Here is a 126,196-nt window from a genome sequence, read left to right as displayed (position 1 = left end):
AGGCCCGGGAGCCCGTGGGCCTGTAGATGGCTGCAGGGACCCTCCTGGGTGGTGGGCACAGCCTTTCTCCACCTGCAGTGGCCTGTGTGCACCCCAAACATGGCGGAGGCCATAGGATGGGTTGCAACATCTGGAGGCTCAAGGGCACCTGCCAGTTGAGTTTGGAAATAGCTAAGGCATAAATTTACAGCAATTCCATAAGAAATGACCAAAGTCACAATCGCAGTGGATTTAACATACACTTCTCAGAAGAAAATGATCAAGTAGCAAAATAAAGAAATAAAGATGTAATAGATTTGAGAAACACAAGTACTAACAAGTTTGATTGACTGGGTACTTAGGGGTTGAACACCAGAGACAGAGAATTGCCTTTTCTATCTGTTGGATTTTAGGAAGTCAATGAATAAAACACCCTTCCCCCTCCTAAAACCCTGCAACAAAGGTGTTTGGGAAACAGCCCCGCCAGGACAGGGACCCAAGAGAGGCGGCCAAGTGTGGAAGGGAGAAGTGGGTGGCCACATGGTGGCCGACATCAGTCACAGCTGCTGCTGTCAGACTGTGTCCAACGGGCCTCCCCCTGCCCACGGGCCCTGAGCAGCACTGTGGTTCCTCTGCCACATGTGAACCTGTGGACCCCGAGACGGAGGAAACAGGTGCAGGGAGCAGAAGACCTCCAGAATATTAGAATGAGATCCTTGGAAAAGGAAGAGAAAACATTCCCTGCACATGACACGGAAAGGATTCTGTTTTTTAATAAGGAAGATGCAGAAAATAAAAGTTCTTAATAAATAAACCGAATTTAAATGTTTGGTTGAATGGTTAGAATATAAAATTGAAGTATCCTGGAAAATAGAAGCGAAAGACAAAGAAATGGGAAGTGGGAGAAAAGATGAGAAACTAGAGGAACCATCCAGAAAGACCTGTGAGCAGCTGATGAATGGAGACCATGATCAGAAAACCGAGCAAAGACCCGTTTCCACAGGGGCCCTTGAGGCCCAGCACAGGGCACGAGGGCCTTCTTTGTGAAGTCTCAGAGCCCTGCACATGGATGACCGAACTATGCCCAGGAAAGTGTATGGAGTGAACAGGGCAGGGTGGTGGTGGTGAGGGTCAACCAAGTGGGGCGGAGCAGACCATGCACAGCCCCATGTCTTTTCATGTCGGACTCTGCTGCCAGCCTCCGCCAGCTCCTTTGGATCTGGAGTTAGAGCAAGTGGACACTACTCCATGCAGCAGCAAGGCCATCTGCTAGAACTACTCTTCAGTGAAAGAAGCAAGTGACAAAATAGCCATGCACTGTGGCTTCTCTTGTTTAGAAGCAAAAAACACACAGAAGCAAACAGTATATTACTGCATGGTAAAAATATAATTTGAAAAACTAAACATGCTTTTTAAAATTTTACTTGAAAAATGAAGAAGTCAAACTGTTCCTGTTTGCAGATTATATGATATTGTACATGAAAAACCCTAACAAATCCATTCCAGAACTACTAGATCTAATATCTGAATTAAGCAAAGTTGTGGGATACAAAATTAACACCCAGAAATCTGTTGCATTCCTACACACTAACAATGAACTAGCAGAAAGAGAAATCAGGAAAACAATTCCATTCACAATTGCATCAAAAAGAATAAAATACCTAGAAATAAACCTAACCAAGGAAGTGAAAGACCTAAACCCTGAAAACTACAAGAGAGAAATTAAAGAGGACACTAATAAATGGAAATTCATCCCATGCTCTTGGCTAGGAAGAATTAATATCGTCAAAATGGCCATCCTGCCCAAAGCAATATACAGATTCAATGTAATCCCTATCAAAATACCAGCAGCATTCTTCAACGAACTAGAGCAAATAGTTATAAAATTCATGTGGAACCACAAAAGACCCCGAATAGCCAAAGCAACCCTGAGAAGGAAGAATAAAGCTGGGGGATTACAGTCCCTGACTTCAAGCTCTAGTACAAAGCCACAGTAATCAAGACAATTTGATACTGGCATAAGAACAGACCCATAGACCAGTGGAACAGAATAGAAAGCCCAGATATAAACCCAAGCATATATGGTCAATTAATATATGATAAAGGAGTGTGGACATACAAAGACGAAATGACAGTCTCTTCAACAGATGGTGCTGGCAAAACTGGACAGCTACATGCAAGAGAATGAAACTGGGTTATTGTCTAACCTCATACACAGAAGTAAACTCAAAATGGATCAAAGACCTGAATGTAAGTCATGAAACCACAAAACTCTTAGAAAAAAACATAGGCAAAACTCTCTTAGACATAAACATGAGCAACTTCTTCATGAACATATCTCCCGGGGCAAGGGAAACAAAAGCGAAAATGAACAAGTGGGACTATATCAAGCTAAAAAGCTTCTGTAAAGCAAAGGACACCATCAGTAGAACAAAAAAACATCCTACAGTATGGGAGAACATATTCATAAATCACATATCCAATAAGGAGTTGACATCCAAAATGTATAAAGAGCTCACCCACCTCAACAAACAAAAAGCAAATAAGCCAATTAAAAAATGGGCAGAGGATATGAAGAGACACTTCTCCAAAGAAGAAATTCAGATGGCCAACAGGCACATGAAAAGATGCTCCACATCGCTTGTCATCAGAGAAATGCAAATTAAAACCACAATGAGGTATCACCTCACACCAGTAGGGATGGGCAACATCCAAAAGACAAACAACAACAAAGGTTGGCGAGGCTGTGGAGAAAGGGGAACCCTCCTACACTGCTGGTGGGAATGTAAGTTAGTTCAACCATTGTGGAAAGCAGTATGGAGGTACATCAAAATGCTCAAAACAGACTTACCATTTGACCCAGGAATTGCACTCCTAGGAATTTACCCTAAGAATGCAAGAGCCTAGTTTGAAAAAGACAGATGCACCCCTATGTTTATCGCAGCACTATTCACAATAGCCAAGATATGGAAGCAACCTGAGTGTCCATCAGTAGATGAATGGATAAAGAAGATGTGGTACATATACACAATGGAATATTATTCAGCCGTAAGAAGAAAACAGATCCTACCATTGGCGACAATATGGATGGAGCTGGAGGGTATTATGCTCAGTGAAATAAGCCAGGCAGAGAAAGACAAGTACCAAATGATCTCACTCATCTGTGGAGCATAAGAGTAAAGAAAAAACTGAAGGAACAAAACAGCAGCAGAATCACAGAACTCAAGAATGGACTAACGGTTACCAAAAGGAAAGAGACTGGGGAGGGTGGGTGGGAAGGGAGGGATAATGGGGGAAAAGGGGCATTACGATTAGCACACATAATGTAGGGGAGGGCACGGGGAAGGCAGTATATACAGAGAAGACAAGTAGTGACTCTATAGCATCATACTACGCTGATGGACAGTGACTGTAATGGGGTATGTAGTGGGGACTTGATTATAGGGGGAGTCTGGTAACCATAATGTTGTTCAAGTAATTGTACATTAACGATACCAAAAAGAAAAAAAGTTTACTTGGAAAACTAAACCATGTGAGAGATGTGAAAAATAAGAGCAGGCCTTGCTTGCCTTTTCCAAGCTTCAGTAATTAAAATTGTGTGGTATTGGAACCTAAGTTGGCAAACAGATCCACAACCTGGCACAGAGTCCAGACATGGCCCCTTGTTGAAATCTGGGGATTCAGTGTGTGCTTTGCCTGGCATTGCAGAGCAGAGCGGGGGCGGACTAGCGAATGGTGTCGGGTGACCAGATATCCGTTCAGAAGATTGTATGCGGGTTTCCCACCTCTAATCAAATGTACACACACCAAACATCAAAACCAGTCCACAGAAGCAATGGAGAATGTATACAAGCAGTATTTGGAAATTTGGAAATGCCTGTCTTAGGCCAAACACAAAATCCATAAGGGGAAATCCTGACAAGTCCGACAACAGTTCTTGAAGGTTGGTACAGTCAGAAACGCAAATGCTGAAAGACAGTCTGGAATAAAGCACTTGTTATATTTATGACATACAGATATTTAACAGAACCCATGAAGAGATGCTTAAAAGCAATGAGAAAACAATTTTCAACACTGAGTTAAAAGTGTATAAAGTCTATGAACTTAATAGACATTAAGAATAAAAATAATTGGTAAAAATGGGAGAGATGGATATATATGGAGTAGGGGAGGATACAAGAAAAATATTCTGTTTTACTGGTTCTTTTTATTAAACGGAAGTATAGTGGGCATATAACATACTGGTTTCAGGTGTATAACAGTGGATTCGCCAATTACATATTTCACAAAATGCTCACTATAGTGTAGTTACCACCTGTCAGCGTGCAAAGATATCACAACATTATTGACTGTATGCCCTATGCTGTGTTTACATCTCCAAGACTTACCGATTTTATCACTGGAAATTTGTTCCTTTTTATTCCCTTCGAGTTTTGTGCCCACTTCCCACCACCTCCCCCATGGCAGCCATGTTTGTTCTTGTATTTATTATGTTCTTGTTTTATTTTTTAGATTCCATCTATAAATGAAATCATATGGCATTTGTCTTTGTCTTACTTATTTCATTTAGTAAAATACCCTCTAGGTCCATCCATGTTGTCGCAGATGGCAAGACCTCACTCTCTTCATGGCTGAGTGACTTTCCATTGTGTATATGTACCACCTCTGCTTTATCCATTCATCCACTGATGGGCCCTTGGGTTGCTTCCATATTTTGGCTGTGGTAAATAGTGCTGCGATAAACACAGGGGTGCGTGTGTCTTTTCAAATTAGTGTTTTTGTTTCTTCAGGTAAATTTCCAGAGGTTGTATGGGATTCCTATTTTTAATTTTTTGAGGAACCTCCATACTGCTTTCCACAGTGGCTGCACTAATTTGCAGCTCATTTCTCCCTCACCAGCATTTGTTGTTTCTTGTCTTTTGGATAGAGGCCATTCTGACTGGTGTGGGTTGACACCTCACTGGGGTTTTGATTTGCATTTCCCTGATGATTAGTGATATGGAGCACCTCTTCATGTGCCTGTTGGTCATCTGTATTTCTTCTTTGGAGGTCCTGTGCCCATATTTTATTTGAATTATTTGTTTTTTTGGTGTTGAGTTGTATGATGTTTCTTTAAAAATAATTTTACAATTTTTATTGAAGTATCATTGATACATGATCTTGTATTGGTTTCAAATGTGCAGCACCATGGTTCAACAATTACCCTTATTATTAAATCCTCAACCCCTCTAGTGCGGTTACCATCTGTCAGCACAGGAAGGTGTTACAGGATCACTGACTATGTTCTCCAGGCTTCATTTCCATCCCTGACCAACTCACAGTCACATGAGTTCTTCATACATTTCGGATATTAGCCCCTTGTTGAATATACCATTTGCGAATATCTCCTCCCATTTGGTTGACCGCCTTTTCGTTTTGTTGCTGGTGTTTGTTGTCGTGTACAAGCTTTCTTGTTTGATGTTGCCCACTTGCTTATTTTTGCTTTTGTTCCCCTTGCCTGGGGAGACCTATCCAGGAAAAAAAGTTGCTGGCAAAACTGGGCAGCTACATGTAAGAGAATGAAACTGGATCACTGTCTAACCCCATACACAAAAGTAAATTCAAAATAGATCAAAGACCTGAATGTAAGTCATGAAACCATAAAACTCTTAGAAGAAAACATAGGCAAAAATCTCCTGAATATAAGCATGAGCAACTTTTTCCTGAATGCACCTCCTCGGTCAGGGGAAACAAAATAAAAAATGAACAAGTGGGACTACATCAAACTAAAAAGCTTCTGTACAGCAGAGGACACCATCAGTAGAACAAAAAGGCATCCTACAGTATGGGAGAACATATTCATAAATGACATATCCGATAAAGGGTTGACATCTAAAATATATAAAGAGCTCATTCACGTCAACACCCAAAAAGCAACCTATTAAAAAATGGGCAGAGGATATGAACAGACAACTCTCCAAAGAAGAAATTCAGATGGCCAACAGGCACATGAAAAGATGGTCTACATGGCTAATTATTAGGGAAATGCAAATTAAAACCACAATGAGGTATCACTTCACACCAGTCAGGATGGCCAGCATTCAAAAGACAACAGCAAATGTTGGTGAGGATGTGGAGAAAGGGGAACCCTCCTACACTGCTGGTGGGAATGTAAACTAGTTCAACCATCGTGGAAAGCAGTATGGAGGTTCCTCAGAAAACTCAAAATAAAAATACCATTTGACCCAGGAATTCCACTCCTAGGAATTTACCTAAGAATGCAGCAGCCCAGTTTGAAAAAGACATATGCACCCCTATGTTTATGGCAGCACTATTTACAATAGCCAAGAAATGGAAGCAACCTAAGTGTCCATCAGTAGATGAATGGATAAAGAAGAGGTGGTACATATACACAATGGAATATTATTCAGCCATAAGAAGAAAACCAATCCTACCATTTGCAGCAACATGGATGGAGCAGGAGGGTATTATGCTCAGTGAAATAAGCTAGGTGGAGAAAGACAAGTACCAAATGATTTCACTCATCTGTGGAGCATAAGAGCAAAGAAAAACTGAAGGAACAAAACAGCAGCAGACACGCAAAACCCAAGAATGGACCAACAGTTACCAAAAGGAAAGAGACTGGGGAGGATGGGTGGGAAGGGAGGGATAAGGGCGGGGAAAAGGGGGCATTACGATTAGCACACATAATGTAGCAGAGGGCATGGGGAAGGCAGAATATACAGAGAAGACAAGTAGTGACTCTATAGCATCTAACTACGCTGATGGACAGTGACTGTAATGGGGTATGTGGGGGGGACTTGTTGATGGGAATCTAGTAACCACAATGTTGCTCATGCAACTGTATATTAATGGTACCAAAATAAAATTAAATAAGTAAATAAATAAAATGGTTGGCAACAATAACAAAGACAATTGCTGATGCTGGTGCTCAAGAGGTTCCTGCCTGTTTTCCTCTGAGATCCTTTGGGTTCCAGGGCTACAGTTATGTCGTTGCTCTGTTTGGAATTTGTTTTTGCGTGTATGGTCCAGTTTTCACAGCACCACTTAGCGGGTTTTCAAAGAACCAATCTGTGATAATTGTCCACTGGTTTTTAATTTTGAATTATTCATAATCTTTCCTAATTCTGTCTTTAAACTTCCAGCAAATTTTTTTTGCTGTTCTTCCCCTAGCTTCCTGACTTATTTGCTTCATCATTTGTTCTGGGGCTTTTTTCCTAATTTCCTAACATTGAAAGCTACAGACCATCCCCAGAGGACAGCTTTGGCCACCCTCCTGCTGCAGAGCGCCCTGCTTCCGCTGCTCATTTCTAAACAAGTTGGCATTCAGCCCCAGCTTCCCTTTTCACTGAGGAGTTGATCAGAAGGGTGACTTGTTGTCCCTCTGTTACTGACATCTAAGTGTGCGGCTTTGCGGGTACCGACTGCGGCCTGTGGGCCCTGTGGCGGCAAATCTGTTTGGCTGGCAGCCTGGTGCATAGCCAGTGTGCATGACAGTCCCGTTTGGCAAGCATGGTCCTCTGTGGATCAGGGCCTGTGCATGCTCTGTGTCCATCAGATTACTGTTCTTAACTAAGTCCTTATTTTTTAAATTTCACACACTTATTAACTTGCAGGACACACAAATCAGAGCTGGTCCTTGGCTCGCAGGCGCTGCTGCCCTGGGCCCTGCTTCCTGGCGCCACTCATGGTGGCCCGCGTTACTGTGGCTTGGGGCCCTGGTGTCAGGTCCCGGGGCCCCTCCTGGAGACTCAGGCCAACACCGCATTGCACAGCTCTCACGTCACCCCGAGGGCTTTGGGGAGTCTGTGCTCCTGGACTGCAGCTGAGCAGGAGCAGGCTGGGGGGGGTGCTGTTCTGAGCTGCCATGGGGCTCTTCAGGGGTGGCGAGTGCACCCTGCCACCCTCCTCACCTTTCTCTGGGATCACTAGCCTCTCCCAAACCTTCCTGCAGAGCGTCACTCTCCTCCTCCAAGGACCCAGCCCAGCAGGCAGCAGGGAGCTTGGTGTCCCTGCAGACCCCCACAGGCCCAGACCCTGGGCCCCCATGGCCCCCTGGATGGGCTCACTCCCCCATTCTGGGCAGCGCCTCAGCAGCAGCTGCCTCCAAAGGGCCCGCGGAGTTCCAGGTCTTAAAGGTATGAAAATGTCTTCATTGTGCCTGCATGCTTGAGTGGTACTTAGGTTAGGTGAACGTTCTCGGTGGGAATTACCGTCTCTTGGGGTGTAAGGCATCACTCATCGCCTCCTGTGTCTAGTGCTGCCGAGGCCCTGGACCGTGCGCACTTCTGCCCTGCCCTGCGTGCTCTGCAGTTCTGTCTCTGGGCGTCCTGAGGTTCAGCCTCCTCTGGCCCAGGCTGTGGAAGCTGACCAGGCCGCCCCCTCTGCAAGTCTGCGCCCTCACTGTTCTGCGTGAGCCCTGCCCGCCTGGGCACCGGCCCTTCACGGCTGGGGAGTGTTGGTGCGTATGTTTCTCCGTTCTCCCCTTCTGACGGTCATGTTCATTGGATGGTGGACCTACCGGGCTGACCTCCAGTTTCCTCCTGTTTATTACCTGTTTCTAGGTCTCGTGCTTTGCTGCCAGTCCTCCCGTTATTAGTCAGCACTTGCTGTAATGATGCTCCGTAACAAACAGCTCCAAAAATTCCAGGACACACATCAACAAACTTGTGTTTCTGCTCATGGGTCCGCGGTCAGCAGGGTTCATGCGTCTGCTCCTGCTTCCCCCCCTCGAGTCTTCCTGGGGAGCGCTGTGCCCTAGCTGGAGGGCAGAGGCGCAGGAGGCCACCTCATACCCATGGGCTTTAGCGCATGTGCCCTGTCAGCATGGCCCAATGTCCACGGGGCAGGAGAGCAGCCTCGCGGAGGCTCTCTAATGTCACTTACTAAAGGGGAGGAGTGGGGTCCTGTTACTAGGAGAGAGCGGAGCATCGGGGGCGGCAGCTGGCCGCGCCTTCCAGGAGTTCCCCACTCCGACACTGCATTTTTAAGTGTAAAGAGCTCAGGCTTGTTCTCTGAATGGACCCTTTTCACATCACCCTCGTCTGGTCTTGTGGATGCATCATATCCAGGGGGCATCGGCACAGCGGGGGCAGGGGCGTGCTTTCTTCTGCTCCCTGTAATACTCCCTCTGAGTCCCTTCCTCCCTGGCCGGTGGTGTCGGGTTCTTTCACAGCGGGTGCTTTCTCAGATGCCTCTGCCGGCTGGGCTGTGTCCCAGAGCGGGCGTGCAGGACTGTCTGAGGGCTGTGTGCACGGGACAGCCTCCTGAGCAGGCAGGCTTGCCCCGGCGTGACTGGGCAGGTTGCTTGCTCTGCGCCAGGCACCTCTGCTCTCGGTGCCTGTAGGCCTCTGCTCTGGGGCTGGTCATTTCCCCAGGAAGGTGCCCTCCCCTCTCCTGGAGTCGGGAAAAGAGCCGGGCTGCCCGGCTCTTGGTGCACAGTGGGAAGAGGAGCTGGGGACTTCACTTTTTTGCTTAAACAATAGAATCTGTTTATTGTCTTACAATCCGGAGGCTAGAAGTTCAAATTCCAAGTGTCAACAGGGCTGGTTCCTCTGAGGCCGTGAGGGAGGGTCTTTTCCAGCCTCTCCCCTTGGCTAGTAGACAGCCACCCTCTCCCTGACGCTTCACAACGTCCCTATACCCAGATGTCCACTTCTTGATTCCATCCTAACCACTGTTAAGTGTACGGTTTGCTAGCGTTATTAATTATATTCACGTCATTGTGAAACAGCTCCAGAAATTATTCATCTTGCAAATCTGAAACTCTGTCCCCAGTAAATAACACTGCCTCACCCCCTCCCCGGCCCGGCCACCCCCTACTTTCTGTGCCCATGATGTGGCTCCTCAGGGGGCCTCGTGGGTGGTTCTCGCGCAGGTGTCCTTCCAGCTCTCGCACTCGGCGCGATGTGCTCGAGGCCCGTCCACACCGCAGCGTGTCCGGTCAGGACTTCCTTCCTTCTGAGGCCGAGTGACACTCCCCCGTGTGGGGGACCCCACCGGGCTCACCCCGCCACCTGCTCATGGACCCCTGGGCTGACCCTGCATTCCTGCTGTTGTGGATCATGCTGAGGCTGTGGGTGCAGAGACAGCTTCAGGGCGAGTGTTCAGGCCCTTTGGATGGACACCCAGAAGTGCGATTGTTAGACGAAACTGTCATTCTGTTTTTAATTTTTTGAGAAATGGGGACTTCACATTGAGTTTGTGTTAATCCTCTGTTTTTAGCGTGGTACCCCCATACCCTTGACTCTTCAGAAAGGGACCTCCTGCCTTCCCCCAGGGAGGGGGCAGGATGGCCCCCTGGCTGGAGAGTCTCGGATGGGTCCAGGGGTTTTGCACAGACGCTCACCCGGCAAGTTCATCCCAGGAGATGGGCGCCTGCATGGCTGCTGCCTCCCGCCTTTCCCAGTTGGAAGTCGCCCTCCCACCTCCTGCCCTTCCACTCACGCCTCGCACCCTGCTCTCGTGTCCTTAGGATCCTGAGCACTTTGGAGGGCTCTTTGTGGCTGACTTACAGTGGCTGACCTCTGGCCTTGCCTTTCCTGAGGTTGCCTATCCTCGGGCCTTCTGGGCTGTGCTCCACTGCTTAGGGGTGGCCCTGCTGGCCTGTCCAGGCACAAGCCAGGCGGGCCGCAGCCTCTGTGTAAAGACTCTGTGGTTCAGGGCTGCCCCTTGTCCAGCAAAGCGGAGCTGCCAGGCCCTGCCCTGGGTGCCGAGCTGGGTGCTGCATGGCTGGAGCATCCCCTGCTGTGGGAGGGTGCAGAGGGGTGTGGGCCCGGGCTGGCCATGCCTGCGCTGACCCATCCCTGTCCCTGCAGGTGTGTGAACCACCGGGGAGCAGGAACCTGAGCCGCCAGCCGGAGCCTCGGCACTGACGAGCGAGCGCTGGCGGTGGGCCCTGCTGGGCAGCCGGGAGATGCTGCCCGCCACCAGGCTCCCGGCCCACTGCAGGATGGGAGGGGGTTGGAGGGACACGGGATTGGTGGGCGGGGGCAGGGGGTGGTGCCCCAGGAGGCGAGGCCTGGGGCACAGGGGCAGGGGGCGGGGCCCCTTCCCAGCCTCACTTCCCCCGCCCGGGCCCATTGCCTCACCCTGCCTCTGTCTGGAGGACGGTGTGCGGGCCGTGGCGCAGCTGGTGTCCGCGGACGGGGACGAGGATATGCTGCTCCCCCACCTGCCGCAGTCGGTGGGGTCCACCGCCTTTCACCCCTTCCTGGCCCGGAGCTCGTCCTTTCGGCAAAATGTGACTTCAGAGGCCCAGGCCTCGAGGTCACCACCCTCCTAAGAGCCACCTCGGCCCAGTCTGTTCTCCAGCGCCTTTTGTCAGGGGTCTTCAGGGAGGCATTGGGTGGGGGACGGGCCCCAGAGGCCACAACCAGCCCAGGGATGAGAAAAGGGCCTGGAGGACCACCCGGATGCCTTTTCCTCAGAGCATGTACCCCTGAGGCCTGGGAGGCCACCCCAGGAGGGACGCCTTGCACCAGCCCAGCCCCAAGAGCCCACCCGGAGGGGCCTGGGGGCAGGGCGGAGTGGGCCCTTCCAGGAGAGGCCAGTCCACAGCTGTCGTGGGCCCGGGGGGGAGGGGAAGCTCTGTAGGCCGTGCCTTTGAGCCGGTTCCGACCAGCACCTGTGCTGGGGAGCCTGTCCCTCTTGGGGAATCAGGTGCTGCCCTGCATGGGGTGATGAGGTGGAGCAGGGGGGCTGTGACCCTCCAGGAGGGTGGGAGTCGTGATGTCATGAACCGGTGCCCACCCAGCTGGGGGTGCCAGCTCTCACATACAATGTGGGGATGCTGCTGTGGTTGGGAGCGGCCAGGGGCTGCAGAAGCCAGGGGGCACCGAACCCAGAGAGGCGTCCTGGTGGAGGGTGTGCCTCCCCACCTCTGCATGGCGGGCTTGTTAGTGGCCAGAAACCAAGAAGGCAGTGTGGGCAGAAGGCCTGTGGTGGGCGGGAGGAGCTGGCGCTGGGCCCACCTTGGTGTCTGCCCTCGTCTGGAAGTTGAGGGCAGGCGGGAGGGAGGGTTCTGAGCTGGAGGCAACAAGGTGGGGCTGCATTTTGGGGTGAGCAAGTGGGAGCAGGACTGGAAGTTGGAGAAGAGGGGTGGGGGGGATGCCAGGCCTCCAGGACAGCAGCCGGGGTGGGTGCCACGCCTGGGCTTGGTGATGACTGTAAGGGCCTGACCAGGTTTCTGTGGGGGGGCAGGTAGGGGGAGGGGGCTTTGGGCAAAATGAGGTGATCCTCTCCAGGCCCCCCACCTGGGCGCACCAGCCTCCATCCCTCCCAGAGCCCACTCCCGGGAGGCTGACATCCGGCCTGCTGCCTGACCCCCACGCCCCAGCCCAGTGGCACCCTCCATCCCTCCGTACCGTGTCCCCCTCCTCCAGGAAGCCTTCCAAGATCACACAGCTAGGCAGCCCCCATTCTCTGTGGACCCTGAATCTAATTTTGTTCCTTCGTATTTCTGAGGATATTCAGAGTGGGTGGAGGGCCATAGGGATGGTGGGGTGGGGGTTAGGTTTAGGGCCCTGTGGGACACCATGAGCCCCCCACACCCCAGAGACCCTGATGATGGAGTGGGGGTGGGCGTCAAGGGCCAGAACCAGCTTTGGCCCAGCGCCACGTTGGGCAGGAAGGTGCCCCCTGCCACCCCCTGTGTTCACAGTCCAGAGTTGGAGGTGGAGTGTGAGCAGGACGGAGGCGACTAGTGCGTGAAGTTCTCTGCCATTTGGTGACGAAAGGACTCTGTGTCATCACTCGAGACACAGGTTCATGGGCTCACCTGCCAGCTCCTGGCCTTGCTGGGCGCCTCGTGAGGCCAGAGTCCGATGGTAGTGGTTCTGGATGTGGGGACGGCCACCCCTCTGCCCTCCACGTGGCCTCTGGGCCTCCTTCTCATCAGGCCTCCCTCCCAGGAGCCGGCTGTGGGGTGCCCAGCAGCCCTCGGAGGCCGCCTCCCTAGGGCTCAGGCCCGGAGTCGTGTCCTCAGCCGCCTCTGTGGTTTGGGCGGCCGCGGGGCCAGCCCGGCTGGGCAGGGAAGGAGCGCCACCTCCTGGTGGGGACTGGCTCGGAGCCTGTGGCCCACTGCAGGGAGTGCGGTGCCCGGGGACAGCGGCAGGGCCTGGTGAGGCTGCTGTCCTGCCGGCGTGTTGGTTTCCTTTCTAGGGCTGCCTGGCGAGCCGCCGCAGACGGTGTCTTCAAGTCCTGCAGAAGTCTGAAACAGGGCTCCTGGGCCACGGTTGGGTGGGTGGGGCTGCCTCCCTTTCTGGAGGCTCCAGGGGAGAACCGCGTCTGCCTTTCCGGTTTCCAGAAGCGCCCACATTCCTTGGCCGGGGCACCCCTCCATCTTCACAGCCAGCACCCTGGTGTCTTCCGACCCCGCTTCTGTGCTTCCATCCTTGTCTCTCTTCTGCCTCCTCCACCTTGGAGGGCCCAGTGATGGTGTCAGGCCCACCCCATAATCCAGGATCCTATTTCAAGCTCATCTGGTTAGCAGCCTTACCACCCCCTTGTCATGGGACCTGGCAGAGGCACAGTTTGGGGTGATGTGCCATCTTTGGGGCAGGGGCCCTGCCTTCCGTGGAGACTCCTGGCATTGAAGGGGTAGAGGCTGGGGTTGCTGCATAGGATGGTCCCCAACAACCGAGAGTGATTGAACCCCAATGCTGACAGTTTGCTGGCCTGCAGCACCGGAAGAGAGGATGGTCTAAGGTCGCCTGGGAGCCGGGGCGAGAGCAGGGTCCGCCCAGCAGACAGGATGGGCATCGGTGGGATAAAGCAGAGAGAATCTCTTGGGGCAGCGTCAGTCTGGTTAGAATGTCACTCTTGGCCACCACTGGCAGTGGACTCTGCAGTGCCGTCCCATGTGTCCATTCTGAACTGTCCCTTCTCTACTTCCTGGCCGGGTGGGCGTCTCCCCCAGCTCTGGGAGAAGTAACGTGCCTTCCTGGGAATTGCAGCAATGCCCCTGGGGAGGGGAGCCACTGGGAATACCGCTGGGTGGGAAGCCCTTTGGGGGCACCCCCAGCTGGGCCCTTTGGGTGCTCCAGTGTCAGAGAGGGTGGTCTTCCTCGAGCCCTAGGACTCGCCTGTGCTTGGAAGTTGTGCCAGCTCAGAATGGGGAATGGGGACCGCTGCAGACAGCCAGGCAGAAAGGGGGCCCCAGCGGCCCAGCCCCAAGGACTGGCAGGGCACCCAGGGGTGTCGTTCGTGCTATCCAGGGCCAGCAGAGACAACCGCTGTCCAGCATTGCCCCCATTGATGGGAGTGGCTCCGTTGGCTTCGCCAGACACACTCACAACTCAGTGACCCCACAGTAAGGTTTAAAAGTCTCGCGCTCAGCTTCATCAGCAAGATGAGTGCTGCAGACCTCAGGGGAGGGGTGTTCCGACACTCCTAGAGGCCTAAGCAGGGCGGAGCGGACGCCAGAGACGCAGAAAGAGCGGGGGGCCTGCTCCTTCCAAGATTACTGTGAAGGAAAACATGATTGTCGAGCTCGGATGACTGCTTCCTCACCCCAAGTTTAAAAGATTCTAAGATTCTTTTTGTAAATTACAAAAAAAAGATGAGAGATGGGGCCCTTGGGTTCCCGGCAGTGCACTTCAGAGATGGTGTTGGCTGGCCTGCGCGTGTGCCTCCATCTCCTGCCCGCCGTGTGGGCTCCCGGGGCGTGCTGGCCCAGCGTCCCTGTCACACTCCACCCCGTGACCTCCCTTGTGGCCTCGTGTAGTGCGAACCTGAGGGACCCGGTGGCCATTCTGGCCCTTTCTGTCCTGTCCTGTCCCATTGGCCGCATGGAAGGTGGCTTTTACGTTTTCAAACATGCTTTATTGGGTTCTTCTAGGCTTGGAAACGTTTCCCCGAGGCCCTTCTACCAGCACAGGAGCTTGGCTGGGGGTAGGATTCTTAGGCGGGCCGTTTCCCTCAGGACTCGGTCTTGAAGCTTAGTTGCTGGGGAAATCAGGGCCAACCTGGTTTTTTTGTCTTGGCGCATGATGTGCTTTTTCTGAAACAGTTATATTAATCCTTGAAGTCCAGTAACTCAGGCAAGATGGTGTCAGCGTGAGCCACACCCATGGCTTTTCTGGAACGTGGTGCAGCTCCTCGTCTCTCTGGGGGATTTTCTCCAACCCTCTGCCTGGGGCATGCGCCTTATCCAGGGTTTCTTTGCCTGGCACACCCCCGCCTCTTCTCATCCCTCGCTACACAGCAGCCGAGGGATCCTTCTGAACCGAGGTCACCTCTGGGCCCTCAGAGCCCTGCAGGAGAAAAGCCAAAGTGCCCGTGGGCCCATAACACCCTGCACAGGGGTGCAGCCCCACCGAGGGGGCCTCCTCGCCTACCATCAGACCCCACCTGGGGCCTGCCTTCTCCAGTGTCCTGACCGCTTTACACCGCGCACCTCACTCATCCGGACCAACGAGCACCTGCCATCGTCATGGAGTATTTGTTACCTGTGCGCCTCCTGCAGGGCTGTACGCTCCCCAACAGAAACTCTGTTCCCTTGCCCCCCCAGGGTCTAAGTAGGTGCTTAGCAGGTAATAGGTGAGTTGCAAATACAGGTGAAGTAATAAATTATGGTTTAATTGCTTTTTCTTGCCCTGAAATTATCTCCAGCCTTTCCTGTATTAGTGATGTGATATTCTGCCCCTGGCAGTTTCTGATTTGGTCCAACGAGAGCATGATTCGGAGGAAACATGTCTCCTTCGCTTGCATTCTGTTCTGCCACCCAGTGTTTGAGCGCCTGATCACGCACCTCGTGTCCTAGGCCCCGGGACACGCGGCACTCCCGTGGCATCCTCTGCTGCTTCCGGCGTGCTTCCTTTGGCCCCTGGCTCCCTCCGTCTTTCTGCTGGAGTCCCAGCCAGGCGGCCAGGCCTTTGCCATACCCGTCTTGACACCAGTAACTCTCGATGTCTGTTTGCTCTGCTATTAAATGGATGAATTGATAACCCTTTCTGCAGCTTACCGGGGATGTGATGACTGCCTCTTAGCTGGCTTAAGGGCAGGGCATTCATTGTGTGAAATCCCCCTTTTTTGTTAGTCTGGAGAGGAGCAAAGCAAAGTGGAAACCAGCTGAGAAGCTGGGCTCTGTGGTGCCTCCTGAGGTCCAATTAAATGTCACCCTGCTTTGTGAGTGGTGTATCCTCATCCCTCGTAGGGAGACTTGGGAGCCTATGGCTTCCCTGGGGCCCCAGGCCCCAGCTTCCCCGTCCAGTCTGCTGCCACGGTGGGCAGGGGCTCCCAGGTGGAAGCTGCCCACAGCCGGGGCGGGCCTGCAGGGAAGGAGGGAGACCCACCCACCACTCCCCACCTAGGGAGCTGCCTGGGCTCGTCACCCTGTCCTGCACCCAAGTTCCTCCCCCTCGCCTTCCCCATCATCGCGCACACTGTGGTCCCCCACCGCTCAGCTGCCCCTTGGCTGCCCTTCCCAGTAAGACCCTCTGAGTGAAGGTGGCCCCAAGGCTCCCAGGTGGGCTCTTCCTGTTCTGGTGGCCTGGGCTGCTCTGCAGCGTGCAGCGCACAGCCTGCTGGCCTCCCCTGTCCCCTACCCTGCTTCCACCGCAGCACGTGCTCTGGGCTGGCGCCCACCTCACTCATCCCCTGCAGGGACCTCCCTGAGGTCCTATGCGCCCTGCCCCTGGGAGCCTCCCCCACCACCCTGGCACCCTGGCTCGACCAGGGCCTCTCCTGAGCTTCCCCGCCCCCCGCAGGGCTGTCCCCCTCCAACCACGAATCTGCCCCATCAGAATAAACGGCAGTAACCGGTGGTGGTGCTCAGTCCAGCAGCCTGGAGCCCCAGCACTCCTCCCCCCACAGCAGTGATGTTGATCCTGGCCCCAAACTTTGGCTGGGACCCCCGCCTCTCTCCATCTGGGACCCCACGCCTTCCACCTCATGCTCATCTCAGCTGGGGATCCTGCTGAGGCCGGACGCTCGACCCTCCCAGCCCCCTGTTCCCCGGCCGCTGCACCCCACCCTCTGGGCTCCGGCAGGGCCTTCCAAAGGCTGTCCTCGGGCACAGACATCTGCCCTCTTTGGCCTGTTCATCAGGAGGCAGTGCGGCGTTGGGGTGGGGTGCGGGCACTGCCACCGACGCAGCTCTGCCGTGGGGGGCAGTGCGGGGCAGGGACAAAGACCCCCGGGTGGGTGGCGAGAGCCCGGCTGGAAGGGAGTAGGGTCGGGTGGCGGGGTGCTTGGCGAGGATCCACGACGGGAGGAGGGTGGGAGGGCAGGGGAGGCCCGGAGGCCCCCGGGAACCGAGGGGGGCAGCGGGGACCACCGCGGGAGGGCGTCGCGGAAGCCGACCGGGCCCGGGCCCCGGGAGAACCCTCGGGGCTGATGCGGGCGCCGCTGCGGGAAGGGCCGGGGGCGGCTCCACACCCGGGGGCCCCCCGGAGGCCTCGCCGGGTGACGGCGCGCGCGGTGGGCGGGGCCGCCCGAGGCCCCTCCCCTGCCCGCGGCCGCCCCTCCTCTTCCTCTCCCGCCCGCGCCGCGGCCCTCGGTCCCAGCGCGGCCTCGGCGGCCTCGGCGGCGGCGGCGGCGGCGGCGGCGGCGGCCCCTTTAAACCGCCCGCCCCCCGCCCGCGGCCCGCGCCCCCGCGCGCCCCCGGCCCCGGCCCCGCGCCCCCGCGCCCCGCGCGCCCGGCCTCCCCGCGCGCCCGGACATGGCCGCCAACATGTACAGGGTCGGAGGTAAGGCCGCCGCCCGCCGCCCGCCTTTATGCCGCCCGCCGCCCCCGCCCCCGCCGTCCCACCCCCGCGCCGGCCCGGCCCCGGGCCCCCGCCGCCCCCGGCCCCCGCCGCCTCCCCGCCAGGCCTCGGCCCCCAGACCGCCGCCCCGGGCCCTCGCCGTGCCCCCTCCCCACCCGCCGCCCCCGTGCGGCCCCCTCCCCCACACGGGCCGCCTCGGCGCGGACCCCAGCCCCCCCGGCGCCCTTCCCCGCGCCCGCACCACCCCCTGCCCGCCCTCTCCATCTCCCCTGAGCGCCTCTGCCCTGGCCTTGCCCACTTAGTCCGAAATGGCCTCCGGCGCCCCAGCCGGGGCCCGTGGGTGGTGGTGGCCGAGCTGGGCTCCAGGGAGGCGGGGGGCGCTGCCCACCTGTTGGGCCCCGGCACGGGCTGTGGGAGGTGCTGGGAGGCCCGGAGCATCCCTTCGGGCCTGGGGCTCGGGAGCCCCCTCCCTGTGAGCAGGAGCACATGGCCTTGGGAGGTGCTGGCTGCCCTCTTGGGGGAGGAGCTTGGGGCAGCGGGGCTGCGGTGGGGAGCGCCATGCACAGGCCCCATTCCTCCCTGGAGCCCGGAAGGCCTGAGAGCTGCCGCTTGGGCCAGGGGTGTGCTCAGCGGCTTCCCCCAGCGGGGTTCCCTCCCGGGGTCCTGGACAGCCTGGGGCCACCCTGAGTGTGCTTCCAAGGCACCCCCAAGCTTTTCGCTACCTCCCTTCACCCCAGCCCAGCAGGGGGGTGCTCTGCAAGGATGGGGAGCAGGCAGGTGGCCCTGGGGGTGGAGGGTGCTGAGTTGGTTGGGGTCCCGGGAGCTGCCTCCCTGGGCTCTTCCTCCTGCCTGGGCCCCAGGAAGGCCCCAGCTCTGGGCTTTACCCCACTCTGTGGGGAGGGGGCTCTGAGAACCGCACCACTGGTTTTCACGGGGCCCTGAGTGGCTCCTCCACTGGGAGGGGGGCACTGGTGCTGCCCACTGCGGTGGGGAGCGTCAGGGCCATGAGCTCTCAGCACCGCTGTCTCCAGCTTACCCTGCTCACCAGACTGACCCCTGAGTGCCTGGGACTCCCGTCTCAGGCCAGCCTGGTGACCTTGGGCACACCCCCACCTGTGCAGTGGGTCAGCTGAGACGCCTGCCGTGCCTCCGGGCACTCCCCAGCTCCCTCTAACTCAGAGGCAGTTACGGGAGTGGGAGCCTGCACCCCACTTAGTAGCAGGCCCCTGGTGGACATATGCATGGAGCAGGCATGGGTGTGGGGCCTGTTTGTCTCCCACCTTGGGTGGAGGTAGGACTGCCACCCCAGAGGTCTTTTCTCAACACACCCACAGGGAGGGTGCCCTCAGAACTGCCCATCACTCCCACTGCCCCACAACCCAGGGTCTGGCTTGCCGTCTGCATCCCTGCAGCCCCCAGTCCCTTCCTCAGCCTCTGCCCCACCCACATGCTCCCACCCCCACTTGCCTCCCAGCGGCCCCTCTTGGTGTTGCCACACCGCATGTGCCCCCTCAGACCTCCTTTCTCTGTAGCACAGACCCCCTCCCTGCCCGGCATGAGGCCGCCGTGGCCCCTCCCGCAGACTAGGCTCTGGCCCCCCGCCGTGGGCTGCCTGGGCAGAAAGTTCTCCCTCACTTGGTGGAGGGCTCCCGCCTGTCCTGACCCCTCCAGCTCACCTGGAGCCCCCTGAGCTCACCCAGCCAGAGCCCTCTCCACATAGTCCTACCCTCCTGTCCTCAGGACTACGGCTTCTGGCCTGGACGTGGTGTTGGGGAATTGACCGAATGAAGGAGCCAGGTGCCCAGCTCCTGGTTGGACCCCGAGGCTGGAAGGAGAGATGGTAGGGGTGAGGCAGGGGGGCAGGTGTGGGCCCCGAAGGCATTGTCCACTCTGCAGTGGACTGGCCCTAAGCCGGCAGCTTCTGGCCTTCACCACCACCCCTACCCCTGGCCCTTCAGCCCTGCCTTGTGGGGTGGGGGTCTTCAGCAGGACCCCCATGTGCTGGCTTATTGGGACTGGCCCCACAGAGAGCCCCCAGACCCCTGACTCATGTTCTCCCTTGGCCGGCAGGCTGCATTACTTAGCCTTCAGGCCTGTCTGTGCACTTGGCAGGGGACCTGGCAAACCGCCACCCCCCAGACCCTCCCGTGCTTTGGTTCTTGCAGTGTAGACAAGGATCTCTGTGTCCTGCGGCGTTTCATCCAGGGGAGGCCCACCCCAAGTCTGTGCATCTCTGCACTGACGGTATCCTGGTTTCTGGATGGGAACTCCAAGGCGCCACCCCCTGGGTCCTGGCAGGGCTGGTGTCAGTGGTGGGTGGGGTGTTTGCAGGTTGGCATCTTGTCCGTGCCTGCTTGGGGAGGAGGCATCTGGAAGATGTGCCCCTCTGTCCTGGAGCTGCCTGCCAGCTGGGGTTTGGCCCTGTCTGGGCAACCCTGCCCTGGGGAGCACTGCAGGACACAGTCTGAGAAGGGGGACATCGCCTTCTCTCCGTGTCCCATTGAAGACCCTAAAAACAGCCTTTTCCAAAGGTGCCAGACTCAGCACGGAAAGCGTGGGGCACCATCTACACCTGAATTTCAGGTAAACACTTTTTAGCATAACTGTGTCCCAAATATTGCACGGGACCTATTTATGCTAGAAAGTTCTTAGCGGAAATCCAGTTATCTGGGCGTCCTGCATTTTACCTGGCACGCTCTTCCAAGGCCCTGCCAGGGTGTCTGGGTGGGCCGAGGGCGTGGCAGTGGCTTTGTGCCAGCTGACCAGCTGGGTGTAGTAGGTCAGCCTGGAAGGGGACAGGGCCTGCTTTTTTCCAGGGCAGCCGCCAGGCCAGGACAGGACAGAGGCCTTCTGTTGGTGGCTGTGAATGCAGTGGGGCGGGGCTGGATGTGGGTGGCGGGTCAGGGTCCACGACCTCTCTCCTGGGTCTGCCCTCCTGAGGGCTTGGGCAGGCTTCCAGAACCACTCTGGGCTGCCGGGACCACGAGGTGGTTCTTTTCTCTGCACACTTTACGCAAGGATGTCCGGTGACGTTTCAGAGCAGAGAAGCCAAAGGGCAGCACTCCAGCCTCAGCAGGTGCCTTGGGGTGCCTCCCGTTGACAGGCTGTGAGCGTGTCCCCCCAGCGGTTTTCTTTATTTGCCTTTCGTTGTGAGGCATTAGCACCTGTTCCTTTGGACAATCTCCTTTTTAAAAAATGTGCTTTCCGAAGGGGGCAGGGACCCCGGTCTCCTGGCACCGTCCCGCGCGCCTAGCCCCTAGTCAGAAACACCCTGCTCCTTCGACTTAAACCTCTGGTTGAGTGAGATGCTCGTGTGCTCGGGGGCTCCGGTCTTGGGGACCGCCAGCAGGAGGCCTGCGGGGCCACGCCTGCCCTGCCCCTTATGCTCTGAGAGGAGAAGCTGGCCGCTAAACTTTTAGTGAGTGAGACAAGGAGCTGATAGGGACGTCGGAGTCAGTGGCTCGCGGGAGCACGTCCTCGGGTGTCTGCAGACGGTCGCGGGCACTGAACATGCGGCTGCAGAGACTTGCGACCTGCGGCAGGACTTGGGGTGCCCCCTCCTCACTTGGGCTGAGTCCCACCGTAGCCTGCCGCTCCTCTCCCTGGGAGGAGCCCGCCCTGAGCCCTCGCGCAGGCCCCAGGACGCCCCAGCACGCCCCCTCAGAACTCGCTCCCCTAGGAGCACCCTGCTTTCTGCCCAGGCTGCTTTTCTCTGGACCCCCTCTGTCCTCAGCGCACATGTGGAGGGCCAGATGCCGGTGCCGTGTCCCTCCCACAGGGACACTGCGTGAGAGCCCCCGGCATCCACGCTCCTCCTGGGCCCTGGGGGCCAGTCCCCACTGTGTGGCCCAGGACCTGCCTCTGGAGATGCTTTTTCTGATCTGCCGTCTCCCCTGCCTAAAACTGCTTAGCGGCTTCCGCCTTGAGGGTTCAAGTCCGAACGCCTTACAGGTCTGTCGCCCCCACCCACATGCCTCTGGTCTCGGCTGTGCCCCTGCCAGGCGGCTCCAGGAACCCGGGAGCCCTTCACAGCCCCCAGTGTCACCCTCACACGTGGGTTCTCGCTCTCAGTTGCACCTGCACTGGGGCCTGGCTGAGCTCAGGACTCTCTGGTCAAGGCTCAGGGTCCCTGGGCAGCAGCTGCCGTGTGTGATCGCAATGACTTGAGGCGGGCAAGGTATAGACGGCAGCCGCCCAGGCTCTCTGAGGGTCTGTTTGTGGGCTCCAGGCAGAGAGCAGGCTTCTTGGGCCACTGTGGGGTGGGGCTTCCCTAGGAGTCGGGGGCCGCAGGGCATCACCCCTGGTGTTGCCTTGTGAGAGGACGGCCGTACCCCTGGTGAGGGGACCAGGGTCAGCGTGGAGTCTGCATGGTGCGGTCAGCCTGGGGGTGGGCGTGCTTCTGGTGGGCATGTACCCAGAAGACTGTGCGTGTGGGGCCCAGCAGCCACATCTGCCCTGAGGCCGCGGAACTGGTGGGGTCCTCAGAGAAAGGCCAAGGGAGCAGCCGAGGGGCCCCGATGAGCACGCGGTGTGTGACCCTCGGTTTGGGCACATGCCCATGACCTGTCGCAGCTCCTCTCTGCCCTGCTGTGGCCGCTCCGTCGCCTGGCTCCTGGCAGTGCTGGTCGGGCTCCGCTCCCACAGTGCCGCCTTCTCTAGATCGTCGCAGAAGCGGGGTTGCCCAGCGTGCAGCCTTTGGAGCCTGGCTTCTCTTGCCAGGTGTAACGCATTCAAGGCTTGTCCCTGTGTCAGCAGTTCATGCCTTCCGCTTGCCAAATGGCTTCTGACATGGACCGCGGTTTATCCCCCAGGGGGTGGACATTTGGGCCTGTCAACAAAATACCTTAGACTGGGTTAGGCTTAGAAATGATGGACGTTTATTTCTCCCGGTCTGGAGACCGGAAGTTCAAAGCCAAGGTTTCAACAGATTTCGATGTCTCGTGAGAGCCCCCCTGCTGGGTGAGGAGGCTCCGTGCAGTGGCTTATGAAGGCACTGATCCCATTCTCGAGGGCTCCACCCTCATGACCAAACCAGCTCCCCAAGGCCCCACTTTCTGATACATCACATTGTGGGTTAGGACTCAACATGCGGATTTGGGAGACACCAACGTTCAGACCATAGCAGAGTTACGTCCAGTTTTTGGTGATTATGAGTGAAGCTCACATGGACACCTGCACTCAGAGCTTTGTGCAGGCAAATGTTCCTGTTTCTCAAAGACAGAAATACCCAGGACTGGGGTTGCTTGGTGGATTGTAAGCATACAGTTAACCTGGTGAGAAGTAGACACACCGTGTTTCTGAGTGGCTTCAGCACCCTGCACTCCACCAGCAGCATGGAGAGTTCTGGGGCCTCTGCCCCCATCAGCACTTGATCTTGTCCATAGCATTTCTGCACAGCATCGAGAAGCATACCAGGCACTTCTCAGAGTTTGCTTTGCATCTCCCCAGCAATAAGCGATGTTGAGCATCTTCTCATGTGTTCATTTGCATTCATGTGTCGTTGGTCAGGTGCCTGCACAAACAAGTCTTTTGCCTGGTTTTAAAACTAGGGTTGTTTTTTCTTATTGTTGAGTTGTGAGAGCACGTCTTATATCCTGAGTCAGATATATGTTCTACAAATTTTTCCCTTTCATAATTTGTGCATTTTGTGTATCTACAAAATCTGCCCAACCCAAAGTCACAAAGATTTTTATCCTGTCTTCTAGAACTTTTACGGTTTCGGGTTTTACTTTTAAGTTTATGATGGGCTTCAAGTTAGTTTTGGTTTGAGGTCAGGTTAAGATCTCTCTTTTCCCCCTTTTTTGCATGGGTCAGTGTGTGGTTGTTCCATTGCCATTTGTCAGGATTCTGGCTGTCTTCTCCCTGGACGTCCTGACGTCCGAGTGCCCACCGCGCATCAGCGGGTCTTGCCTGTCGGCCCCGTTTTGTCGATGGTGCGTCTGCACAGCACACACTGTCTTCATTCCTGCACCTTCACAGTGAACCTTGAGAGCAGGTGGTGTGACCCCCCCCACAACTTGCCCCTTCCGGGTTGTTTCGCCCACTCTAGTACCCTGGGTCTCCTTTATAAAATTTTTTGCTGGATCCGAGATTAAAGATGGTATGAGAGAGTGTATATCAATGAAACCTTAATAAATAAATAATAATTAATAATAAATAATAAACAATAAATAATAAATAAAATAAATAAAAAGAACATCAATCTCTAAAAAAAATATTTTTTGTGTTGGCTTCTACATGAGAAAAACTGGAATTCTGATTTGTAGTGTTTTGAAACTTGTATAGATCCGTGTGTGGGAGAATTGGCATCTTACCAATGTCCAGTCATCTCATATTGGGATTGGCAAGCTATGACCTGTGGCCTGTTTTTGTATGACTCATGAGCTAAGAACAGTTTTCACATTTTTAAATGGTTGAGAAAAAAATCAAAAGAATACTTCACAACACATAAAAATTACATGAAGGAATTCAGATCTCAGTGCCCATATATAAAGTTTTATTGGAACACAGCCCTGCTGATGCATTCACAGTGTTCTCTGGCTGTGCTTGGGCCACAACAGTGCAATTGGGATAGAGACCATCTGGGGTGGCCGCCTTGTGCTGCAGCTCTCGTGAGTCACGTGGTGCAGCTCTAACACAGCCGTCCTCGAGCCCGCTGTGCTCACACCTCAGCGTCTCCGTCCTGTGAAGATGCAGAGCGGGCTTCCAGAGTCGTGGTTTTAAGGCACAGTGGCTCGCTTCACCTTGTCATTGGCTTATTAACGGGCCCAGCATGTGTCAGCACTGCCTCTGCAATCCCAACTTCCGAGGAGGTGACTCAGAAAAGTTAGTTTAAGATGGAGAAACTCATCCCAGCTCATCTTCCCAAAAATAAATGAAACTAATGAGATATCACCTCATGCCAGTTAGGATGGCCAACATAGAAAAGACTAGGAACAACAAATGCTAGCGAGGATGCGGAGAAAGGGGAACCCTCCTACACTGCTGATGGGAATGTCAGTCACTTCAACCATTGTGGAAAGCAGTATGGAGGTTCCTCAGAAAACTCAAAATAGACATACCATTTGACCCAGGAATCCCACTCCTAGGAATTTACCCTAAGAATGCAGTAGCCCAGTTTGAAAAAGACATAATGCACCCCTATGTTTATTGCAGCACTATTTACAATAGCAAGAAATGGAAGCAACCTAAGTGTCCATCAGCAGATGGATGGATAAAGAAGATGTGGTACATATACACAATGGAATATTATTCAGCCATAAGAAGAAAACAGATCCTACCATTTGCAACAACATGGATGGAGCTAGAGGGTATTATGCTCAGTGAAATAAGCCAGGCAGAGAAAGACAAGTACCAAATGATCTCACTCATATGTGGAGCATAAGAACAAAGCAAAAACTGAAGGAACAAAACAGCAGCAGACTCACAGAACCCAAGAATGGACTAACAGTTACCAAAGGGAAAGGGACTGGGGAGGATGGGTGGGAGGGAGGGATAAGGGGGGAAAAGGGGGCATTACAGTTAGCACACATAATGTAGTGGGGGGCACGGAGAAGGCTGTACAGCACAGAGAAGACAAGTAGTGACTATAGCATCTTACTACGTTGATGGACAGTGACTAATGAAGTATGTGGTGGGGACTTGATAATGGGGGGAATCTAGTAACCACAATGTTGCTCATGTGGTTGTATATTAATGATAGCAAAATAAAAAATTAAAATAAATGAAACTGTGACTACAATAAAAAGTTTCCAAGTAACCCATTTATCAGCCAGGCAAGGACAACCATTTACTGATGTGACATAGTTAAATCGTGTTTGATTGCGGCAGCCGGACCAGTGTGTCCGGAGGAGACAGGCTTGTCTGAGTCAGGCAGCCTTGCGGCGGGGGCAGCATCAGCTGTTGCCCAAAGCCAGCGGTCTTGACTGCCTGGGGCTCTCGATGAGCCAGTAGGCGTCGGCACACTTCTTTGCTGTTACCTCGGGGAACTGAAGAGTGAGCCTTTGTGCAGAGCCTGCACAGGCCCAGGATGGCAGAGAAAACCCTCAGACATTGGGAAAACACCGATTTAGCACAGACTGAAGTGGAATCTGTGAGGATGTGGTGGTGAAGTTGACAGCCAACCTGACGGGGCCTTGGCATGCCCAGACCTTCCGGAAGAGGTCGGCACTGAGTTGTCGGCTCAGCAGAGAGCAGGTGGCCCTTTGTGACACAGGACCCATCCAGTCCATCCAGGGCTGGGATGTCCACCTCCTGCCGCGGCTCTCTGGAGCCTTTGGACTCGGGTGTACACCAGCGTTCCCTGGGGCCCAGGCACTGAGATGGAAATCACGCCACTCCACCCACTCCCGGGCCTCCTGCTTGCGGATGATAGTGGACTGTGGGACTTCTCAGCCTGCAGAGCCACACGAGCCAGTTCCTAGAATAAGGCCGTATGTGTGTGTATCCGTACACACACACACACACACACACACACACACACACAGATATATCTCCTACTGGTTCTGTTTCTCTGGAGAACCCTGGCTGATACAGTCATGTTACAAGTGACGGTGATAGAATGTACAGGGCACAAAAGGGCTTGACTGAGCAGATTAACAAAGCTTGTTGAGATATAAGGTCTTAAAGCCTGTAGTTACAGTTACCCATTGTATTACGTGTCAGCAGGCACCCACTGAAAAATATCTGAACCTGTCGTGCCTCACTGAGTCAGTTACATCAACAGTGAGCTTCATTTAGTAAAATTGTCACTATTTGTAGATGACATAGTATACATAGAAAACCCTGAAGACTGTACCCAAAAACTATTAAAATAACTGGATTCAGCAAAGTTACAGGGTACAAAATTAATACACAGAAATCTGTTGTATTCCTATACACTAACAGCAAGCTAGCAGAAAGAAATCAGGAAAATAATTCCATTTACAATTACATCAAAAAGAGTAAAACACCTAGGAGTAGACCTAACCAAGAAGGTGAAAGACCTGTGCCCTCAAAACTGCAAAACACTCATGAGAGAAAATAAAGAAGACACCAATAAATGGAACTCTATTCTGTGCTCATGGAGAGGAAGAATTAATATTGTCAAAATGGCCATCCTGACCAAAGCAATTTATAGATTCAGTGCAATCCCTATCAAAATACCAACGGCATTTTTTACTGAACTAGAGCAACTAATCCTAAAATTCATGTGGAACCATAAAAGACCCTGAATAGCCAAAGCAATCTTGAGAAGGAAGATTAAAGTGGGGGGGATCTCACTCCCCAACTTCAAGCTCTACTACAAAGCCGCAGTAATCAAGACAATTTGGTACTGGCACAAGAACAGACCCATAGATTAAAGGAACAGAATATAGAGCCGAGATATAAACCCACACATATATGGCCAATTAATGTTTGGTAAAGGAGCCATGGACATACAATGGGGAAACGACAGCCTCTTCAACAGATGGTGCTGGCAAAACTGGACAGCTACATGCAAGAGAATGTATCACTGTCTAACCCCATACACAAAAGTAAACTCGAGATGGATCAAAGACCTGAATGTAAGACATGAAACCATAAAATTCCTAGGAAAAAACATAAGAAATACACTATTGATACTGGCCTTAGCACTTTTCTCCAGTTAGGTCTCCCCAGGCAAGGGAAACGAAAACAAAATAAGTGGGATGACATCAAACTGAAAAGCTTTTGTACAGCAAAGGATGCCATCAGCAGAACAAAAAGACCCCTACAGTATGGGAGAATGTAATTCAGAAATGGTAGATCTGACAAGGAGTTAACAGTTAACATCTAAAATATATAAAGAACTTACAAGCCTCAACACCAAAAAAAAAAAAAACACCAAAAACAATTAAGAAGTGGGCAGAGGAGCTGAACAGGCACATGAAAAGATGCTCCACGTCACTGATCATCAGGGCAGCGGAAATCGAATCCACAGCGAGGTGTCCCCTCACGCCAGTTAGAGTGGCCACCATCCGAAAGACAAGGAGTAACATGTTGCTGGGAGTGTCAGCTGCTGCAGTCACCGTGGAAAGCAGTGTAGAGGTTCCTCAAAAAAACTGAAAAGAGAAATGCCATATGAGCCAGCAATGCCACTTCTGGGAATTTACCTGAAGAAAACAAAATTCCTAATCCCAACAAATATATGCATCCCTGTGTTTATTACAGCATTATTTACAATAGCCAAGATATTAAAACTGTCCAAAAGCCCATTGATAGGTGAATTGTAAAGAAAGGTGTGTGTGTGAAGGAATATTACTCAGCCATAAAAAAGAATGAAATTTTGCCATTTGCAAAAATACAGATGCTCTTAGAGGGTATTATTCTAACTCAGAGAAGGGCAAATACCACGTACCATATGATTTCACTAATTTGTGGAATCTATAAAGCACAGTAGATGAGTAACAACAGAGATGGCCTCATAAGCACAGAGAACAGACTGCCGTGGGGAAGGGGGAGTGAAATAGGTCAGGGGGCACTTAGAATGCTTGATTTCTTGATCTGCACGGTGGTTGCGAATGCACACATGTTGGAATGTGTCTGGCTGGGCACTGAGATTGGTGTTTCATTGTATGTACATCTATTTAAAAAAAAAACGAACTTCATTTGACCTCGTGGACTTAAATATTATCAGTTCTGTGAATTTTTACCAGAAATAGAAGCCGAGTGTCTTGACTTGCCGTACCACGTGGCAGCCTGATGGGGCAGCAGCGCTTGAACCTGTGATCCTGAACTCGGCAGAAACTCGAGATTTCTCAGGATGGGAAGAGCCGCCCAGCCACTGTTGTCAAACACCAAGTGCCTTCGGAAATTCGTTTTTGCTGCCTACTTCATCCTGGTTCTTGGTGAATTCATCTGAAAACTGCATGAACCGGCACTTAATGCCGAGCTCACGCGGGGAACGCGTGTCCGAATCGCAGGCTGCTCTCCAGTGTCCTCACTGCCGCAGGCGGGCCAGGGAGCGAGGTACGCGTCCCGACCCGGATTTGCAGCAAGCTTCCTGCTTTTAACCTGCAGCTCCGTGCAACGCAAAGGGAATTCCAAAACCCTCCGACCCACATTAGGGGCCACGCCTGACCTTCCGTGGAGGGCGTTGGGTCTGCAGTCAATCACACGCTGTAGTGCGGGGACCCCCGGAGCCACCCTTGGGCTCAGAAATTTGCTGGGAAGAACTCGTGGTTCCTCGGTCCCAACAAAGAACTCAGACCAGGGTCAGCAGGCGTAGAAACCAGAATCCGGAAGGGCCGGTGCGTGGCTGCACGGGCCCTGGTGTGTGGGGTGCGATCTGTGTCCAGCCGTCCGCGCGGTCTGGCCCCCAGAAAGCAAACACCCGTTGGGCCGGACACCCCGAGGGCCTTGGGGTTCCCCACGGAGCAGGTTGAGAGCCAGACCCTGGGGCTGCGGGGTGTGGACAGCCTGGGCCACGCAGTTAGCCCTCGGCACGCACACTAGAAGGAAAACGTCCGGAGAAAAATCCAGGTTGGGTAAGTGCCTTCCAGGCAGTGAGGACACTCAGGTGAAGGCCACGCTGGTGGACGGAGACCCGTCTGGGCCCCACGGGGAGCGCGTTCCTGGAGCAACGCGGTCAGGGCTCACGACCTTGGACCCCCGTGAAGCGAGATGTCTTCCCCCCACAAACAACGTCTTCTCATTACTAGGCCTGTGTTACCAAAAATTGTTATTACTGTTTTATTTCTTACTCATTCAGTTAAAAGTTTGCAGAAATTATATCTACATAATATCCTGCAAAGCTTAAAGTATTTATTATCTGGCCCTTTACTGGAAAACTTTGCTGACCTGTGTTCCAATCCATGACACCTCATGTATTACAATTTATTTAGATCTTCATTCATTTTTCTCACCTGTGTATTGTAGTTTTCAGCAGATCTTTGCACACAAATTTTGATCTTTAGTGATCTATAGGTCTTTTGTTAAATTGATACCTAAGTATTTAATGTTCCTTAGGGCTACTGCAAACGGCACTTTCCATATACTATTTTTGTGATCTGTGAGTTTGCTCTTGCTGTCTAGTTTTAATAGGTTTTCTTAGACTGGGAATTTCTGGGTGGACCATCGTGTCATGTGCATGTAGGAGGCCTCATCCCTTCCTCTCCCGTCTGTATGCCTGTCATTTGCTTGTTCGCCATCACACTGAGTAGGGCCTGGAGGTGCGGTGCCTTGCAGAGTGGGCACCCTGCCTTATTCATGAGTTGGGGGAGCACCCACCATTCGTTGGTGATATGTATGACATGAGCTGTAGTTTTTTCAGAAGTGCCTTTTTAGTTCCTAGTTTGCTTAAGCGTTTTCATCCAGAACAGCTATTGGATTTTGTCAGCTCCTCCCACATCTGTTGAGGTGGTCAGATGGTTTTTGTTCTTTATTCTCTTGATAAAATTTTCAGTGTTGAACCAAACTTGTATTCCCAGGTGAGCCACAGGTTGAACTTATTATCCTTTCATTCGTTGCTAGCTCGGATTTGCTAATGTCTTTTTTGAGAAGTTTTGTGCCTGTGTCCATGAGGGGTGCTGGTCTGTCCAGCTGTGGTGGGTGGTGGGTGGTAGTCTCGGGAGCCTGGTGGGCAGCGTTTCAGTCCTCAGCTTTCTGGAAGTTGGTGTGGAACTGGTGTTGAGCCTTCCTCGGATGCCCGGTGGGTCCCCAGTGAAACTGGCCAGGCCGAGGGCCTTTTCTGCCTCCCTTTCAGTTGTTGTTTGTTCTCGCCTGTGAATCCAGTCCTCGGCAGTCACAGGCGGCCTGGGGGTTCGTGTCCTGTGCACAGTGGTCTGTTCATCGGAGCATCAGGCGCCTTGGCCTATAGTGGCTTGTGGTGCCCTCACATGGGTCGGCCGAGTGTCCCTTCCCATGCCTGATGTTGGCTGTTTGTGGCTTCCTGCCTTCCTGTTTCTTTATCGGTCTGGCCTGAGAGTTTCCCACCCACTGATGGTCTAGGTGGGCAGCTTCCCTCCGTGGCGTCCCTGTGCCCCCGAGCGGGCGTCGTTCTGGCTTATCTGCCTCCGGCCTTGTCGCGTTCCCTGAAGTGCGGCTTACATCCTGATGTCGCCTCCTGGCAGATGCACAGGTCTGTGAGCTGGAGAGGTGCCCAGGGGGCAGCTTCTCCTGGCTTGTTGTCTTCCTGCTGGAGGGGACATCGGGGTTTGGCACATATGAATACTTGCTTCAGGTTTAATTTGCTCTTCATCTAGGTTCTTAGAATGAAAGCGCAGGTGACTGGTTTGAGATCTGTGTGCAGTGCAGTTCACCCAATTTGAGTGCAGCTGATGAATTTTAGTGTTTTCACATTGTACAACATTGCCACAGTCTAAGTTCTGGACACTTCTGTCACCCAAAACAAGCCTCATGCCTGCCGACCGCCCCCTCCTGTAGGCCCTCTGAGTTGACCTCTGAGCACCGCAGCTCTGCCCCCTCTGGGCTCCCGGTGGTGGCTTTATTGTTCCTCGGGGCCTGAGGGCAGCTGTGTCTTCAGGTAAGCCCCATAGGTGTGTCTGTGTCGGGAGGCAGATGCTTCTCCATCCCTCCGTGTGGTCGGGCAGCCCAGGTGGGGCCTCCTGCTTAGACAGGGCCAGACTGGGTCCCTTGCTGCCTGCTTACTGCAGTAGGCGGAATCTGTGCCCAGTTGTGGACATCTGGGCCCTATCCAGTCCTGACCGGGTTCCAGCCAAGACAAGCCCCCGGGTTGGCCATCTCCTGCAGAGCCGGCCTGGGAGGGGCTTCGGGCTGGGAAGCATTGCCATACAGGGTGGAGGGGACTGACCTGGCCTGCTCCTGGAGTCATGTATCCCCCGGGGGCTCAGGGGTGTCTAGAACATCAAGGGCTTGGCTGGGCAGCCAGGATGGCAGCCGGTAGCCTCATGACTCTCCTAGGATTTCCCCGTGAGCCCCCAGCCTCCCACTAATGGGCCTCTCAGGAAATCTCGGGTGACCGCCGACCTTCCTGAGCCAGAGCCCAGCTCTCCCCCGTGGGGCCTTCGGAAAGCTGGAGGGCACATGTGGCTTGTCTGTGAGAGGAGCGGGTGTCACCCTGGTGATTCGGAGCACCCAACAGGGCTGTGGCACCCCGTGGACCCCACTTGGGCACCTGGCACCACCCCGTCCTAGCAAGCTGGCCCCATTCATGCCTGGAAGCCCTGGCCTCCATCAGGGCTTTTGTTTTTACATGAGGGAAGATGCAGGGGCCCGGCAGCCCCCACCGTAATGACGTGGCCTCTGGGCCGGTCGTGGCGTACCTGAGGCCGTCCCTCCTGCCCTGGCTACACAACTTTTGGGGCCCAGCCACCAGGCCAGCAGCAGCCCCTGGGAAGGTGTCTGGGGGCTGCTGCACCCTGGCTCCTGCACCTCTTCTATGTGGGGGAAGGTGGCCCACAGGACTGGGCTGCAGGACCCTGCCTGGAGGGGCCCCATCTCCTGGCCTGGGCCTCCCCCTGCACCCACAGGCGGGCCCTTCTCCTCGCTGGGGTGGTGGCCTGCAGAACTGAGGATACGAGTGGTGGAGAGACTGGGGCTCCCCCGGCTCCCTGGGGTGATGGGGCTGAGCGAGGCGGGCTCCGTGGCGCGGAGTGAAGCTCTCTCTGTCCCTGTTTGCAGACTACGTCTACTTCGAGAACTCCTCCAGCAACCCCTACCTGATCCGGAGAATCGAGGAGCTCAACAAGGTAGTGCACCCCAGGCGGGCTCGGGCCCCCGTCAAGGACCAGATGACACGTGCCTCTGGCTCCAGGGGGCCGCCCTGAATGGCCACTGTCTGTCCAGACCTTCCAGCAGCCTTGTGCCCGGGGCCCCCTGCCTGGGACTCATTCTGCCGCTCAGCCAGGGAGGCCCCTGGGGGCCCCGCCCGGGGGCCGTGCCCATGGGATCCTGCGGAGCAGCAGCGCCCAGAGTGGCTCTGGGTGGGTGTTTCCCTGGATTCACTGCAGGCGGAAGAGGCCATCCAGGCGGCGCAGCCCGAGGGCATCCGCGGGGCCTGCTGGCCTCCCCCCTGCTTGCTCGGCTGCCTGCCCCTCCTGTCCACAGGGTCCGTGGGGGGCGCAGCCAAGCTGTTGGGGTGGGAGTGTGTGGGAGTGAGCGCCAGGCCCCCGGGCAGCTCCCCTGCCCAGAGCCCCTTGCCGCCCTCCTAGCCGCGGGAACGGGCAGTTTATGGTGGGGCTCGCCGGCCGAGAGGGGCGTCCTGTGGGCCCCTCCCTCAGCGACTGCTGTGCCTCCGAGAGCCAGCCAGCCGTCAGGCCGCTCTTGGCCTGGGACCCTTGGGGCCAGGCGGGACGGGGTGGGACGTGAGGTGCTCTGCTACGACGTGCGCCGTGGCCACTGTGACAAGGGGGACAGGAGGGGGCCGGCCGCTCCCAGAGGCCTGGCGCTGGGGCTGGGGGTGGCCAGCCAGGGCCAACAGCCTGGACGCCCCGTGAGGCCACTGCTCTGTGGAACCCGGGTCTGGGCTGGTGCCGCACTTCGTCTGTGGGGAGCTGCTCACAGCTGGCTGGAGCCTCAGGGCCCCAGCCGGAAAAGGAGGGGAGCAGGTGCTCACCATCGGGGGTAGGGCGGCTGAGCGGCTTGGGGCAGGGGGGCCTGTCGGCGGGAACCACAGGCTTCTGAAGGCGAGAGAGCGGGTGGGGGGCCAGGCAGGCTCAGCCGGCTGAGCATGTGCTCTTTCTTGCCCTCAACACCCCCTAAAATGGGGCAAGAATGCCAGGGCCCTATGCCCATGAGGAGGCTGGAAGGGAGGTGAGGTGGCCTCATGAGGTGTTGTACAGGGGTGGACACAGGTGGGCAGCAGGATTGGTGCTGACCCACAGGACCAGTCAGGCACTGCAGTGGGGCTGGTATGGGCTGAGGACTCGGAAGACCAGTGCATCCTCGGGCCCGACGCACTGCTGGCTCCCCCTCCCACCTGCGGGGCCCACGGGCCCAGTCTCGGCTAGAGGAATAGACTCAGGGCTTGTGCGGGGCAGGCAGGGGCTGAACACAGGGTCAGCTCATGGGCTCTGCCTGGTGAGGCCGCCCATGCACCCTTGCCCAGGTGGCTTGGGCGGTATGTGCCACAGGGGCGGTCTGGAGAGCAGACCTCAGCTGTTGACATCTTGTTCCCAGCAAAATGCCATTTCCTTTGTTGCCCAGTGACGTGGGGTTGGGGGTGGGAAAGCTCTGGAAGACTGAAGTGAGCCTGACAGGAGTAGAAATAAAATCAGTGGAATGAAGGAGTGGGTGGTGAGGGCGAGGGTGCCTCCTAGAGGGATGCAGAGGAGCCAAGAAACCCGCAGAGGCCCCCCCAAGCCCCAGCGCAGCCCAGCCCCAGGGGTGCACCCTGTGCACCCCCAGCAGCTGGTGGCGCCCGGTGGCACCGGGGCCGGGGTTCCCCAAGAGCCATAGGCCCCAGGAAAGGAGAGGGGAACCTGGGGGGCCGGCAGCTGGGGCAGGGCGATCGTGCACTTCACCCTTGTCCATGACTTTCCATGTAGGAAATGACCCTACGGCGTGTCACCTCCCAAACCCTGGCAGCCGTCCTGCCATTTGGGGCCCACTTCACTGGGAGGCTTGTCCTCAGGTCTCTGCACCGCCCCCGCGAAGCCTGGCCAGTTTTTTGGCCGGGTGTCCCTCTGGTGGTGGGCAGCATGTCCTCCCCGCTCCCTCCCAGGACTCTGCACTTTGTGACCTTTCGGATAATGTCACACTTTCTCCTTGGAACTGTGATTGGATATGTTTCCTATGTACATTGTCTCCATGGAAAATAAACTTCACAATCCTGGAGAAAATTGCCGTTTTGAAAGAAAAGGAAAAGGGGTCTGGGGGCATGAGCACCCAGGAGGTGGGGCAGGCTGTGTGGCTGCGGGAGCCCCATAAGGGGCCCTCTGGGTGGTGGCCAGGCCTGTGTGCCACTAGGGAGGATCCTGGGGATGAGAAGCCAGAGGCCAAACATGTGGCTGTTGGTGTGGGAATTGCAGAAAAGTGTTGAAGACACGGTGCTGCCAAGCCCAGGGGCACTTTTCCCAGCCCCTTGTGTCCAGCTGGGTGGCAGAGGGAGAGGCCTTAGGGACCCCATAAAACCCAACCGGGGTGGGTGGCTCCCCAGCCTTGCCTGGGGACCCCAGGATGCTAAGCAACCTCTGTGGGAACAGATGAGGTGCCTGCCAGTGGTCTGGCCTGTTGTTGGGGGACTTGGGGGCCCCAGCATGGGGAGGGGGCCCAAGCCAGCTGGAGAGGGGCTGGGGCGGGGCCACAGGGGCTGGGGCGGGGCTTCGGCGGGGCTTCCCAGAGAAGGAAGCTCTTGGAAGGAGAGTTCTGGAAGTTTCAGGGCCTCCAGGTCTGGGCTGAGGCAGGTGCGCATAGGCAGGGGTGGGGTTGCGCAAAGCAGAGCAGAGAACAAAGTGGCTTGTTGGCAGGCTGGGGTGCTGAGCAGGGCGCAGCAGTTCCCCCAGAGAGGGAGGGGACACCGTGGACGGGTGTGGGAGCCGAGGAGGTGGCTTGGCCACAGACCCGCACCCTGCAACCTGGAGACGGTCAGCACCCACAGGGTGGAACTGTGGCTGCCGTCCGACAGTGGCCCTCGGGGCTTGTCCCAGGGGGCTCCTGGGCTCACCCCCGCAGTCCCCGGTTCCCTGTCCTGTGGAGCGTCCGCTCATCTTGAGCACAGCAGACGGTTTCTGGAACCATTTCTAGGAGGCATTTTTGATATGGGCAGCGTTGGCAAAATCTTAACACCTTCGAATGCTGAAATGCTTCCGAGCGTTCGGACAGATCATGCTTTGAGGACTGAGCTTGGGCGCCGGGAAGCGGGTGTCGGTGGGCAGCGCGGGCACTCGCCGGGAATCCTGGTTCGAGAGCACAGCTCCTTCCCCTCTGCTTCTTGAGAACTCTTTGCTCTGCTTGCATTGTGGCACAGTCTTGCCCGAGGACGGCCGCCCCCCCACCCCCCACCCCGTGCGCGCCACTCTGCAGGGTTTGCTGGGAGCTGATGCTTTGATTCGTGCTCACAGACGGGAGGAGTTTCTAAGTCTTCCTCTTGAAATGCTCCTGGTCTAATGGTCACGCTAAATTTTACAAAAATTAGAATTGTGACATGATCCTTGCGTTACTATTAAAAGTTATAAACACCTCTTAGTTCAAAAGAGACGTGTCCTTCCTACGAGGCTGTTCACCCAGTGGCTTCCTTAGTATCCTGACCACCTCTTGTTCTCTTTCTGCATTTGCTGACCGCTTTGCAAGTCCTTAACATTGTGTCTGGCGTCAGGATGGCCGCTGTCGGGAGGGCTCTTCACCACAGCAGCCTCCAGGGAGGGAGAGGGGCAGCGGCCGGGAATGGCCTTGGAGGTGGAAGGGCACAGACTGAGGTCAGGGCTGCTGTGCGCCCCCCCTCCGTCGCTGGCGCGCGCCCTGGGACACCCCTGCGGGCAACTGAGACCCCGCGCTCAGACCTGCCTTGCTCTTGCAGACGGCCAACGGGAACGTGGAGGCCAAGGTGGTGTGCTTCTACCGGAGGCGGGACATCTCCAGCGCCCTCATTGCCCTGGCTGACAAGCATGCCAGTGAGTCGTGCCCTCGGGCCCTGGGAGGTTGGGGATGTTCGAGGGTGTTCCCCCCTGGCTGGGACGCACCGTCCTTGGGCCCTCCCTGCCCTGAAAAGTGGGTCCCGGTGTGTGTTGGCTGCAGGGTGTGGCTGGGTGTCGTTGACCTGGGTGGTTTTCCTGCAAGTAGAGTTCTGTTGCCCGCGGGCCGGCCCCGGGCTCAGGCCTGGCCTGGGCAGCTGCTGGTCCTGCCCACGTTTTGCCCGTGTTTACAGAGCTTTCTGCTGGTGTTTACACGGGTGCCTCTGGACCTAGGATCCACATGCTCTTGACAGCCCAGGTGCCTCCGTCCCCTCCTTGGGCCACGCACTTCCTCTGACACGGGCGGCCAAGGACAGCAGCCAGTCCACACCTGTTTCTGAAAGGGAGTGTCCCCGGGGGTGGACAGCTTTGCCCACAGGGTCCCTCACCAGCGGGAGGCCGAGGCAGGATCTCCCAGCACTGGCCAGCCGGCACAGCTTGCTCAGGGGGCCGGGCAGGCGCAGCTCGGAACCCCAGCCTGGTGGTGTGGGAGGCACGGTGCCCAGGCCAGGCACCTTCCTTCGCAGCCCCCAAGGGGGTCACAGGTGGTGTGGCCTTGGGGAGGAGGACGAGAAGCAGGGAGGAAAGGGGGGAAGGAAGGTGTGTTAGGGCCTGCCGCCAGTGGAGCTGGGCCCCGGGACTGTCCCCCACACCACCAGGCCTCCAGGGCTGGACGAGCTCTGGGTGCCGCCCTGGGGCCCAGCCTTGTCTGGCCTCGCAGGGTGGGGTCCCAGGACTGTCACCCAAGGACCAAGGTTGTGAGAGCAGTCGGGGGCCGTGGTGTGTTTGGGCGCCACCCTGTACTTTCCTTAGGCGCTCTGTGCTCCCCGTTTAATCAGCCGTGTACCCGTGGCACAGACGGCTCTGTGTCCGGTGCTGGGTGATGGAGTTGTGCACAGGGGGAGGTGTTAGCAGTGGGTGTGGTGGCCCCTGACCCTGATCCTAAAGACTGTGCCTCTAGGTGCCAAGGAAAAGAGCTGTGGGTCTTGGGGACCCACAAGCTCGTGTTCCAGAGGAGTGGTCCATATGGTTGTGGCCCTGTGGGTGTCAGCAAGGCTGTCACGATGCTGAAGGGGGACTGAGACGTGGACGGGCTGGGTTGTGGACCTGCTGGCCCATGTGGCCGAGGGCACAGGCTCCTCATCGCCTTGGGGGGTTGATGACAAAGGCCCTCCTCTCCTGTGTCCCCTGCCCGGCCCAGAGTGGCTGTTGTGCCTGAAGGTTTGAGGGTGTTATGGCCCCATGGGCTCGGCTCTTTACCCGTGGATGCCCTGGAGGTCAGCCAGCAGCCAGGAGGGCTCCAGGAGGGAGCTTGGCCAGGCATCATGCGGCTGGAGCTCTCGCAAGGGGAGGGCAGAGGGTGGTGGCCCAGCCCAGGCAGTGGCCCAAGGTGTCAGCAGAGCTGCTGGGGGCCTGCTTCCCCAGAGCCTCTGCCCTCTGTCCTGGCCACACTGTCCCAGTGACCTCTGCAGGCCCACGGTCCCCGGGGCGACCCTACTGGGGTGCTCGCCCATGAGCTCGCTGTGGCTAGGATGGGGCTGGGCCGCCTGCTGCCTGGGCCCCGGCCCCATGTCCAGGTGGGTGTGGGGACACTTGGGCGCTCTGGCAGGTGGGATGGAGACCCAGGGGAGCCGACAGCACAGTCAGATCAGCGGCCAGGGTTTCTCCGGGGACCGGGGACCCGAGGGACAGAAGCTCCCATGCCAGGGTAGGCGAGATGCCCCAAGCCACACGGGTCCCGCACAGCAGTGAAGCCCTTCCTGGGGTTTCTCTTGGAGACCCAGAGCAGCCTCCTCAGGCCACAGCCACCTGCCCTGAGGTGCGTGCTCACATTCATAGCCATCCTGAGAACAAGGCCTTGCCCTGAGAAAACGCCAGCCGTGGACATGGGCTCTCCCTGCATTCCCCAGAGCAAGCCGCAGGGACCCAGAAGAGCCTTTGGGTGGGGAAGCCCCCAGCTCTGAGGAAGGGGCTTCTGCATCCAGGCTCACCCACCCCCAGGTGGTCCCCTGGGTTCTCGGAGGCCAAGCGCTGAGCACCACACACTCCAGCATAGGTCAAGCCAGAGGGAAGCTTGGGTGCCGGGGAGGGGGCACAGGGGCTGTGGGAGGCTCTCGCAAGATCTACGTGGCTGGTGTGACCCAAGCCCTGGGTGTGGGAGGCCTGCTTCTAGCCCCTCCTCACCACCGCTGATAGCAGACCTGGCAGGTGGGGATCTGGGAGCCCCTGTAGGCTGGGGGAGCTGCCCACCGGGCTGCTGCCAGCTTGGGCTCAGGATGACTGCCCATGGCCCAGCTCTTAGCTGGGCAGCCCAGCCCTCCAGCTCTGTCACAGAGACGTGAGCACGAGCAGGTGTGAAGCTAGTGGGCAGGTGCACATGACGTCCCCAGGCTGGGGGTGCGGTGTGCTCATGGGGTCCCCAAAGGAGGCGGGGAAGTGGACACATGGGCTCCTGTCCACCTGGACCTGGTCCAGAACCACGTCCCCTCGAGTCCCTCAGGCTGGCTTCAATCTGAGCAGCTGCCACAGGGGGGCAGCAGCGGGCGGCAGGCCAGGTGGGTGGACACCAGGGCTTGGGACGTGCAGGAGGCAGAGATCAGGGGGGGCTGCCGCCTGAGGCCCCCCACCCTGCCTCTGCAGCCAGGGTTCAGCGAGTCTGATGCTGCCCTGAGCTGCCTGAGGGGTGCCAAGCCCCTGTCCTAACGTCGTCCCCCAGGCCTCCCGCACCACCCCAGGCCCCCACTGTGCCCCGGGGCGCTGCCCCCATTCCTGGTCATACGGTTTGGGCCTCTCCCTGCAGGCATCACTGCCCCTGCCCTGGAGGTGTGGCTCGGGCCCCCGGGGTGGCATCCCGGGCCAGGAAGCCAGTATTGGGACCCCCGTGCTGTGGCTCAGCCACGTCCTCGTCTCTGCTTCTGGGGAGGGTCTGGCTGTGCCGGCCTCGCCTCGGGCTCTCTGTGGAGTTTCGGGCAGGTGGGGGCCGAGGGTGGGCGGTCCTGAGGCCCGAGTGTTCTCTGGCTTCGCTGGGTGGTCTTTGCCCCTCTGGGAGGCCCAGGGCCCCGTGTCTGCCTGGCCAAGCGGCCCTTGTGCAGCTGGGCAGGGGGCAGGTGCCATGGTGCGCTCTCGCCGACCCGCTGTCTGGGTGCTGTTGTCTGTCACATAGCACTGTCGGTCTGCTACAGAACTGGACCGGGGGCTGATAACGGCGAGGAAGGTGAGTCTGACCTCTGCAGGCGGCCCTTGAGTCTGCGTGGCTGGGTCAGGCGCCGGCCACCTGCATGCCCGTCCCGGCATCCCTCGCTGCCATGTGCTGCCGCTCAGCCCTGACAGGCCCCCCGAACGGGGAGCGCCGTGGGTGACCTGTGGGGTCTGCCTTTCGTCCGGGGCATGTAGGGGCTGCGGCCTCGTTTTCCCTCCCCCTTTTGCTGCTCCGATGCCAGTGTGTGATGCATCCTTACCCCCTTCCCGTCCCGACGCCCAGGGTCCAAGCTTTTGGGGTGCCTGGGCACGAATGGGTACTGGCTCCGTGGCAGCTGCTGGGGCCCCGCGGGGACCTCCAGGGCCACTGCCCAGGTCGGGCAGGGGATGGCGCCGAGCACCCGGCTGGCGGGCCTGTGTCTGCGGGCCCGCTGACAGGAGTCTTCCCCAGGAGAGGTGGAGGAGGAGGTGGAGAACCCAGAGGTGGTGGACCTGCCCGAGAAGCTCAGACACCAGCTGCGGCACCGGGAACTGTTTCTCTCTCGGCAGCTGGAGTCCCTGCCCGCCACCCACATCAGGTACCTGGCGGGCAGCAGGGCACAGGGGCTGCCCACCCTTGTCCCCTGACGGCCTGGCCTTCTCTTGCAGAGGGAAGTGCAGTGTGACCCTGCTCAATGAGACTGAGTCACTCAAGTCCTACCTGGAGCGGGAGGTAAGGCTGGCGCTGGCCGGGCCCTGTGCTGCCCGCAGCCCCGAGGAGGGGCTGTCACCCCCTTCCTGGGCCTCCCTCCCCCACGCGGAGGACCCCTTGGGGCTGTTCGCTGTCTGGAGTGACCTGTCTCGGAGGGATAAGGACAAGGACCTGTGCTGGTCACCACGATTGCCATCCACGCTGTCATGTGGACGCGTGGCATATGGTGATCCAGCCCACTGCCTCGAGCCCTCACTGTTGACCCAGAACCGGGTTGCATTGTGTGAAGGGTTTCTGAGTTTAAAGAACCAAAAACATCCACCCTGCCAGGACTTGGGGGCGTGGGACCCACCTCCTGGTCCCACTGACAAGGGCCAGGGCACCTGCATGGTAGGGTGCCACTGTACCCCCAGTCGTGACAGCCAGAGTCATCTCCAGACAAGACATGTGTCCCGGGGAGCCACTTCCTGAGGGTGTGGAGAGAGGTGGCTGGTGGGGAGGTGGCATGCGTGCTCTGAGACCGTGTGGGGTGTGTCAGTCGCCTGGTGGGACGGTGGCAGTGTGACTCTCCTGCCACCATTGAGGCATGGCTGGCTGTGGGGCCTCCTGAGGGGGCTCAGCCCACCCGGCCTGGGGCTGCCTCACGGTGCTGCACCCCACCTGTCGCCACTACAGTCTCCTCCTGCCGCACAGAGCCTGGAGCTCTCGGGACGTGGAGGTGGGAATGACTGCGGATAAGGATGTGCAGTCCAGTGAGGGTGGGGTCAGGTGTTGGGGAGGCTGCTGGGAGGACGCCGGCCTGCAGCACAGGCAGGCAGTGGCCAGGTGGCTGGGGGACGGCCCACACCTGTGTCTCGGGAGACTGGCCAACTAGAGCGTGGGCCGGAGCAGAGGCCGGGGGTGCCCTCTGCCATCTAGAAAGGCCCCTTGGTGACCGAGCCACACAGGATGTGCACAGAGATGGTCGTGAGCAGGGGGCCAGGTCGACTCGGCAAATGCACGTGCTGCCCTGTGTGTGGAAGTGGCCCGACCTGTGCTCAGGGACAGTGCGCCTGCAGGTGGCGGGGCCCGCGTCAGGCACTCTCTGTATCCATTCAGATAGGAAGCATGTTGTTGTCACCTGATGAGGCAACAGCTGCTGATTTGCACACTGGGTGCCCCAAAGTGCCCTGTGGTCTGAACGCCCCGGCGGGACTAACCTAATCCCTACTACAGGCAAGGGTGTAGATGACCCGGCCTCGGGGTCTCACCCCCAGCACGGACCCACAGAGGGCAGCGGCTGCAGTGGGCAGAGGCGGCTGAGAGAGACAGCCCTGGGGAGTCACGGCTGGGGAAACGGCAGGGGCACAAGGCACCAGTGGGTGGCCCAGGTCAGCCAGCCTGCTCTTTAAAAATGATCCAAAGCAGCTTGATACAGTTTCCAAGAAATGTGAGGACAGCAAGGGGCCAGGGAGGCTGGACGGCGTGAATTCCGACAAGAACCGCCTAGTAGCTGCCATGTCCCGTGGACACGGGCTGAGAGGCAGAAGGCCACGGCCTACGGCTCCGCTGACAGCTCTGGGCACCAAGTCCAGAACATTCTGTGATTCCCCATGTGTGTACGTCTCCTCTGACAACATACACAAAAGCTGCACCGGCTTCCCGGAGGACGTGCCCAGAATCTGTCGGATTCGTTTCCAGATGCCTTCAGGGTTTTGTTGCAATTAAACACTTTCTATAAACTAAATTTTCAAACTGTTGCTGCTGATAGGAATGCATGATTTCAGGGGTGGGCAGGCCCAGCACCCTTGGCCAGCCCTGTGGGTGCAGCCCTCTCACGGTGGCCCCCATGAAGATCGTGTCCTATGCGCGAGGCGCCATGCATCCTGTTCTCGGTGTCTGTGCTTCCTGTGGCTCTGCCCAGCGCCGTAGCCCAGGTGGGCTCAGTGCCGCATGCTGACCGTGTCCTTGTGTCTCCTAGGATTTCTTCTTCTATTCTCTGGTCTACGATCCACAGCAGAAGACCCTCCTGGCTGATAAAGGGGAGATTCGTGTGGGGAACAGGTACCAGGCGGACATCACCGACCTGCTGAAAGAAGGTAGGCGCTCAGTGGAGTCTCAGAGTGCATGGCCAGGGAGCCCCTGAGCAAGGCCAGGGCCCAGCAGGATAGGGGGTCTTTTTCCTTTTGGAATATGTTCTCATAAGTTTTTTAAAGCTACTTTCTCTCCAAAAAATCTCATTTGGGACCTGTGGTAGCCAGAGGCCGTGCATCTCTGCCGGGGGTGCAGCCCCGTGTGGCCGTCTCACGGGCTTCCTGGCAGCCTACTGCTGCAGATATCTGGTGTCCCTGAAAAGTGTCAGCTCTCAGGCCATGGACTGTGCCAGGCAGGGGCAGCGGGTCGGAGCTGGCCGGCAACAGGCCTCGCATACCGGACCTTGAAGACACACTCGCCCCCCAGAAGCCACCTTCAGCTCACGGACTCTCCCTGTTTCTGGAGGCCATTCATGCAGGCCAGCCTGCCCCTTCAGGTCACCTTCCTTCTGGTGTCTACCTGGCTCTGTCATTTTCTGTTGGGGTAGTTTTTGATTGTTAGCTATGCAGTAGGACAGCAGCCTGACCACACGCCGGTAGGCCGCAGTGGCCCTCTGACCCCCTCTCCTTACCTGAGCCCCTGCTGTGCTGGGCACCCCTCCCAGGTCGTGTGCCCGTCTCTGCCTGGCAGCCAGCCTCCCGCTTCCCCTCTGCTGGGAGGCGCTGACAAGCTGGAACTGGGGACCAGGCCATCATGCGCCCCCAGGGTCTCCACTGCCCCTGGAACCCCCACGGTGGTCCATGGGGCTGCTCCCCCGGCCTCTTGGGGCGTGTCCGGCGGCGGCCTGGTCTGCGCTGGGCGCCAACCAGGTGTCCTCCAAGTGCACTTTGCAGAGCAGCGACTGCTGGCCAGCCCCTGAGGCCGGCCTGGGTTTACTGGCCTGTCCTGGCTGTGGCTCTCTACATTTCCTCCCACACACACGCCCACTGCCCCTCTTGGTCTGTGGTCTTCAGGGGTCCTGCTCGTCTGGGTGGATGGAGGAAGGAAGCTCTGTGGTGGGGGCCACACCAGGAGGCGCCCAGGTCCCTGGTCCATGTGTGGCGAGGCTGGCCTGCTGGGGCTGGCATTCTCTGGGGCTCTGTGGGGCCTCCTGGGCAGGGTGCCACCCGGCCACACCAGGTCCCTGGCTGCCCAGCCCCCTGAGCAGGAAGGGCCCGGTCGCGGCCACATCCCATGGGAGATGGGAGGCCCCTGAGGACAAAGGACGGCACCAAGTAGCTTGAGTGTCAGAGGGCCTCGCAGTCCTGGGCAGTGACTGGGCAGCTTGGCAGGAGCACGTCCTCCACCTGTCTGGTAGGTCCGCCTTGGTAAGCCAGCCTGGGGTGCTGGGCAGGGTCCCAGAAGAGTGGGCTGCAGCAGGGGTCCTGCCCTTGGTCTGGAGGTCCACCTCCTCCAAGAGCTTGGGGCTGAGTGCGAGAGCCCAGGAGGGCCTCAGGATACCGACCCAGGCCGCCAGGTCTCTTCTCCACGAATCAAGGTCACTTCAGAGGCCGTCCCACCTGTGTGGATTTGGGGTACTTGGCAAATGATGTTTGCCATCGCCAGCTCCCCAAGACAGACCTGCAAATGTCTGCAGCCCCAGCAGACCCCCACTGTGTGCAGGCTCAGGGCGGCTGGACGGGGCGGGGCTCTCCCCTGGAGGCAGAGCTCGCCGAGACAGGGCCTCTGTGGCTCCCCGAGGGCGCTCGGGTGGCAGGTGCGGTGAGGCCCTGGTCCTGACTGGGGTCCCCTGGGAGCTGGGCATGGCGGCCATGAATCTGCAGCGTCTTGGAACAAAAGCCCTTTGTCGGGCTGGCTGCTCCAGCCCATGGCGCCCTGAGCGGTGCTCACGGCCCCGTCACCGGTGTTCAGCCCCTCCTCCCCAGACCAGGGGCCCACCGTGGCCCGGGGTGCACTGTGTCCAGAGTCTCCGCGCCCGGCAGCGCGTGTGTGTGCGCCGTATGCGGCAGCCTTGCCCCCAGCTCACGCGGCCCGTTGCCCTGGTGGGCCCTGGGACTCTGGCCACACCGTGGCTCCAAACAGCCCTGCCGGAGGCCGTGCGGCGCCTCGTGGCCTTTGTTGGTCTTACGTGACACGTTTCTTGTTTCTAGGAGAGGAGGATGGCCGAGACCAGTCCAAACTGGAGACCAAGGTGTGGGAGGCCCACAACCCCCTTGTAGACAAGCAGATTGACCAGTTCCTGGTGGTGGCCCGGTGAGCTCTGGGGCCCAGGGACAGCCGAGGTGCTGCCTGGGCCCAGGCATGGGGCTTCGCCTCTCCTGTGCCCCCGTGGTGGGTGTTAGGGACAGGAGCCTTGGCGTCTGCCAGCAGGGGACCCCCAGCAAGGGGCATGGGGACTCAGGTGGGTGCTGGGCCCCTGCCCCTGCTGCCTCAGGCCCTCACCCTATTGGGACCCCTTGCGGTTCCCAGAGAGGTCTGGCCTGGTCTCTCCCATCCCCAGGTGTGGAGGTGGCTCTTCAGGGCTGCTGACTGCCACGGGGTCCTTGTGGGTCATGGGGCAGCTCAGCTTTGAGGGCTTGGATCTGGGCACCCTCAGGGGTACCTCGGGGGCCAAGCAAGCTGGGTCAGACGGACTCTTCCCCAGACCCCAGGACTGGACAGAGGGGCTTGCCTGACCACTGGCTGGCCCTGGACAGGCTAGGGTGGAGGCGGCCAGGATGGAAGGATGTGGCACCGGAGACCAGAGCCTCTGGGCACGAGGGAGGCAGTGCTCTGAGAGCAGCTTTGAGTGGGCAAACCCCCTCCCCCAGGCAGGGACAGCCAGAGGGGAGCCCCTGTGGGCATGACGGTGGTGGCCATGTGCTCATAAGGCTCCCGCAGCTCTCAGTCTAGGCTGGGCCCCGTCAGGAACAACTTAGGAACAGGCCCTGAGCCTGGCCTGTGGAGGGAGGCCTGACTGCTCTCTTACGAGGCGCATCCTGCAGTGAGCTCAGCAGGCTCCGGAGCCCAAGGCCACTGCCGCTGCCCATGCATGTCAGGCAGCCTTTCCTTTGCCGTCTGCTTGATTCCCACCCCTGTGCCCTGGGCCTCTGTCAGCTGGCTCCTGGGGGCTGCTGTGGTGGTGGTGAGCACGTCCTCGTTTGGCGTCTGGCCCTGGTGCCAAGAGTGGACAGGCTCTCCTGAGTGTCCCCCCTCCTCTACCCAGCTCGGTGGGCACCTTCGCCCGGGCCCTGGACTGCAGCAGCTCCGTCCGGCAGCCCAGCCTGCACATGAGCGCTGCAGCCGCCTCCCGTGACATCACCCTGGTAAGTGCGCTGCTTGTGGCGGGAGGCTGGTGCTGAGCTGGGCTCCCGGGGCCGGGGGCGTCTGCATCCCCAGGCACAGCCCTCCACAGGGACGTGTGCGCGGGGCTCGTGGCAGCCTACTGCCGAGGCAGCCGGCCCGTGCCTCCTCAGGCTCTGCTGGGACCTTGCCGCACCCCGGGGGGCCGTCCCTCCCATGTCGGAGGGGCATTTCCACCCTCAGAAAGCAGGCTACCTGACCTGGGCTCACTCCTGCCATGCGCACGGACCCTGCCCCACCTGGAGTCAGCCTGGGGCCCTGGGGCCCTCCCAGCAGCTGGGGGGGGGTGGGCAGCTGCAAGAAAGCCAGTCGACCTTCTGTGGGCTGCTGGCTCCCTACACCCAGAATGGGCAGGAGGGCCCCATTTCTCCCCGTGCACCCTCAGCTGCTCCTGGCACTCCTTCTCTCCTTCTGGGTGCGGGGCGGTGAGCCCTGTGTGGACTTGTGCATCCCAAACATGGCCCGAGTGTGGCGCCTGCCCTCAGGGGGGGGGTGGCCCGCCAAGCAGTGCGCCCAGGTGACCCCCATGTCTCCTGCCGCAGTTCCACGCCATGGACACCCTGCACAGGAGTGTGTACGATGTGGCCAAGGCCATCGCAGCCCTGGTGCCACAGGGGGGCCCCGTACTCTGCAGGGACGAGATGGAGGAGTGGTCGGCCTCAGAGGCCAGCCTTTTTGAGGAGGCCCTGGAGAAATACGGCAAAGATTTCACGGACATTCAGCAAGACTTTGTGAGTACTGGCGGGCAGGCTGCCCTGCAGCCAGGGTGTGTCACCTGTTAACAGCCCCGCCAGTTCGGAGCCCCGCCCACTGCATACGTGTGCACCAGGTTGAGGGTCAGCGCTGGGCGGTCCTGGTATCCTGGCCTCTCCAAACCATTCCGTTTCCTCACTTTGTTCTGCTTGTTTCTGACTTGCTGAGCCTCTCCTTAATGGCCTTGTTTTGTGTCCCTCAAAAATGTCCACCTGGTGAGCCCAGGTGAATTCCGGGGACAGGGCCTGTGCCCTCAGGGCCCCCCCACCCTTACATCCCCTAAAACACACTTAACCTCCTCGGGAAGACGGGTGGCGTTGCCGTTGTGGCAAGTTGCCGGGTTCCCTGGAGGGAAGAGCATGTCGTGCAGGCTGTGGCCGGGGCGACCAGGAGCCCCCAAGGAGGCCAGGTGTGGTGCCCCCAGATGGTGCTGGTGGGCATTGGCGGAGCCCCCAGGAGGCAGAGGCCATGAGGGCGGAGAAGCCTGCATTGGTCGGTGGGGGTGGGGGTGGTAGGCCCTCAGGATCAGAGTGCAGACAACCACTGGCCTGCCCGCCCGGGGCTGGCACGGGGCAGCTGGACCCTAAGGGACCGCTGCCTTGTTCTTCGTGACAGAGCAAGAGTCCTCGGCGTACACGGCAGACCTGCCAGCCCGTGTGCGCCTGTGGGCCAGCTGCCCAGATGCTTGGGGCGGCTGGTCCCAGCTGGTGCACTGAACCCAGAGCAGCAGAGGCACAGCTGGGCAGCACCCCGTGTGGGACCAAAACTCAGGCCCTTGGGGTCCCACGTGGTGCGTGGACAGTCCTCCAGGGGTCCCGTGCTGGGGAGGGTCCTCCCTGACACCCCCTCTCTCCTCAGTTGCCCTGGAAGTCGCTCACCAGCATCATCGAATACTACTACATGTGGAAGACCACCGACAGATACGTGCAGCAGGTGCGCCCCGGGTCGGGGAGGCCAGGAGGGAAGCCGGCAGCTGGGGCACCCGCCTGCTAGGCCCCGTGTGGATTTCAGTGGGTGACACTGGTGTCCCTCTCCCAAGGCCTGCCTTCTGGCCTCTCTGACCTTCTGTTTTGTTTTAAGAAACGTTTGAAAGCAGCTGAAGCAGAGAGCAAGTTAAAGCAAGTCTATATTCCCAACTAGTAAGTGCCCCACACAGCACCGGTGCCACCTTCCTGGGGCCGGGTGGGCCTGGGCAGGATGCCACGGCACATGGTCCCTGGAAGCGCAGTCTTGGGAAGTCGGGTGGGGCCCCACGGTCAAGGCCTGCTCGGCCCTGGAGAGCAGCTCCTGGCAGGCCCAGGCCTGGCTGTCTGTCAGCCTGCTGGGCAGCTTGGGGCCTCAGGACTCACACCTGCCAGGCCCAGGGTTCAACTCGGAGGGAACCAAGTGCCAGCAGACACAGCTGGGTCTGGATAGGGCTGGAACCTCTGTGGGAGCCGCTTCTCAGACTGGCGGGGAGAGAGACTACGCCCCCCCCCAGGCAAGGGGACAGCCGGCTCCCCTGTGGCCTGTGGGTCTGGACGGAGGACTGCCAGCTCCCCAGGAGCCATGTTTTCCTGGGAGCTGCGCACCTGTGGCCTGGTGCTTCTGTGACGGCCTCCATCTCTCCCTTAACCCTAAGTAACAAGCCAAATCCGAACCAGATCAGCATCAACAATGTGAAGGCAGGCGTGGTGAACGGCGCAGGGGCACCAGGCCAGAGCCCTGGGGCTGGCCGGGCCTGCGAGAGCTGTTACAGTAAGTGCCCCCCGCCTGGCCCCCAGGGCATGCCCAGCTCCCAGTGCTGGGTGCCCCTGTACCACCCTGGGGGCTGCCGGGGGTTGTGGGGGCCTTGCCTTGCCCAGGGAAGCCACTTGGGGTGCGGGGTGCCCCGGGGGTGGGGGTGGCTCAGGGGCGACAGCTGTGAAATGCTCTCTGCCATCACTGGTTCTGCTTAAGAACCCGTCTATTTCCAACTTTGTTGTCCGTAGCCACCCAGTCTTACCAGTGGTATTCTTGGGGTCCCCCTAACATGCAGTGTCGCCTCTGCGCATCTTGTTGGACATATTGGAAGAAATATGGTGGCTTGAAAATGCCAACCCGGTTAGATGGAGAGAGGCCAGGACCGAACCGCAGTAACGTGGTAAGTGGGCAGCCCTCCCGCCCCCTGCGTGGCCCAGTGCCCGGCCCGCGGTCATGGCGCTGTGTCGGGGCGGCGCGCCCCCTTCCGCAGAGCCCCCATGGCATCCCAGCCCGGAGCGGCGGTAGCCCCAAGTTCGCCATGAAGACGCGACAGGCCTTCTACCTGCACACAACCAAGCTCACGCGGATCGCCCGGCGCTTGTGCCGAGAGATCCTTCGCCCGCGGCACGCTGCCAGACACCCCTACATGCCTATCAACAGCGCCACCATCAAGGCTGAATGTAAGTGTCCCCCCGCCCAGGCTGCCCCGTCCCTGCAGGAGGGACACCTGTCAGGCAGGGCAGAGGTGACTGAGACCTGTTGGGGGTTTGGAGCCCTGGCTCCCCTGGCGCTTGCCGGCCCTCACACGCAGCTCCCCACAGGCACGGCACGGCTGCCTGAAGCCGCCCAGAGCCCACTGGTGCTGAAGCAGGCTGTGCGGAAGCCGCTCGAAGCCGTGCTCCGGTATCTCGGTGAGCCCGCCTCACCCCCAGCTCTGCACAGGCAGCCAGTGTGCAGAGTGTGCGTGAGTGTGTGCGTGACTGTGGTCCCTTTGGGGGTCCCTTGCAGCGTGCCAGGCTCAGGTGGGGCCCTTTGGGCCCAAGCTGCCCTGTCCTTCTGTCTCACCTGCCCCTCTTGCAGCCCTGCAGTCCCCAGGCCATGGGGGCCGTGGGGGGCCGAGGTGTGCATGGGCCCACCCGCTTCTGGGAGGCCCTGAGCCAGGGTACGCCAGCCCCCAGCTGGGTGGGAGGGGTGCGCACCTTGCCAGCAACCTCCCGGGGAGGGCCCTCCTGGCCTAGGTGCCTTGAGCACCTCGGGTGGCGCTCTTTGGCCTGGCTGTCCACCACCAAGCCCACCGCAGGCAGCTTGTCCCAAACAGGGAGGGCTCGCAAGTGCTTCCCAGTGAGGAGGTGACTTTCCCCGCGAAGGACGTTCCGGAACCTCGAGCCAAGTGTGTTCCACACGGATACCGTGGCTTTGGCATCACTCACTGTCTGGGGTCTTGGTCCTGGGGCTGACCTTGTCCCATCCTTTGGGAGCCGGTGGCCTATGGCCCCTGAGAACCACCAAGGGCTGAGGGTCCTCAGCAGGTGGGCGGCCTACACCCGCCAGGGCCAGCTCTCGGTGGGGCATGTCCTTGGCCAGGCCAGCCAAGCTGTTAATTCATTAGCTGGCCAATGGCCAGCCCTCTGCCATCAGCTCCGGTGGTCGGGACCTGGAGGCCACTAATGGGCCTGCTTATTTATGGGTCTGTGTCTGGAGCCTGTAAGTTGCTGGCGGCCACCCAGCGATCCCGGCGGTTGGCTGGGGCTGCAGGATCCAGGGGCCTGGTCCCATCAGCCTCTCCCCTGCTCCTGGGACATGGCGCTCAGCGGGCCTTGGGCTCTGTGGGTCCTGGGCTGTGGCCGTCCTTGGTCGGGAAGGTCCTGGGTGGGGCCACCATTGCTGTTTACCACCCACAAAGTGCCCTCCACCTGTGTTGCTCCTGTCAGAGACCCACCCCCGCCCCCCCAAGCCCGACCCCGTGAAGAGCGTGTCCGGTGTGCTCAGCGGCCTCGCCCCCACCAAGCCGGCCCCTGTCATCAACCACGGCTCCCCCACCATCCTGGGCAAGAGAAGCTATGAACAGCACAACGGGGTGGACGGTGAGTGCCGGGTGGGGGGTCCTCGCCCGCGCGCTGGCGCCTGCTGACCATGTCTCCCCTCTCTCTCCCGACACCGGGTGCTGCCAGGCAACACAAAGAAACGCCTCTTGATGCCCAGCCGGGGTAAGGCCAGGCCGGCGCGGTGCTGTGCCGAGCCCCCCCTGCGTGCCTGTGTGTGCTGTGCTCCCTGCATGGTGCGCCGCGGGGCCCAGGGCACGCCCTTGTGGTGGTCCTCGCGGGCCGGGCCCTCCTCACCCCTTCCTCATCCACTTGTCAGCCGACAGAGAACCAAGCCCTGCCCCGTGGAGCCCCCGCTCACCCAAAAGCCACCTCCTGCCCCGCCTCTGGCTTGTGGGCTGGCCCCTCCCTCCTGGCCCAGCGCCCAGTCTGTGGACTGTGCTTGCTCGTGTGGCCCTGGCGCCCCGCCGCCTGCTTTACTGTCCGCCATCGTGCTGTGACCGCTGCATGCCATCAGCCTCAGCTTGTGTGGCTGCCTGTGCTGTGCCCAGAACCCTACAACCCTCACGTGTGCCCTGCCTGTGGGCTGAGGACCTGGCCCCTCAGGGTAGACAGGAAAGATCTGTAGTGTGGTCGGGGGAGGTCTAGGAGGCGTGGCAATTGCTCAGGCCAGGGTATCCTGTGGTAGTGCACTGGGGTGGGGGTCCCACACCTGAGGCAGCAGCACCTTCTTCCAGGTGGGGTGGGACGCCCAGGGGAAGGGAAGTGGGGACCTGCGGAGGCCTGAAGCCACCCTGGGACCCTCCCACCCTCAAGCGCCCAGGTTGGGGCTCCTAATGGGTCAGCTGCCCAGGCCCTCATTCCCCCACTGGCCTGGCACCTTGCCCCAGGGCCTCTCCGTGCCTGTTGTTACCCTGGCAGTGAGGGGCATGTCAGCCCTGGAGGCCCAGTGGCCCCCCCCAGATCAGCCTGCTCAGGATCCGTGTGGGAGGCAGGTAGACAGGAACCAGGCTAAAGGAAAATGAGTGTGGGGCTCCCTCCTGCCAGCCCTCAAGGTGGGAGGGTCAGGGTCCCTGTCTGGGCACCTTGGGCTGGCCAACGTGGATGTGCCCAGAGCCCCTCTCTGGGCTCAGGACTGGAGGGCTGCTGCCCCTGGGGTGCTTCACAGGGGTGGGCCAGACTTGGTTGTCTCCTGGGGCCTGTGGGGATGGGCTGCTTGTCTGTCCCCCTGTGGTGGGCACCCCAGGAGCAACATAAGCAAAGCATGCAGGCATGGAAATCTGGGCTGGTCAGTGGGCATCCTTGAGCCTTAGGGTCTGTCTGGTGAAGAGCCAGTCCCCAGCAAGGCCGACAGAGGCCTCCCACTCCTGTGGGTTTTCTGGAATCTGCCTCACTGCCGGCGTGCAGTGCCGCCACGGGTGCCTCAGCCGGGAGGCCCCAGCCAGCCTGGGGGACATTGGCACAGGCGTGTGGGCAGGCCTTCGCAGGCTCTAGGCATGGGCCTGCCCCGGAGGCCTGAACCCACTGACAGGCTGCCACGGGCGCACACTCGCTCTAACGTGTGTTTTCTTCCCTCCGCACTGTCTCTCTGATAGGCACTTACCTGGGTAAGTAGCCCTTGGCAGGGGGCTAGCCTGGAGCTGGGCCCTGGGGGCTGCAGGCCCTTCCTTCTGCCCTGCCTGGGGGCACCCTGAATGAGAAGGTTGTTTGCAGGTGGGGAAGGGCTGGACGGCTCTTCTGAACGTCAGGATATAAACCCCTGCCAGAAGCACTGTGGGAGGACTCCCCGGGCCAGCCACACACCTCACTCACACGCACACCGCCCACGCTCACAGGAGCCCGGTGGGCAGAGGCGCCCGCCCGCTTCCCAGCGGGGTCTTCACCCAGTGGGCCTTCGGAGCTCTAGCACTGAGTGCCTGTCGTGGGTGGCAGGCCTGTGCTGGTGGGGTGGCTGTGACCTAGGATGGTGCCTTTTTCAAAGCTTGGGACTCCAGATCTTGCCCCCCACAGTGTGGAAGCCCCTGTGTCCTGGCCAGCTGGGCACTCCTGTGAGCCTCCATCAGCTTCTCACAGGGCAGCCAGCCCCAGGGTCTGTGAGGTCAGCTCCAGCCCCTGGGGAGGAGCCCGGTTCAGCCGTGCAGAGGGGGCTCTCTGGTACTGCCGTATTCATAGCTCGTGGGGCGTTGCCTGGTCACCAGGGGAACGAGGCCCGGTCGGGGCGGGTGGGGGGCCTGCAGAGCCCCTGGGAGCTCCGAAGGCTCCGAGGCACCCGTGTCCTTCAGCCCCTGCCTGCGTGTGGGCTGTGGCTCGTGGGGGCGCGTGTGGCCCCAGTTCCCCACCTGGGTGGGCGTGGGGGGCCTCACGCGCTGTCCTTGTTCTTGTCAGGTCTGGCGAACCACGGACAGACCAGGCACATGGTAAGGGGGCAGCGGCGCGGCTGCGCTGGTGGGACCCCGGCCCTGCACACACACAGGCCCACGCGTGTTCACACAGCTTCCCCGGGCATCCGGGAAGAGGCCCAGGGAGCCCCGCCAGGCCCTGCTTGGGAGCGTGCCGAAGGCCCAGCGGGACCAGAGGGGCAGGCGGCGGGTGCCTGCGGCCCATCGTGCTGGGGCCGCTTCCTCGAGGTCACGGGGCAGCCCCCTCACGCCAGCCCTCTGCCACAGGGACCAAACCGGAACCTCCTGCTCAACGGGAAGCCGTACCCGACCAAGGTGCGCCTGATCCGGGGCGGCTCCCTGCCCCCCGTCAAGCGGCGGCGGATGAACTGGATCGATGCCCCCGATGACGTGTTCTACATGGCCACCGAGGAGACCAGGTGGGGGCCCGCCTGGGCCGGGGCAGCGGGCGGGCAGGCGGCCTGCAGGCCGGGGCGTCACACGGGGCGTCACCCTCCCCTCGCAGGAAGGTCCGCAAGCTGCTCTCGTCCTCGGAGACCAAGCGGGCCGCCCGCCGGCCCTACAAGCCCATCGCCCTGCGCCAGAGCCAGGCGCTGCCGCTGCGGCCGCCCCCGCCCGCGCCCGTCAACGACGAGCCCATAGTCATCGAGGACTAGAACCCGAGGCCTCGGCCCGCCGGTCTGGTAGTGCCCCTCCCGCCCCCGTGCAGAGAGCGGCTCCCTGGCGCTTCCGAGAGGCCCCTTGCCCTGTCCTGGGGGTGCTGGGGGGCCCTTTTAGCTTTGTGTTTACTTTCTGGCCGGAGCGGAGCTGAGGAGCCTCCGCGGCCCACACCGCCCCGCGGCTGGCCCACGTTTTGTTGTGTTCTGTTGAAGGTGCCATTTAAAATTTTATTTTTATTACTTTTTTTGTAGATGAACTTAAGCTCTGTAACTTACATCTGGAATGTTAGGATCGGCGTGGCCAGCGGCCAGCCAAGCTGCCTGGTGGGGTTGGCCCCTTGTCTTTTCAAGTAATTTTCATATTAAAAAAAACAAAGAAAAAAAAACTTATAAAAAGAAAAAAACCAACCAGCTCTCTCGAGTCTTCTGTCCTGGTCCCTCTCCTGTCTCGGGCCCTCAGGCCGTCCCCACCCTGCACACCAGGGCAGAGCCAGCCTTGCTGCGGGTGGGCGGCCGCCCTTGGTGGGATGCCCTCTGGGGAGCCCCAGCAGGCAGTGTGGCCCACGCCGTGCTGGCCTGCAGGCTGGGCTATGGGTTCTGGCCCAGTGCCCACCTGCAGGGCCCGGTCCAGTGTCCACCACCCGCCCGTGGAGGCAGAAAGAGGGTCAGCCAGGGTTGGGGGACTGGAGCTGCAGCCCCCACCCCAGCCCTACCCCGTGTCTGTCCAGAGCAGGTGATGGCTTGGACCTGGCCTGGGATCCGGACTGGCAGGTGCCTGGCTCCCCTGGCCACATGGCTCCCCTCCCGCCAGGGCAGCCAGCAGAGCTGGGTCTGATGTGCCCGCCGTCCTGCTCCTGGCAAAGCCCTGCCCAGCTGTCTTGAGATTTCCACCGGGAGCCACAGGCCACCCCAGCACACCACAGTGAGAGTCTGCTCGGAGTCCAGCGAGTCCTCACTCCTCAGAAATCCTAGCTCAGGCCGCCCCTGCTCCCCAACCCTTGCGGCCCTCAGGGTAGGTGAGAGCTTGCCAGCCTAGGGAGGAGGGCTCAGCCAGGCCTTCCCCAGGGGGCTCCCTCACCCCTCAGCCCCAAGCTGTGCCGCCTGTGCCCCCAGCCCTGTGAGGTGTGGACGTCTCTATTAAAATAGAAACCACTTCTGCTCGCTCGCTGGAGATAGATAAGGGGCGTGCTGGCCCCCATCCACGAGCCTGTGGTGGGGCCCCCAGCCACCAATTCTAATCTGCAGCACCCGTGTGTGCCCCCACTGCCCCTGGACTGACGTGTGGGGTCCCAGCTGGGGGCTGTGGGACAAGGCTGGTGACCTTGACAAAGACCAGCTTCCTGGGAGCCGTGCCTGCCTGCCTCCCTCCCCAGGCCCGGGGCTTTCTCCCACCCTAGCCCACCGCTCCCCAACAGGCCCAAGGGAGGCAGCCCTCATCCTGGCCGAGCGCTGTCCCAAAGGCAGGCAGGCCCTGAGGAGAGTGAGGGGCCCTGCCCCACCCCAGCACCGTGCCTGGGCTGCATCGGGGGCTGAGCTGGGGCTGAGCTGGGGCTGGAGGGAGCAACGGTCTCAGTGCTTAGAAGTGGGTTTGCCAGTTCTGCCCTGCCTTTGTAGGCCGAGCACAGGACTTCAGCCCCCACCCAGGGCCAGGAGCACCTCAGGCAAGAGTTGACTCCCCCAGGGGCCTGCCTGGAGACCTGCCATGGCTACACATCAAAGCTCCTCACCCTTCCCAGGCCTACCACCCACCACAGCCCAGTCCCGGGCCCCGCAGCAGAGCTGAGACCACGTCCTGCCTATTTGCCAGCACTGCTGCGACACCATGCCACTGGCCCAGGGGAGGGATCTGCCTCCACACCCAGTCCCCTGGCCCAGCCGGGCCGCCTCGGGGCCCTGCATGCCCCTTTGGAAGCTTGTTGTCCTCACCCAGCCAGGCCCCCACCCCTGGTCCCCACTCCAGCTTGTGGCCTGATGTGGCTGCTGTTGCTCGGCCTCCATTGACGTACCATTCTGTCGGAGTCCTGTCAGGTCGGGGGCCTGCGGCCAGGTCCAGGGACTGCAGCTGGGGGCAGGGCAACTGTCTGGCCCGCTCTGCCCACTCCCTGCCCCCAAGACACCTGACCTCTGCTGAGCCCTTCCTTCGCTCCGCCTCTCACTCTCCAGGCAGGTGGGGCTGGGCACCTGTGCCCAGCCAGCCCTGTCCTCTGCAATGTCCTGCAAATTTCAGAGGCAGGGTGGAGTCACAGAGGGTGGTACCCGGGGCCCAAGCTGGAATGGGCATGGTAACGTGCCAAGTTGGACAGTGGGACCATGAATTATTCAGAGACACAGGACTCCCAGCCGGAGCAAGGGGCAGGCTGTGAATAGCTGACCTGAGGGAGCCCCCACAGTGGCCACCCGGCCCAGGATGGGGACCTCTGAGGCCCCCTCTTCTGTCTCCTGCCTCAGCTGGCACAGGGCCAGAGTCAAGGTGCCAACGGGGAGGGGTCTGGTCAGGCTGGTCAGGCAGGCTTGGGGGGTGCAGTGTTCCCGGGCTCTCGTTCTCACTCACGGAAATGGCAGTGGCTGTAGGGTGAGTCCGTCGGGGAAGCCGGGCCAGGGTGGGGCCACACGAATGCCTAGGAGGCTCCGCAGGGCCATGGGACACCGGCGCGCTCCCTCAAGCACTCTGCACACACACCTGGTGTCAGGCGTCTGGAGCAAGTGATGGAGGCCTGCTGGCTCCTGGTCCTCTGGCCGGGCAGATGCACCAGGCAGAGGACAGTCGGGGGCTGGGGGTTTGCCGACATGGTGTCCCGCACAGAGACTCGCAGACATGGGGCCTGGGCCTGGCCGCCTGGGCTTGGGGGTCTGTCTGCCAGGCTCAACACTCAGCTGGGGCTGGAGGCCCAGAGGACCCAGAAGAGGTGGAGCCCCAGGAGGAGGAGGCCAGAGAGTGGGGGGGGTTGTCCCCCCAGGGGGTGGTTAAGACCAGGTTCTGCACACTCCAGGGTGGATGCAGGAAGGGGTGGGCGTGGTCAGGCAGACCCTCCTTGGGCAGGGGACTGGGGAACCCTGGGGGGGTCCTGAGTGCCGGCAGGCAGATCCTAGCAATCCTGCCGTCCTGGGGATTGCTGGGAGGCCAGGAGGCCGGCGGTGGGGAGCTGTGAGTCCTGAGCTAGCCGGCTGGGTCGGAGGAAGATGCTCAAGGCAGGGGTTCTGGGAGGGGGGAGCACATAGATGGCAGGGTCAGCCCACAGGGGCATGGCACCTGCAGAAGGCACTTCCATCTCTGTGCCCCTTTTCTCCTGGCATCCTTACGTCCCCTTTCCTACCGGGAGCTTGGGCAGGACACCTTCTACCCTGCAGCACGCCCCTGGGGTCCCCGATGCCGGGCACTCCCCGTGGCTTCCAACAATTTCCCATACGCTGCTTTTGGAAGTGGCGGGCACCCTGACCTTCCCCGCTGAGCCTTCAGCATCACTGACGGGGGCAGGCGCGGGGGTGGGGGGGGTACGAGGATGCGACAGGGACCGGGACTGGCCGGGTGGCCGCGCGCCGCCCCTATTCAGCTTCGCTCCCCATCCAGCTTCGCTCCCCCGCGCGGCCGTTGCTACAGAAACCGAGTAACAAAGGGCCGCGCGGGGTGGGTGTCCTGCGCGCGGCCGGGTGCTGGGTGGGGTCCTCCCGGGAGCCGGGGCGCCCGGACGGGGCATCCGTCCGCGTGGGCGCCGCCCTTCCAGGCCCCGGAGCCGAAAGGCCGCGGAGCCCCGCCCCCGCTGTCCCAGCCCGAGGCCCCGACGTTGCCGTGGAAACGCGCAAGGCGCGGGCAGACGGGCGCCAGGCGGGGCCGGCCGTCCCCCCGCCGCCCTGGCAGGTGCGCCCCCACCCCTCGGTGCCCCCCACCGGCCCCCGGACCCGGGGGGCGGGCTCCCGAGGCCCCTCCCCGGCCGTGGAGCCAATGGGCGTGCGGACAGCAGTGGGCAAGGCGGGGCGGCGGGCGAGGCGACGGCGGCGCGGAGACAGGCGCGGGCGGAGGGCGCGGACCGACCGGGTGCACCGACCATGGCCTCCAAATGTCCCAAGTGCGACAAGACTGTGTACTTCGGTGAGTGCCCGGGCCCGCCCGGCGCCCCGCTGCCCTTCGCGGTCAGCCTCCTGCCTCAGAGCCGCGCGCCCCCGCAGTCCTCGGCATGCGCCCGACCCCGGCCCCAGGATGCGCGGCCCCGCGGCCAGCTCGCCTTGCTGCCACGCGGGTGCGGCCGGATACTGGAGCCGCGACGGGGTTGAGGGGTGGCCACGCCCGAACCCGAAGTGGCCAGTGAGGGTGGGGCGAGGGCCCGGGAGCCCTGGGGTACGTGGTCCCCGGGAGTGAGGCCGGGCTGCAGGAGCGCCGAGGGTTCGCGAGCGCCTCGCGGTCCGACACCGGCGCTAAGCGGGCGGGGCCGGGCGGGGCCGGACGCGCAGGGCGCCTCCCGCGCGCTCCCTACTGTCTGGGCCCTTCCTCGTGGACACGTGGCCGGGCCGGGGTGGCCCCGAGCAGCGATTCTCTCACCCCGACCTCTGCCCACACAGGCCGGGCCACATCTGGGCTCTGTCTGCACTCAGCCCGCGGCGGAAGGAGGGGGCGACCTTGGCCTCCACCTCCAGCATATGGCCCAGCGTGTCTGCTAAGTTGCCACCAGCTCCCCCAGGACTTTCCCACGGGGGCAGGTGGGGTGGGGCGACAAGCGGGTCCCCACACTCATGAGAGGGCACTGGAGCCCAGGCGGCCAGGTCCCCTGCCATGACAGGAAGAGTAGCAGTTCTCAGCTGGGATGCCCCCCGGTAGGTGGCACTCCCAGTAGGCACCGTAGGCCCCCCTCACCGTAGGCAGCACCTGTTGGTGCTCCCCAACTCCCTGGCTCGCACCTGGTTACCCACTTACTCAGGTCCTCTCCTGATCCTCTCCCACTTTGCCAGGCGGCATAGTCCCTGCCCGGTGAGCACCCTCCCACCAGCACCGGCACAGAAGGACAGACAGTGCCCGGTCTGAGGACCGGGGTCAGGGTCTGCGATGGGGACTGGCCTAGGTGGAGCCGCCTGGCCGTGCTGCGGAGGGGCGGGAGCAGGAGGCCCGGATTGTTTGCTGTTCCCAGGGGGGAGGGACCGGATTTGGCCTGGAGTGCTTCTGGGCTGGCTGGGAGCCCAGGGGCTTCCGCCACCTCCCCGGGAGCCCGCCAGCCCTCTGTTCTCATCCCTGAGAGGGCTCGTCCTCTAAGGCTGGGGTGGGGGACAGCCCCAGGGTCCTCCTGCCAGCCCACTGACCATGATTTGCCCCAGCCGGGCAGCTCAGGGCTGTCCAGGGCTGGGTCCTGGGCCGTCAGCCCCGTGGGCAGCCCAGAAAAGCGCCTCTGCCTGTTGGGGTGGTGCTGGCTCCCAGTGGAAAACAAAGGCAGCTCAGACTAGGCGGCTTCTGCCCTGGCTGGGGGGCACTGGTGGAGGTGGGAGCCAGGGGCCTGGGGTCCTGCCCACCCCTCAAGCAGGCTGCGCTCCAGCAGCCGTAACCGCTCAGTAGAAGCAGAGTGGAACCCCGGCCAGTATATCCCAGAGCGACCTCAGGATGCCATGCCTTTGTGTCCCCAACAGTGGTGCGGCTGGGTGGGGAGCCAGCTCCATTCCGAGCCCCATCGATTCTGCCTGCTCAACTCGGGCGGTGATGTGGGGCCATCGACCTGCCCAGCGGGTCTGAGGGTCATTCCCCTGCCCCCACGTGGCCGCATCACAGCGCCGGCCAGTGCAGTGTGGGTCTGGCAGCCCTGAACCGCAGCTGCTTCAGCCACTGCTGGCCAGCCAGGGAGCTGGGAGAAGACGCCGGGCTGGGCCCTTGGGCCCAGCCAGCACCAGCTGCCCTGGCAGGGACTCAGGCAAGGGTGGGGTTGGCCAGCCATGCCCCAGCATCCCTGGGTGCAATGGGCAGAGGGCTCTCAGCCTGAGCTCCCTGAGGAGGGGGGTGGGGCAGGGGTCCTGGAGACTGGCCCCGGCCTGGATGGGCCCAGCAGATTTCACCAGGGCCATGGGAGCTGGCACTTGGAGCCCCAAACCTGGGCTACCAAAGGATTCATTGCTGCCAGCAGTGCCCACGGCCACCATGGCTTGTGGGGGGGGGGGCAGGGGCCGGGCAGGGCCCCACTCTCTGCTCCCCCAGGCCCTAGGGGAGGCCTGGCCTAGGCAGTGACCTCTCTGACGGACCAGAAGAGCCCCTGCTCCTTGGCCTCCTCTCAGAGCTGAGCTAGATCATGCTGGGGTGGCAGGGCCCAGCCTGCCTGACCCCTTCCCCGGGGTTCCTCTGGCCAGGCCCCTTCCTTTCGGAGTTCCTGCTTGGTTCCGGCCTTTCTTCCTGCCCTCTTCTCTGCCCTTTCCTGCCATGCCCCCCTGGGGAGGGCCTGGCTTCTGCCTTCTGGGAGTCCCCCCCCAACTTCTGAGTAGCCAGCAGCTGGGGAGGAGACCTCTGGTGCCAGAGCCGCAGCTGGAGGCTTGGGGGTGGGTTCTTGGGGCTGAGGGTGAGGAGGCCACACGCAGGCCGGCATCCTCTCCTCCAGGAGGACAGGGGATGGCCTTTCCCCAGGGGGCCTGGGGGCTCAGGGCTGCTCCCGTCAGCCAGGGATGCCCTGCCAACTCCATTAGGGCTGGACTGAGGGGTTTGGGACCCGTGTGAGGAGGGCAGGTGTGGCCCTGGGGAGAGTCACAGGTGCTTGAGCGGGGGTCCTGCTTGAGCACATGACCCCAGGCAGCGAGGTGCCCCAACTGCACGGATCACAGGCTGTTAACTGTGGGCACTGCAGCATGCCCGCAGAGACCCATGGCCCCGCCCTGACCATCCCTCCTGTCCCCAGCTGAGAAGGTGAGCTCCCTGGGCAAGGACTGGCACAAGTTCTGCCTCAAGTGCGAGCGCTGCAGCAAGACGCTGACACCTGGGGGCCACGCCGAGGTGAGCCCCTCTACACGCAGGCAGGGAGGGCTCCAGGTCTGGGGCTGTGCCAGGCGCAGGCCCTCACCCTCACCCTCTGCCTAGCATGATGGGAAGCCATTCTGCCACAAGCCGTGCTACGCCACGCTGTTTGGGCCCAAAGGTGAGCTGGGCCCCAGCCCTTTCTGTGTCCTGTGCAGCCTGGGGGTGACCCGTGTTTATCCTCGACTGAGCATAGACATGGGGACAGCAGGATGCTTGCAGGGGGCCTGGTCCCCTTCTCCCTTTGCCCATGGGGCCCCTCCCATCCTTGGCAGTCTGGCTTCCTCCATGCCCTTCCAGAAATGTGCCTCAGCCCACCAGTGCTCTCTGGGTGGGGATTCTGCCCCCACAGAATGGGCTGTGGAGGGCTGTGTGAGGGCCGGGTGGTGGGCTGGCCACTGGCCACCACCCCACAGTGCCCGCCACCCCACAGGTGTGAACATCGGAGGTGCAGGCTCCTACATCTATGAGAAGCCCTCTGCTGAGGGACCTCAGGTCACTGGCCCCATCGAGGTCCCTGTGGCCCGGGCTGAGGAGCGGAAGGCGAGTGGCCCCCCAAAGGGGCCCAGCAAAGGTGGGCCAGGCTTGGTGTCTGGGGGGTGGCTGTCAGAACAGCTGCACCCCACCCTGACCCCTCCTCCCCCCCAGCCTCCTGTGTCACCACTTTCACCGGGGAGCCCAACATGTGTCCTCGCTGCAACAAGAGGGTCTACTTTGGTGAGTGCCTCCCCTCAAGCCCCCGAGAGTCTGCCCTGGAGGGCCTGGGCTTCACCATCTCCTCCCCTGCCCAGCCGAGAAGGTGACGTCTCTGGGCAAGGACTGGCACCGGCCGTGCCTGCGCTGTGAGCGCTGCGGGAAGACGCTGACTCCGGGCGGACACGCGGAGGTGAGGGTCCCGCGGGCTGGTGGGGGCTGCCCCTCCCCCAGTAGTGGATCTGGTCTTGGCTTTGGGAGGTTGAGGCCCCGGGGGGGGGGGGCCCTCAAAGCAGGAGGCTGCGAGGGGCGGGACAGACAGGAGTCTGCCCCGCCTCACCCCCACGCTGCCCCAGCACGCCGGCCAGCCGTACTGCCACAAGCCCTGCTACGGAATCCTCTTCGGACCCAAGGGTGAGTGTGGCCAGGAGGCTCCGGGGTGTGGGTGCTTGCCCTGCCCCTCCCCATTACTCTTCCACCTCTTTCTGCAGGAGTGAACACGGGAGCCGTGGGCAGCTACATCTATGATACGGACCCTGAGGGCAAAGTTCAGCCCTAGGCCCCCAGACCCCACCGGAGCACATGGGCCATCTGCCCCCTGCCACCCCTGCCCCAGGGCCCGCTGTTTGGCTCTGTGGGGAGGTGACCAGCTGCCCAGTGCCACTCCAGCATGTCCTGAGCTCTGGGGCAGGGGGAAACTGCCCTGGGCCAACCCAGACAGGCCCACCCAGCCACCCGTTTGTGTCTCTGCTGCCCATGACCCTCTTCTGTGTCCTTGAGGCTCCATGTCTGTAGGTCTTGTGGCCCCACATGTCCCTGTGTCTGCGTGACCCTGGCTGGGTCTCTCTGGGGGCCACCCCACTCCCTCTCCTGCTGCCCCTTGCATACCCCACAGGGTTGTTTATGCTCCCCTGCTGGTGATGGCACAGTGCCCCCCACACACACCCCACAATGCACACACACCCTCGGTGTTCCAGAGGCGCTGCCAGCCTCCCACACTGCCTTGCACAGCCTTCCTGACCTCCTCACGTGGTTCATGCTCAACTGCTGGGAGTTTTGCCGTCAGTAAAAGGTTTCAGAGTTGCAGGACCCAGCACTGTGTCTGCTTGTGGGATGGGCATGAATGTGGGACAGAATGCCTTTGTCCCAGCACCCTGGCCTCAGAGTAGGTGGAGGCTGGAGGGCTCTGCTAACGCCGAGGTGGGGTGGGTGGCTGAGTGGGACCCGATGAGGTGAAGGTGGGGATGGGAGGCATCTTTCAGGAGTCCTGGTCCCCAGAAATGCCAACAGTGGGCATTTGAGCCAGGAGAAGCTTGGGTCCATCAGAGACCCAGAGGTGAAGAGGGGTCAGCCTTGGAAAAGAGAGCAGAGAACATGGCATGTAGAGGAAGAGGACAGGTCACCAGGGTCTTCTGCAGGGACAGGTGGGTGGGCGTTCAGCCCAGGACAGCCTAGATGGACAGGGTTTAGAATGGGGCGTGGGGTGGTGGGGGGCAGGCTGACAGGCCTGCCTCCGTGTTGCTGGGGAACATGGACGGCACGAGGGCAGTCTCAGATCCGGTCCTGGGGGCTTGAGTTCCCTGCCCAGGTGCTCCTCCCAGCCAGCAGTCCTGGGAGCGCCTCCTGGCTGCTCACCTTTACCAACTGCTCCCAGGAAGCCACCAGGGGGCACACCTCCCCTTCCACTTCTGGCAGAAAGCCACTGACTGCCTGCCCTGGACACCCCCCCACACACAACACCGCCGCCTCGGGCTCCAGGTGTGGTCGCCCTGGGCTCCTGTGCCCTGCACCCCAGGGCCAGCTCCCCATGCCCCAGCCCTCGTGTAGGACCAGCCCAGGCCCTGCAGCCCATTGTGCCGCGGGCTGCCATCCGTGTCCCCGGGGGTGGATCACAGGCACGGGTGTCGGGCAGTGCCAGGTTCCCTCCTGGCCAGTCCGAGCCAGGCGCACAAAGTGGGCGGCAGCATCTCCTCCCACCTGGCCGGTGCCAGAAATGCAGCCAGAACGTTGAGGGCGCTGGCCGGGGGCAGGGGAACAGGGGACCGGGGATCCCAGGGTTGCCTGTCCCGCACCCCAGGCAGAGCGGTTGGGGCAGGTACACGGCACCCGGCGAGTGCACAGACCAGGTGCCCACCTCCCGCTGGGCGGGGATCCCTGGTTTGGGAGCTGTTTGGGGATACTCAAGACTTCCCCGAGCGCCCCCACACCCGCCCTCGCTGGGTGTCGGACGGGAAATTCCTGCGCTCTGGGCAGTGAGGGGCCGCTGAAGGCGCAGCAGGGCCCCTCCCTCGGAAGTCTTCAGTGGAAACTATGCGGAGGGCACGGGGGAGGGGGGAGGGGGGGAAGGCAGCGCGCCCTTCCCCAGACCCGGGGGAACTGGGCCTGTTTGTGGGCAAAGGCCCCTGGGCGGCATGGGGGTGAGGGGTGTAAGGTAACTTCCAGGGCAAGTCGGCCCTGGCCCTGCCTGGGGCGCAGTGCCCCCCAACCCCCGGGCTGGACAGGGAGGGTGCGCCGCCTTTCCTGAGGGCTGAGGATGACTCGCCACCGTGTTTGTTTCCAAGAGTTGTCATAGAAACCAGGGCGGGGCCCCTACTGCCGGTCCCGCGCGCTCGCTGGGCGCAGCCGGGCCCCCTGGGCTGCACCAACTCCGGGAAGCCTCTCCCCACAGCCAGGTGCTTCCCCGGCATCCCCCGCAAGATGCAGGGGCTGAGGGCATGACTTGTGTATCCTGCCTTTTCCACCTCTCTCTGCCCGGCCTCCACCCCATCCACCCCGCCACTGAGGCGGCCCTGAAATGCCCTCTGATCACCTAGCACCCCGTCCAGAACCCCAGGGCTGTGCACGGCCCCCCGGCTTCCTTCTCCATCCTCTCTAACCGCACCACACCTTCCATAGGTCCAGTTTAACTGGCCAGGTCTCTCCAAGCTTCCCTCAACTCCTGCCGCCCCCACCTCTGACCTGGTGCCCTCAGCCAGGCACCACCACGGGGCCTGCTCTGCCTGCAGCGTCCCCTGCCCCACTTGCCTGAGGCCCAGCTCCTCCTGCCCATGCCCTAGACAGCCCCCACCCCACCTGTCCAGCTTCCCCTGGGCCCGTGACTCCCGGGATCTGTCCTGGGCATCCCTTCCCATCATGGAGGCTCCCCATGGACCCATCCCAGCTCAGACTAACCTCCCTGAACTTCTTTAGGACTGGAGGGGCACAACTCCTGCCCTTGGGTCTAAATGCCCAGCTCACTGACCACTGGCCGAGCCCATCCCCCCACCCCTCCCTGTGCCAGTGACCCTGCTGGCTCTGGGCTGCTGAGGGCTGGGCCAGGCAAGGACTGGGGCTGAACAGAGTGGCCAGGTGTGGGCAGCACATTTTCCCAGGGCCTGGCTGGCTACAGGGGGTGGTGGGTGTACAGCCCATGAACAGGCCCAGCTGCTGGACTGGCTGGTCTGGAATTTGAGGCAGTTCTGCATGGGTTTTGGCTTCAGGACATAGAGATTCCTGGAATGAATGAGGCGCAGCATGGTGGGGGAGGAGTGGGCAGGGGCACCATCTGGCCAGGCCAGGGACCCCAGGCGGGCTGGCTGAGGAAGCTCAGTGTATGCACCCCAGCCCCTCCACCCCATCCCTCTGCAGCCACTCCCGCTTCCCAGAGAGGGGAAGAGCCTCCTGCCTACCTGGGCTGGGTGAGTTCCAGGGCGGCAGCAGGGGGTCCTTCTGGGAATGCAGTTTGGCTCTGCAGACCCACCCTAGGGCAGGACCTTGGGGCAGGCAGGGTCCCGAGAGACAAGCTGCTGAAAATAGGCCCTGGGAACGTCTGAGTGTCAGTGACTCAGCAGGGCCTGGGAGAGGGGCAGGGAGGGGTGGGCCCTGGGGAGGCAGCAGGCCCTGGACCAGGACCAGTACTTGTCCCGAAGTGTGTGTGGGCCACACCGGGCACCTGGATGCAGGAACCAGACTGGCCTGAAACCCTAGGGGGACATCCTTGCACCGTCCACACCTTTGGCTCATCCCCACTCCTCAACCCATCCACGCTGAGGAGGGGGCTTGGGGTGGGGGCTTCCAGACTGGCGGGGACAGGGCAGAGGCAATCGCCACAGTCTGTGCAGGGGAGTAGGGGGAGGCGCGTTGGGGTGGTGGTCCCGCTGAAGGGGCGGAGCTCCCTCGGTGGGGCTGGTGGCCAACCGCTGCGGTGATTCCTTGGAGGTCACTGCTGCCCTGTCCTGCCATGGCCGCATCTGGAATCATTGTGAAGGGCAGGGTACTTCCGGGTTTCCACTGGGGTCCCCTGCTGAGCCTGGTGGAAGAGGAGCAGGCAAGGGTGTGGCAGGTGAGCCCGTTGAGCTGACCTCTGCCAGGGCACCCAGGAGCCTGCAGTGGCCTCCCCCAGATCTCGGTGCCCTGTGGAACCTTCATGCTGTCCTGGTGTAGGGCAGGATGTTCTGGGCACAGAAGCAGCCTGGAGCAAGCAGCTGGGTGGCTGTGTCCCTGTGCTGGCCACTCTGTCCCTCACACTCCAGACGTGGCCCCTGACCCCTGTGCCTGCTGGCTGGTACAGTAGGACCGTGGCGTGACAGCAGGTGAGGGCAAGGTCAGGGGCTGTACCTCAGGGGGTTTGAGGGGTTCACTGGGTCCTCCATTTGTCGTGTAACAGATACCAACAGGACCCCAAAAGAGCTGGGCAAGGGATGTGGGTCTGGGCAGGGTAGATTTGGGGCTTAAACTGGCCTGGGGGTCCTGAGCCAGATTGAACCCCTGGTCCAGTCAGTGCCCCTCCCCCACAAGCACACCCTGGCCAGATGAGCTGATGGAAGCAAGTGGCATCGCACCTGGTGAACCCAGGTCTCCAGGGAGGCTGTCAGGGTGGCATTCCTCCAAGCCTCAGATGGGGGTGTGCCTGGACATAGAATCTGCGGGGAGACAGGAGCTGTGCACCCACTACAACCCCTGGGAACTGGATGACTGCAGCAGATGAGCGGTCCCCACCCTAACAGGCTGGCAGGACGGTGGAGAGCTGGGGGAGTTTGAGGGGCCTGCGGGTTGGCTGCGGGAGCTTTGGGAGGGTTCCAGAGAGGGAGGGAAGGAGTGTGTCTGAGTTGAATGTCTGGAAAAACTGTGCTGGTACCAACCAGAGGGCAAGGCCCGTTCCCTCCCTTGGCAGCCCCCAGCCCCGCCCTGTGGCCATGGCAGTGGCAGTAACAGTAGAGAAGGCTAGGAAAGGGCACCTCACCCTGGTTTTTGAGGGGAAGCTCCCTCCAAGGGGCAGGGCAGTTTGGAGTCCCTGTGTGGGGGAGGGGCCGCCTTTGCCGTGGGGCAAGGCTGGTAGCAGAGAAGACAAGTCTGCCCAGAGCCTGGGTGGGCGGGATGGAAACATGGGGAGGCAAGTGTCCAAAATGGCCTCCTGCCCACGCACCCCAGAGACACCCAGATGGACGCACCCACACATAGGTGTTCCCTAAGGCGCCACAGTCATAGCCATGCCCACAGGCTCCAGGAGGCACCCCCACGCACACCCCCACGTGCACGGCCAGGTGCTGATGGCTGGCTGTCAGCCTCCCATGCATCTTCCCGTGGGAGACGGACTCCAGCCAGCATACCCGCGGGCAGCCTGCTCTGGAACTGCCCCTGTGTGCCCGGAGCCCTAGGGCCCTTTGTGACCCCGCTGTCTCCCAGGCCGTCCTGGGTCCTGCCCTGCTCCTTTCCATCACCAGGGGCATGGCCCTCCTCCTCCCGTTGCCCCTACTCCACTGCCAGTCTATTTCTGTTCTGAGTTGTGCGGGGTCTCCGTGACCATCGTCTCCCCGCTTTCCCTCCTGCTCTCTCATTCCCACCTCTTGCCGATCTTGTTGCCAGGAGATGAGAGAAGTCAGGACCCACCCTACTGCTCCAGCTGCAGCCCAGGGGCCCCAGGGAGACACCAATGGACAGGTGTCTATGGGGGGACTGGGCAGGGGGCCTTACCTCCAGAAACCACTGAGGTACCCCCATGAGGGGCAGAGAGGGCAGTGGGCTGAGACATGACAGTGCGTGTTGAGGGGCCAGGGCCAGGGCCGGCCAGGGGCAGTGGCTGGGAGACTGGGGGATTGCAGGAGTGCGGGCATACCGCTTACCAAGGGCGGTAAGCACCTGCCACTGAGGGTTCCCAGGACAGCGTATGATCCTGGCAGAGCTCCAGTGAGGGTCAGAACTGTGTCCTAGTGGGGAGGGGTCCAGGGAGGGAGGCTCAGGAAGCAGGTTGTGGGGTGGTGGGTCTCATGTGCCACCCTCCCACAGGAGACTCACAGGGGACTACCACTGCCCTGGAACCCTGGGGCTCATGGGGGACGGACCCAGGGCAGGTGGGGTGGAGGGCTGGGATGAGACCCATGGCTTCTCTTCCCTCTCCCAGTGCCAGGCCAAGGGGCCTGAGCAGGCAGCTGGGCTCCAGGTGGAGGAGGTCGTGTCACTCCCCGGGTGCTGTCAAGGCTGAGTCTGTCGGAGGAGGGTCTCCAGCACCCTCTGCGGGGCCGGGGCCTGGAGAGGCCCAGACGTGACGTTTTGTTTTTCAAGTTGGGTGAGTGGAGCGGGGAGGAGGTCACTGAACGGAGGCAGGGCCGACGGAGCGCAGGAGGGGCCCATGAGCTGGGGCCGGGATGGAGAGAGGCGCCCAGAGGCTGGGTGTGGTTTCTGGGGGCGTCCAGCACCTGCAGGAGGGCGAAGAGGCCACGGGGAGAGGGCAGAGCCCCTCCGCCATCAGAGAGGGAGGTGGCCTGGGTGACGGTGACCACCGGAGAGGAGAGACAGGCCAGGAGGTGCCCTCTAGGACAGGGATTCCCCAGGAGGCCGGAACTCCACCCAGGCTGAGGCGGGGTGGGGGGCGGCAGAGGATGGCCGGACCCCCGCGACCTGGGAGCGCCAGCCCCTGGAAGCGCTGGGTCGGATGTCTCCGCCAGGCCCCGGAGGCAGGCCCGCCCTCCCTGGGCTGCGGACTCGGGCCGCTCCCCGCACTCGGAGTTTCGCACGGCGATAAGCAGCGCTCGCCGCCCGGGCGTGGTCACCCCGCCTTCCCCGCAGAGCCCGCGCCCCGCAGCCGGTCCACGGGGGACGCCCCCTCTCCGAGTCCTCGCCTTCGAATTCCTCGGGGCCGTCCCTCTGCGGTCCTTGGGCTTCCCTCGGAGCCGAGCTGTCGGGGGCTCTCCAGGAGGGCGGGCGGCTGGGGCCGGGGCGGAGCGCCGCGTGCCGCGAGGGCCGGAGGGGAGGGAGCTCCCGGAGGGCGCCGCACCTGAGAGCGCCGTGTCCCCGGGGGAGGGCCGGGTCTCAGTGGGTGGGGGGCCTCCCGGCGCGCCGCTGTGCAGCTATTTACGCTTTGGAAGGGACCGGGCCCCTCCCCGGCTCGTGCAGGTGCCGGCGGGCTGGGCCGGGTGCGCCTTCCCGCTCCTGGGGAGCCCCACCCCTTCGGTGTGTCCCCAGGGATCCCTGCGCCCCTCGGGCCCCGCTGGGCCGTCGGCTGTACCCGGTCCTGCTCGGAGGCGGGGCGGGTCGCATGACCTTCCTCGGCCGTTTGGCCTGGAACCGAGGTCCCGGGGTCCAAGTCCCAGACTCGGGGCGGGGCGCGAGGGGCGGGCCTCAAAGGGGCGGGGACCCGGGGTCCCTGAAAGGCGCGCCCTCGGTGGGAGCGACCCAGTCCTCGCTCACGTCTGCTTCTGCGCGGCTGTCTGCAAGGACCCGGCGCCGCCATGCCCAAGTGCCCCAAGTGCGACAAGGAGGTGTACTTCGGTGAGCGCGTCCCCGCCGCCCCGGGCCTGAGCGCGGCCCGGGCCCGGCAGCGGACAGTCCTGCCCCAGCGTCGGCTGGCCTTGTCCGGTGGCTGTGCCCTGCTGTTCCTCTCCCTCGGCCCCGCTTGGTCTCCCCCACGCTGGGCCTCCCCGTCTCTCCCGCCTCCCCTCGGGCGCACCCTGGGCGGGGACCCCGCTGGGTAGCAACGCTGGGCTCCGGCTGCCCCTCCCAGCGCGCTAAGTAAAAACGGACGCGGAAACTGGCGCCCGGGGCGCTATCCCAGGACGCCGCTTTCCTGCCCCGCGCCCGGGGCCCACGCAGGGGAGGGGCGGGAGGAAGTGGTGAGTCTCCTGCCCCCGCCCAGAAGGGCGCCCCTGCCGCGGCAGCAGGGCCCACGCCCTCCTGACCGGTGCCCCACCCACTGGTCCGCGAGTACCGCGGCCGCCGCCTCCAGCCCCAGCCAGCACTAGTGCCTGGCTGGATGGGCGAGGGGACGTGGAGGTGCCCCTCCCTACCCATGGAGCACCCGTGGGGCCCACTCGAGGGCCGGCTAAGACCCGAGGTGGGCCGCCCCGCCTGTGGGGCCAGGCCTTGGGCAGAGCTGGCTGGAAGCGGGGTGTGTCCTGTGTCCCCAGAGCAGTGTCCCACAGGGGGCTTCTCTGTGCCTGTGTAGCTGAGCGGGTGACCTCCCTGGGGAAGGACTGGCATCGGCCCTGCCTGAAGTGTGAGAAGTGTGGAAAGACATTGACCTCGGGGGGCCACTCTGAGGTAGGTAGGGCCTGGGGGGCGGCCAGGCAGGGTGCAGGGCTGACAGCCCCTCATGGCTTCTCTCTGCAGCATGAAGGCAAGCCCTACTGCAACCACCCCTGCTACTCGGCCACGTTCGGGCCCAAAGGTAGGTCCCCCCATGCCCGGAGACCCCCGTGCCGGGCCGCCCTGTCCCCCAACAGCCCCCTCTTGTCTCTGCAGGCTTTGGGCGGGGTGGAGCTGAGAGTCACACCTTCAAGTGAACCAGGTACACCCCTTCCCGCCCAGCCCATCTGGACCTCAGGATGAGTCCCCTCACCCTGGACCTGCTCTCATGTCTGACCTGGTCCCTCTCTCTCCACAGATGGTGGAGGTTCCATCTCTGGCTGCCCGACCATGAACAGTTCCTCCAGGCTGATGCCAGTCCTGACCCCCAGGCAGCTGGGGCTCTCCTGTAGACCCCCACGCCCTCAATAAACCCCAACACTGGGAAGATCTGCCTGTGTGCACATGTGTTGCTGGGGAGCAGGGCAGGGGAGCTGAACCTGTAGGCTCTGACACCTGGCCTGCCAGGGCGCTCACCTTTCCTGTCACAGTGGGCCTTAACGCCCATAGCCATGGGCTGCCCCCACCCCCCGCAGGGCAAGCAGCCTGGACGCTATGGACAGCCCCTCGTCCAGCCCCAGGTCCAGGGAGGCTCAGCTCTCCAGCTCCCAGAAGCCCAAGTCCTCCTCGTGACAGTTAAGGGATGGGGCAAGGGGAGGGCCTGTGGGTCAGCGGGAACAAGATGCCTGGAGCCACAGGGCGGGTGGGCCACAGGGTGTCAGCTGAGTTCACGCTGGTTTCTGTTTTTTGAGAAGCTGTGGGGGAGTTGGGAGGGGTCCTCTTTTGCCCTCCCCACTTCCTGCTGCTGCACCCGTGTACCCATACCCCACCAGACCAGACTGGACCCGCTGTGTTCCTGCAAGGTGTCCGCCCAGATGCCACTGCCCTCATGTGCCCCCACTCTGTTGCCTAGGGACTGCCTGGTGGCCAGCTGCCAAAGAGGAGTTTGAGGACTGACTGGGCAGTGACAGTTGGGGGCTTTCTGGAAATCTGCGGGTCAAGTCAGGCAGCAGCTGCAGACTGGGCCACCTTTAGAGCCGGCCACATTCCCCCCACTGGCCACTTACACTTTGTCCTTGGCAAATGGCCCCCTTCCAAGGACAGCCCAGCCCAGAGCTTTGCTGGGGGTCCTATAGGCCTGAGTTGGCAGCATGTAGGTGGGAGTGTGATGGGGCGAGTATTCCGAGGCAGGAGTTGGAGTGCACCTGGTGATGGGGGCAGGTGTTGAGGGGGAGCCGGGTTCTCAGTGGACTGTGGTGGGATGGTGGCTGGCTTAGAGATGTCCTTTGTGGGTAAGGGGACTGGGGGCTTTGAGACTCAGCAACACCTTGTGGCCACAGTGAGTCAGTGGGGGGCAGGTGCAAAGGAAAATGGCCCTGAGCTTTTGGGGGAGGCTCTGCACACTGCCCGCCCCGTGGCTCCACCCAGGTAGCTGCAGGGAAAGTGGTTGAGCCTGACAGCTTTGGAGGAAAGCCCTTAGGGGATGTCCGACAGGTGAACCTTGGTGGGCAGGTAAAGGGTGAGGCCTTTATTCTGAAGTCCACAGGGCACTGTGCTGGGCTTTGGCAGGGTGGCCAGAGAGGCCTCGGCTGTGCAGACAGGGTCAGACTGGAGACCTGTGCTGGGCCCAGCTGGAGTGGAAGGTGGACCCTGCAGGGGACTGGAGGCAGGGGCATGGGGGTAGCCGGCAGCAGTGCCCATGCTGGTGGGGTGGAGGGTGACCCAAGGTGAGGGGTGTGTGTGGCCCACTGCCTGGGATGGACAGGAGAACCAGCTGATTCGGGGTGGGGGTGCCCTGTGGCACCCAGTCAGGAGAAGGGGGTTGGCTGGAGGGGAGGAGCTGACTGTGCCTGTGAGGGAGCTGGACCAAGGGGAGGAGTTTGGGGAAGAGGGCTGCGCCCCACCGTACTTCCTGTGGCCTGTGGGGGCCTGCCCTCCGCCGCGGGCTGGGCCAGAGCTCGCCCTGCCTCCTCTTCCTCCCGTTTTCTCACAGCTTTAACGGCTGTAGTTTACATACTCTAAAGTCCACGCGTTTAGTGATACCAGCACAGGAAGTGCGAGTGCACAGTCCGCACCACGACCCAGTTCTGGACCATTTCCATCACCCACAAAAAACTGCCTTGGCCTGGCGGCTGTCACGCTGCGCCCCGTCTCGGACCGCCGCTCACCTGCCTCCTGCCCGCACACCGTTCCGTTTCTGGCCGTTCGGCCCCCTGTAGTGTCTTGTCCCGCCTCTTCCGTTCCTGAGCTTCCCGCGAGCTGTGCCGGTCGAGGGGGCCGGGCTGGTGTGTGTGCTGACCGCACAGCGGGTGGCCTGGGGGTTTGTTTTGGGCTGTCATGAACAAAGCCGCTGTGAACTTCCATGAGTGTGAACACGAATGCTGGTAGATCTGTGGTGCTGCCTGGCCGGGTCGTTTGGTGAACTGCTAACTGAAAAGACGCCAAACTGCTTTCCAAAGTGGCAGGAAGGAGAGGGTGAAGGTTCAGCACAGAGGGAGGCGGGGGAGGCCGGCCCGGCACTGGAAGGGCGGCGGACGAGGTGGGGAGGGAGAAGGATGGGGGGTGGGGAGGAAGGACGGGCGGGGGTGAGGAGGCGGAGGAAGGACGGGGCAGGGGGGTGGGGGACGGAGGACAGGCGGGGCGGGTGGGAGAAGGGGGAGGACGGACGGGGGAAGGGGCAGAGGGAAGCTGGGGTGGGAGCTGGCCGGGCAGAGGCTGGGCGGGAGGTCCGTCTGGGGGGTCTGCAGACGCAGGTTCGGCTGCGAGAGTCCTCTGCCCACGTCCTGCGGGCTGAGCTGTCAGGGCGTGTCAGGCCTGGTGGGTGCTGCGGGTCGGGGCGCCCCCTGGCGGCCGAGCCGGAGAGGGCTGGGCGCAGGCCAAGGGTCGGCGGCGCCGGGTTACGCTGCCCTCCCGGCTGCAGGGGGCGTCTCGAGCGTGGCCGTGGACCTGCCTTCGGTTGCTAGGCTGCCAGTGGGGTGGTGGGTGAGGCACTGATTGGTGGGGTCTGGACAAAGCGCGTGTCTGGTACCACTGCGATTGGCTGTGGAGGGCGGGCACTGCGCAGCTTTCAGCGTTGATTGGTCTCTGCCGCACGGGAAATGCCTCCGCACCGGGCCGAAGAGATTGCACTCAAACACTGGGGGCCCCGCTCATTGGGCCGAGGCCGGGGGCGTGTCCCGGCCCGCGCGACGATTGGGAGCAGGCCCAGCAAAGGAGACACCGGCTGGGTGATTGGGCGCGGGGACTAGGCGGCAGCGGCGGCGCGCGTTCCAACGGAGCCCTGGGCCGGCCGCATGGGGCGGCGGCGGCGCCGGGGTGGCCCGGAGGACGCGGCCGGGGCCCTGCCCGAGGCCATCGCCGCGCTGAGTCGGACGCTGCCCGCTGGGCCCAGCCCCGAGACCTTCCGCCGCGCCAAGTTCGACCGTCCGGAGGCGGTGAGGCCAGCGGGGCCGGCAGCCGGGCTCGGTTGGGCCTCAGGAGGACTCAGGGAAGTGGCCAGCCCCACTGACCGCCAGTCTGGGATCTCCGCAGGCCCCCGCGCTCTGGCGGCTACTCTTGCGCGTGCTCTCGCCGTTGCCGGTTGACGGCGCCACGGCCCCCCTGGCCCCGGGTAAGCCCGCCTCCCCTTAAGTCCGCCCCGGCCGGCTCTGGTCCCGCCCACCCACGGCACTGGCCCCGCCCCCACGAGCCCTGAACTCATCCTGTGGCCTCTTCATGGTGTCCCTCAAAGCCGGGCCTTTGCTGGGGGTCGTGCGGGGGCCCTGTTGGGGTCTGGGTGGTGTCACCCCAACGGGTGGCCTCTGAGCCGGCGGAGTCCTGCCCGCCCGCAGAGGCCGAAGCCCGCGCGGTGAGGTCGGCGCTGCGCTCCCGGGGCTACCCGAGGTGGACGCTGGCCCAGCTCCCCGACGACGGCGCCCATGGCAGCCGTGAGCTGCTGCTGGCCCTGGCCTGGCTACTGGCCCGCGGGCCCCTGCTGGAGCAGCTGCTAGTCCAGACCCGCTTGCGGCTGGGCGACGAGATGCCCGTGTGCGAGGTGGGTGAGGCGCAGCTGCCAGGGGAGGATGCGGGGCCTGGGCCTCCACTGGCTCCCTGGCCTGGCCTGGCCTGGCCCCTGCCTACTCCGCACCTTCAGGGCAGGATGGGCCCCCATTCTCCCTGACACCGGGACCCCTGAGCTCTCACCCCAGGGGCCTCCTTTCTCTACTTGTTCTGAGTCTCTGCTGGGGTTGTGGGAACAGGGAGTGACCCTCGTCCCTTGTACAGTGCAAGGCCCTGGCCAGCCCTGGCTGGTCTACACCACGTGTGGAAGCAGACAGCGGAGTGGATGTCCGCCACCTGCAGTGGCTGATGGGAAAGCTTCGGTTCCGGTGGCGAAACCTGATGGTCAGTCAGCAGGAGCAATGTACCCTCCTGGGCAAGGTAGTGCCACCGTGTGTCGGCCACCCCGGCCCAGCCCAGGCTGCGGTCTGTCCTCGGGCTGGATGTGGAACTTTCCCGGCCTGGATGTGGAACTTTCCCGGCCTGGCTGGGGGGTCACAGGCTGGGTACTGCCCTGGGGGCCCAGAGCCTGAGCCCAGGGCCTCAGGTAGTCCAGGACAGGGTCTAGAGCAGGTGGAGCTGGCATTGCTGGGGCCGGGGCCAGTGGGGCAGGAAGCCTGCAGGGTTGGCCATCTTGTCGCCAAAGTCACCCGAGGCCTCAGGCTGTGTGTCGCCAAGCAGTGTGGTCGTCCTCAGGCTCTAGGGTGGTGGCTGCTGCCTGGGCACACAGCGGGGGGAGACACTTCCCTTCTCCTCCTGCATCCCTGGTGTGGGCTGGTGGGCAGTGGGCAGCTCCCACGTGTCCTGAGGGCTGGTAAGACACAGCTCTGGGGGCATAGGTGTCCCCCACAGGCCCAGTGCAGCCGACTGAGGGTTGGCTGGGCAGGTGGCCATTGGCACCCACCGGCCTAGGCCTCCTTGGTTCTGGAACCTCCCCCTCCCCTTGCACCCCTGCCTCTGGCCAAGGGTCTTGCTTATCAGACCTTTCTTGAGACCTTTTGGCCCCTCTTGACTTGCTGTGCTCCTGCAGCTCCTCCTGCTTGGGACGCGGCCACTCACCTCCCTGGGAGACCCAGACTCGCCCTGCGGCCCTGCCGTTGGCCTTGCTGGACCTCAGCCTTCCCAGAGGCCTTGGTCCATCTCCGGGGAGGCGCTTGCCCTCCTCAGCCTGGGGTCTTCACTGCTTGTTTCAGATTCACTTATACACCAGCGGTTGCCATGGCAACCGCAGCCTCGGCCACCTGTCTGTTGCCGAAACGGAGCTGCTCAGGGACCCAGAGGGCGGCCGGCAGGTGAGGGCTGGCAGGGGCTGAGGTGGGTGTTGCCTAAATCCCAGGGGTCTCAGGAGGAGGACCAGGTAGGGATCGATGGAGCTGTGGGTGGTTCCAAAATCGCCATCTTGCTGGGGGTGAGGGAGGTGTGTCCTCAGCCCTACCTGGCCTAATCCAGACTGGCTGCTGTGTGCGCCTGGCCAGGAAGGTCAGGGTGTGACCGTCACAGGTGTCTGAGCCAGGCTGGGAGCTGTCTGAGGGGCCCCTGGAATTAAGGACTGCTTGGAGGTTCAAGCTGATAGTGTTGTGTCTTCAGCCTGTGCAGGGGTCACCTGGTGATGGAGGGGCCCAGGGGTGGCCTAGCATGCCTCACGCTCTGCTGATATTCTTTTCAGGGGAGCCCCATTGTCATGGTTTCCTTCCCTTGGGCTGGCATGGCCAGGGGCTCCAGGGACATGAAGGCTGGCTGTCACTTGAGGCTTGGGCTCTGGTTGGTTGCATGTGAGACCAGTTGTTTGGGCCAGAAGGCTGAGGGTCAGGGCTGGTGCAGCCCTTCCTTCTATGCACAGCAGGTCCCACCTCTGGAGCTGAGTGCTGCTGGGGCCGGGGGGTGGGGGTGGGGGTGGGGGGAGGAGGCGGGGCAAGGGGGGGCATTTTCATCCCTGCTGTGGGGTCAGGGTGGCCACTCAGATGCCTGCAGGCCTGTGTCCCTGGCTGACTCTTGGCTGGCCCCACCCAGGCAGGATTGTGCCTGGCTCTGGAGGTGCTGAGGTAGTACCTTGGCTGGGTCCCCTTTTAGGGGTGACTCAGCAAGGCCCAGGCTTCCCGTTCCCGATCCCCTTGGTGGAGCAGAGCAGAGGCTGCTCCACCTCCAGCTGGGTGCTGCCTGGGACCCCGGCCTTCGTGATGGGGGTCATGCATGTGGGCTCCATGTCCCCCCGGGGTCTGGCACACGTTGGTGCAGCAGGACTGCAGATGGTGTGGACAGGTGGACAGGGCCACGGCTGGCTTCCTTCCAGGGCTTCTGGCAGGGGAGCTGGCGGAAGTCTGGATTGGGTTGCCTGCAGGGCCTGCGCATTTGGGACGGGTCCCAGAAGCTTCTGGAATGATCCCTGCCTGCCGTCCAAGCAGCCAGTGGCTGGGCAGCGTTCTTAATTATGGCTGGCCTGCGGCCTCCACACATCCCTGGGCTTCCTCCCTGCCTCCTCCCAGGGCAGTGGGTCGAGGCAGGCAGCTGCCTCCAGAGGCCGGACCTGGGGGGCTGGGCTAGTGTGAGGTGGGTGCAGAGGGCTGTTGCTCCCCTCCCCCACCACTGTGCTGCCTCCCCTTCCTGCGACTGGTGTTGCGGGGCACTCGTGGGACTGCTCTTGGAAACCGCATCGACTGTTCTCACGAGTGTGCGTGTGCGTTCTGACTGCCCTCCACGTGTCTCCCAGTGCCTCTGGGCTCCTGGCTCCCTAGGCTGCGGGGACATTGTCCCTGTCAGCCTGCTTCTCTGGCAGGCGATGGGCTGGGCCCCCTGAGCCCTGGAGCCCCAGGTTCCAGCTGCAGCGGGGAGGCCCCTGGCCGCCTGGCTGGCACTCTGGGTTTGCTGTGGGGCCAGCAGTGGGCAGAGCAAACATCCCTCCCAGGCCGGGAGAGGCCCTGGGTCACTGCTGTGTATCCCAGGGTGTGTGCACTGGTTCTCGTGACTGGTGGCCTGGCAGAGCTCTCTGTTGCCATTTGTCCTGTCTGCAGAACACGCTCATGTTCCCAAGTGGCTCAGCACCCTGTTTGCTGGAAGGAGCTGTGCCCACAGTGGTCAGTGTGCTGATGGTGGTGTTCAGAGAAGAGCCACAGCAGGCGCCAGCCCAGGGTTGGGGGTGGGATGGGGGCGTCTGAGTTGTTGCTTCCTAGCTCTGGTGGTGCCATGGGCGGGGCCCCTGGTTCCTGCCAGGCCTCCTGAGGGGCCAGGCAGGTGGAACTGGAGCCTGTGTATGAGGCTGTTCATGGGCCCAGGTGCCTGTGGGCACAGGCTAGGGGCTGTCATGGTGGGCGGGAGGCGCGGTGGGGATTTGCGCCATGCAGGTGCCCTGGCCTAGCCCACCCTGTCTTTGAGGTCGCCCTCCCCTGGAGCCTGGCAGGCTCTCCTGTTTGGGGCCCTCCCGTCTGCCCACAGCCGCTGGGGTGCAGCCCTGCCAGCAGAAATGTGGGGCAGTGGTCCCAGGTCCGGGGTGCTGGGACTCAGCTTCTTACCCTGTGGTGTTTGCAGCTGGGGTCAGTGTCAGGGCGCCAGCAGAGCCTAGGGGCCTGGGTGGGGGCTTGGCCAGGCCCTGCGCAGAGGTGGGACTCCGCGGCCTGGGCCAGGAGACAGAGGGAGCGGTGGGAGTGGCGGGTGGGGGTTCCAGCCCTCAGGGTCCCCGGTGCCTATGGGGTCTCACGCCTTGGCTGCAGCTGCTGGGGAGTCTGGAGACGGAGAACAAGCGCCTGGAGGCTGCCCTGCGGTGGAGGCGCCGGGAGCTGGTCTTCTGGCAGTGGATGGTCAGGAGGCCCCACCCTTCCCCGCCCCACCCTGTCCGCAGCAGCCCTGGGGTTGTGGGGGGCTCGGCCCACCTCCCAGACAGGAAGAGGGGATTCAGGAAGGCCGTGCACAGCCCTAAAGCCTCTTCGCTTCCAGGCCTGCTGCTGAGTGTGGGGCCCTTTCCAGGCCTCCCCCACCTTTGTCCGGCCACCCACCTGCCCAGGGGTCTTGGCCTTTCAGAAGTCTGGCCATTGTGCCTCCAGGCCTGCTGGGTGACCTGGGGGTGGGCACTGCCTCTGGGTCCCTGTGCCACCCGTCCCTGCTGCTGGGGAGCCGGGCCTGTGGCTATGGCGGTTGCCGCCCAACCTCTTTCTTGGGTCTCTCTGCAGGACACGGTCCTGGGCGCCTGCCCCCTGGAGGCCTCACAGCCATCGTCCCTGCCCCGGATCCCTGAGCAGGGAGCTGGCGAATTGCAGCTGGTGGCGCAGGAGCTGCAGGCCCTGCTAGAGGAGCTGCAGGAAGCGGTGGAGACCCGGCGGTCGGCCTGGGAGGCGGGGGTGAGGGCTGGGGGGGCGCCAGCTTAATCTGACTCGGTGCGGAGGGGTGTGCTGAGGCGCCGTGCCTTGTGCTCTCCAGCCCGGTCAGGCGGGAGCCCTCTGCCCCTGGTGGTGACAGCTGAGGCTCCGTTTGCAAGTGATTTCTCATGAGGAACACGGCACTTGTCACAGCCTAGGCTCCGGGAGCCTCCTGCTTGGGAACATTGGAGCAGAGGCCACCAAGTTCCCTGGGGACGCCACGGGTGCAGCCTCTTCTCACCCTCCAACCCCACTGGGCCAGCTGCCTACTGGCTCCATGGGATAGGGCCTGCCCAAAGGGTCACTGTGGTCCCTCAGGGGGCACTTGAGGCCCAGCGTCCCTCAGCCCCACCCTATGTTCCCCTCCTGGAGGGCACTGGAAAGGTGGGGAGCTGACTCAGCAGAGGGTGGTGGGAGGCAGGGCCCGACCCTGGCGTGGCAGGTGGGGTTAGGGTGGGCACCCCTCCGCCCCCAGTGTCTGGGCTCTGGGTTCTGAATAGGCCCTGAAGGCCTTGGCCTGCTGGGAGCAGCCATACCCTGCCCCTGCCCAGCACCTGCCGAGTTGAGCAGGTCAGGCCTGTGGCTGGGTGGTCCTGTGGGGGCTGGTCAGGCTGCCAGCCTTGTCTCTGGGTCCCCGTGGTCTCGGGCTGAGGGCTCAGGTGCGTGGCGAGCGTGATGCAGAGCCTGGAAGGGCCGGCCCGTGAGTTGGTGCTGGGCTGCCCGGTCCCCAGGAGGCATGGGTTCTGGGTCTCAGCCTTCCTCAGTGGCCTGGGGGTTGCCCAGGGAGTGCCGAGGGGGCTGAGGCCAGTGTCCTGTGTGGGCCGTGCTGCTCTTGGCTCAGAAATCTGTCTTCTGCGCAGATTGGAGGCCGGGGGCCGGCTTGGAGTGCAGTGCGGCAGGCCCTGCAGGAGGCAGTCGGACAGGAGCTGGCCGCTTTGCAGCAGGCCTGGGAGCCAGACCAGGGCCTGGCCCAAGCCTGTCCCCATGGGCCCCACCGGCTGGTGAGGAGTGAGGCTGGAGTCCCAGGGGAGCCAGGTGGCCTGGGCCTGCAGGCTGCCGAGGTGATTGGGGCACTAAGGAGCCGGGAGGCCTGCCTGGAGGCAGTGCTACACCAGCTGCAAGGACAGTGTCGGCAAGAGTTGGCCAGGCTGGCAGGAGCCCTGCCCGGCCTCATCTGGATCCCGCCGCCCCGACGGTGAGGGCCTGTGGACGGATCCGTGCCACCTCCCCTCAGCCTGGCTGGGCCCAGGAGTGTGGATGCTCAGGCCGGTGGCCGCAGGGCAGTGCAGACTGGAGCCCCAGCTCCTGCTCTCCCTGGGCCTTGGGGCTGTCCCTTTGGGCAGAGCCTTGTCTGTTGGCCTGCAGTACTGGGGGCAGGCATGGCAGTCGTGACAGGCCCAGCATGATGGCTGGGGCATTTAGGATCAGAGGGGACTCAAAAATAAATAGTGGAGGCCTCCCTGCAAGGGTCAGGCTCCCGGCCATCCCTCTGCCCCCCTTCCAGGGCTCTGTGTAGGCTGTGCAGAGGCCCAGGGGAAGAGAGCCCCAGGCAGTGGTGGCCAAGGCCAGGCTAGCCCAGGGCTCCCTGGCTGCTGGAAGGAAGGCAGGGCCTGGGGGAGGGGTCCTTGCACCCTCATCCTGGCTGTCCTCAAACCCCTGGGTGTGTGTGTCTGTGTGTCGCGCCAGATGCTGGGGTGGGTGGGGGCTATGCTCCTTTCCTGGGGTGGCACTCCTGGTTGGGGGGGGCCACTTCGGACAGAGGGGACTTTGTTCCCAAGATTGCTCCGGGAGCTGGGCTCAGCCCTGACAAAGAGCCATCTGTGTCCGGGGATGTGCCGGAATGGGTGCCCTCTGCCCAGTAGGCCCAGCACCACAGCACCCTCGCTCCCTGGTAGGCACAGCCACCTCCCTGCTCCCTGGCCAGGCTCCCGTCTTCCCAGGACAATTGAACCCCTACCTGCTGCTGGGTGGGCCAAGGGGCCACCTCCTGCTGAGGCCCCGGGACACTCCCAGCCACTAGGGGCCCCGGCCTGCCAGAATGTTCTCTCCTTGGCTTTCCCTGCCCGCCTGGGGGTGTGCTGGAATGGCAGCCCACGCCCAGAGGCACCCGCTCGCCATGGCCTCCTTTGCCCTGGAGGACACAGCTGCGCCCCTGCACTGTCTTCGGAGTGCTCACTGGGCAGCCGGGACCAGCGGTCCTCCCGTTCAGGAGTGCGTCCCTGACACCGCCCTCCTGGGCCCGGCTACCCCCCCAGCTCCGGCTTGGGGCTCGGCGCTTCCCACTGCGCTGTCCTCCAAGTGTCTGGAGATGCCTCTGGGCTCCCTGAAGCCGTCCCACCACCGCACCCTCCTGACTGCTGGACCTGGCCCTTCTTGTCCTGGAAACCTAAGGTTCCCCAAGGAACTTGATTTTTAGAAGCCCAAATGCAGAGTCAATGTTATGGAGCCATCACTCCTCAAATTGATCTGTCAGTCAATAAACCCCAATCAAACCCCAAGTGTGCTTGCGTGGCTGTGGGACTAAGGATGCTGAAGCGTGGGGTGGAATGGGCCTGAGAGCCCATGCCCTTGCAGGGCGGAGCGTGCCCGTGGGCTCCCATGAGCAGGCCAGTCTAGGGCTGTGGTACAGATGGTGTGGGGTGCAGTCCCAGTCTCACCAGGCTTAGACGGGGTCAGCTGGGGCTCACTCCTCAGGCAGGCTGCTGTCTCTGACATTCTCCTGCCTCCTCCATTTCCAGGGGTCCCCAATCCTGGTCACAGCCTCTTCTGCACATTACAAGTTGACAGGCCTGACACCCCCAGGCCCTGGGATGGATGCGGGTGCAGGGTAGCCCAGGCCCGCGTGTGCGCTGGAGTCTAGCCTGGCCAGCATGGGGCAGTGGGGGCTGCTCTGACCAGCAAGTGTCGGTGTGAGGGTGGCGCTGTGGGCCCCCTGTTCCCCCCGAGACACAGACAAGCAGCCCTGCAGGAGGTGAGGATGGCCCACTCCGTTAGGGAGTAGCTTCAAGCCGGGAAACAGACGCCACCAAAGAGATACCTCTGTTTATTAAAGACAGTGGGACAAGCCGGAGGGAGGGGTTTATTTGGGACATCTAACCATAAGGGACTGGGGTGCAAACAGCCACCCATCATCACAGAGATGGAAGCGAGCCAGCCCAGGAAAGGCGTGCAGGAGAGAGGGTAGGCAGCCACATGGTGGGGTGTGGGGCGCCTGGGGCTTGTGTGCTGCCCGTGCTGGGGCCTTGAGGCCGGCACCTGGAATGCCGGACCTGCCACACTGGCTCCGGCTCTCGCTCGGCTTGGGTGATGGCAGCAGAGTGTTCGGGGCACAATGGGGGGCGTGTGCCCAGCGGCCTCCTTGGGGGGGCAGCCAGGGCCTCTTAAAATCTTGAGGCAGTCACGGGCATGTCGCAGAGGGCGCCGCACAGGAGGCAGTCTGACCACTGCCTTGCAGCTAAAGCCGGACTGGCGGCCAGTGGTCAGCACCGCTCACGTGGACCCACGCGCATCCGTGGGTGGGTGTCAGGAGGCAAACCTCGGCACGAGCCCCACGTGCCGTGCCGTGGCTGCACTGTGCTGTCACTTCCAGCCTCTCGGTCCCTGGGCTCCGGAGACCCTGCTGCTCACTGCTGTCCCCCAGCCCAGGGTCTCCCCATCGTGGTGGGTGCCGTTGGCCTGGGGGCATGCCTGGCTGGAGAGCTGGCCAGGTCAGGCCCAGGCCCTCCAGGCTCCCCTGCTGGCCAAGGGGTGTCCCAGTGTCCCCCTCAGTCCAGATGTAGGTAGAGGGGCCCTTCTCAGCCACTTTGGGCAGATCCCTCAGCCCCGCCTCCCCGTGTCCTCAGCAGGACCGTGGCCCAGCCCTGTGTGGGGACTCGTGTGCCGCCCTCCTCACTGTCCCCAGGGTTCACCAGGTGCCCACTGCAGGTCCCGGGTGGGTGAGAAGGCAGGTGGGATTCAGGTGGGCCCTGGTAGATGTGGGGTCTGGGGTCTGGCCGTCTTGGGTGTGGGAGGCAGTGGCTACTCTTGTAGGTTTTTTTCTTCTGGTTTGCTTATATTTTTATTTACAGTTCCCAAGGGTTTCTTTTCCTCCCCTTTCAGGGACAGTGTGTGTGTGAAAAACCTGGCGTCAAACCGACCACCATCACCACTTCTGAGTGTGCAGGGCAGTAGCCACAGGTGCCCTCACATGCACAGTCGGCCCCGCTATCCCCAAGAGCTTTCTCATCTCTCTAGACTGAAGCTGTGCCCCACTAAACACTGACTCCCTGCCCCAGGCGCCCCCTCTGTCTCCAAGGGTGTGACTCCTCCAGGCCCTGCAAGTGAGCGGTTCCTACGGGGCTGTCCTTCCATGACTGGCTGGCTTCACGTGCATGACATGACATGCTCTCGTCTGTCGGTGGCTGCGTGTGTTCCCTTCCTCATGGCCGAATCGTACTCCACTTGTGGGTGGACTGCACAGCCCTCCGTGACTGCAGCCACGGGCACCTGGGCTGCGTCTGCGCTGGCTGCTGTGGGCAGAGCTGCCGGGAATGTGGGGTGCAGAGACTCCTTTTTCAGTTAGGGCCACAGTGGTTGGTTGTCAGGAGCCAGATGTGCACTTGATGGAGACCATGCGCGGCTTCCGGAGCCCCTGCGACAGGAAGGGCAGGACCAGAGGGGACATGGGGCCGTTTCCCAGGGAGGCTTAGCAGTGGCTGTCAACAGTCCCCCCAGTCGCTGCTTGGGGCTGGGGTGCTGCCTTCAGGGTGCTCTCAGCGAGAGGTGCAGGGTGCTGAGGAGAAATACCTCCGGGTTCTGTTTATTGAGGCCGAAGCACTGAATAAGTATTTAGGTCCTAGTGGCTTCGCTTTCCTCTGAAGAGGAAAACCACCCAGCTTATAAACTGGGGAAGACCTTGAATTTCAAACGACGATTCCTATGAACAGGACACTGGGTCCTGCACACCTCAGACCTTAATCTGGGAGGCCGCGGGTCCCTGGCACAGGCTGGGCCCGCTTGTTATTGCGGCGCTGCCGCCAGGCTGTCCAGCGGGGAGACACCGCGGAGGGAGGGCAGGGCGGCGGGGCACAGCCTCGGGCGCCCACCAGCCGCCCCCGAGGGTCCGCGCGCGCTCGGGAACGGGTGCCCCACAGTTAGGCGCAACTTGGGGGCTTCACGCGAGAGAGCTAAGTAGTCGGTCTGTGGTGTCTTGACGCGGAGGCCGCCCTCAGGCCGAGTCCCGCTGGGGTCCCGGGCCCACCTGTGTGGCCACCTCCCGGCAGGGCGACGGTCGGGCCTCCCCGCGGCCGTTGCCACCCTTGTCCTTAACTAGCGTCCGCGCTTTTGTTCTCAGCCATTATGACTATATTCTCTCCCCATCTGCTGTATTTCTATATATTTTAAGACGACCGTAAACTTTACAGACATTCTGAGTATCTTCACGTCCGGTATCCCTTGAAGACCCTCTGACGTGTTTGGTTTATCCACTGCCTTCTTTCATTTTTGTCATGTTTTTCTTCTCAAGCGTTTCTGCTGTGAACTGTACAATAAGGCTGAGCTCGGGCCGCCCCCGCGGGCCCCCCGCCAGCCCGTGTCCCTGCAGGTCCCCGGGGGGTCCGCCCCCTTCCCTGGGCGGCCTCCGCTGGAGCCTCGTCCCTAAGCACGTGCGGAGCCTCCTCCTGCTTCAGCCTTACCCTCCCGCTGTGCTCCTCAGGCCTGCTGCCTCCCCGGCACGACGCTCGTGGGCTCCCACACGGCTGCCCATAGCTCCTCGCCTCACTGCGGCCCGGGCGCTGTGTGTCCTCCTGCCCTTTGTGGCCCTGCTGCCCTGTGTGTCCTTCCTACTCGGGACGCGGGGCTGTTCCCGGGTCTCAGCTTCACAGGCAATGCTCCGTGACCTCTGCCGCCCGTGTGCACGTGTCGCCGGCCCGGTCCTGGGGTACAGCTCCCGGTCGCGGAGCAGCGCGGTTCGGCCCCTGCAGGCCACGCACGTCTGCGGGGCGGGTGGGCACACGCCTGACCTGCAGCACGGCGCCAGGCGTGGCAGGTCCCCTCGAGTCCACCACCCGGCGGTTTGCGGTGAGCCTCGCTGTGGCTCCCGCTGCGTCCCACTGGTGGCTGGCCATGCCCACAATCCGGGCGCTGACCACTTGGGCGGTGCCTGTGCGGCGTCCTTCCAGCCCTTCCCACGCCCCGGAGGGGGTCTCCTGTCACTTGCAAGCGTTGCGGGAAACAGCCCTGTCTCTGCCGTCGTCTCTCCCTCGGTCACGTCTGGATGGGCAGAAGCTCTTGAATGTCACGTCGTCCAACTAACTTATCTGTCTTTTCTTTTGATAGTTGCTGTTATTTTGTGTCCCATTTAACATTTTTCCCACTCCGAAGTCATACAGATATCCTCTCACACGTCATGTTCTTCCGATAAGGCCAGATTCCTCCCTCCCCGCCTGCCCCCATCCCCGTTCCCTTCCCCAGTTAGGACTCAAGTCACATGGAATTGCTTTTTTGTGTGAGGCAGGGGTCAAATCTCATCTTTTCAAAAGTATGTGTCATGAGTCTCCTGGAGTCCACCCCTCCCAGGGCACAGTCCTGGGCTGGGGTTCCTCCCCGAGTGGGCGGCCGCGCCCCAGTCCGCGGGTCCCTTCTCTGCTCCTTGAGGCTGCGTCTGCCCACCGCTGTGGGGATGCCCAGGGGGCTCAGCACCCCAGCTGCACCACAAGTCTTAATGTGAATCAGGACCACCTGCCTTCCTGTTTGCTTCAGAAGTTTTTGACTCCATTTGGTCCTTTGCATTTCCACACGTATTTTATAATCAGTTTGTCAAATATTAGGAAAAGCTCTTGGGATTTTGCCTGGGGCTACACGGAATCCATAGATTAGTTTGAGAACTGATACGTTTAATTGATCTTCCTGTTTATGAACACATCTCCCCATCTAGATGTTCAGTAATTTATCTTATTGAAGCTTTATTTTTTCTGGGTAGAGATATTATCACTCCTTTATTAGACTTACTAGATTATATGAACAGTATGTGTGTGTGTGTACACAAATTTCATTTTCTAACTGTTGAAAATTATAGACACGCAGTTGATTTGTATATATTGACCTGGTATAAACAATCTTGTTAAACTCACTTATTAATTCCAAGCATTTATCTCTAGGTTTCTCAGACTTCTCTAAGTATACAGGTATATCACCTGCAACAGCTAAAGACCGTTTCATTTCTTTATCTCCAATCCTTATCTGTTTCTCTTCCTTGCTTCAGGAAGTAGCCCGCCTCCCCGGAGCCTCTGGCACGACGCTGAGCCAGGACCGTGGCCGCAGGCATCTGTTTGCATCCGTCCCAAAGGGGACATTCCCAGCTCTTCGCTACTAGGATCGCTCTCTGTGTAGGATTCCTGTAGTGCATTTTATCAGATTAAAAAATTTCCTTCCGTTCTTATAAATCATGAACGGCTACTGAACGCTTTTAAATGCCTTTTCTGCATCAATTGATAGGACTGTATTTTTTTCATTTCATCTGTTATTTGAAGAATGACATTTGTTGATTTTTTTAAACCTTTCATTTAACAGCTAATTTCAAATACAGGCCTGCGGAAGTGGCACCGTGCCTTGCCGCCCCCACCCAGGCACCTCTGCTCCTGTCTCAGCCCGACTTCCCTTGGACCAGGACACTTGGGACAGGCATGTTGGGGGGGTACAGGTGTAGGAGCACATGGTATAGGAGGCTGCCGGGCGGGCATGCCCTGCCAGGGCCCATCCCACCCTTTGGCGGACAGTGTCCGCCAGGCTCCGGTCCTGCAGAGAAGCGAAGATGCCCAGGGTGCCTGCTGGCCGCCGCGTGGTGGAGGGGCCCTGCTGCTGGGTGAGCACTGGCCCCCAGGGGGCTTCACGCATCCCATTCTGTGGGGACACGTGGCTGCCTGACAGCCCCACCATTCCTTCCAGATATGCTGGAGACACTGCTGCATGGCACAACTGTCCCTTCCCGCCCGTGCTCATGTTGCTTGTGGACTCAGCCTGCCAGGCACCGCCTGCCCCTCGCTGTGGGCTTGTGCGGCCCCCTGGTGGCCCCTGCCCCTAACATGCCTGTCCCAGGAGGCTTCTTGCCTTTGGAGCCATGGGCTCTTTGAGGCTCATCTTGTGCCTTTTTGCCCCAAATCAGCCATTTCTCTGAGGGATCTGGAGAATGTCAGTTACAAGCAGGGTGTAGGCTTGTCCCAGGGCACCCAGTGTTGCTGGGGGTCCCGCTGTTCAGCCTCCTCTGGAGTGCACACCCCTGTGTCTGATGTGAGTTTGCACAGAGCCCACAGGACTTGTCCCAGCTGCCTCCTTTTCCTGTGGGACCCTGGGTGCCCAGCACCCAGTCTCCTTATCCACTCCACCCGAAGCTCCCCTCTGCCCTTCTAGGCAGGCTGCTGAGAGCTCAACCTGAAGAAAGGGATGGGAAGGACTTGGTAGCAGCAAGAAAGTTCAGTTAACAAGCTGGCCCTGGACACAAACCACCTGTATGGGGCTGAACGGTGCTCCCAGATTAGGTGTCCATGTCCTAATTCCTGGAACCTGAGAATGTGACCTTATTCGGAAAGATGTGATTAAATTAAGGATCTTGAGATGAGGCGATGATCCTAGATTATTCAGTGGACCTTAAATTAAGGGGTAAGCAACCTTGCAAGGGACAGACCCAGGCATGAAGGAGACAGACCTACTTGCGGAGAGGGGAGGTGAAGACTGCACAGCAAGGGACAGGGCCACAAGCCCTGGGACACCTGGGCCCTCGGGGGCTGCAAAGGCAGGACGGACCCTCCGCTGGAGCCTCCTGGGGGAGCCCCGTCCTGGGTTTCGGACTCCTGCCTCCAGAAGGGTGGAGAGTGTTTCTGTGGCTCTCACCTGGCCAGCCTGTGGCAGTTTGTTATGGCTGCCCAGGGCCACTCGCACAGCAGCCTCGCCCCATGGGCACAGGCGAACGGCTCTGTCGGGCAAGGGGCGGAGGGGACACACCTGCTGGCTTCGGAGCCAGACCGGCCTTGATTCCTGGGTTACACCTGAGTGAGTTGGACTGGATTTGTTGGTACTTCCTCAGGATTTTTGCCTGTATGTTCATGTGTGGTACTGGCCTCTAATTTCCATTTCTTGTTAAGTCCATGTCTGGTTTTGGTGTCAAAGTTAAAATAGCTTCAAAAAATGAGTTGATGATTACCTTATTTTTTTCTAATCTCTAAAATACCCGTGTTTTGAGTAAAATTTGATCATTTCTTCTTTAAATGTTTGGAACACTTGGCTGCTGTCTTCCAGCTTGGTGCTTTCTTTGTGGGAAGGATTTGTTTTTAAAGGACTCAACTTCTTTTATTATTGCAATACTATTCCAATTTTCTGTTTCTTCTTGGTAAGTTGTGTTTATAAAGAAATTTGTCTTCAACAATTTTGAACGGTTGCTTATACAGTTCTAAATATCCTTTATTGTCTTTCTAATGCTGGCCACGGCTGCAGGGATGGATGTCCTGTTTGTTTCGCTGGTACTGGACATTTGTACCTCTGTCTTCTGATCTCAGTCAGTTTTCCTAAGGGTTATCGAAGATATTAGTCATTTCATAAAACCAGCTGCTGGCTTTGTAGATCTTCTCTGTCATATTTAAAGACATCCCGTTAACTTCTGCCCTTTTCCATTCCCTGGATTTATTTTGCTTTTCTGTTTTTGATTTACTGAGCTGGGCACTTACTTGTGATGTTCATCACGTGTCCCTTCCTAACATATCATTCAAAGCTCCCCGTTTCCTTCCAAGCCCCACTGTACTGAATTCTGCAGGTTTTGATGTACGCCATTACCATCCACTTCAAAATGCCCACAAGCATGGCGATTTCTTCTTCAATCCACGGGCCCCTGGGACGTGTCTTTCTTAACTTGGGACTGCGTGCTTTTGCCTGGTTGCCTTTTTGTGACAGCTGAATTGTGCAGTGATAGGAGAACGTCATCTGTGACCTTGTTCCCTTGACGTTTCTGAGACTTGATTTTTGGACCAGTTTATGGTCAGTTCCTGTGACTGTTCGGTGCCCTTGAAAAGAGTGCACGCCTGCATTGCTTGGGGCTCTGTGTGCTGGTGGGGCCGGGGCTGTTCCGCCCTCATAGGCAGCGGGACCCCTGCGGTCTGATGTGTCGTGCCTGTTCCTTCCGTCTCAGCTTCTGCTTTCTGAGCCTCCTGTTGTATCACATAGTTAGATACTCTGTGTGCCTGTGTGCACGGATGGCTGTAGCTTCCCGGTGGGCTGACACTGTATCATGTGGACCCACCCTCTTTACTCCTTAGACACTTTTTGCCCGAAGCCCCCTTGATTACTGCGGCTCATAGGCTTTCTTTTTGTGTTTGCATGCTGTCTCCTCTTCTAGTCTTTTATTTTCAACCTGTGTGCTTATTTTAAATGTGTTTTGTAGGAACTGAACATATCTGTCTTATGATTGGCTCTTCCAGTCCACTTGCATTTACAGAAACTGCTGGTGTATTTGGATATGAAGCTGCCATCTTACTTGGAAACCTGTGTGCCCGTGACTTTCAACACGTATGGCCTCAGCCATTTTAATAGGTGTGGAGAGGTATCTGCATTTTCTAAATGTTGAACATCTCATGTGCTGATTCACCGTCCACATACCTTCTTTGGTGGAGTGTCTGCTCAATGAGTTTTGATTTTTAAGAGTTAAAAAAAAAAACATATTCTGCATACAAGTCTTTTGCCTGACATGTGATTTACAAATATGTTCTTCTAGTCTATGGCTTGTCTTTCCATCTCTTAACAATGGCTTTTACAGAGCAAAAGTTTTAACATTTAATTTATTTTAATGGGATTAAATCTGTAGGTCATTCTGGGGGACAGCGGGCATCTTAACCACGCTGAACCTTTTTGGGAGCACAGCATGTCCCTCCATTTATTCAGACCTTCTCTGATTTCTTTCATCAGTGTTTTGTGGTTTTTGGCATACAAATCCTATTTTGTTAGATTTTTATTGAAGTAGTAATTTATTGGAGGGGCCAGTATAGCTCACTGCTTTAAGAAAATTGGTTTTCAATTGTTTCTTGTATATAGAAACAGGATTGAATTTGTTTTGACCTTGTATCCTGCCACCTTGCTAAACTCACTTATTAGAGTTCAGTCCTTTTTTTAGTAGAACTTTGGGATTTTTACATAGGCTCCCATGTCATCTATGAACAGAGACAGTTTTATTTCTTCCTTTCTAACCTGTGTGCCTTTTATTTCTTTTTCTTATTTTATTGCATTGTCTAGGACTGTGGATACAGGGCACATCTTTGCCTTGTTCCTGATCTTAGGGCAAAGCATCCAGTCCTTCAGGATTAAGTATCAAGTTAGCTGTATGTTTTTCTTTGTTTTATTGCTGCTTTCTGTAGGCACCCTTTATTAGATTAAGTAAATGCCCTTCTATTTCTTGTTTTCTGAGAGTGTTTGTGGTGGATGGATGTTGAATTCTATCAAATGCTTTCTCTGCATCCACTGAAATATCACATGGTTTCCTCTTCAGGCTATTAATTCGGTGAATCACACTGATTTATTTTCACATATTGAACGAGACTTGCATTCCTGGGATGCCATCCATGTGGTGTGGCACTTTTTTCCTTAAAAAAAATATTGCTTAATTCTATTTGCTAATATTTTGTTGAGGGTTTTTGTATCTTCTTGGCACTGGTGGCTTTTCATATTCTTTTCCCCTGTGGGTTGGACTTTCTTGGCTTTTTATATGAAGAGTAATTTCAGATTGTATCGTGCACAGTCAAACATTATTTTATGAGAGTCTGGTCTTGTTTTAGGGTGCAGCCAGCTCAGCTGGGTTCAGCTGCAGGTTGCAGATGGACTTCTGCCTCTGGGCTGTGGATGTAAGATCAGTCCTGCTCTCAGAGCCTTTGCGCGCTATTTGGACCCATCCTGTGTGAGCAGCACCGGGTCCTGTGTGGGACTGAGGGCCCGGTCCTTCCTGCCGTTCACTGCTGTCTTGCTAATTAGGATCAGACCCGTTGCACACACAGCTTCTGGTTGAGCCCAGAAGTCACCAACAACTACATGGGGCTGCTTTCTGGAGCTCCTCCCTCCTCGGCGACTTTCTGGCTCCCAGAGTCCTCTGGCAGGAGTCTAGGGTGTTAGTCACTCCACTTGCCTGAAGGCTGCTGGTGACTGGGCCTGCATCTGGGGACAGAGAGAGCAGGGCCTGGCTCCCTACCTCCCTTCAAGCAAGTGGGGCCCGCCGTCTGGCAGTCACATCTCCTCCGACCAGAGAGGAAGCTCTTGTCCCTAAAAAGGTGCCTGTGAACTCTGTTGCCCCAACTGCTGTTTGTGGGTGGGATTGCCCAGGGGTTGGGCATGAGAGAAAACCATCCCTGCCCCCCCAGTGCCTGCTCAGTGAACACAACCACCCGCACCCCTACCCTTCTGCCCAGGGATCTCCCAATCTCAGTGAGCATTAGGACATTCCTTTCCTTCCTGCTCCCTGGGCTGGAACTAGAGGGCTTCCCTGTAGCTCTCTTTCTGTGCATGCCCTCCACCTCCCTCCAACCCCCCATTTCTGGCTTTCAAGCTCGGTTGAGTCCAGGCCAGGGGGATATTGGAGGAAGACCCAAAATTCACCTCCAGCCTGGTGGCGCTTCAGATTCTGGCTTTCCCCCGATGTGGCCATCACTGTTTGCTTTCCAGAGCCCTTGGATGCTTCACACAGTGTCTATGCAACCTACGGGCACCAGCACAATTCACCCTGAACGCAGCCCCGTGTCCCTCAAGAGCAGCAGTCGTCTCCTGTGCACAGCGGAGACTCTGTCGTGGTCTGCACACCGTCTTCCTCGTGGTATGTGTTTGCGTGATATATCTTTTCCTATCCATATGGTCATGATTTATATGTGTCCCTTGTAAACAGTGTCTATTTTGACATGTGAAAAAATCAGACTGATTATCTGATTGGTCTTTAAATGGGGACACTGAGTCCTTTACATGTAATATAATTATTGATAAATTAGCGTTTAAACCTTTCAGCTTTAGAAGTCTTTTGGTTTTTCCAGCCGTGGCTCTATTTCTGCCCTCTCTTGTCTTGTCTTTCGGGTCGACCCATTGTTTTCTTTCCACACGTTGGTGAGTCAGGCATTGCCTGTGGCCTTTGGTGCTTCAGCTGCAAGTGACAAGGTGCTTCCTTGACTTAACCAGAGTCAGTCCATACCCTTCTGTTTCCCTCTGGCTTTATAATGCTGTTACCGGTGCATATTTTAATTTCATGTATCTAGCCATTTAAAGCATTATTACATACACAGTCTGTGTTCATTTAGGTTTCTCCACACTGGCCACTTTCTTCGCTCTTCTGCCCCAAACTTTGGCCTCCCTGACCTTACATCTGGGATTATTCTCTGCATGAAGCATGTCCTTTGCACTATTTTTGCTGCAGGCCTGCTAGCTCTCTCACTTTCTGTCTGTCTGAGTAAAGAATTATTTTAGGTCAGCAATCGTATTAGTTACCTATTGCTGCTGTAACAAGTCGCCACAAATTTAAGGCAACACAAATTTACTATCTTAGGGTTCTGCAGGTCAGCAGCCTTGTGGGGGTAAAATGCAGGTTGGTTCTCTCTAGAAGATCTAGGGGACAATTTTTTTCCTTGCTGTTCCCAGCTTCTAGTGGCCACCTGTATTTTTGGCTCATGGCCCCTTCCACCATTTTTCAAGCCAGGGTGTAGCACTTTCCAACTGCTCTTTCACACTCCTGCCTGTTCCTTGTAAAGACCCCTGTGATTATACTGGGCCCACTCGATAATCTAGGATAAACTCCCATCTTAATTCAATCGTATCTGCAAAGTCCTGTCTGCTGTAGGTGATCTGTCCCCTGGTTTTGGGGAAGAGGACACAGACGTCTCTGGGGGCCACTGTGCTGCTGCCCACAGCAGTTGTTTTCTTCTCGAGGACTGAAGACCTCATTCCATTGTCCTGCACTTGCTGCTGCGGCTGAGAAGCCAGATGGCAGATGACTCCCTTTCCTTTCTGACATCTGGCTGCTTTTAAGGTTTTTCCTTTGTCTTTGGTCATTACCGGTTCTACATGATGTGTGTGTGTGTGTGTGTGTGTGGTTATAAGGCTACGGGTTGGTTGTCCACTTGTACCTGTGGCTTGGAACCTTTCTTGACCGCCCGCCCTCTCTCTGGGCATCACTGCGCCTCGGCCGGGGCCCCTGGGGAGCCGAGCACACACGATCAGGGCTGCCGCCACACTCCCCATCTGTGGCTCTCACTTCCTGCCTCGATGCTCTGGTCTGTGCAGTTCCTTCTGCTCTTGGCTCCAGCCCTTGGATGGGGGAGCCTGTGGGGTCTGGTCCGCTGTCAGTGTGTCCTTTGAGTCCTTGATTTCTGTTTTTGTGTTTGTACTACTTGAATTTCTGTAGTTTTTTCCACTCTGCTCTGTCACATTCACAGTCTCTAGGGCCAGTCCGGGACCACGGTAAGCAAGGCTGTTTTCAGGCTGCCTCGGAAAGCTCCGGTCTCTGGGGTTTTGGGGGTTCCCCTCCACTGGGGTCAGACTGGGTTCCTGGTGGCTCACTCCTGGAGTCCACTTTGGGGGCACACTGTGTTTGAAAAATTACTGGAGGAATAATTTGAGGCCTTCAGTGGAGACACTTCCCTCCTGAGGGGTTTCAGGTGCTGCCGGGCACTGGAGGCACCACCTGCCCAGGGTTACCTGAGCCAAGTTCAGAGCCTGATGGGCGGCCCCTCCCTGGGCTGTGGCCCTGCCCCTTCGGGCCTGGCTGCTTTCCCCCCAGCCCTCTGGCAGCTGTCAGATGTGAAGCTGCTCTCTCTCCCTGGGGGGCCCCAACCTCCTATGAGGGTCCCCAAGGCCTCTCTGTGGATGTGGTTCAGCTCCATCAGCCCTCCATGAAGGTTGGGGCTGGGCATAGAGCCCACCTTGGTGACCACATGGAGTGACGGCCAGTGGGGAGGAGCTGGGGCTAAGGTAGGTTAGCTGTGGCTAAGCCTAGACCCCGGAGTGGAGCTGGTGGCTGGGTGGAGGCTTGGCATGGAGGGAGGTGCACAAGGTCGGGCCTGCCACCGGGGCAGCAAGGCCAACGGTGCCCCAGCCAGGGGAGCCACCAGGACTGTGCGCACCAGGGTGGGGCCCAAGCTGTGCACAGCCATGAGAAGCTGTCGTGAGATATGGCTGAGGTCTGGCAGGGCCAGAACTGGGTCGGGGTTGCTTTAGGGCCAGACTGGGAGTTTGGTCCTCTTGTCAAGGCTGTGGGGAGGCGTGGCAGTGAGGTGGGAGACACAGCAGACTGGCAGGTTGGGAAGGTGACTTACGTGTCCCCCGCAAAAGAGTATGTTGAAGTCCTAATCTGCCGCACCTCCCAATGAGACCTTATTTGTCTCATTATGTCATCAAGTTAAGACAGGTCATTTAGGGTGGGCCTTCCAGTGTGACCGGTGTCTTCACGAGAAGGGAAGAGACAAACTCAGGGAGGGCCACGAAGCGAGAGCAGGCAGGCAGTAGGCCCAGCTCCCCGTCTTCATTCTAGAGGTGGACAGGCTGGGGTGTGGTGGGGGGCTCAGTGAGGACAGGGTGGCCGCTCGGCGTCAGGGAGCGAAGTCTGAGCCGGCAAGCCCTGGCGTGCCCCCTGGCTGGCTGGAGCAGAGATGACTGTGCCCACCGCCCCTGTGCTGCGCCTTCCGGAGAAACCCCGGGCGGGCTGGAGAATCCAGGACCCTGAGCCTCCCCGAGGACTCGCTGCCGCGCTTCTGTTCTGTTCCCACGGGTCACCCGCAGAGAACCGGCCGTCAGCCCGGCGCCCACGTCGGGCCAGCTCCGCGGGCGGGGACCCGGGTCCCCCAGGCCTCCTGTCACAGGCGAGTGGGGTCACCTCGGTGGGCAGCCTGGGTGGGGCTGCAGCGGAACTGCCGAGCACGAGCGGGCGCCCCCAGGTGAGGAGGGAGAGAACACACCCCCCGGGCCCCGCGTGGACACCGAGGACACCCCTCCAGAGCCGGCGGTCCCCGGGGCGCCGCGGCGCAGGGCTGTCGCCTTGGCAACGAGCGCTGCGGAGGGGCAGGGGGTGGAGCCTCGGCCGGGGGCGGGGCGCGCTGGCGGGGGCGCGGAGGGGGCGGCGGGAGCGCGGCGCGGCGCAGAGGCTCGGCGGGGCCCGCGGCGGGTAGGCGCGGGCAGGGGCGCGGGGCGGCACTGCGGGGGTGAGGCCCGGGCGCGGGCGGCGGGCAGGGGAGCGGAGAGCGGCCTGCGGGGAGCGGCCTGGGTCCGGTCGGGGCTGTCGCCGGCCCTCGCCCCGCTCCTCCTCTCGTGGGCGCTGAGGGTGTTGTGAGGAGGGGCGGGCAGGGGGCGTGCGAGGGCAGCGGGGCAGGTACAGGGCAGCCAGGGCAGCAGGGCCTGGGGCCGGGTCCCCGCGGAGAGGCCGCGCAGGGTATGGGGGCGGGGCGGGGTCCGGCTTGGGCCCCTCTGGGAGGTCCGGTCGGCTTGGGGTCGGTCCCCGCACCCTCATCCTCAGCCCGGGTTCGTTGAGTGACTGAGGGAGCGAGAACGCCGCGGAGGGGGTGAGGAGGAGCGGGTTTAGCGGTGCACCGGGTCTCGGGCGCTGGCCTGGCGATTCCCGGGCCGCTGCTGCAGCCAGAGGGCAGGGGTAAGGGCTTCCCGGGTCGAGCGTGTCTGCTTGGTGGGGCTGCGTCGGGGGGCGGGGCAGGAGCCTGGAACTGCGGGTGCAGGGGCACAGGCCGGGGGCCTCCCGGGACCCCTCTGCTGGAAGTGTCTGAGCGCAGCGTGGTGGGGGTTCCTGCGTGTAGCTGCGGGGCCCGCTGGGAGGCAAGTGCAGCTGCCGTGAGGGCAGAAGTAGGGGGCGGATTTCCGGGAGGGTCTTTGTCCCCGGTCAACGGGGGGCTGCGGTGTCACCAAGGCAGGCTGAGCACTCGCTTCAGACAGGTGACATTACATTTTATGTTCTTGTCTAGACAGGGCAGTAAACAGGGCCCAGGGCCCCGGGGTGCTGTGCAGGGGGGAGGCGGGGGGGAGGGGACCTGGCTGGAAAAGAGCCCGCAAGTGACTTGAGGGTGGGTGAGGGGTTCAGACCCAGGCGCAGGGACCGTTTGGTGTCGGACTCAGACCGGCACAGCCATGACAGCTAGTGCCCGGGGTGCGAGGGGGGCCAGGGGGCCGTAGCGGAGGGCGGGCTTCCTGAGATGGCCTCTGAAGTGCAGGGGAGCGGCGGCGGGGGGAACCTTCCCTTGGCGGTGGGCAGGGCCGTGGGCGTGCTGGCGCGCGGGGCGGGGTGTACATGGCCCGGCATGTGGCCCGGACACGGCCTCCGGAGGCGGTGGGAGACGTGGGGGAAAACATGGCAGAGAGTGGTGCACACGGCCTGGGGGCGGTGGGCTGCGGGAGCCTAACTCCGCCGGGGCAGGGGTGCGGAGGCACGGACAGGCCTGCGGGGTGGAAGCCACAGGACCTGGATTCCTCTCCGTCCCGGTCACAAAACCTGCCGGCCGGGCTCGGGGACGGCGCCCGAGCTGGCGGGGCGGCGGGCGCGGGCTCCCCTCCCCGCCCAGTGCGGCGCCCGGGGAGTGGAGGAAGCCGGCTTGCGCCCGGCGGGGACACACCAGCGCGGTCTCGGGATGCGCGCGGCGGGCGGACCACTTCCGTTCGGTTCCTTCCTGGCGGTGCTGGGAACGAGGCCTCGGGTCTCCGGTGGGGCCGCAGCGCCCCCTGGAGGCCCGTGCCCGGTCCTCGGGACCGTGCGCCCATTGGCGCGTGCCTGCGGCAGGGGCCCCGGCGGGCGAAGCGGGAGTGAGGAGAGCGCCGCGCGGGGAAGGAGCCCGGTGCGGGGTGGGCGCGCCGGGCCGTGCCCTTACTTTGTCCCTCTGGTCTCCCCAGGTTCCCAGCTCGCCTGCCCGGAGCGGGCCCGCCCTCGGGGCGGCTGGACAGGCCCGCCGCGCCATGCCCGCGGGCTGAGCGCCGTCGACACAGGGTCTCGTCCCGCCTCGCGCGGGGGCCGCGCGCGCACAGGCCGGGGCCGGCGGCCGACCATGGTGCTGCCGCCCCCGGACCGGCGCCACGTGTGCCTGACCACGCTGGTGATCATGGGCAGCATGGCGGTCATGGACTCGTACCTGGTGGAGCAGAACCAGGGCCCGCGCAAGATCGGCGTGTGCATCATCGTGCTGGTGGGCGACGTGTGCTTCCTGCTGGTTCTGCGCTACGTGGCCGTGTGGGTGGGTGCCGAGGTGCGCACCGCCAAGCGCGGCTACGCCATGATCCTCTGGTTTCTGTACATCTTCGTGCTGGAGATCAAGCTCTACTTCATCTTCCAGAACTACAAGGCGGCGCGGCGAGGCGCGGCTGACCCGGTGGCGCGCAAGGCGCTGACGCTGCTGCTCTCAGTGTGCGTGCCCGGCCTCTTCCTGCTGCTCGTGGCGCTGGACCGCATGGAGTACGTGCGCACCTTCCGCAAGCGCGAGGACCTGCGCGGCCGCCTCTTCTGGGTGGCGCTGGACCTGCTGGACCTGCTGGACATGCAGGCCAGCCTGTGGGAGCCGCCGCGCACCGGGCTGCCGCTGTGGGCCGAGGGCCTCACCTTCTTCTACTGCTACACGCTGCTGCTTGTGCTGCCCTGCGTGGCGCTCAGCGAGGTCAGCATGCAGGGGGAGCACATCGCGCCGCAGAAGATGATGCTCTACCCTGTGCTCAGCCTCGCCACCGTCAACGTGGTGGCCGTGCTGGCGCGCGCAGCCAACATGGCACTCTTCCGCGACAGCCGCGTCTCGGCCATCTTCGTGGGCAAGAACGTGGTGGCGCTTGCCACCAAGGCCTGTACCTTCCTCGAGTACCGCCGCCAGGTGCGCGACTTCCCGCCACCTGCACTCGCGCTGGAGCTGCAGCCGCCACCCCCGCAGCGCAACTCGGTGCCACCGCCCCCACCGCTGCACGGCCCACCGGGCCGCCCCCACGGGCCTTCGCCCACGCGCGACGCCCTGGGCACGTGACAGGGCCTGAGCAGCGTGGGCCGCCTCCAGGGTGCAGGGATGCGGGGGGCAGTGTGCACTTTGCATGGGACGGGATGGGGGCCGGCTCCCCACGGGGCCAGGTACAGTGAGTCCCCGGCCACAGCCGCTTCATCTCAGGAATCCCTCAGACCGCGGACCCTCAGCCGCCTCTCACTGGCCTCAGGGCACGGGCCAGTGTGTGCGGCCTGGCTGGAGGGCAAGGGGCCCCGCCCTTGCCTGCTGGGGGCCTGGGTGGGAAGGGAAGACAGAATGTGCGGGGGTCTGGTCTCTTGGGGTCCCGCGGTGGGGCCCCTGGCTCAGAGTTTGGGGCCAGGAGGGCTCTGTCATTTTAAAGACTGGTGTTTACAATTTTGTATGCAAAGCCGGCAGCTCCGCCTATTTCGTGTGTCCTGTTTTTAACAGCTGGGGGAGGGTCTGGTAGGAGGGGGTGGGAATGAGTGGGGTGGGGGTCTGGGCCAGCCCACTTCCTGGGCCTTCTCCCCAGGCCTGCTCTGTTTCTGCTCTGTCCTAGACAGCCTCCCTCCAACCTTGGAGGTCCCATAACCCCGGCATTCTGGAATACCTTCAGCCCCATCCCTCGCCCCAGGGCTGCGCTGGCCCCTTGTCCCTGCCCCCACACATCTGGCCCAGAAGTGCCCCCAAGCCCCTGGTTCACGTCTGGCGCTCAGGGCTCCCCCATCCCAGCACAGCCCAAAGCCAGATGGGATGAGGTCACGGAACTGGGTCCATCGGGGGCGCCAGGGGCCACTGGTGTCATGGGAGCTCACCACACCCACGCCCACTGCGGGTCTCTCACTTGGCCTCCGCCGGCCCTGCACTTTTGGTGTGACCCTGGGCACTGACTGACTGACCAGGCCACAGAGGGTTTCTGCAGCATCTGGAGAGGGGTCCTTCACCTTGCGTCTTATTAGGCCATTGGCATGGCTGTTTGAGGATGCTTTGCAGGGTGACTGGGTGACAGTCACACAGGCTGTGCCAAGTGACAGGTAGCATTGTAGTGTCCCGGGCAAGCCAGGAGTGCTCACTGCATTTGCCAGCACTTCCTGATGGCAAGGCCTGTCCCACTGCCACCAGAGGCATCTGACCTACCATTCCCTGTAGGTCCTCTCTGAGCCCCTTCCTGCCAACTGCAGCAGTTCAGGATGTGGCTGGCAGGTCACAGGGCCCCCTTGAGCAGGCCTGGCCTCCCCCCCCACTCCCCCCATGCTGGACATGGCCTGGAGTTTGGCCTTTGTGGGGTGGCATGCCTCCCAGCCAGCTGGTCTCTGAACTACTGTCCTCAGGTGCACAGGGAGTATACCAGCCACCACTCCGCCCCATCCTCCATCCTGCCCCCCAGCCCTGCCCTCCGGCCTCGCCCTCAGTCGCACCTCTGTGAGCTGCCAGGAGCCCGTGGGGAGCAGGGGTTGCACTCTTTTCCCAGGTTGGCAAGTGCAGGGGCAGTGGGAGGGCCGTGGGGAGCTGCCCTGGAAAGTGCACGCCAGGGCCCTCTTCTGGGCAGCCGTGGGGCCGGGTGCAGGGTGCATCCAAGGTCCTGGGAGTGTGTGGGCAGTGGTGAGGCCTGATGGGTGGGTGCCTCCCCCATCCCTTCCCTGCCTGGTCTCTCTGGGCATGTCCCAGGCAGGGACCACAAGAAGGTCACAACTCGGGGCCTCAGGGGTCCTGGGCCCCAGCCGCCCTCTCCCAACAGGCTGTTTGGCTCTTACACCTGAGTTTCCCCCTGGAGGAGCCCCTTGCTGGCCCCTGGCTTGGGGAGGCCTGTTGACGGCACCAGGGCAGGGTCAGGGCTGGGAGCTGCTCTTCCTGAGCCTGGGCTGCCTCCTGGGCTGGGAAGGTCATCCTGGGCTCCCAGACCCGCAGGCGCACCCAGTCCTCTGGGCCTTCAGTGCTGTTGTCGCCTCCACCCTGCGCCCACTGCCCCCAGGACTCACAGCACCAGGGACCCTGTCCCTATCCTGTCCTGACTTGGTTTAATTGCCCATGTGCCCCTCTGGCTGGGTCCCTGAGGGCATCTGAACAGATGTGAAGGATGCAAGCCACCCCAACCCCCCGCCAGGACTCCGCCCCTGCTGCTTTGCTGGGCTGGAGACCAGGGGTCCTGGTCAGGCTCATGAATGAGGTGTCTGCCCTCTGGGGTTGGCCTTGGGAACAGGATGGGACCTGGTTCCGGCCTGCACTTCCCTGGGCATGACAGAAAGGGCCGACTAGTCCCCCTGTCCTCAGTCCGTCACTGGGCAGCTCACAGGTCCCGCTGGCATGTCTGCTGTGTGCCGGCCCCGGGCAGACCCTGACACAGCCACAGAGCTGTGCCTGGCCCGAGGCAGGCTGCTGGTGCTGCGGTCAGACTGGAGCCCTGTGGGGTGGGGTCCAGCAGGGAGCTCCGCCCCGGTGTGGGAGTGGCTTGGGGTGTGGGCCTGAAAGAGGGGTGTGGGCCCTGGGCTGGCGGGCTAGGGCTTGGGTTTAAGCCCCCACAGCAGCATCCCTGGTGGTCCTGCTCTGAGTGGGGAGCAGTGTGATCCGACCATTGCTGGAGGTCACTGTGGGGACCCAGGGTGGCCCTCGGTGAGGAGGGCGGCAGAGTTCTGGGGCTGGAGGACCTGGGGGGCCCCAGGCATGGGAGAGGGGTCAGGGAGGGCGCCAGGAGGCACCCAGGTGAGAGCTGCTTTGGGGAGGGCTGCAGGGCAGAGGTCACACAGGCCTTTTAGAGGAATCCCAAATTCCATGTGAGACACCCCAGGGAGACCACTGGGCGTGTGGGTGTCCACACCTGTCTTAGAAGAGGGTCTGCAGGAATGAGGCCCCAGAGAGGTAGTGGAGCAACAGGCAGAGACCCCCTCAGCTTAGCGGTCAGTCGAGGTGGGGAACAGCCAGCAAAGGCCCCAGGGAGGCTGGGACCCGGCTCTGGGTGGCCGACAGAACAGTGTCTGTAGGTTGTGTGGCCACCACACTTGGTGGGTGAGTGACTGGGAATGGCAGGGTGGCAGGCGTCATCTCCTTGGGAAGGATGTGTGGGCGGCAGGTGGGGGCTGGGCCACGGGCCTGGGAAGGGGGCCTCCAGCCTGCCTCCACCATCCCAGGGCCTTTTCTGCCCTTCTGAGCTCTCCTCCCCGGCCAGGTCAGAGGCCACCACCTTTCCCTAGACCTCCAGGGTGGGAAGAGAAGTCAGGTGCGTTACCAGCTCCCAGCTCAGTGGTCCTGACCAGAGTCAGGCCCCCTTGTCCAGATGCCCGCCAGGCTCCATGACGCTGGCCCAAGCCCTCTGCTCGTGTCTCGTGCCTGGACACACGTGCGCTCCTGGGGTGGGCCGCCTTGCCCCCTGTGGTGTGCTTCGCTGGCCACCCATCCTCTTCTGAAGGCCCCGGCCTGACAAAGCCCTCCAAAGAGCTCAGAGCTAGCTTGTTTCTGGAAAGAGCAGATGTGGCCTGGAGGACATTTGAGGCAAGCCCTCCCGGGGCAGCTTCAGCAGCTTGGTCACATCACACAGGACGCAGGCTCTGTCCACCTTTATTTCCCATTTTGGGGGCTGGTGATGTCTCCCTGCGTCATGCCAAGGGCTTACAACATCACTTGAAAGGCAGCACCCAGGTGAGGAGGGAGAGCCCCCAGAAGTCCCCAGCATCCTGTGGGTCCCCCGTCTGGTCCAGACCTTCCCATGACAGCCCTGCTGCTGATGGCTGGTTGGGTCTGGGGTTTGCACTCTTGATTCCCACGGAAGACAGACACTCCTGGATCTGAGATGAGGACTCGGTCACTCCGGTGGCTGCCGCACCAGCAGGTCCCATGGGGGAGATGGGATGGCTGGGTGAGTGTGGGGCACAGCTGGTGTGGCTGCCCTTCCTCTGGTCTCGCCTGGGAGGCTCCACCGTGGCGTGGGGGCGTGGCAGTGTGGGCCGGTTTGCCTGCAGGGGCTGTGAGTTCGCAGGCTGCCTGGGACCGGGAAACAGCCCTGGTCATGAGCAGTCCCATGCGAAGATGCTTTGCAGAACGCCAGCACACAGTAAGTCCCCAGACAAACGTTCCATTAAACCAACAGAAAGGCAGCTCCTTCCCTGGGCTGCTGTCATGGTCATTCCCCTTCCACCAGTAAGACTCAAGTTGCTCCTGAGTCCTTGGGAAGTTCTCTGTGCCCCACAGCCAAAGCCCCAGCTCTCCCCCCTCACTGGAGAGAGGGACCCTCCAGGCCCCCTGAAATAGCAAGGTCACCTTCGCCTGCTTGTGGGGAGGCCAGCAAGTCTCATTGGGCCACAGACACAGGTTGGGCCACAGACACAGGTTGGTTGCTCGAAACGACAAGAAAACCTCTGAACTTCTGACCCTTCTGCTGCTGTTCCAGAGCACATTTCTGTAGCAAAATAGCCTCATCATAAAAAAAAAACCCAATTTAGCGAAACTGAGCCCACCCCTCTTGGGTCACTCCTGCAACTTCTCACTCTTGGGTTCATCTTGTCCTGTGAAGGAACAGACACCCACGATTGATAACCTGGGAGAACTGGCACCATTGCCCAGGTTAGGGTGCCACCATTCCTTCTGGGAAGCCCTCTGCAGATGGCCTGGGGCTCTGAGCTGGAGCTCAAGCAGCTTAATTTGGCAAATCGAGGTAACTGCTGTCTAACCAGAGAAAAGCGAGGCGGAAGCATGCCCCGGTCCCAAGATCTCGGGCTGGGACTGCCCCAAGGGTTCAGCCTGGGGGGCTCAGATGTCTGAACCCTGGGGAAGGCGGCTGGAGGTGGGGTGCACCAGGCTGGGGGGCTGGGGCTGGGGCTGGTGTGGCAGGTTTTCCCAAGAACATAGCCTGTTCCCAGCAGGCAGACGGAGGCCCCGGAGAGCTGGGGGTCATCGAGTCCAAGTCCGAGGGTCCCAGAACCAACAGTGCCAGTGTCCCAGCCCAGGCAGAGCTCGAATCCTGCCTCAGTGCCCTGCCTGTTTGCTCTGCCCAGGCCTCCACCACGTGGGGGAGGCCCTCTGCTTATCCCATCCAGATTCAGTGCTCACGTTTTCCTAAGACATCTGCTGCCCTGGCATCCTGGGGCTCAGCTAGGTGCCCACAATAAGCCTCAGGGTGGGGAGGGAGGAGATGGGGTTGGCAGCGAGCGGCAGGAGGTGCCGCAGAGAGTGGCCTGGTGCCCGAGGAAGGTCGAGACAGGCGGGCAGCAGGGCCTTGTATGGCCACCCCATGGCCTCCCCTTCACTGCGACAAGACTGGATTTTCTGTGGGATTATCCTGTGCCTCTGAGCCCAGTGGACAACGTGGAATCAACTCCATCCTTACTGCACTAACCTCCCGATGACCTGAGGTGATAGTGGTTGGAGGGCGTGGGTGTTTGGGCGACTCACCCTGCGTCCGGCAGGCTGTCCAGGCTGACCCACCCCAGTCTGTCTGGCTCACGCCCCCTCCCATCTCCTGCTCCGTGGCCCACGCTGCTGCGTCCTGGCCCTCCGCCCAGCACGGAGTGTACGCCAAAGGCTGTGGAAGGGGACGCTCGTGGATCCCTTTGCATGGTCCTCAGAAGCTGGCATGAGACACCAGCTTCCAGCCTCCTGTCCTCAACTCGGATTTGCAGGCACATGGAGCTGCTGGGGACGCTGGACCAAGGGTGCCTCGGTGTCAGGGAGAAAGTCCTGCCGTGGAGGGGCGACACCCGGCAGCAACGGTCTCTGGGAGAGGGGCCCTATTACCTTCATGGCAAGTTTGCTTTTCCCTCCAGCATTGCTGGCATTTATGTCCTCACGGCACAGGGCTTGGTGTCTGCCAGGGAAGAGGGTGGGATACAGCCCTCTGCCCTGTTGCCTGGCCCTCGTGGGGCTGCGGTCCTCTCACATCCTTGTGAGACTTTCACTCTCTTGCATGACTTGTTTGTGCCCCATTTTTCTATTAACTGTTTTTCTTACTGACCTGGAGAATCCTGGGTAATTCTGCCAGCAGCCTCCTCAGGCTGGCCTCCAGTGCCGGGGCTGTCCACGCATTCATGCTCTTGTAGGTCCATCTCGGTGTGCGTTTATTTCCGTAGCCAGGTCTTAGGTTTGGCATCCTGGGTGATGGAATAGCCACTGCAAGCCCACTGCCCCGAACAGAGGCTGGAGTCTGGACAACAGGCATGTGTAAGTGGCACCACAGCCGCCCGCATGTCTACCGGACACGGCCTCAGCCCACGTGCTGGGAGCAGCACTCCTCTGCCTTCCTGTGTGGCCCTATGGAACCCGAATGTGCCCTGACACACTTATCTTTGGCTATTTGCTTTTAGGGTATTGTGCTGTAGATTTTCTCCTGTGACTTGTTTTCTCCCGCGTTTTACCCAGATCCATCATATTGCCAAGTGCAGGTGAATTCTCTGTGGGTGAGCTTCGCTGTCCTCTGCACGTCGGTGGAACGTGCCTGTGATATTCCTGAACCCACTGTGACACGTCCAGTGTGGGCTGTGCTTCTGCACCTCGCCGGCCCGTAAGCCGAGGTCTTGCTGGGAGCCGAGCAGCGGTGTAGGCTTTGGGGGAACCATCGCTGCTAATTCTGTTGTCTGAACACATCCTGCCTTTGTGCAGGGGCTGTTCTGTGGAAACTGCACCTGTGACTGTCAGTTTCTTGCATTCTGTCACCTTTGCGTGGGCCTTCGCGTGCCCCACGGCGGGTCCTGCCAGCTGGAGCCGGCTGATCAGGAGTGTCCCTCTGTCACTCTCCCTGCTTGCCGCCTCCTGTTCTGTGCCACCTGAGGGACCCGCGCCTTGAGCCCCCTTTCACAGCCCGTGCGCCCACACACTTTTCTCTGACTGCTCTGGACGGAGCCTGTGTGCTCCTGACTGCACGCACGGAAGCCCTCCACCGTGGGACGGCGGTGGTCACGGGCCTTTGGGGGTGCTCGGGTCCAGATGGGGTCACGGGAGGGGTCCCGCGGTGGGAGCGGCATCCTTAGAGGAGCAGAGACCAGGGTGCCACCAGGAAAGACCTGGCGTGCCAGGCGCACATGCAGCCTCAGGGGTCCACTGCTGGAGGCCCCCAGACGCACTGGGTTTGTTTTCAGACGTGTGCTTTGTTATTTAGATTTTATGCAGAAATCTGCCAAAACGCTGGCTTAGGCCGGAGGTGCTTCGTGAATTCTGGTGTATTTGGCCTCTGCCCCATCTTCGAGCTTGTCAGCCCCATTCCCACTGCGCTTCCTGTGCTTTGTGGGTTTGGAAAGTAGAGTTAAAAAAAATTATTCCGTAATTCACCACAGAGTGTTTTTGAGGGTGGCAAATTCTATTCACTAATTTTTTTTTATTGTGTTAAAATATACCTCAAATGTACATCTTGGCCATTTTGAGGTGCGTCGCTCAGGGCCCTCGGCGCCTTTGCACGGGCAGCCGCCCCACCTCCCCAGGGAAGCCCCGTGCCCCTCAGCCGCTGCCCCCCCGTCCCGCCTCCTGCCTCGCGGTCCACCCGCTCGGGGACCTTGGGAAGGGCTCCCCCAGCATCTGTCCCTTGGACCGGCTTACCTCGCCCAGCACGGCGCCCTCAGGGCCCACGCAGCCGCGGCATCTGTCAGGATTGCCTTTCTTCTCATTCCTTTATTGATTTTTAAATTTTTTCAGTAGTTTTAAAAACATTGCAAAAGTTTTCGTTGAAATTTAGCTGGTACACATGGATTTTGGTTTCAGCGGATGGCGTAGGGACTCACCCGTCACGTGCGTCAGAGGCGCCCAGTGCAGTCACCCCGTGGCACGCAGACGGCACAGCACTGCTGACTACAGGGCCTGTCCTGCCGCTCTTTGTTACCCCGGGAGTCGGTCCCTTTGTCCCCGTCACCTATTTGCTCGCCCGCTGTGCCCTCGCCCACGGCCACCGCCCGTCTGTTCCCGTGTTTACGAGTCTGGTCTTGTTTCTGTGCCGTAGAGCCCAGGGCCTCCTTCTTGAGGCCGAGGAACACAGACCTCACGCGGCGGTGGTCACCGAGACTTAACCATGAGTTTTCTCGCCAGGCCTGCAGCCGCCCGGCGTCCCGGGGCTGCTCCCTGGACGCACAGGGCTGTAGTCCCCGATTCCTGTCGGGCCCCACTCCACCGTTGCTTAGATTTTTGGTTCACCTTAAAAAGGCAAAATCCCGTGGTTTTTCCAGTGCTATTTGCCTGATTGTCTGTTAATGCCCGACCCGTGCTCCCGTCCCGTTGCATCCCGCCCCCCACGCGCTCCAAGCGCTTCTCTCCAGGGCCGCCAGCTGCCATCCCGACCCGAGCTCAGAGCCCTGCTGCTGGAAGGAGGTCCTCCCCAAATCCCCCTCCCGCCACCGGGATGCGCCCCTGGCGGCAGGTTGGAGAGCCCTCTGGGGCCCTGCCGCGGCCGGCAGACCCCGGAACCGCCCGTCCGTGACCCTCTTCGGACCTCATGCACACCAGGGAAGCGCGAGCTTCGCTCTCAGTCAAGCCGCGTTGCTGACATTGCCACAGGTCACGCACACCTGAGCTTTGTCCCAGGTGTTTCCAGGTATTATACTGGTTTCAGAACCGAAGAGGTGTGAGGGCGGCCCCCTTTGTCCTCAGCTGTCCGATGTGACCTTGCAGATGTCGGCAGGCCCCAGATTTCCTTTGCTACCGTCCCCTTTCCATCTGCCGGCCCTTGCCAGTTCAGTGTGCTGATTACAAGCCCTTGATGCTGACCTCGGATCTGGCTCTGGCCCAGCCAGCGGCGTGGCCCAGGGAGGTTTCCTCTTCTGGAGGGGCTCTGCGGGGAGGACATGAGGCCCCCCGTGTACCACGCCGGAACAAAGCTGGCACGTGCAGAAGGCCAGGTAAGCGTTTGCTACTGTGGCCGGTATTCGTATTTTAATTGGGTTTTGGGACAGAACATTAATAAATACACATGCCCAGACCTTTATGTCTCACTGGAATTCTCAAGAAACAAGATGGTTCTTTGATTGAATTGAAGAGGAATATTTTGAGTAAAATAAAAATACCTCGTACACTGCCTATAAAACTGCACGGGAGAGGAGGGGCAGAAGATGGCGGCGTGAGTAGAGCAGCGGAAATCTCCTCCCAAAACCACATATATCTATGAAAATATAACAAAGACAACCCTTCCTAGAATAAAGACCAGAGGACACAGGACAATATCCAGACCACATCCGCACCTGAGAGAACCCAGCGCCTCGCGAAGGGGGTAAGATACAAGCCCCGGCCCGGCGGGAGCCGAGCGCCCCTCCCCCCAGCTCCCCGGGGGAGAAGAGCAGGCAGAGCGGGAGGGAGACGGAGCCCAGGGCTGCCGAGCACCCAGCCCCAGCCATCCGGGCCAGAGTGCAGGGCCCTCGATACTGGGAAAACAGGGCAGCAAGAACAGTGAGCAGGCACTGGAGGCTGGGCGACAGAGGACATAAGAAAAGCGCGCGACCATTTTTTTTTTTGCTTTTTTGCTGTTTTGTTTTGGTGAGCGCTTTTTGGAAGTCTTAAAGGGATAGGGACCCCAATACTAGGGAAACAGGGCAGAAAGACCGGTGAGCAGAGGCCTGAGGCTGGCACCGCAGAATAAAGAAAAACGAACGACCACTTTTTTTTTTTTTTAATTAAAAACTTTTTTTTTTTTAAATTAAAAAAAATTTTTTTTTCTTTTTTTTTTGGTGGGCGTTGTTTTGTTTTGGCGGGTGCTTTTTGGAAGTCTTAAAGGGGCAGGGCGGGACACTTAATCCAGAGGTAGGGAATCCGGGGATCTCTGGGCACCCTAACCCCTGGGCTGCAGGGAGCAGGGAGGCCCCTTACGGAGATAAATAGCCTCCCAGCAGCTCCTGCTCCAACGCGACTCCACCACTTTGGAGCAGCTGCCCGAGCCAGGCCACGCCCACAGCAACAGCGGAGATTAACTCCATAGCAGCCGGGCAGGAAGCAGAAACCCTGTCTGCGCGCAGCTGCGCAGCACAAGCCACTAGAGGCCGCTGTTCTCCCAGGAGAGGAGGGCCACAAACCAACAAGAAAGGAAGTCCTTCCAGCCGTCACTCGTCCCAGCTCTGCAGACTATTCCTATCACCATGAAAAGGCAAAGCTACAGGCAGACAAAGATCACAGAGACAACACCAGAGAAGGAGACAGACCTAACCAGTCTCCCTGAAAAAGAATTCAAAATAAGAAGCATAAACATGCTGACAGAGATGCAGAGAAATACGCAAGAGAAATGGGATGAAGTCCGGAAGGAGATCACAGATGCCAGAAAGGAGATCGCAGAAATGAAACAAACTCTGGAAGGGTTTATAAGCAGAATGGATAGAATGCAAGAGGCCATTGATGGAATTGAAATCAGAGAACAGGAACGCATAGAAGCTGACATAGAGAGAGACAAAAGGATCTCCAGGAATGAAACAATATTAAGAGAACTGTGTGACCAATCCAAAAGGAACAATATTCATATTATAGGGGTCCCAGAAGAAGAAGAGAGAGGAAAAGAGATGGAAAGTATCTTAGAAGAAATAATTGCTGAAAACTTCCCCACACTGGGGGAGGAAGTAATCGAACAGACCACGGAAATACACAGAACCCCCAACAGAAAGGATCCAAGAAGGGCAACACCAAGACACATAATAATTAAAATGGCAAAGATCAAGGACAAGGAAAGAGTGTTAAAGGCAGCTAGAGAGAAAAAGGTCACCTATAAAGGGAAACCCATCAGGCTAACGTCAGATTTCTCAACAGAAACCCTACAGGCCAGAAGAGAATGGCATGATATATTTAATACAATGAAACAGAAGGGCCTTGAACCAAGGATACTGTATCCAGCACGACTATCATTCAAATATGACGGTGGGATTAAACAATTCCCAGACAAACAAAAGCTGAGGGAATTTGCTTTCCACAAACCACCTCTACAGAACATCTTAGAGGGACTGCTCTAGATGGGAGCACTCCTAGAAAGAGCACAGCACAAAACACCCAACATATGAAGAATCGAGGAGGAGGAACAAGAAGGGAGAGAAGAAAAGAATCTCCAGATAGTGTATATAACAGCTCAATAAGCGAGCTAAGTTAGGCAGTAAGATACTAAAGAGGCTAACCTTGAACCTTTGGTAACCACGAATTTAAAGCCTGCAATGGCAATAAGTACATATCTTTCAATAGTCACCCTAAATGTTAATGGGCTGAATGCACCAATCAAAAGACACAGAGTAATAGAATGGATAAAAAAGCAAGACCCATCTATATGCTGCTTACAAGAAACTCACCTCAAACCCAAAGACATGTACAGACTAAAAGTCAAGGGATGGAAAAACATATTTCAAGCAAACAACAGTGAGAAGGAAGCAGGGGTTGCAGTACTAATATCAGACAAAATAGACTTCAAAACAAAGAAAGTAACAAGAGATAAAGAAGGACACTACATAATGATAAAGGGCTCAGTCAAACAAGAGGATATAACCATTCTAAATACATATGCACCCAACACAGGAGCACCAGCATATGTGAAACAAATACTAACAGAACTAAAGGGGGATATAGACTGCGATGCATTCATTCTAGGAGACTTCAACACACCACTCACCCCAAAGGATAGATCCACTGGGCAGAAAATAAGTAAGGACACGGAAGCACTGAACAACACAGTAGAGCAGATGGACCTAATAGACATCTATAGAACTCTACATCCAAAAGCAGCGGGATATACATTCTTCTCAAGTGCACATGGAACATTCTCCAGAATAGACCACATACTAGGCCACAAAAAGAGCCTCAGAAAATTCCAAAAGATTGAAATCCTACCAACCAACTTTTCAGACCACAAAGGCATAAAACTAGAAATAAACTGTACAAAGAAAGCAAAGAGGCTCACAAACACATGGAGGCTTAACAACACGCTCCTAAATAATCAATGGATCAATGACCAAATCAAAATGGAGATCCAGCAATATATGGAAACAAATGACAACAACAACACTAAGCCCCAACTTCTGTGGGACACAGCAAAAGCAGTCTTAAGAGGAAAGTATATAGCAATCCAAGCATATTTAAAAAAGGAAGAGCAATCCCAAATGAATGGTCTAATGTCACAATTATCGAAATTGGAAAAAGAAGAACAGATGAGGCCTAAGGTCAGCAGAAGGAGGGACATAATAAAGATCAGAGAAGAAATAAATAAAATTGAGAAAAATAAAACAATAGCAAAAATCAATGAAACCAAGAGCTGGTTCTTCGAGAAAATAAACAAAATAGATAAGCCTCTAGCCAGACTTATTAAGAAGAAAAGAGAGTCAACAAAAATCAACAGTATCAGAAACGAGAAAGGAAAAATCACGACGGACCCCATGGAAATGCAAAGAATTATTGGAGAATACTATGAAAACCTATATGCTAACAAGCTGGGAAACCTAGGAGAAATGGACAACTTCCTAGAAAAATACAACCTTCCAAGACTGACCCAGAAAGAAACAGAAAATCTAAACAGACCAATTACCAGCAACGAAATTGAAGCGGTAATCAAAAAACTACCAAAGAACAAAACCCCCGGGCCAGATGGATTTACCTTGGAATTTTATCAGACATACAGGGAAGACATAATACCCATTCTCCTTAAAGTTTTCCAAAAAATAGAGGAGGAGGGGATACTCCCAAACTCATTCTATGAAGCTAACATCACCCTAATACCAAAACCAGGCAAAGACCCCACCAAAAAAGAAAACTACAGACCAATATCACTGATGAACGTAGATGCAAAAATACTCAACAAAATATTAGCAAACCGAATTCAAAAATACATCAAAAGGATCATACACCATGACCAAGTGGGATTCATCCCAGGGATGCAAGGATGGTACAACATTCGAAAGTCCATCAACATCATCCACCACATCAACAAAAAGAAAGACAAAAACCACATAATCATCTCCATAGATGCTGAAAAAGCATTTGACAAAGTTCAACATCCATTCATGTTAAAAACTCTCAGCAAAATGGGAATAGAGGGCAAGTACCTCAACATAATAAAGGCCATCTATGATAAACCCACAGCCAACATTATATTGAACAGCGAGAAGCTGAAAGCATTTCCTCTGAGATCGGGAACTAGACAGGGATGCCCACTCTCCCCACTGTTACTTAACATAGTACTGGAGGTCCGAGCCACGGCAATCAGACAAAGCAAAGAAATACAAGGAATCCAGATTGGTAAAGAAGAAGTTAAACTGTCACTATTTGCAGATGACATGATACTGTACATAAAAAACCCTAAAGACTCCACCCCAAAACTACTAGAACTGATATCGGAATACAGCAAAGTTGCAGGATACAAAATCAACACACAGAAATCTGTGGCTTTCCTATATACTAACAATGAACCAACAGAAAGAGAAATCAGGAAAACAACTCCATTCACAATTGCATCAAAAAAAATAAAATACCTAGGAATAAACCTAACCAAAGAAGTGAAAGACTTATACTCTGAAAACTACAAGTCACTCTTAAGAGAAATTAAAGGGGACACTAACAGATGGAAACTCATCCCATGCTCGTGGCTAGGAAGAATTAATATCGTCAAAATGGCCATCCTGCCCAAAGCAATATACAGATTTGATGCAATCCCTATGAAACTACCAGCAACATTCTTCAATGAACTGGAACAAATAATTCAAAAATTCATATGGAAACACAAAAGACCCCGAATAGCCAAAGCAATCCTGAGAAAGAAGAATAAAGTAGGGGGGATCTCACTCCCCAACTTCAAGCTCTACTATAAAGCCATAGTAATCAAGACAATTTGGTACTGGCACAAGAGCAGAGCCACAGACCAATGGAACAGACTAGAGAATCCAGACATTAACCCAGACATATATGGTCAATTAATATTTGATAAAGGAGCCATGGACATACAATGGCGAAATGACAGTCTCTTCAACAGGTGGTGCTGGCAAAACTGGACAGCTACATGTAGGAGAATGAAACTGGACCATTGTCTAACCCCATATACAAAAGTAAACTCAAAATGGATCAAAGACCTGAATGTAAGCCATGAAACCATTACACTCTTGGAAGAAAACATAGGCAAAAACCTCTTAGACATAAACATGAGTGACCTCTTCTTGAACATATCTCCCCGGGCAAGGAAAACAACAGCAAAAATGAGTAAGTGGGACTATATTAAGCTGAAAAGCTTCTGTACAGCAAAAGACACCATCAATAGAACAAGAAGGATCCCTACAGTATGGGAGAATATATTTGAAAATGACACATCCGATAAAGGCTTGACGTCCAGAATATATAAGGAGCTCACACGCCTCAACAAACAAAAAACAAATAACCCAATTAAAAAATGGGCAGAGGAACTGAACAGACAGTTCTCCAAAAAAGAAATACAGATGGCCAACAGACACATGAAAAGATGCTCCACATCGCTAATTATCAGAGAAATGCAAATTAAAACTACAATGAGGTATCACCTCACACCAGTAAGGATGGCTGCCATCCAAAAGACAAACAACAACAAATGTTGGCGAGGCTGTGGAGAAAGGGGAACCCTCCTACACTGCTGGTGGGAATGTAAACTAGTTCAACCATTGTGGAAAGCAGTATGGAGGTATATCAAAATGCTCAAAACAGACTTACCATTTGACCCAGGAATTGCACTCCTAGGAATTTATCCTAAGAATGCAGCAATCAAGTTTGAGAAAGACAGATGCACCCCTATGTTTATTGCAGCACTATTTACAATAGCCAAGAATTGGAAGCAACCTAAATGTCCATCAATAGATGAATGGATAAAGAAGATGTGGTACATATACACAATGGAATACTGCTCAGCCATAAGAAAAGGGCAAATCCAATCATTTGCAGCAACATGGATGGAGCTGGAGGGTATTATGCTCAGTGAAACAAGCCAAGCGGAGAAAGAGAAATACCAAATGATTTCACTTATCTGTGGAATATAAGAACAAAGGAAAAACTGAAGTAACAAAACAGCAGCAGAATCACAGAACTCAAGAATGGACTAACAGGTACCAAAGGGAAAGGGACTGGGGAGGATGGGTGGGTAGGGAGGGATAAGGGGGGGAGAAGTAGGGGGGTATTAAGATTAACATACATGGGGGGGTAGGAGAAAAGGGAGGGCTGTACAACACAGAGAAGGCAAGTAGTGATTCTACAACATTTTGCTATGCTGATGGACAGTGACTGTAAAGGGGTTTATAGGGGAGACCTGGTATAGGGGAGAGCCTAGTAAACATAATATTCGTCATGTAAGTGTAGATTAGTGATACCAAAAAGAAAGCAAAAAAAAAAAAAAAAGGGCAGTTCCTGTGTGGTAACCTCCAACGAGTTCTACACAAGGGTATAAAGGGCATATAAAAGTGTAGGCAAAGGGTCTGTTTGTGTTTATACAGAGGATCAAAGCCTAATTGGGCTACCCCGAAAATGAACTAAGATACTATATGAAAAAGAACTTCCGACATCAGCACTCTCTGGAAGACTCATGCCAGAAGATGATCATCAAAAAACCCCAACAACGATCCACGCACTGCTGCAGCTGTAGATGCACTCATCCCACCAGTTCCTGGACTTGCCATGGGAATGAGGAAGGAGATATCGAAGCTGGCCTGTGCATACAGTAAAACAACAAATTTGACTGGATCTATACTGTTGGAACTCAACCAAGAATTTGGAGAAGTGCAAATTGTAGCGCTCCAAACTCTTACAACTACAGACTATTTACTGTTAAAAGAACATATGGCATGTGAACAGTCCCCAGGAATGGGTTGTTTTAATTTGTCTGATTTCTCTCAGACTGTTCAAGTTCAGTTGGACAATATCCACCACATCATAGATAAGTTTTCACAAATGCCTAAGGTGCCTAACTGGTTTTCTCGGTTTCACTGGAGATGGCTGGTAATTACAGGTATGCTTTGGTTATGTAACTATACTCCTATTATGTTAATGTGTGTGCGCAATTTAAGTAGTAGCTTAAAACCTATACATGCTGAAGTTACTCTACAAGAAGATATGTCAAAGAAATAATCAATCTTCCCATGTTTTCTTCCGCCTGCTACTTCTATAGCTTTTCTTCTTCCTTCCTAATTACAACCCTTAAATAGAATTCGTGCCTCATATCAAATTTACCGAGTATCATAACTCCTCCAAGTGGTAAAGATACCTCAAGACAAATGCTGGGCATAGAAGCCACAGGGCATAAATATGCAAAGAAGTAAAAAGCTAACCTTTTCAAACAATAAGGCTTCCCTCTCACTTACCAACTCTACATTTCCCTGTATGGCCCCGGAAGATGACTGGTTAGCCAGAGACGGGTAAGATTCCTCAAGGGAGGAACAACCTAAGACAGGCACAGTCGCAGGGGGGCCATCAGGCGAGAAATTGGGGATCAACAGAGGTGAGGCTTAGAACCTCACCCCCCCTGTTCTGAGAGAAATCTTCTGCATACGTGGATGTTTTATTGCCCTTGCCTAGCTTGGATTAACACATAGTCTACAGGCACACACCTGATCATCTGCATTTGCTCTCTTACAACACTAAACTATGTTTTCTACCTTTATCTTGTATCTACCTACCACTTCAGCATTTTATTAAAAATAATAATAATAAAGAGAGAAATGTGGTATCCACATATAAATGAAGTATAAAAACCAAATGAGTATTCATATTTGAACTGACTGTTTAGAGTTCATAATGCATGAGCAAAACCGAAAGTTTCTGTGATGACTGCCCTTGTACTGTTCACTATGTAACTTATTCATTATGTAAGAATTTGTTCTACATGTAAGAACTTGTTTGTTATGCCTCAGAAGATTGGAGACTGACGAAAATTAGGCTTGGGGTGGATTAATGATTGTGCATTGAGCATTGACTCCCCTATACAGAATTTTATTGTCGTTAACAACCATTTGATCAATAAATATGAGAGATGCCCTCACAAAAAAAAAAAAAAAAAAAAAAAAAAAGGACAGACTTCCAATGGTAAAATAAATAAGTAACCGGAATGTAATGTATAGCATAAGGAATATAGTCAAGATATTGTAACAGCTTGGTAGGGTGATAGCTGGAACCTAGAATTATGTATATAAATGTTCTACCACTGTGTTGTACACTTGAAACTAATGTAATGTAATACTGTGCGTCAACTACCCTTCAATAAAAAATAATTATTAAAAAAAAAAAAAACAAAAAAAAACTGCACGGGCCGACTCTTGCTTCGGTCTGTCCCGGCAGGGCTCCGGGTCCTCTCACAAAGCTTAGTTCTGCAAGGTTTTACTAGCGGAAGTTGCATTTGCCAGTCTGTCTTGCCAGGGGGTGTTAGCCCTGGCAAGTTCACTATGGATTCAGGGTGACCAAAGAAATGACAGTAGAATGTTCTTGGGGTAAAAGGATTGTACCCAACTTTACTTCCACGGTGGCAGGTCAGTCACTAAAATCTCGCTCACTCAGAGCGAGTCTGCAGGCAGCAAGCTGGTCTCCTTTGGGCCTCTGTCCTCGGCGCTGCCACCACTCCGGCCTCTGCTCTCCTGTAGCCTTGCAGCTGTGCCACCGTGTTGCCCAGGGCACTGGGTGGAGCTCCTTATATAGAGTCATCAGCCATGTACTGCCCACAGGTGTGCAGTGAGCTAGCCGACCAGGGCCAGGTGAGAGCCCTGGCCTCAGGAACTCTCATTTTATCCACACAGTCGTCAAGGCCGAGAAAGAAAACTGAGGGACAGAAGCTGAGAATCAGCCAACTTTGATATGGACGGACATTGGCCCATGAATCAAGTCTTCACTGTAGAATTTATTGGAAAATAATCTTTACTCATTTTTTGTTTTTTTCTTTGTTGATATATTTTTCACTAAAGTATTGTTGATATACAACATTATACTGGTTTCAGTGTACAACATAGTGATTCGATAGTTACCCACATTATTAAATCCTCACCCCAACTAGTGCAGTTACCATCTGTCACCAAAGGAAGATGTTACAGAATCATTGACTTTTTCTCCAGGCTGTACTACCAGTCCCATGACCAATTTATATTGTGATTGAGATTTTGTGCTTCTTTATACGTCTGGCCTACCCTTCCCACCCACCTTGGCCCCTCCCCCATGGGAACCACCAGTCACTTCTCAGCATCTGTGAGTCTACTGTTGTTTTGTTCCTTCTGTTTTGTTTTGTTTTTAGATTCCACAAATAAGTGAAATCATATATGTGGATAAAGTGAAAGTTCCTGTGGCCAGGATTCTCACCTGGCCCTGGTTGGCTAGCTCACTACACATGTGTGGGCAATACGTTGCTCTTAACTCTATCTATAAAGAGTTCCGCCCAGGGCCCTGGGTGACATGGTAGCATGGCTGCAGGAGAGCAGAGCAGAGGCTGGAGTGGTGGCAGTGCCGAGGACAGAGGCCCAGAGGACAGCTGTGCAGAGAGGTCCAGAGGCAGAGATCAGCTTGCTGCATGCAGACTTGCTTTGAGTGAATGAGATTTTAGTGATTGACCTGCCACCATGGAAATAAAGTCAGGTATAACCCTTTCACCCCAAGAACGTTCTACTGTTATTTGTTTGGTCACACTGAATCCATAGTGAACTTGCCCAGGGCTGAAACCCATTGACAAGATAATATGGTACTTGTCTTTCTCCACCTGGCTTATTTCACTGAGCATTAATACCCTCTAAGTCCATTCATGCTGTTGCAAATGGTAACATTTATTTTTTTTTATGGCTGAATAATATTCCATCGTGTATATGTACTACATCTTCTTTAACCATCCATCTATCAACAGACACAGGTTGCTTCCATATCTTGGGTATTGTCTTCACTCATTTTGTATGAAGGCTGAAAATGGAGGCCATTGGAAATGGTTTGACTGCAGCGTAGAGAGAACTGAGGGGTGCCTCTCAACCTTACAAATGCTTGCTCCAGGAAGTGCTTTCTGGTTAGGTGGTGGTGGTGCTCGGTGCTCACAGAGTGAGTGACATAGCGGCTGATGAGTGATCACAGGTTATTGCAAAGAAACCACTGGGGCCTCATGCAAGAGGGTGGCTGGCCCGGGAGGGGGCTCTGTGACTGGGCACAGGGTCCAGCCAGTGTAGGGAGGGGGCAGCACACGCAGCCTGCGATGCACTGCCTACCCCGTGCTTGTGAGCCTCATACATGGGTGTGTGCACCCTGTCCTGTGCAGCATGCACCGAGGGTCCCTGCCAGGTTGTTCCTGGTGCTGAGCTGACTGTCACTTCCTAGGAGAGGCTCCATGCCCATCAGGAGACAGGTTGTGGAGAAAATGTAAGTTCCTATGGCCAGGATTCTGCCCTGACCCTGGTCAGCTTGCTCACTGCACACGTGTGGGCAGTACGTTGTTATCGATTCTACATAAAGAGCTCCGCCCAGTGCTCTGGGCTGCACGGCTGCAGGAGAGCAGAGGCTGGAGTGGTGGCAGCGTCTGGGACAGAGGCCCAGAGGATGGCCATATGGGACGGCTGTGCAGGCAGAGACCGGCTTGCTGCCTGCAGACTCGCTCTGAGGTGAATGGGATTCTAGTGATTGACCTGCCACCATGGGAATAAAATTGGGTATAGACCCTTTCACCCCAAGAACATTCCACTGTCATTTTTCAGCCTCACCGAATCAAAAGTGAGCTTGCCCGGGGCTGAAACCTGTTGGTGAGGTGCAGTATCACACAGGTGTGAGGGCAGCGCTGCATGCAGGGGAAAGCAGGGTGGACGGAGCTGCCTAGCTAGGCCCCTTCACCGTGGGACCTTCCCCTGGGACTTGACCACGCGGGGCTGGGGGGAGAGGAGGGACGTTTACTGCTGACAGGTGGGATTGGCCGCTAAGCTCACCGGCCTAGAGCCCCACCTGGCTGAGGTCAGGGCCCGGCAGAGACGCAATGCTCAGGATGGCCACCAGAGGGCGCCCGAGCCCTGCTCTGCCGGCTGACCGTCACTGTGGGAACCCGTGGGGACCCTGCCCGACAGGAAGCCCCGACTCCGGTCTGGTAGAGGTGGGGCCGGCTCCGGACCCTGCCCGCTGCCCTGCTGCAGCGAGGCCCTGGCCAACGGGCAGAGGACAGGAGTGACCTGTTGTGTCAGTTCTGGGCTGAAGCATAAGCTATTGGCCTTCCTGTGGCGACTGGTGCCTTGTCAATGGGTTTCAGCCCCGGGCAAGTTCGCTATGGATTCACTGTGACCAAAGAAAATGACAGCAAAACGTTCTCGGGGGGTGAAAGGGTTTATTACCTCTTGCTCTCCGGCGGTAGGTGGAGCACTAGCATCTCTGCCTCCGCCCAGAGCTCTGGGCCGAGCTCTCGGTATAGCGCAGTAATAGCTGATTGCCTAAAGGTGTGCAAGCGGCAGCCCAGCAACAGGCCCGTTACATCAACAGGTGGTTTAAGTTCACTGGGGATCCTGGCCATAGGAACCCCAACTTCCCCACAACTGGCCAGGCTGTGAGTTTGGGGGTCAGCTAAGGAAGGGGGCACCTCACCTCCTGGGTGCCCCAGTGGCCGCGTGGAGCCGATCCCGCAGCGTCAGAGATGGGGTGGGAGCCGACCTACACCCCTGTTGCTTCTGCGGCTGAGTGTTGGGGGTTCTCACCACCACAGCCTTGCCTCCCCTGCTTGCCTCCCCTCCTCATCCCCCAGGCGCCATGCCGGCTGGTCTCACCCCAGCTGGGCCCCTGGCCGGGGCCTTCGGGCACTTCCAGGGCGGCTGCCCAGTCCTGCCCGGTCGTTCTGACCAGAGCCTCGGCATCCTCTGCTTCCTGGGTCCATCTGGTCTCCCGCCCTCTCCTGCCCCCTGCCCTGGGGCTCACCTGCCTGGGCTGCTGGCTTGGCTAGTGCAGGGGGTACCGGGGGACACAGTGGGAAGGGGGAGGGAAGCCAAGTGTTAATGTGCCAGGGCCCTCTGCACGGGGACTCCCGGGCTGTGCGTGTCCCTGGACTGGAGGCTGATGGTGTCCAGAGATGGTTGGACTCCCACAGCTGCCTGCCTTTCTCGGGCGCCCCTCTTGCTGGGGTGGGCGCTGCTCCACACCAGGAGGGAAGGTGTTGCCTGGTGAAGGCAACAGTCAGCAGCCGGCATTCACCCTTTGCTCCTGAAGGCCCAGGAGCCCCGCAGTGGGGTGTGGCCTGCGCCCTGACTCAGCCCCCATTCTCAGGGAGGAGCCACTCGCTCCGGAGCTCACGTGCAAGGTGACAAGATGCCTGGATGCATGACAGCCTTCAGGGGCACACGTGGTCTGGGCCAGGAGGGTGAGGACACCGGGACCGAGTGATGCTGGGGTTCTTGTTCACTAAGCCGAAGAAGGAGCTTGACAAACACTCAAGGTAGGAGAGCCAGGGAGAGGCTTCTATTTAGAGATACAGTGAGAGGACAGAGCTCCCGGCTCACGCCAGGAGGGGACAAGAGAGTCCGTGGTGGTGCGTTGTCTAGGGCGTTTTATAGGCAGTTGAGGATTTTTTGAGAACATGAAAAAAACTTAGGGGTGTGGACTTGTTAAGTGGTCCCTGAATATTTAGAATTAACTTAACACAAGCAACTTCCTGTGATGATTTCTCTCAGATACCAGCATCTTGGTCTGGGAGCATATGAAACAAGGCCACCTGCTCAGCCCCCAAGGTGGGCTGGGTCATAGTCGGATCGCCAGGGCTGACAGCGGAGTCACGGGTTATGCTGAGATACCCTTGCAGAACACTCAAACATTCCAGGCCAAGTTGCTCCTGGCCTTTTGACCTTTAACTGATCTCACTGAAGATGTCTATATCTTTACCCTAGAGAATCAGTGTGACCTTGACTTTGCATAATGCTTAGCACAGACTTTCAATAGGGACTTCTTTGCCCATTGTTACATTGCTCTGACTAAATATTCTGCCCTGCTTTTCCTGGAGGCCCTCACCCTACTCTGATTACACCCACTGTCCCTGTCTCACGAAGACTGCAAGGCACTGATGTCCTCAAGGCAGGGGGCGTGACATACCGAGCAAGGACAAGGAGTGCCAAGGAGGCCTAAGTGAATACCAGGTGTGAATGCAGACAAGCACCGCGTGGTGGGGGTGCCGCGTGGGGAGGGATGGCTCCTGGCAGGCAGAGGGCGCGACAGAGCGACAGGCTGGACACGCCGCCTGCATGCCCCCAGCAGAGCTGCACCTGGAGGGGGTCCCCGGCGGCCAGAGATGGCAGGAAAGGGGCCTGGGGAGGTGGCTTTTTTTGGTGGTTATTTTCAGGTCTTAACATTTTTTTTGTGTGTGTGTTTCCTTCATTTTTAATTTTTTTATTTTGGTATGGTTAATGTACAATTACTTGAACAACATTATGGTTACTAGACTCCCCCCATTATCAAGTCCCCCCCACATACCCCATTACAGTCACTGTCCATCAGCGTAGTAAGATGCTGTAGAGTCACTACTTGTCTTCTCTGTGCTGCACTGCCTTCCCTGTGCCCCCCCGCCCATTATACATGCTAATCATAATGCCCCTTTCTTCCCCCTTATCCCTCCCTTCCCACCCATCCTCCCCAGTCCCTTTCCCTTTGGTAACTGTTAGTCCATTCTTGGGTTCTGTGATTCTGCTGCTGTTTTGTTCCTTCAGTTTTTGCTTTGTTCTTGACTCCACAGATGAGTGAAATCATTTGATACTTGTCTTTCTCCGCCTGGCTTATTTCACTGGGCATAATACCCTCTAGCTCCATCCATGTTGTTGCAAGTGGTAGGATTTGTTTTCTTCTTATGGCTGAATAATATTCCATTGTGTATATGTACCACATCTTCTTTATCCATTCATCTACTGATGGCCACTTAGGTTGCTTCCATTTCTTGGCTATTGTAAATAGTGCTGCGATAAGCATAGGGGTGCATCTGTCTTTTTCAAACTGGGCTGCTGCATTCTTAGGGTAAATTCCTAGGAGTGGAATTCCTGGGTCAAATGGTATTTCTATTTTGAGTTTTTTGAGGAACCTCCATACTGCTTTCCACAATGGTTGAACTAGTTTACATTCCCACCAGCAGTGTAGGAGGGTCCCCTTTCTCCACATCCTCACCAACATTTGTTGTTGTTTGTCTTTTGGATGGTGGCCATCCTAACTGGTGTGAGGTGATATCTCATTGTGGTTTTAATGTGCATTTCTCTGATGATTAGCGATGTGGAGCATCTTTTCATGTGCCTGTTGGCCACCTGAAATTGCTTCTTTGGAGAAGTGTCTGTTCAGCCCCTCTGCCCATTTTATAATTGGATTATTGGCTTTTTGTTTGTTGAGATGTGTGAGCTCTTTATATAATTTGGATGTCAACCCCTTATTGGATCTGTCATTTATGAATATGTTCTTCCATACTGTAGGATGCCTTTTTGTTCTACTGATGGTGTCCTTTGCTCTACAGAAGCTTTTTAGTTTGATATAGTCCCACTTGTTCATTCTTGCTTTTGTTTCCCTTGCCCCGGGAGATATGTTCATGAAGAAGTCACTCATGTTTATGTCCAAGAGATTTTTGCCTATGTTTTTTTTCTAGGAGTTTTATGGTTTCATGACTTACATTCAAGTCTTTGATCCATTTTGAGTTTACTTTAGTGTATGGGGTTAGACAATGATCCAGTTTCATTCTCTTACATGTAGCTGTCCAGTTTTGCCAACACCAGCTGTTGAAGAGGCTGTTATTGTATATCCATGGCTCCTTTATGGTATATTAATTGACCATATATGCTTTGGTTTATATCTGGACTCTCTATTCTGTTCCACTGGTCTATGGGTCTGTTCTTGTGCCAGTACCAAATTGTCTTGATTACTGTGGCTTTGTAGTAGAGCTTGAAGGCAGGGAGCATAATTCCCCTGCTTTAGTCTTCCTTCTCAGGGTTGCTTTGGCTATTTGGGGTGTTTTGTCATTCCATATGAATTTTAGAACTATTTGTTTCAGTTCGTTGAAGAATGCTGTAGGTATTTTGATAGGGATTGCATTGAATCTGTAGATTGCTTTAGTCAGGATGGCCATTTTGACAATATTAATTCTTCCTAGCCAAGAACATGGGATCAATTTCCATTTATTAGTGTCCTCTTTAATTTCTCTTAAGAGTGTCTTGTAGTTTTCGGGGTATAGGTCTTTCACTTCCTTGGTTAGGTCTATTCCTAGGTATTTTATTCTTTTTGATGCAATTGTGAATGAAATTGTTTTCCTGATTTCTCTTTCTGCTAGTTCATCGTTAGTGTATAGGAGTGCAACAGATTTCTGTGTATTTATTTTGTATCCTGCAACTTTGCTGGATTCAGATATTAGATCTAGTAGTTTTGGAGTGGATTCTTTAGGATTTTTTATGTACAATATCATTTCATCTGCAAACAGGGACAGTTTAACTTCTTCCTTGCCAATCTGGATGCCTTTTATTTCTTTGTGTTGTCTGATTGCTGTGGCTAGGACCTCCAGTACTATGTTGAATAAAAGCGGGGAGAGTGGGCATCCCTGTCTTGTTCCCGATCTCAGAGAAAAAGCTTTCAGCTTCTTGCTGTTAAGTATGATATTGGCTGTGGGTTTGTCATATATGACCTTTATTATGTTGAGGTACTTGCCCTCTATACCCATTTTGTTGAGAGTTTTTATCATGAATGGCTGTTGAATTTTGTTGAATGCTTTTTCAGCATCTATGGAGATGATCATGTGTTTTTTTGTCCTTTTTTTGATGTGGTGGATGATGTTGATGGATTTTTGAATGTTGTACCATCCTTGCATCCCTGGGATGAATCCCACTTGGTCATGATGGATGAACTTTTTAATGTATTTTTGAATTCAGTTTGCTAATATTTTGTTGAGTATTTTTGCATCTATGTTCATCAGAGATATTGGTCTGTAATTTTCTTTTTTTGTGGTGTCTTTGCCTGGTTTTGGTATTAGAGTGATGTTGGCCTTGTAGAATGAGTTTGGGAGTATTCCCTCCTCTTCTACTTTTTGGAAAACTTTAAGGAGGATGAGTATTAGGTCTTCACTAAATGTTTGATAAAATTCAGCGGTGAAGCCATCTGGCCTGGGGGTTTTGTTCTTAGGTAGTTTTTTTATTATAAATTCAATTTCTTTGCTGGCAATTGGTCTGTTCAGATTTTCTGTTTCTTCCTGGTTAGGTCTTAACATTTTTAATAAACTTTAGATACATACAGACTGGGAAGAGAAGAGAGTCCCACATGCCATTTGCTCCTGTGTCCTCACGTGCATGTGTCACCGTTGTCGACGAGTATCAGTCGTGCAGATGCGGGAAGGCCCAGCGCTCCTGGTGCAGTGCCAGCGGGCCAGGGCACAGTGAGCGTGGGCTTCCCAGGGGCACCGCAGTCATCCAAAGTGTGACTGAGCAGGTGCGTGTCCTCGGACGGCCTCCCCACGGCCCTCCATGCTCTGGCTGCAATCAGTGCCTGCTTGCTCCTGCTCAGGACCTTCCTCGGGCAGCTCCTTGTCTCTGTCACTTGGCTCGGTTCCGTGGGCCACGCTGAGGGGTGGGCCGCCTGCCACCTCTGTGCCCGGGTCTGCGTGCCTGTCTGGTGGAGCACTGCAATGGCGCAGGTTGGCCACCAGGGGGCTCCCGGTACCGCTCTGTGGTCTCTGGGTGTGGAGGGGCCGGGGCCTCACAGGGGGACCTGCCAGTGTGACCCGGCCCGCCCAGAGCTGGCCGCCCCCCACATCTGCGTCTGTGCCCAGAGTTCAACATTGGACCAGGCTTCCCTGGCCAGGCCTCTGAGTTCCTGGGACATTTGGAGGTCATCGGCTGGCAATCATCCACAGGCCTTACTCTACCCAGGGGACCAAGACCCCATCCTGAATGTCTCTGCAGGGGGCTTCACCCAGGCTCTGGACCCCAACCAGGCAGGGTACAGGAGGTCCCTGGGGGTTCCACGCTCACGTTGCCAAAGGTCCTCCTTGGGGACCCCTGGGAACTACTGCCCGCGGAAGCCTGCTGACCCTGAACTGGGGACAGGCCTGCCCAGTGGAGCTCAGGGTGCCCCTCCATGGGGCACAAGACTGGGGAAGCGACCCCCGAAATGCTGTGGCAAAAGGCACCAGGGAGCCGCACTCCCACCCTCAGGCCTCACCCCCTGGGCCAGGGCTGGGCCTGGACCGCAGGACACCTGCACCCCTGTGTGGGCACACCCAGCAGGTGCCCGGACACAGGACTCGACTCCCACGGGGCAGCCCCCACCCGTGCCTGCCGCCCGGCGTGACCCTTCCTCCAGGGACGCTCCAAGTGCCCCGGAGGACACTTCCCATCAAAGGCGTGGGTGAAGACGGCATCCATGTGCACACTGACCCGGCTCAGTCCTGGGTGCCAGCTGCAGTGGACACGCCCAGTGTTGCTGGCCATGCCCTCTGCCCCTCCCTTCTGCTCCTGTCCTCTGCCCTTTGCCCCTGCCCCCCCCACCTGCCCAGGAGCGCCAGGTCTGGGAAGTCTCCCGTTGCATGCGATGCTGCTGACGGCCACACGGGGGCAGCAGAGTCTGTTGTGCGCTGGGCGCCCAGGGTCCTGCTGGGCTGTGGGGGCGGGGTGGGCCCCGAGTGGTCGCCTGCGCTGATGGGGCCCTAGGGACCCCCGCCTGTGCCTCAGGTCACCCGACCCTGTCCCTAGCTTACCAGACCTGTCCCCTGTCCCACACGACCCCAGCCCGAGATCACCCTGACCCTGGCCCCAGCGGACCCTGGCCCCAGGTCACCCTGACCCTGGCCTCCCCAGGCCAACTCATCACAACAGGACTCACCTCGGCCCTCGGACATCAGGGCTGAGTTGGCTGCGCTTGGGGAGAGTGTCACCCGGGGACAGCGTCTGGAGGCCCCGCGAGGGGGCGGGGACACTGAGATGGGTGCTTGGGAGACAGGACGAAGGGACCCCATCCTGGAGGCCTGTCCTGTGCTGGGCACCTCAGTGGGGCTCCCGTGGGGGGGAAGTCTGGGCTGGCGGCCTGTTGTGCGTCCAGGGCAGGGTCTGGGGGTGCAGGGTGAGGGGACCAGATCCCTTGGTGGGAGGGCTCATGCTGGAGGCTTGGGGTCTGGGATGCCCAGGGAGCCGCCTTGAGGTGTTCAGCTCTGCTCACACATGTGGGGTGTGTTGCTCATGGCCAATCACAGGTGGTGGGGTCTGCCCCCCCCCCTTTGGAACAATGGTCATAAGTAACAGCCTGTGCATTGATGCGGCTGGAGGGGCTCCCGTCTGCGTGCACACACTGGGGCTAAGGGCTGGACACTCGCTGGTCCTCAGGGCCGCTGACAGCCTGACCCCGTGCCCGAGCCCCCACCCCATGTCAGTACCAGGTGCGGCCCGGGCTCGTGGCTCCGCGGGCCTTCTTGCTCCTTGGGGCACTGAAGGGTCACTCGGAGGTGTGAGTGGTGGCAGGGCCGCCCACTGAGGTCACCCAGCTGGGAGCTGGTGTCTCACTGGGCCTCGGGCCTCTCACGGCCTCCTGAGGGCCAGGCTAGCAGACATGTTGGCTGTTCTTGCGGGTGGACAGCAGTCAGGACAGCCTTGGTCCTGGCGGGCAGCTCCTGCCGGGGTCTCCCTGAGCCCTCTGCAGACTGGTTCCTTCCCACGGTCCAACGCCCCTGTGCTGGGGATCGACAGCACTCGCTCGTCCATGCTGAGACCACGCCAAACTCCTGGAACTGCGGGAGTGCTGTGGAGGCCCCTCACCTCCTTCCTTAGGGTCCTGGGGTGTCGCCATGTGGCCACATCAGCTCTTTTCATCTGTGTGCATATATACTTTATCATGGCTCTGCGTCATTGAGCCCCAAGGTCCCCGGTGAGCCTGTCACCAAACAGAGGTTGGCCCGCACGGCCATCCCGTTCTCGCCGTCAGCACGGCCCTCCACGCCTCCCAGGCGGCACTTGCTCCGTCTCCGTATTGTACAAGGAGCCGAGTGACAGAGGCTTTTGCCCCCCTGTGGCCCACGTGGGCCTTCTGAGCATGTTCATGAGGAGGTTGTTAAATGCACTTACTACTCAGGACGCTGTCCTCTCATGACGGGCCGATGGCAACAGCGCCCCATCAGAGGTGCAGGGGACGCGCAGAGGACGCGCAGAGCACAAGAGAGCGCACGTGCTGGCACCCGGGCGTGTCAGTGAGACGAGCTTGCACATGCTCGTGGCGTGGCCTGAGGAAGAGGTTAGGGGCCTCCCGTCCTGCCAAGGAGCAGAGAGCGTGTGGCAGCCGCCCCCAGATCAGCTCTGCAGAAACTCCTTGGAGGCGAAGGGGCACTGGAGCAGGGAGCCCCCAAGCACCTGCTCCCCTCCACCACCCCAGGGCCGTGGCACATGGGTCGTCTGGGCTCCCCCTCGGGCCCCTGGCTGCCCCTCCTGCTGTGGGGGCCTGTGGGGGCCTCCCCACTCGTTGGTCATCACCAGGTCACTGTGGGACTGTCGTGCAGCTGCGGGGAGGTCCCGGAGCTCCCGGTGCGGTGCCAGCGGGCCAGCACACAGCGAGCGTAGGGGCGGGGGGTCACCGCTGTGCCCGGGTCTGCACACCTGCCTGGTGGAGCACTGCGATGGCACACGATGGCCACCAGGGGGCTCCCGGCACCGCTCTGTGGTCACTGGGCGTGGGGTGGCCGTGGCCGCACAGGGGCACCTGCCAGTGTGACCTGGCCTGCCTGGCGCAGGCTGGCCCCCGCGTCTGTGCCCCACCACCGGCCCTGCTCTCTGGATGCTTCTAAAACCTCTGTCCCTGGCGTTTGGCAGGCTCAGCTCAAAATATCACAATGTGCATTTTATTTTTAGTATCATGAGCTGAATTGAATGTCCCCTCCAAATTTCACATCTTGAATTCCTGACCTCCAGGACCTTAGAATTTTACTTAGCTTAGAGATGGGATCTTTAAAGAGGTTTTTAAAGTTAAAGCGGGGCCCTGGATGGCCCTGACCCACCACGGCTGGTGTCCCTGTAAGGAGAGGCGATGGAGAGGCAGAGAGGCACGGGGACGGCCATCTGCACGGGGGAGAGAGGCCTCAGGACCCCGCCCTGCCCAAGCCTGGACCTCGGGTCTGCCTGCAGGCAGGAGCGCAGCCGCGTGGCTGCAAAGACCCCGTGTGGTGCTGCACATCAGCTGCCTGAGCACCTGGTGGGTGTGGTGGGATCTTGGATGGGGTGAGCCTGGTCCCCCATCATTCGAGAACGTCCCAGCTGTGCCCCCCACCGCCCTCCGTCTCTCCTCACGCATGAGAGGTCCCTGCTCTGGGTGCTGTTGGTTCCCTTGCTGGTACCAGTCTCACACGTCCTGTTCTCATTCCAGAAATTCCCACACCTGTGGGCTCACCTAACATCGTTTTTATTTCCTTCTTTAGGTTTGAAAAGACATTACGCGTGGTCTATTCTGCATCTGGTGACTCTAATCCTTGGCTTTTCTGGGGTCTTTGGAGTTCTCTGGGTTGCTGATTCCTGCTTCTGGGACTTCCTGTTTTTGTTTCATTATGAGTTTTTGTGCGTGGACACCCGTCCCTCAGGTCTCCATCTGTGAGGTTTGCCCCCAAAGTCCAAATGCTTGAAGGAGGGCGGCCCCATGGGGGGCAAGTCTAGCACCTGCCGCCAGCGGGGGGCCGTGTCAGTGCTACCC

At 58.8% G+C, this 126,196-nt stretch overlaps 4 protein-coding genes across 22 annotated transcripts; all 4 read left to right on the top strand.

The window, feature by feature from the left end:
• The first annotated feature begins 28,540 nt into the window (after positions 1-28,540).
• On the top strand, positions 28,541-53,504 carry MTA1 (metastasis associated 1). Of its 4 annotated transcripts, XM_057488055.1 has the most exons (22): positions 28,541-28,655; positions 32,289-32,356; positions 36,124-36,217; positions 39,441-39,491; positions 39,927-40,053; positions 40,124-40,187; positions 42,127-42,244; positions 44,330-44,432; positions 45,385-45,484; positions 46,064-46,252; positions 47,133-47,207; positions 47,355-47,413; positions 47,896-48,011; positions 48,245-48,396; positions 48,487-48,676; positions 48,818-48,907; positions 49,928-50,080; positions 50,168-50,203; positions 51,634-51,645; positions 52,424-52,455; positions 52,705-52,856; positions 52,943-53,504. In XM_057488055.1, the coding sequence occupies exons 1-22, from the start codon at positions 28,556-28,558 to the stop codon at positions 53,091-53,093; spliced, it is 2,232 nt and encodes a 743-aa protein (XP_057344038.1). In that variant the 5' UTR covers positions 28,541-28,555; the 3' UTR covers positions 53,094-53,504. The 4 variants fall into 4 exon arrangements, with proteins under 4 accessions (XP_057344038.1, XP_057344039.1, XP_057344040.1 ...); XM_057488056.1 differs by lacking the exon at positions 51,634-51,645; XM_057488057.1 differs by lacking the exons at positions 50,168-50,203; positions 51,634-51,645.
• A 2,164-nt stretch (positions 53,505-55,668) lies between these two features.
• Positions 55,669-61,842, top strand: LOC118910783 (cysteine-rich protein 2). Of its 2 annotated transcripts, none has more exons than XM_036882246.2 (8): positions 55,669-55,836; positions 59,951-60,045; positions 60,130-60,187; positions 60,500-60,640; positions 60,715-60,783; positions 60,858-60,952; positions 61,116-61,173; positions 61,251-61,842. In XM_036882246.2, the coding sequence occupies exons 1-8, from the start codon at positions 55,803-55,805 to the stop codon at positions 61,316-61,318; spliced, it is 618 nt and encodes a 205-aa protein (XP_036738141.1). In that variant the 5' UTR covers positions 55,669-55,802; the 3' UTR covers positions 61,319-61,842. The 2 variants fall into 2 exon arrangements, with proteins under 2 accessions (XP_036738141.1, XP_036738140.1); XM_036882245.2 differs by lacking the exon at positions 55,669-55,836 and adding an exon at positions 56,890-57,183.
• Positions 61,843-66,564: 4,722 nt separating this feature from the next.
• On the top strand, positions 66,565-69,749 carry LOC118910782 (cysteine-rich protein 1). Of its 2 annotated transcripts, XM_036882244.1 has the most exons (5): positions 68,342-68,505; positions 69,179-69,273; positions 69,343-69,400; positions 69,475-69,520; positions 69,617-69,749. In XM_036882244.1, exons 1-4 carry the CDS (start codon positions 68,466-68,468, stop codon positions 69,513-69,515), a joined length of 234 nt encoding a protein of 77 aa, XP_036738139.1. In that variant the 5' UTR covers positions 68,342-68,465; the 3' UTR covers positions 69,516-69,520; positions 69,617-69,749. The 2 variants fall into 2 exon arrangements, with proteins under 2 accessions (XP_036738138.1, XP_036738139.1); XM_036882243.2 differs by lacking the exons at positions 69,343-69,400; positions 69,475-69,520; positions 69,617-69,749 and adding an exon at positions 66,565-66,678 and having other exon boundaries at positions 67,683-68,505; positions 69,141-69,273.
• Positions 69,750-72,042: 2,293 nt separating this feature from the next.
• On the top strand, positions 72,043-97,105 carry LOC118910722 (transmembrane protein 121). 14 transcript variants are annotated; one of them, XM_036882150.2, is made up of 9 exons: positions 72,052-72,791; positions 72,889-72,967; positions 73,188-73,390; positions 73,621-73,740; positions 74,589-74,687; positions 77,100-77,186; positions 77,556-77,723; positions 78,602-78,936; positions 95,607-96,260. In XM_036882150.2, exons 1-9 carry the CDS (start codon positions 72,651-72,653, stop codon positions 96,073-96,075), a joined length of 1,701 nt encoding a protein of 566 aa, XP_036738045.2. In that variant the 5' UTR covers positions 72,052-72,650; the 3' UTR covers positions 96,076-96,260. The 14 variants fall into 14 exon arrangements, with proteins under 14 accessions (XP_036738042.2, XP_036738041.2, XP_057344036.1 ...); XM_036882149.2 differs by having other exon boundaries at positions 72,053-72,791; positions 73,621-73,776; XM_057488052.1 differs by lacking the exon at positions 77,100-77,186 and having other exon boundaries at positions 72,050-72,791.
• The last annotated feature ends 29,091 nt before the right edge of the window (positions 97,106-126,196 follow it).

This window comes from Manis pentadactyla, chromosome 11 (assembly GCF_030020395.1).
Source record: "Manis pentadactyla isolate mManPen7 chromosome 11, mManPen7.hap1, whole genome shotgun sequence".
NCBI lineage: Eukaryota > Metazoa > Chordata > Mammalia > Pholidota > Manidae > Manis > Manis pentadactyla.
This window is presented reverse-complemented; position numbering and strand designations above follow the sequence as displayed.

Excerpts from the sequence above, each read along its gene's own strand:
- MTA1 (XM_057488055.1), top strand. The coding sequence starts at position 28,556 with ATGAACCGGCACTTAATGCCGAGCTCACGCGGGGAACGCGTGTCCGAA. Across the intron at positions 45,485-46,063 it reads CCTCCCGTGACATCACCCTG|TTCCACGCCATGGACACCCT; the intron begins GTAAGTGCGCTG and ends CTCCTGCCGCAG. Across the intron at positions 50,081-50,167 it reads ACAGCACAACGGGGTGGACG|GCAACACAAAGAAACGCCTC; the intron begins GTGAGTGCCGGG and ends GGGTGCTGCCAG.
- LOC118910783 (XM_036882245.2), top strand. The coding sequence starts at position 57,141 with ATGGCCTCCAAATGTCCCAAGTGCGACAAGACTGTGTACTTCG. Across the intron at positions 60,188-60,499 it reads CACGCTGTTTGGGCCCAAAG|GTGTGAACATCGGAGGTGCA; the intron begins GTGAGCTGGGCC and ends GCCACCCCACAG. Across the intron at positions 60,784-60,857 it reads CAACAAGAGGGTCTACTTTG|CCGAGAAGGTGACGTCTCTG; the intron begins GTGAGTGCCTCC and ends TCCCCTGCCCAG.
- LOC118910782 (XM_036882243.2), top strand. Across the intron at positions 68,506-69,140 it reads CGACAAGGAGGTGTACTTCG|AGCAGTGTCCCACAGGGGGC; the intron begins GTGAGCGCGTCC and ends CTGTGTCCCCAG.
- LOC118910722 (XM_036882145.2), top strand. The coding sequence starts at position 72,651 with ATGGGGCGGCGGCGGCGCCGGGGTGGCCCGGAGGACGCGGCCGGGGCC. Across the intron at positions 72,968-73,187 it reads CACGGCCCCCCTGGCCCCGG|AGGCCGAAGCCCGCGCGGTG; the intron begins GTAAGCCCGCCT and ends GCCCGCCCGCAG. Across the intron at positions 73,391-73,620 it reads ACGAGATGCCCGTGTGCGAG|TGCAAGGCCCTGGCCAGCCC; the intron begins GTGGGTGAGGCG and ends TCCCTTGTACAG.